General features: G+C 47.6%; 3 protein-coding genes and 1 non-coding gene across 11 annotated transcripts; all 4 read right to left on the bottom strand.

The window, feature by feature from the left end:
* Positions 1–25,124: 25,124 nt before the first annotated feature.
* Positions 25,125–26,584, bottom strand: Rplp1 (ribosomal protein lateral stalk subunit P1). The gene is made up of 3 exons (XM_041679790.1): positions 26,392–26,584; positions 25,885–25,959; positions 25,125–25,361 (listed from the first exon to the last, which is right to left on the bottom strand). Exons 1-3 carry the CDS (start codon positions 26,461–26,463, stop codon positions 25,164–25,166), a joined length of 345 nt encoding a protein of 114 aa, XP_041535724.1. The 5' UTR covers positions 26,464–26,584; the 3' UTR covers positions 25,125–25,163.
* A 3,766-nt stretch (positions 26,585–30,350) lies between these two features.
* Kif23 (kinesin family member 23) lies at positions 30,351–58,684 on the bottom strand. 6 transcript variants are annotated; one of them, XM_041679784.1, is made up of 23 exons: positions 58,523–58,683; positions 56,901–56,970; positions 55,741–55,869; positions 49,227–49,332; positions 48,892–49,028; positions 48,105–48,214; positions 46,885–47,055; positions 43,589–43,701; positions 43,133–43,254; positions 42,366–42,468; positions 40,561–40,640; positions 40,355–40,474; positions 39,864–39,990; positions 39,405–39,563; positions 38,489–38,646; positions 37,954–38,127; positions 37,600–37,779; positions 36,909–37,220; positions 33,842–34,069; positions 32,600–32,682; positions 32,333–32,414; positions 31,699–31,769; positions 30,351–30,558 (listed from the first exon to the last, which is right to left on the bottom strand). In XM_041679784.1, exons 1-23 carry the CDS (start codon positions 58,531–58,533, stop codon positions 30,543–30,545), a joined length of 2,862 nt encoding a protein of 953 aa, XP_041535718.1. In that variant the 5' UTR covers positions 58,534–58,683; the 3' UTR covers positions 30,351–30,542. The 6 variants fall into 6 exon arrangements, with proteins under 6 accessions (XP_041535718.1, XP_041535719.1, XP_041535721.1 ...); XM_041679785.1 differs by lacking the exon at positions 32,333–32,414 and having other exon boundaries at positions 58,523–58,684; XM_041679787.1 differs by lacking the exon at positions 36,909–37,220.
* A 7,606-nt stretch (positions 58,685–66,290) lies between these two features.
* On the bottom strand, positions 66,291–141,822 carry Paqr5 (progestin and adipoQ receptor family member 5). Of its 3 annotated transcripts, none has more exons than XM_041679327.1 (9): positions 141,670–141,822; positions 135,777–136,027; positions 104,889–105,036; positions 89,790–89,917; positions 86,254–86,459; positions 83,083–83,209; positions 77,912–78,020; positions 75,289–75,430; positions 66,291–69,002 (listed from the first exon to the last, which is right to left on the bottom strand). In XM_041679327.1, the coding sequence occupies exons 2-9, from the start codon at positions 135,851–135,853 to the stop codon at positions 68,761–68,763; spliced, it is 1,179 nt and encodes a 392-aa protein (XP_041535261.1). In that variant the 5' UTR covers positions 135,854–136,027; positions 141,670–141,822; the 3' UTR covers positions 66,291–68,760. The 3 variants fall into 3 exon arrangements, with proteins under 3 accessions (XP_041535261.1, XP_041535262.1, XP_041535263.1); XM_041679328.1 differs by having other exon boundaries at positions 77,924–78,020; XM_041679329.1 differs by lacking the exon at positions 135,777–136,027.
* Positions 67,217–67,379, bottom strand: LOC121466271. Its single transcript, XR_005976750.1, has one exon. It is a non-coding gene; the product is annotated as a U1 spliceosomal RNA (small nuclear RNA).
* Positions 141,823–143,059: the final 1,237 nt, after the last annotated feature.

Here is a 143,059-nt window from a genome sequence, read left to right as displayed (position 1 = left end):
TATTCTGGGCTTAATGATATCTGTGGTGTCTATGAGCTTTTTTATTTTCTTTTTTAAGATTTTGTCTTATTATTTTTATGTATGCATATGTGTGTATGTCTGTGTGTGGTTCTGTTTTCCATGTGTGCAATTCCTGCAGAAGCCAGAAGAGGGTGTCAGTTCCTCTGGAGTCATAGGCAGCTTTGAGGCACCAGATATGGGTGCTCTGAAATTAACTTGGGTCCTCTGGAAGAGCAGCCCTGTCTCTTAATCACTGAGCCATTTCTCCAGCCTATTATAACTTATCATCCTATCCTAAGTAAATATTCATTATATACTTAATTTTGTATTCATAATTAAGTATTTCTATTTGTAAAGAGAACTCTAAGACCATCAAGATGGCACAGCAGGTAAAGGCACTTGCCACCCAACCTAAAGACCCAAGTTCACTTGAGCCTCAAGACTCACATGATGGAGGGAGAAAAACAATGCCCACAAGTTACCCTCTGACCATACACCACCATGTCATGTACACACACACACCACCACCATGACCACGACATACACACACACACAGGCACCACCACCACCACGGCATACACACACACACAGACACCACCACCACCACGGCATACACACACATACACAGACACACCACTACCACCATATGCCTAGTTTGTTTATAAGATTTATCCTGCTTTTAATTATATTTGTGTGTGTGTTCAAGTACCTCTGTGTATGCGCATATGGATGCAGGTACCTGTGGAGAACAGAAGGGGCTGTTGAGTCTCAGGTGGTTGTAAGCTTCTCGGTGTCGGTGCTGGGAACCAAAGTCAGCTCCTGGAGAATAGTAACAAGTGATCTTAACTTCTGAGCTATCTCTCCAGCTCCATGGTGTTCTTATAAAGAAAGGCAACCCCTAAGACACAGTCATCCTAAAGGAGAAGCAGCCACGAGACAGCAGAGGTAGAAACTGCAGTCCTGGGACCCCAAATGCCACCAGGAGAAAGGGATGCAGCCCATTTTCCCCTGTGACCATTGCAGAAAGCACAGCCCTACAGCCATCTTGACCTCAGACGTGCGGCCTCCCAGCTCCCGAGACTGCTTGTCTGACTCCGGCTACAGTACTTAGCTCGTGGCAACGCGTGACAGCAGTCTTCAGAAACCAAGGCAATGCTCTAAGAATCTGCTTCCCGGATGGTATCTGCTGAGACCTTGTCTACCCTGATTTCAGAGAAACAGTGCCAGTACAGATGACAAAGTAGGCAGAACAAAAGGAAGATGACAGGCAGAACTAGGGCAGTGGGCTCGGGAAGTGACAGGCTGATCAGCTGTTGAGGCCCTGGAGCACCAGATGCAAAAGTCAGCAAGCCTGTCTGCACCCCAGGAGCCAGATCCTAAAAATAGCCCACTGTGAGGCAGTGAGCTCAGCAAGGGACCATCTTGCCTCTGAACTAGCTCTGATGGGGCTCTAGTGAAACCTATACTCCCCATGGCAACGGCTATCCCCTTTGCCCTCCAGGGTTGAGAGTGTGAGGCTAATTGCAGTACAGACAGCAGCACCTGCAGCCCAGGTAGAATTCTGCACCCCAACTCCTGCCGAGCCCCAGGATTCAGGGAGCTTTTGGCTGGAGCAGCAGGGCATTCGAGTCCTCACTGGACCGAGGTGCCATATGGCTGACCTTTCTGCTCGAAACCCTCTTCCTTTGCTGGGAGGATACACATAATTGAGATCTGCGAACAAAGAAAGATGCCAACTACATGAGACAGGAAGGGACTTCAGCGAATGACACCCTGCATGCTGGGGCAGGGCAGGGTTCACGCCCTCGCCAGCAGAGCTGGCCCTCAGCCCAGTGTCTGAAAGAGGAACATGAAAGCAGCCAACCCAATTATCTCAAAGGCCTTTTCTGCCTCCATTTTTTTCCCTCACTACTGGGACTGTGCACCCTGCAGGGAACCTTGTACCCTCAAGCTCCCTCCTGGTCTCCTAGCCCTTCATCCTTGCTCCCTAGACACCTTGCCATCTCTGAACCCATAGTTAGTGCTTACCATGCTCCTGTCACAGCCAAGTCCCACTCTGCTGAGCAACAGGCAAAAGTCCGGAAAGCTAATCGGGTGAGAAGAGAGGCCTCTGCACCTCTCTTTAGGATACTGCCGGGAAGAAGGCTCCGGGTGGAGAGGCCACAACGCGAGGACGTGAGTTGGATCCCCAGCACCCATGGCAAAGCATCCAGCTGGATGCGGTAGACGCTCAAGCAAGCCAAGCGCTGAGAGGCAGAGACAGGCAGATCCCCGGGCCTCTAGCCAGCCAGCCCAGCCCAATCAATAAACCTCAGGTCCCAGATAGAGAGCCCATTTCATAAAACAAGGTGGGTGCTTTCTAAGGAATGAAAACCAATGCCAGGGGAACTGTGGTATACACACACACACACACATACATACATGTGCACATACCTACATACATACATGTGCATACACACACAGTGGTGGGAGAGAGCGAGAGAAAGCACACCGGCCCCTGGGAGCACAATAGGCCTCTTTGTTCACTGCAGAAGCCCCATCTCCAGTCACAGACCTGACCCACGGTAGGTGCTCAGTAAATATTTGTGGAAGGATGAAAGAACACCACAGTCTCACTGCATCTGAGTGCGCAGTGCAGGACGGGGAGGATGGGGGCTCCGTGGTCCTTGAAGCAAGGAGCAGCTCTCCGCCCAGACCTCAGTAGGAACGCATCCTCAGGCCACCTCACTGCTCTTCTAAGGGGCTCCACTGCTCCAGAGACACGCTGACACAGCGCTCAAAACTGACCCAGAACGAGTGGTGAGGCTGGTGTGGCTCGCACATTTTCTCAGCAGCCTGGGCTAAATATAAAACAGGAGAAGGGGAAGGGGCTGTGGAAGGTGGAAAGGACGTACGGGAGACGGCGGAGAAATCAAAGGGAAGCCGGCCACCAGCCTGTTTGGTAATAAGCAGGATAATCACAGAGGAAATTAAAAGTGAGTTTCCTTGAGGGAACAGGGAGAGAAAAGACTATAATTGGTTCCCTCTGCTCTAGTGTCCCAGCCTATGTCCTCCATCTGCACCCAGAGGGGAAGTTATGAGAGGTCAGAGCGCTGATCTTCCAAAAACCCTTCCAGGCAGCTGAGAAATGCATATATCCACACATCCGTGCACACACACATATACACATCCATAAACACATACACACACAGGCTAACACATACGCATCAAACCCCCATATACTTGTAAATACTTATACATATGCAACACCCATACACGCGTAGTCCTGAGAAAGCAAAGATATAATACAAGAAATAAAAAATACCTAAATAGTTTTCTTGTTGCCTTTTTTCTTTGTTCCATGTAATTGGGAGGTTTTGTTGCTTTGTTTTTTGTTGTTTTGTTTTGTTTTTTAACATTATTTGGGGACCGCACACACATGACATGATGTGCATATGGAGGTCAGATCTTTCCTTCCACCGTGTGGTCCTGGAACAGAATCGGATCATCAGGATTGGCAGCAAGTACCCTTACTCTCTGAGCCATCTCATTGGTCCCTGTATTATTGGCGTGGGGAGGGGGGGGAGGGGGCGTTGGGAATTGTTTGGGTTCGGCTTAGGTTTTCGTTTTCGTTTGTTGTTTTCAGACAGCTTCTTGCATCCCAGCTTGGCCTGGAGCTCACTATGCAGCAACCATTGTCCCTCTTCTGCTGGGGACCTTCCTACAATCCCCTATAGCTTATTCAACAAAGCCCAAAGGGCTGAACAGAGCTTCCAGAAGCCTCACCCTCCACCCTAACACAGCTCCTGTAGTGACTCTCCGTGGCCTACTAGGCAGGCCAGCTGCTCACCTGCCTGCCTGGGTCATGTGACTTTCTCTCTCCACCAGGGTTGACTTTCTCTTCTCAGTTCTACCTCATCAGCCTTGCGCACCTGTTGAGGTGAATCATCTTGGCCAGGGCCCTCCCACCTAGTCACCTTCCAAAGCTTGAGCATGGGTCCCTGAGAAGCACCTGCCCACATGTGTCCCCTGCTCCCTTCCCTCCACGCCTCTGCTGTCTCCCGTTATCCATCCAGTCTCATCTCAAGGCACAGTACCAGGTTCTCCTCTACACCCCAACCATGGCAAGCCACTTCCTGCTCAGAGCTGACAGCCACCCTTACACAACTTTTGTCATCCCTCTGGCTTGTCCTGGGCACTAGTGCACCATGGAGCACACCAGACTCACGGAGAGGGGGGGACCACACCGCTTGCCCATTGGCATCACTCTCTAAGGTTGCTTCCCAGCTTCTGTCCTCTACCTCCCCACCAGATTCACCCTCTGGGACCAGCTCTGATGACACACAAGGAAGGTGGGAAAATTCACCATGTCCGCTCCAGTAGGAGAGAACTGTCCCCAACTCCCGATGGATGAATGCTCAAAGCCAAATTCCCAGACCTTCCAAGTTCCCATACAGGCAAGCAGCCAGAGGCCCCCAGAGGAAGACCCAGGGATGGTGCCGTCAGAGATGATGGAGGAGTATCACAGATTGAAGCTGGACGGCAGCCAGAGAGGGAACGAGCTGTGCTGAATCGTATAGAATGTTCTCGCGGGGTGATCTGTCCAAAAGACAGCAAACGATCAGGCCATGCCACCACGAGCACGCACAGGCCAGAGGACAACCTTGGGTATTGATCCTCTCTGTCCACTTTATTTGATTCAGGGTTTCTTATTTTTTATACTGCTTCATGCTCTAGGCTAGCTGGTCTGCGGTCTTCCAGGGAGTCTCCCCTTTGTGACTCCCATCTCACGGTGGGCACATGGAGATTACAGAGGCACACTGCCACATCTGACTTTGTGTGAGTCCTGGGATCTGAATTCAGGTGCTCAAGCTTGCATAGCAAGTGCCTTGTTCAGCGAGTCATAGCCCTAGGCCAGTATTTAGTCGTTTTGAGGACTCCTTTCTACATATTAAATGTATTATTCATGTCCCTTACTCCCCTATGAATGTGGTGTGGTGGGCAGGGAGTTTGGGGGCGGGGGGGAGACACATGTACCATGAGCTGTTGGTGAGAGTCTGGAGGTCAGAGCACACCTCTGAAGTCACATCTGTGAAGTCAGTCTCTCTTCCCACTTTTATGTGGTTCTAGGTATTCTAACTCAAGTCACCAAGATTTCTCATTAAGAGCATTTACCCAGTGACTCTTCTCTTGGCCCGTGACAATTCTGTCCTGTCGAATGATCCCCCCACTCCCCAGAATCTCTCAGCCTGGTAAGCTGATAGGTAGTATTTTTAAATCTTTATTTTCTTATTCTATGTACATGGATGTTTTTCCTGCATGTATGCTTGGGCACCACATGAATGCCTGGTGCCCACAGAGTCCTAAAGAGGGCTTCGAATCCCCTGCAACCGGAGGTTAAGACGGTCATAAGCAACTATGTATGTCCTAGAAGGAACCCAGGTCCTCTGGAAGAACAGCCAGCGCTCTAACCACTGAGTCGTCTCTCCAGCCCCTCCTGGCAGGTTTTGCACTTGCAGCCTGAGCAGCTGAACTGTGCTGAGAAACAGGAGGAAAAGGAGTTTGACATCCAACGCATGGAAGTGGAGTACATCAAAAACCAGAAGGAGAAAACCCAAGAAGGGAAGGGAAAGCTGACAGGGTATAGGACAGGCCAACACAACTCAAAGTCACGCAATCAGTCTCGTCCACAAGCTTCTCCGGGTGCTGGGAAAAGTCTCCACCCATGTGGATCTCCCTGAGCGTAAGACTTGTAGCTGTGGAAATCAGCAAAGGGCTGATTCAACTCTGGGCCTCATCTGCACCTCAACAGCCTGGGGATCTTCAGGGCTCAGCTGGAGTCTGCACGTGAGTGACGGGAGCTCTGATTCAGGTCCAGGCCTTTCTAGGACTGCGGCATCCGCTGCCAACAGCAGATCACACGGCGAAGCAAGCACTCAGCATCCATGACCTTAGAGGAAACCAGTGCTGTTTATAAAGCACTCTAGCACATCAAGGCTTCCCGTGCGCATGTCTACCCTTGATGGTGCATCATGCAGAGTATTTCTTCCTTGCCCCTGGCCAATGACAGCAGCCACCCAGAGTTCAGAGTCTCCACGGAGAACCCCCACGCAAAAGCCCACCTGTACAGGGGAGGCAGGAAAGGGAAGAAACTTTCTGGGGACCACACAGCTTTGGGTGACAGCACAAATCCCCATCTTCTGACCCACAGGTCCCAGCCTTTTCCCCAGAGTATCAGAGCCACGGTGAGGGAGGTTGCGGGCAATATGGGTTTAAGGACGTCCCTTCATAGCGTGTCCTGGGAGTCAGGAGGGAAAACAATCAGGCCTTGTTTTCTGAGTGACTCCCAGCAAACACATTCCTGAATCTCTGCCACTGCGTTAGAAGCCAGACTCCAAAAGTTATAAACGGGCTTTGTCCGTCTACAAATAAGAGAGCCACAGAATCCTACGGTCCAGGAGAGACAGGCTCTCGGCTGTTTCCCCTGCCAACTTCTGTACAGCCTAGGAATCTGAATTCTCTGCCAGGCACCTTTTGAGTTCTACACATACATAACAAGTGTCTTTGGCAGCTACTCCCACATACGGTAAATATTTTAAAATCTAATTTTTACTTCTCTTATGAGGGATAAACAATAGGTAGTCAATGAATTGAAGTCAGTGTTTTGCAAAATATCAATTTATTCAACTCATCAAGAATCCTTTTCTTCAAGAACGGCAGAATGGTGAGGGTTGGGGTGTAGCTTAGTGGAGGCGTGCTGGGCCCAGCATGTGAGAGGTGCCAAGTTCAAGCCCCGGCATGAGCAGGTGGAGAGCCAGAGGGGGCTGAATGAGTCGTGGGCATATAATATCATTCTCTCGTTTGTTGTTTTTGTTTATTTGTTTGAGATAGGATCTCCCGTCACCCAGGCTGGCCTTGAATGTGCTATATAGTCAAGGTTAACCTTGAACCTCAGATCCTCCTGCCTCCACCTCCCAAGTGCTAGGATTATAGGCTTGCTCTATCACACCTCATTGTGCAGTACTAAGAACAGAATCCAGGCCTTTGTCCACACTAGGCAAACACTCTGCTAACTGAATCACATTCCCAGTCTCCCCTTTTCTTGATATTTGTGCATGTGTGCGCTCTGAAGACATATTAAAAAATTAAAAGTTAAATTTATAAGTATTTTTAAGCGTGGATCTCAAATTAATGTTTGTTTTTCTATTGTTTAAAAAAATAAGGGTTGAAGAGATAGTTCAGTGGTCAAGAGTCCATTTGGCTACTTGAGAGAAGCCAAGTTCAGTTCCCAATATCCTAGATGGCTCACAATCATATGTAACTCTAGCGCCAGTGAATATGGCGCCCTCTTCTGGCTTCCTCAGACACTTGCATTCACGTACATATAGCCAGACACACACAAATACACATAATTAAAAATAAAATTAGTTGGGCAGTGGTGGCACACACCTTTAATCCTAGCACTCAGGAGGCAGAAGCAAGCAGATCTCTGGTTGAGTCTGAGGCCAGCCTGGTCTACAGAGCAAATTCCAGGACAGCCAAGACTACACAGAGAAACCCTGTCTCAATTAACTAATTAGATTTTTTCGTGATTGTTATCTAAAGCTGGGAAAGATGGCTCAGCAGTTACTGTTATTCTTCAAGGGAACCCAAACTCAGTTCTCAGCATAGCATCCAAGTTGCAGCTCATACCATTAAGAATTTCAGTTCCAGGAGAGCTGACGTCCTTTCTGGCTTCTGTGGTCCCAGGCATTCATGTGGTGGACAAACATACTTGCAGCCAGAACACCCATACACATAAAATGAAACAAAACTTTAAAAAGAATTGTCGTCCCAATCATCTATAGGCCTGTTTGTTTTTTTAATCAAAACTCTCATCCAAAAGACATCAAAACTGAGATTCCAGATGGAGGAGAGCAGGTGGAGGGGCTGCACAGCCATGCAGAGGCAGCAACCCTATCTCACTTACCTTCACCACAGCGCTGCACACACATTTTCAGGCAGGCACGTGTGTACGCCAAAACACGCATGGACAGGGATGTACTGAGGGACTCTGTGTTGACGACAGGAGGTAGGAGGCTCCCCGTCGCCCTGATGAGCAAAAGCAACCTAATAGCAGGGAGCCCTCAGCTGATCTGCAGCTGCCACGCTCTTCTACTGACATTGGATTACAGACACCTACACTAAGGCCTTAGATCATTAAAAGGCATGACCAAGATCACACAGAGACCTACCTGTCTGGACTGCTGCTGCTGCCAACGTGGGATTACAAACTTTTTCCCTCTTCTGCACCCATCCTCCTTCAGGCAAAGGGCAGCTGGGAGGCCCTCACCGAACCCTCAGTGCCCAGGGCTCAGCCGGGCACCTCCTCAGGTAGAGGAGATGATAGGAGGACTCACAATTCTGTGAGTTTGGGATGACTATGGGATGACCACCACCATAGGGGGGGATGCTTCTCCTGGGCAAAGTGCACCATTGGCATGGGGGAATAGGTAGAAGCGCAGCTCCAGTTTTGCTCAGAAAGATCTAGTTTCGCCTAGAAGCTTTTTCCAGCATAGCTGGCCAGGAGAGATTAAGATCTCGGAGAACAGCGTGACTGCTGGAAAAGGTGACTCGTCCGCTCTCGGGTGCTTGTCTCCCAAAGGAAGGCAGTTTGAGATCTGACTCCAGCCTGCAGCCTGAAACTGTGCCAGGTCCCACTGGAGCTGGCAGGATGAGAGAGGAGAGGGAGAAGGCCTCTTGTGCAGATAGAGGCAAAGGTGCCTCAGGCCAGACGCAGGAGGACTTCTGAGTCCCTGGAGGATGTCAGTCTGTGGCACAGGCTCCTCTTGCTGATGGCAGGTCCTCTTTGGGGAGGCTCCCAGCCTAGCTAATGCCTTGGTTCTACAGTGGGTCTGCACTGAGAGGAATCCAGCTGGGAAGGCTGGGGCCAGAGGGTAGGGGAAAACAAAAAGGAGAGAAAAAAAAAAAAGTCAGGTGTTCACAAACTGGCAGAGCCTTGAAAGTCAAGTGTGAAAGTCTAGCTGACCATGTTTTACAGGGTGAACCCCTCCCGCTGATGCAGGAAACCCAATAACGTCTCAGTCATTACACTGACCTTGAAACAGAAGGGTCAAGGAAAAAGACCCAGGCCCTGTATTTGGTTCAGTTCTCGTGAGGAGATAATGGAACGTCCAAAGGTAATGAGCAAAAGCTAGGCAGAGGCTGGTGGCTAAAGGCAAAGCGGATACTTAGGTTTTTCAGGACGCTGTGCCTTAAAGGGCATCGGGCTGTTCCAGAGCAGGAAATGACCTGGAGTGGCTGAGTACACGTGAGCACACGTCAGACCACCCTAAAGATGTAAAATTGGCAGCACGCCCCTGCTTCTCAGAAGCTTCCGGTGTCATGAGCAAGTAAGACAAGCATAAAAAAGAGGAAAGAGGAGAAGGGGCTTGGGAAAAAATAGAGGGGATAAAAGGAGAGGGGAGAGTGAGAACTGAGATCTAAAGAGAGGTCTGGGGGTGGGATAGAAGGGCAGGAGGCTCAGCTTGTAACGTCAGGCCTGGCAGGCTGAGTTCAGTACCCTCCTTGAGAGAGAGAAGCACCTTCACAAGGCTGCCCTCTGACCCGTACACCTATGTGCAACGCAAGAATAAGTAAAAGGAAGACAGAGATCTGCAAAGACCTCACGGCAGAATGGAGCACGCAGCCTTCTAGAACGTGAAGAGAGCATCCTCCCAGGCCCCTTCCTCTGCATTCAGCTCAGTCTGGAACTCTAAGGCTATCCCCTCCAGCCTCTTGTGCCCATGGCCTCTTGTGCCCACTCAAACCCCTCAGCTTCACAGTTGGCCTTGAGCTCCACCTGCCAGATTTCACCTGCTAGCTGCTCCTCCCTTCCCATCCCTCCCCAGGTTCTCGAGCCTGAGAGGCTAAGAAACAGGACCTGATGGGACACAGTGTGTCCCAGAGGCCCAGTGGACTCCCTGCATCAAAGACGAGGTGGAAAGACAACACCCAGCTTCCTGACCAGTGGCAGTTTCTGGGCCCATGACTCCCTGGAGCAGCCTCCTGCCCGGTGCCCTAGCTTGCTTTAAGCATCCACCCTGTTCTTCTACTTCCAGAGAATGTCCTGGAGATAGGCATGGCGCAGAGCCATACAGTGTCACATCAAATGAACACCCAGACCACAGTGTGGCTTTGTCAGACGCCAGGCAGCTCTGCCCTCCCCACTCCAGCAACACATGCACAGACAGGTTTCAAAGACACTGCCCCCAGGTTTGATTGCCCAGCCACAGGGCTGACAGCCACTCCCTGCCTTGTCCCCAGGGAAAGGCCTAATGTGGCCTCCAGACTGAGCTCTGTAAACAAGCAGCAGGTGTATTTACTGAGAGCCCTGACCTTACAAAAGCAGGGACAGGACCACAGTCAGCTCTTTGAGTGCGACTTGGCAGTGTCCACATATGAAGTGACTTGTCCAGTAAACTGGTCCAGTGCCCTGAATGACCACAGTTGCTTCAGTGCAGGCCTGAGGTGCTGTTGCAGGGCTCAGGGTCACCAGCTAAACCCAGGAGCCTGACCTCCCAACTGAATCCTGCCACAGTCCCCACATGACCCAGGAAAAGTCCCCGAACCTCTCGGTCTCTTCCCAATGAACTGAGCAAGACCCTTCAGGCTTGGAGGGAATCATCGGCGCATGAAGCGCCAACCTCGGGTGTGCCCTGCATCAGCCTCCCGTAAGCATGTTCCCTACAGGACGGCTCCTCCCTGACTTCAGCCGCCTTCAGGAGTGTGTCTCGTGGGTAGTGCTTACATACATGGGAACAACATGTTGCATGCATTTCCAAATTTCTATGCGCCCTCATCTCACTTTTCTCTTTTAAATTACATTTTATCTAGTGTGTGTCCGTGTGTGTGCCTTAGCACACACATGTGGAAATCGGAGGACAACTTGTGACTGTTCTCTCTCTCTTTCCACCACATGGGTCCTAGAAATCAAACGCAGGTCCTCAGGCTTGGTGGAAAGTGTTCTAAACAAAAAAAAAAAAAAGTGTGCGTGAGAAGCAATTAGCAGAACGAATTAAGCTGCATTCTGAAATACACGAAGGTTGGGTAATGAAGGGAATGGTGCCCCTGGCCATGGCTGGCACTGGGCGGCAGAGTCCCACAGCAGAGTGAGTGCTCGTTAATGTCCCTGTTAGTCCTGGTGTGATCAGGAGGAAAAGCCATAAGCTTTTACAGCCGACACGATGGTGTGTAGCCCATGTAAACATGTTGGCATGTTTTATTAGATTTTAGGAAATTGGTTAAGAGACTTAGGCTGACAAGCTACAATACAATTTTTCCTCTTGAAAAACAATGGAAAAGTGAGGCATGGTGGCTAACGCCTGTGATTCCAGAGCTCTGGTAGAGACGGAATGGTCAGAAGTTCAAGGTCACCCTCCCCTACATAGTGAGTTTTGAGGCTAGTTTGGAATATAAGAAAGTCTATATCGAATAAAAATTTCCTTACTGAACCAAATCAAGTCAAAATATTTAAAACAAAATTTTCAAGTATAAAAAATAAGGAGCTGTGGAGATGCTTGATGGTTCAGTAAGTAACGGACCTGAGTCCAGGTCCCTGGCACCAAAGCAGAAGCTGAGTAGAGCTGCCTGCAGCTGTGGGTTAGCCCACCCCTAGGCGGACAGAGACTTTCCGTGTGCTTGCTGGCCGGCCAACCTCGCTGAACTGGTGAAGTCTGGGTCAGTGAGAGAGTCTATCCCAAAAGCTCCGGTGGAGAACGCCAGAGGTTAACCTCTGCTTCCACATAAAGTCTTTGTCCCTTGTTCACGCTCATTCAGATTCCCAACTCCCTAGTCGCCAACAAGCAATAAACTACTCCCTCACTTCCATCTCAGGGGACCACTGTCTTCTAAGAATTTAAGTAAAATTGTGTACTATGTGCCTAGCTTTATCACTTTGGGGGGAGGGGGATTGAGATGGGGTTTCTCTGTGAAGCCCTGGCTGTCCTGAATATAGCTCTTGCAGACCAAGCTGGCCTCGAACTCACAGAGATCTGCCTGCCTCTGCCTTCCGAGTGCCGGGATTAAAGGCATATGCCACCACTGCCTGGCTAAAATAATTCTTTTAAATAAAATTTTAAAAAAGAAATAACCCTAGATTGACCTTTGGCCTCCACAGGTGTGCATACATGAACACACACACACACACACACACACACACACACACACACACACACCATTGGGTGTGGGGAGAGGTTAAGACATTTACCCAGAGCCACAAATCAAGAAAGAAGAGCAGTACCCAGAATATCTACAGTGTCCACCATGAACGAACCTTCTGGAGACCCCTCTGGTCCTCAGTTCTCTGGCGGAAGTTCCCTCCCTGGCCTCATCCACGGGCCTGTCTCCCAAGAGCCCCAGCCCTCCTCAGGGAAGTAGCAGCTCTCTGCTGGTGACACAGCGCCCCCTGCTGCCCATTCTCTCCTGCCACATCAGTTAGTGCTGAAGTCCAAGGGCTTCCAGAACTACTTTCTCACTCACCCCTTTACCCTCTTGAAATCCCTCCTGGAGCATGGAAAAAAGAAGAGCTGAAATGTGGCTATCGCTGGGCTTCTAGTATACTACAAAAAAGACCAAACACCGCCCCCCCCCCCCCCCCCGTAGCTCCTTCCCTCCTGTCGCAAATAAAGAAAAGAGGAACTCTGGATTCTGTGTCAGAGACTGCAAGGCCACAACCACCTCCAGTTCTTTATACTCTTCAGACCTGGGTAAACTGAGTCTTGGCGTCTCATCTGCAAATCAGAGGTATAAATGCCTGTGTTCCCACAGGAGGCGATAAGTCACAGCACTGTGTGCCTGGTACCTAGTATCTGGCAGGTAGCAGGCTTCTGGCTGGTACTGAGTGCAGATCCCCCTCCTCCCTGAGTATAGATAGCTTCCTGTTCTCGAGGTGCCATACAGACACCTGCTCAGTACAGGCATCTGGCCTTCCCCTGCTTTCCTTTGCTCAATTATCACAGTCTGATACAAGGCATAATGGGAAAACTGAGGCCCAAGAGCATTGAGCATTTTGTCCCAAGTCATATAGCTGGCAAACCCGCTGACAAGACTTCATTCAACCTAGGCAGCCTGGCTTTAGTTGCTAGGATCACAACCGCCATGGTGCAGGTCTTCCACCATGCGACAGGAACCATGGTATCTCGCATACCGTCAAATGTGTAGAGTCGCTGCAATGATGGGGGGAAGACAGAGGAAATTCTCAGCACTGAGAAATTCACTACAGTGTTGGGTCCATCCCCACAGGCATCCTAGCGAAGGGACAGACTGAGCAAATCTCAGTACAGGAATTACAGCGATTTGTGTCCTCAAGAGAAATATGCACCCACAAAGTCCCATTGACACAGAATCCTAGAGGGCAGGTCCAACATCAAGTCATCCTACCCTATCTGTAGCTGCCATTACACCCCTTGCACCTGAGGAAACAGGACTTCCTGGGTGTCTTGCCCAAGGCATCACAGTTTGAGTGAAGACTCAAACCCAGGCAGCCAGAATCCGAGCCCTGTGCCGCACACACCAAAGCCGCATGCAGTTCCTCTTCCTTGGTCATCACGCTCCTTCCAGCTCCACTTGGGTGGTCCTCCTGGGCACTCTCCCTGGAGACTTCACAAAGATGCATGAAGAACATGAACCCCACCTCTTTCCCATCCTTGGGAAAGAGCAGAGGATGCTTGGATAAGGGAGAAACCGGGCCTGATCCAAAAGATGAGTCCCATGTCGCTGCTGACCCCTGCTGCCCAAAAGAAGAACTCCACAGACTCAGCCCTACTGAGAATCAGAAAGGCCACCTGTGAAAAAGGCACAGGTTGTCCTCAAGTTGATTACTTATTTCAATCATTAATTGACAAACAATAATGGCATATATTCTCGGGGTGACATGTAATAACTGTATAGATGTAGAATAAGTGGGGATAAGTAGCATATCCATCACCCTCTTCCTTATTTTTCCACAGTGAGAATGTTTATCCTCACTTTTAAACAATTTTGAAGTATATAACATGTTAGCATTAACTACAACCTTCTTCCAGGCAACACACCTCAGGAATCTCACTCTTCCTACCTGAATGAGACTTTGTGAACCACACAGCCCAGTCTTGCCCACTCCATGACTGGTAAATACCATTTTACTCTGCTTGATTGCAAGTTCACTTTGCACGCCAAGCACTGCGGAGTCAGAGGCAGGAGCATCACCATGAGCTTGAGTGCAACCCGGTCTATATAGCAAGCTTCAGGCTCGCTAAGGCTACACTGCAGGACCTTGTCCCACTCACCTCCGACCCCACCAAAAGTGCATGAATTCAGGTTCACTGTTGCTGTAGAATCCAAGGTCTCAAAGCCAGCCTGGGCAACTTAGTAAGACCCTGCCTCAAAATAAAAATAGGCAGATTGTACTCAATGGTAGAACTCTTATCTGGAATCTGAAAGAAGGGAAGACAGAGGAAGGATAAAGGAGAAAACAGAAGAAGAGAGAGCAACGGGAGGAGAAGGGAGGACAAGGAGGAGGAGAAAGAGGAGGAAAAAGCAGCAGATTGCTTCAAAGGTGTCTTCCATATTTAGTAAGTACTCACTGTACCCATAACCACTTTTTGTGAGCCACCATGTGTCCCCAGACCACACTGGTCCTAAGCAGACAAAGAAAGCCAGTTCCTGGACCAGCATGAGGAATCCATCTCCTAAGGTGTGCCTCACAAACAACAAGAGCTCCTGGACCCATTCTGGGACTCAGCTCCAGGCCAACAGCAAGACAAGAACAACAGTGCCCCAAGCAGCTGAAACTACAGCTGTCCACAGCCACACTGTAGGTTCTGCTAGTGAGGGAGGCAGACCCAGGGCTCCAGAAGAAAGCATGTGATCAGTTCGCATGCAAGGCTTGTCTGGGGTCAGGGCCAAGGGACAGTGACATGTCTCCAGGCATGGCTCCATCACCAAGGCAAGGGTCATAAGAACAACCCACAGACCGGCGCTAAGGAGGCCGTGCAGGAAACATAGGCAACTGAGAGCTGGTGACTTCCCTCCAGAGAGCAAAGCACACTTGAGCATCAGACATGGCAGTAGATGAAGAGGAAGCCTTAACCAAGACTCACCCACCAGTCCCACCCTCAGGAAGCCATCAGCATCTTTGAAAATCTTCCTGGGGCTCGAAAGAAGACCCAGTAGCTAAGATCAAAGGCTGCTGTTCCAGAGGACCCAGGTTCAATCCCCACCATCCACCTGGCGACTCACAACCATCAGTAACTCCAGTTCCAGGGTGTGCTGTGACACGCTCTTCTGGCCTCTGCAGGCACCAGGCATGCGCACGGCAAACAGACAGATGCTGCAGACACTGATCAGGAATCATGTCTGTCACATCACTGTGCAGGCATAGACAGGTCACTTGCCTCTCTGAGTTCCGTCTTCACGAATATAACGTCGGAAGGGCTGGGTACGCCAAAGTCCCTCCTAGATCTAAAACGCTGTGTTTCTCTCAGAGGCTCGCTTGTTCCCCTTGTGTAGGAACAGCCAGTCTGACACACAGCCAAAAGGAAAAACAAAATGCATGTCTATAAGCAAGGTGTTCAGCCACAAAGGGGACAAAGAGGATTTGGGACCAGAGAAACAGAGAGATGCTCTGGGCTGAGTGAACAGTGAGATGCTGTGGAGAGAAGCTCAGCCAGGGGTTGCCTGGCAACCGCATTGGCCAGACCCAGCAGCACCTGAGGAGAAATGGACCACATCCCTGGCAAGAGGCACCCTTATGACCTGGCCCCCATCCCAGAGACCTGTTTCTACCTCTTTTTACAGCACCCCAAATTCCTGAAAGGAAGCAAATGCCTCTGCAATGAGAAGCAAGCATTTCCCACCCTGGGGGCCGAGGTGAACGGCTGCAGAGTTCCTGCTGACAGAGAAAAGCAATCAATTTTTCATTACCCAGCGAAGGCAACAGGATGTCTTGGATGTCAACAGTTTCTGGGCAACAAAGACAAACCTTATACACAGTCTCCTCACCTGAAAAGAGGCTCCCTTTACAAGCACCTGCTGGGGTAGAAAGAGCCAGGCGAAGGCAGGAGAAGCCGCTTCAACCTCACATCTGAGCTGTGACACCTTCGGCAGATCCTGCCAGACAATGACTCAAGGGGAGCCCGCCTTCGGGAGGGTTTGGCACAGGCTGAAGAAACCAGCCAACATGATGTGTTCATTCGCTCAACAAATAATTTTGAATATTCCAGCACAGGCACTCAGACTGAAGGTGCACAGTCAAACAACTGCCCCTCACCATAAAGATGGACCCTGAGGTCAGATGCATTGGCGCACACCTTTGATCCCAGCAGGTGGGAAGCAGAAAGCAGGTGGATCTCTGTAAATCTGAGGCCAGCTTGGTCTAAATCAGCAAGAGGCTATATAGTGAGACCTCATCTTAAAACGTAAGTAAATAAATAAATCAAAATAAGAAAAAAAAAAAAGAGGATGAACCATTGAAAGCCAGAGAAAGAAAGGGATCGTCCCAACGTGCCATGGCCACTACAAGCACAAGTGCAATTGAACCCACAGCCTAGGAGACTCTGAGTGTGCCAAGGTCCCCAAATGTTGCAGGATCACGTGCAGTCTTGTGAAGGAAAACCCAGGAGCTTCTTAGAGACCTTCAAAATGTCAGCTACTGAAACCCAAAATCTGAAAGACATCATTGTGTTATCTACCAATTTTGTTAGGACAACACAGAGAGAGCCTGGGCCCTGGCAGTGGTAGCGAGCTAGGCTCAGCCACTCGCCTTCAAGAGGCCAATCAAACAGGCAAGTCATAGTGAAGAGAAGAAAAAAAGGCAATTTATTCAGTGTGGCTACATTGGGGGGGAGAATGAGGTAGAGAACGCCCAAGTCCATCTTTCGAGTCCTGACACAAGATTTAGGCCTAGAGTACAAGAAGCAGGCAGAGCCGTGGAGTCCCCGCCAAGCTGCGCTCCTGCCCATCACTGTGGAATCTTCCTTGGAGACAAGTGCCCCTCTGGCTAGGACCAGGTCTCAGACTTTACCTTCTCCCAGCACAAAACTCAGAGGAAAATTCCAATTTCTTAGGGTCCACTGTTTCTATAGTGGGACAAAGTGGGGACACAAATCTCTTCAGTATATCCTCATTGCTGTCAGGACAGGTACTACTTGGAATCGCTTCAGTGTATACGGTATTATTTTTACTTCAGGGGTTATTTTAACCAAAACAGAAAGCATGGCCCTTTCCAGGCAGGTTCTTAGCGCTGTGTCAGGCTGGCGCTCCCAGGCTGTCTCTGTGTTTGTGTTACCCAGTGAATGTCAACGGCGGCTCAAGAATAAGTCAACACAAGTCTCCCTGTCTGTGCCAAGACTTGTTAGCAGAGTAAACGGTGTGCTTAGCTCGTCTTAGAAGAATCTTTGCTGAGTAAACAGAAGGAAGGTTTTGCTTGAGAATAAACAGAGCAAGGAGCTGAGGTGGCCCTGGGGCGAGAAGGTGACTCCACCACACAAGCTGGGGAGAGGGTAGCCAGGACTAGAGTCCTTGAAAGTCCTTGATACAAAAGCCAGGAGGCTGAGGTCCAGGGAAGTACTGGGGCTGGCCAATGCCATACCACAGCTCCCTGAAGCAGAAGGCCTCTCTCTTCCACACAGTCTCTGCCCTCCCCACTTCCCACCCCAGGAGCCACCTCTTCAGGTAGAGAGGCAAAACCCCCGACCCTGACAGGATCCCCAGAAAGGAAGAGCCGGAAGTGAGTTCATTGGCTCGGGAGTCTTACGACACCAATGTCTTGACCTCCCCAGGAAATTATTTCTGTTTCAAGAGGGCAACAAGAAATGGTGCTGGCATATGCCTTTAATCCCAGCACTTGGGAGGCAAAGGCAGGTGGATCTCAGTGAGTGCAAGGCCAGCCTGGTCTGTAAAGTTAGTTCCAGGACAGCCAGGATTATTACACAGAAAAACTGTCTCGAAAAGCCAAAAAGAAAAAGAGAAAGAAGGCTGCAAGAAAACCAAGACCTAGCTTTGCAGTCCCAGTACTTGGGAGGAGTAGGCAAAGAGGAGCAGGAGTTTAAGACCAGCCTGGACTACATACTAAATTCAAAGCCAGCCTGGGATTCATGAAGCCCTGCCTCTAAAACAAAATTAAAAGCCGTAATGGTGGCCAAGTACAACACCACAGCAGTAGGGATGGGGCCATAGTTTAGCTGAAAGGGATTAATTGTCTAGCATATTTGAAGCTCAATTTTGATCCCTGATACCATATAAATTGGCTGTGGGGAGGGAGATTATAATCCCAGCACTCAGAGGGAGGTAGAAGGATAGGAAGTTTAACGTTATCTTAGCTACATAAGGACGTCAAGGCCCTGCGGGCTACATGAGATCCTATCTCCAAAACAGAGAATAAGTAGGAAAATAGAGGTTTTTAAAAAAAGATTTTTATTTATTTTTTTGTGTGCATGTCACATGCTGTGACACACGTGTGGAGGTCAGAGGACAGCTTGCGGGAGTCGGTTCTCTCCTTCTACCATGTGGGTTCTGGGGAAGGAACTCAAGTGGGCAGGCTTGGCACCAGGTGCCTTCACCCACTGAGCCATCTCACCCGCCTGGAAAATATTTTTGATCCCAATAAACCACCAAGGTTTGTCTCTAAGTGTTTACACTGGTTCAATATTATCTCTGGAAGGAGGGCAGACAAAGGAACAGGTCTTAACCGTGCCGGATCTTTAAACACACCTTGTGACTTCCTCCTTGGACTTATTCACAAGAGCTTCTCATTTACCCAGTAAAGAGACACCTGGTCCAAAACCTTTGATCCGTAGAAACCTGTCAGCCTTAAAACTAACTTGGATCCAACCACTGGCTAAAATCATCTCAGAGAACATATTGCCACAGCTACGCACAGAACCTCCTGAGTGTTTCCACTTTCATTTAATTTACAGAGTCCTTCATCCTCTTCCTCAAGAGGACATGAAGGCTTAGCTCAAAGTGCAGACATCCCGCCAAGTCAAAGGAAGAGCCACATAGATTATACAAGAGAAATCAGCATCAAATAGAGGAGGAAAACAGAGGCCTTGTCTGTGTGGGTCACTTCTGCCAAGAGATGGGGCCATACATCCTCTGGATGAATTTCTCAGCATCCGAGAGGCTAAGTCACAGAGCTCATTCTAAAAAAGGACAGGACCGGCAAGAAGATGGCACATTTCTGAGCAGGACTGAGGAACTGAGTTCAGATCCGCAGAACCCATATAAAGGTGTAAGGAGAGAACCGGCTCCTCCAGCGGATGTGTCCTGACACACGCACACACCTATACCCATGTCTACATCATGCAATATTGAATAATTTAAAAAAAACTAAAAGGGGTTCTGGAGAGATGGCCCAGAGGTTAGGAGTGTTTCCTGCTCTTCAGATGACTAGAATTTCCCTGAGCTTACAACACAGAACTCCAACTGCTTAGGACCTGATACCCTCTCTGGCCTCCGAGAGCATCACACACATGGCATACAGTCATGTGAACACACACACATTCACACACACACATTCACACACACACACATTCACACACACACACACACACACAAATAAGCATAAATCTTAAAAGTTAAACAAAATAACACAAAAATTAAAGGAGGATGATCATTTTCCCGATGACACAAACTTCGCCCTAGGTCTCCATTTCACAAGAATCTTTCTTATTCAGGGGTCACGGCAGCAACCCCTGAAAGTTCATGGCAAGAGCAGAAGCTGTCCACATCTAGTTGTTCCTTCCAATGGGCCTGGAGGAGCACAGGGTTCACCCGATCACAGGACGGCTCAGCCACATCCTTGGCTCTCAGACAAGAAATGAATTTGAGTGTGAGAAAGGAAAAGTCAAGTACGCGAAAGTAAATTACAAAGAAGGTAAGACCAAACTCAAGTGCATTTAGCTTCCTCTTGACAGTCACAGGTTGACACACTATCGGAGTGGGCTCCCTCCCTCACTGGTTGATAAAATAGCTCAGCCTAGGAGCCCAGCTGTAAAGCCATTCCCACAACAGGCCACTGTGGGGCAGCACTGAGCCAGCATCCTTACACATTCATTTGTAAGCAACCCATATAAATCCAGCTTGCATTCAATTCTACTTTCATGAATCCTGAGATCCTACTGTTTGACTTTTCCCACAGTCAAAACATGCAAACTAAAAAAGTTACTGTAAATTACTTCTCTAATTTCCCTTTAAATTATTTTAAAAATCGTTTTCACATTACTTTGTGTATATGGGCTGTGTGTGCTGTGGCATTTGATTAAGAGTGAGAGGAAAAATTATAGGGGTCACTTCTCTCCCTCCATCGTGTGGGCCCCAGGAATCAAACATATCATCAGGTGTGATAGCAGGCGTTCCCACCTGCTGAGCCATTTTGCCATTCCATCTTTTTATTTAAAAATTATATATTTGTTTATTTGTTTGTTTTTTAAACGGGATCTCATTATGTAACTCATGCTGGAGTTCAATATGTAGACCAGGCTGGCCTCAAACTCGCAAGAGATCCTCTTGCCCCTGCATGCTGAGTCCTGTGGTTGAATATGTACCCACAGCATCCAGCTCAGATTTATTTCATTTCCAATTATATGTATGGGTGTGTGTGTAAGTGAATGCTGGTGCTCACCGAGGCCAAGGGCATCTGATTCCCCGGGACTGGAGTTATAGGTGGTTGTGAGCTGCCCTACACGGATGACAGGAAGCAAACGGGTCCCCTGCAACAGCAGTGTGCGCTCTTAACCACTGAGTCATCCCTGCGTCTCTCTTTTTAGATTCTAAGCATCGATTTATTATGAGAAAGCTAAGAAGTGAAATGCCAATGCCCCTTTGAGGCAGGGTCTCATGGTGTGGCCAGAATGGGTCCTTGAAATCACCCACTCAGATGATATAACCACTTCAGCCTCCCATAGCGACTGGGACTAGACCACACAACAATGTTCAGCGACACTAATATTTTTTTTAAAACAAGAACTTTGTAAATGCTTTGCCCATTCCGCCTCATCCTCCCTATAAAAACTCATTGAGGTAGATAGCGTTAGCTACCACCACTCCCACCCAGCATACAATAAACCAGAGGGGGAGATTAATCCTCCCAAGCTCACACAGCCCTGCAGCACTGGGATCTGATGCAACACTAGTAGTTGGACATCAGAACACTTAACCCCGCGTCCCAACAGATCTCCAGGACATAGGTGTCTTTAGGTTTAAACATGATTTGTTATCCATGTTTGTGTCCCGTGGTCCCGGTCTCCAGTGTGGTCATCCCGAGGCCTGGAATCCTCTGAAGCTGTTAACAGGGTCTGGTGGGAGGAAGTTAGGTCATGAGGCAATGCCCTCACAAGGGACACATGCAGGTCTTGTGGGACTGGATTGTTAGGTCACTTGGCACCACCCCTGATCTCTTCCGTGGATGGTGTCTGTCCCCTTACACACTAAGACACCACCCACCATGCTGTGATATAGCCAAAAGGCCCTACTTGTAACAAATGGGGCCACCCAGACTTGGATTTCCCAGGCTCCAAAACTATGAATTACAAACAAACTTTCTGAAAGGCTGCAGGGTCAGGGTCAGCTAAGGTCAGACTAAGGCAAAGGTCAGACTAAAGCACCTTCCTAGATGCTGTGACCCTTTACTACAGTCCCTTGTGTTGTGGTGACCCCCCACCCATAAAATTATTTCATTGCTACTCCATGACTGTAATTTTGCTACGGTTGAGTTGTAAATATCTGATATAGAGGATATCTGGTATGTAATCCCCAAAGGGGTTGTGACTCACCGGTTGAGAAGCACTGGATTAAGGCAAGTGGCTAGCCCAAATCCCATCTCAAAGCATTACCCTCCCTTTCCCAGCCTCGGCATGAAATCCAGCAAGGCTTTTCCTGATTCTGTTTATTTTGAGCTGAAACTGTCTGAAAACCAGCCAGAGTTCTTGCCTCGGTAGCTGCCTAGAAGTCGAGTGTCTCTTCCACATGAAAGAAACCATGCCCAGTTTTTAAACTGAAATTCACATTTAAAACAAACAAAAATGGTTTAGGAGAATGCTTGCAGTGGCGCCCCGTGACACCCCGTGACCCCGGGACTTGGGAAGTAGAGATAGGAGGATAAAGAATTCTAGTTCTCTTCAACTGTGTGCTGAGTGCATGATATGGGTGTGAACGCAAGAGCATGCACGCTGCAGCACACCTGCTAACATCAAGGGCCACTCTCGGGAGTCAGTCCTTGCCGTCTACCTTGAAGTGGGATCTCTCTTCTTCCTGCTTTCCTGCTGCTCCTCCATGTACAGATTAAGACGTCACCAAAGCCGGGTGTGGGCTTCTCGAAGGAGAGCTGCGCTTTGTTACATTAGCCATGTGTACTCCTAGCTCTGTGTCAACTTGACACAAGCTAGCGCCAGGAACCCAATTAAGAAAATGGAGATGGCTCAGAGGTTAAGAGCATTGACTGTTCTTTGGGAGGTCCTGATCCTGAATTTAACTCCCAGAAACCACATGATGACTCACACATCTGTAATGATATGGTGCCCTCTTCTGGTGTGCAGGCAGAACACTGTATGCATAAATCTTTAAAAAAAAAAAAAAAAAACTCCCAGGGCGGTGCTGGCTCCGACTTTAATCCCAGCACTCAGGAAGCAAGTTCCAGGACAACCAAGAGAGAAACAAAAAAAAAAAAAAAAAAAAAAAAAAAAAAAAGGTTCCCTATCTCCAGCTGTGGGCAATACTGTAGGGCGTTTTCATAGTGTTGATGTGGGAAGGCCCAGCTCATTGTGGATGGTGCCATCCCTAGGCTGGTGATCCTGGTTGCTGCAAGTCTGGAACTGAGCCATGGTAGTGTATGCTTTTAATTCAAGCACTCAGAAGGCAGAGGAAGGAGGATCTGAGTTTGAGGTCTACACAGAGAAATCCTGTCTTGAGAAGAAAAAAAACAAAAACAGACCAAGGAAGAAGACAAAGCTAGTACGCAGGCAGCACTCCTCTATGGTCTCTGCATCAGCTCCTGACCTGACTGCCTCTTTAGATAATGAACGTAAACCTAACAAACCCTTTCCTCCTTAAGGTGCTTTTGGCTATGGTGTTGATTACAGCAACAGAAATCCAAAATCCAAACTAAGAGACCATGTATAAAGTTTTATTAAGTCCTAAAATTGATTTTTAAAGGGTTGCAAATAAACTTAAATGAGATCACAATAGAGTTCCTGAGGCATCCTGGGCAGGCCCTCTCCTAGATTCTGGGATGTGGAGTTAGGATGTCCTGGGGTTGGGGAGGTGACTGGTTCCTATCAGTACAAACTGCACCTCCAGAGTTTGAGTCTCAGGACCCATGCTGGCTGGCTCACAATTGTAACTCCAGTTCCATGGCATCTGCCTCTAGCCTCCCTGAGTACCAACATACATGTGCCTAAAAAACACATGTGCTTAGTTGGGCAGTGGTGGTGCACGTCTTTAATCCCAGCACTTGGGAAGCTGGGGCAGGCATATGAGCCATTTCTCCAGTCCAAAATGGGTCTGGTGGGATACACTTGCAACCCAGCCAGTTGAAAAGCAGAAAAATTGCACCTATTGTTTCCCACCTGGAAAACCTTTCGGGTCCTGCTTCCTAAACCTATTCCCTCTCCATGTTGGACCCCAGAGCTTCAGAACCAAACAGGTTACATCTCCCAGCTCTACAAAGGGACTGACTGGGTTTCTGATCTTTTTGGCAGGCAACCTCAAATCCTCCCTGATCATCCAATCCTCCCAAATGCTGGGATGACAGGGAGAACCATGGCACAATGCAGGAGGCCATCCTGGTCTACTCAGTAAGTTCCAAAATAGCCAAAGCTATACAGTAAGGACCCTGTCTCAGGGGAAAACTCACCACCCAGGGAAGGCAATGTTCCAGCAGAAGGGAGGTTAACAACTCCCAAGACTATAAGAATGAAGCGATACCCCCCCTTAACTGACATTATAATCCCCAATATTATACAAGCCAGAAGTGTAGATCTGAGCAATATTATCCTGTCATGCTATGTACATCATCTGCCCTATGAAGACCCAGTGCCAAACACATTAGGCAAGCATTCTATCACTGAGCTTTATCCTGGGTCTGAATTTTATCCCAACTACAAACATCCAAGGCTTGCCTACAGATGAGAACAGCAGCTTGTAACTTAAACAGTAAACCAAGGCTTGTTATTCAACATTTGTGTCTCAGGTTCTATTCCTAAGGATTTAACTGTAGTCAGACAGCCTTGCTACATGCTGTGCAGAAGATACTTTTAAAGGCCAGGTGTGGCAGGGCACTCTAGTCCCAGAGTTCAAAGACACTATGAGTGCAGCTACATTTGGTTCCTAGGGTAACAGGCTGGAACCTTCCTTACAGTTGCTCTAAACAGCAGCAGAAACAAGCCTTAATAAGGAGGGTTCCAGTCTGTGGTTCCATGAAAGCAGCTGGGCTCTGAACACAGGTTACTCAGCAAGCCTTGGTAACCATGTTGACTGACCTGTTCATGCCAAGCAGATCTTTCACGGGAATAAAACGCTGAAGACAATCAGTGCAACTTATAACCCTACAATGAGTACAAGGCTAACATTCAGCAATGTGTATGTGGCTCTCCCTTGGCTTTTCTGCATCCCTAAAGGAACTTGCAGCTGCCCGGGCCTATTTTAAAATGGAAATCCTAGTGGACAGGCTCTCCTGACCTTTCCAGATGCTGCCACCCAATCCTACTGGTAACCCTAGAAGCCAGGGCGCTCACCAAACACAATTTCTATTCAGACCCGCCCCCCCCCAACCGTCCAAGTGTCACTTTACAGAAGCAAATTATAAGAGATAATTGGCCACCTTGAACAGTATCTTAAGAGCTGTTAACAGTGCAAGCGCTTCTAGGGCTTTGTCCATTTTCAAAATGGCTGGCATTAATCAGGTGCTCTGCACCTTGGCACTGAAAGGTGCCCTTCTGGTGACAGACCGACCCCAGGCCAAATTCTTTAGGACTACAGCTTAACTGACCCAGGCTTTTTTCCACACGTAACTCACGCTTGCCTTAAACTCGAGATCCTATCCTGCCCTGAATCCTTAGGGACCTGCTACCATTCCTGGACCTCAAGAAGCCACGCCTGTAGCACAAGCACAGAACCAACACCAGCCCATCTACAGATTCATCCTTTTATTAGCCATGGTATCAAAACGCCTAGTCGAAAAGACCAAAGCCCATGTCGTCATCAGACTCCTCGGATTCTTCCTTCTTTGCTTCCACTTTCTTCTCCTCAGCTGGGGCAGCAGCGGTGGAGGGGGCAGGACCGCCTGCTGGTGCGGCTCCGGCTGCTGGAGCAGGCCCACCAGCCCCTACATTGCAGATGAGGCTCCCAATGTTGACATTGGCCAGGGCCTGCAACAGACAGTTAAGAGCTTTCAGTCTTATTCTTTACACTGCGCTGACACGTTTTCTTCAGCCTTTCCTGGACCAAGGCACAGGACTACAGTCAACACAAACACAAAACTGATACGAAGTGTGTAAACTGGGCCTGTATTTGGTTGCTGTTTTATGGTGCGGATTACTGAATTTCCTCTCATGTCGGGAAAATTGCCCAAGGTAACCCAACAGAGCAGTAATGGGCAGATTTTCAAAATTTTTGAACTCTTTGAACACAGCTCCACAAGTTGGCTGACCTCCCCTTCCAAGAAATAAAACAATTTGCCAGAGCGTAGCTTCCTACTTAACAAGCATCTTGGTTGTTTCAAATGCCCAAACTTAAAAGCCACTAAATTCAATTTCTGCAGAACGTAACTAGAACACCTAAAGGATTTGATCGATTGACATGGTTAAAGTCCCTGTTAGAAACCAGAGACTGATATACAAAATTCAAGAGGGACAGTGGCGATAGTATTAGCAGGACTTCCCCAAATCTTACCTTTGCAAACAAGCCAGGCCAGAAAGGTTCAACATTGACACCAGCTGCTTTAATGAGGGCATTGATCTTATCCTCCTGGAACACAAACGCAGTCCATCAGGGCGATCAGAATACGGTTAAGACCAAGTCACAGAAGTCGCTTTTATACGGCCACACTGCCAGTCTGAGCTTCTAAGGACAGCTCATAAACGTTTATCATAAAAACATCGGCTAGGTTTGAAAGCTTGGAGGCTAGTGCGATTGCCCCTTAGGCCTAATGACTGAGTAGGATTCCTAAAAGCCAGTGTTAAGACAACCTACTCACAACTGATTTCTGACAACCACACGCGCACTCGAGAAAGCCTTTCACGGCTGCTGGAAGGCGCGGGTAAAACAGAGCGCATGCGCGCCAAAAGCCAGGAAGCCTAGGAACCGAATATCCGAGAAAGCGACGAGTCGGGCAGCCGACTGCCCGGTGCCCGCCCAACACACGTGGCCGCCCCGCAGTTACCCAAGCCGCGCACTCACCGTGACCGTCACCTCGTCGTCGTGGAGGATGAGGGCGGAGTAGATGCAGGCGAGCTCAGAGACGGAGGCCATGTTGCGGACTGCCGGCACGGTGCTAGTCGCCGGATGAAGTGAGGGCCTCACCCCAACGCGGCCTTAGCTTCCTCGGAAGAACCGAGCACCTTGGCGGCAGCAGAGGAAAAGGTCACACACGCCTGCGCGCAGCCTCTTATCGGGGTCGCGTCGACCAATCGAATCCCGGCTCCGAGCGGAAGAGGCTGAGCCAAAAAAACGAGAGGCGGTGTCTGCATGACGCAGTTCCGGATTTGGGCGTTCGGCTTCCGGTTTTGCCGGCCTGTGGCGGCTTGCGAGTATCAGAAGTGCTGAACTACGGTTTAACAGCTAACCGGAAAGTTTTCTGGGGTGAGCGCCCTGGTCCGGTCCCCTGCTCGAACTTGCAGGAGCGTCCCCGTGGCTTGGGCACACTGAAAAAGTCACTAGCTGACGATCACGTGGCTGGCCCTACCCCCACCTTGCCACCCTCGCGCACGCGCTCGCCCAGCGCGTCTCATAAGTAGGTAAATACCACGAGTGTGTGTGTGGGGTGGTCTCCGGAGTTGTACGTCATCTGCAGTGTATCGAGGTTAAACAGGACAATTCATCCCAAGAAAACTCCAAAGTAATTCATTATATTAAGAAAGCACAGAGGGAGCCGGGCGGTGGTGGCGCACGTCTTTAATCCCAGCACTCGGGAGGCAGAGGCAGGCGGATCTCTGTGAGTTCGAGACCAGCCTGGTCTACAAGAGCTAGTTCCAGGACAGGCTCCAAAACCACATAGAAACCTTGTCTCGAAAAATCAAAAAAAACAAAAAAACAAAAAACAAAAAAAAAACCAAAAAAAAAAAGAAAGCACAGAGGGTGCTGGAGGTGCCTTGGAGGTTAAAGTCATTTTACTGCTCTTCTAGGTGACCCTTCTAGGTGACCCATGTTCGGTTCTGCCATCCCAGAACTCGAATTCCAGTTCCAGGGGATCAGATCTTGGCAGACATAAACAGACAAACTCACATACACATAAAAAGTCAACATTTTTAAAAGTATGCAAAAAAATATGATAATGCAAGGTATGGTAGCCCCCCAAAAAGACAGGAAACCACACGATTAAAATTTGACAACTTATTACATAGACCCTAGAAAACTAGGAGAGTAACTTTCATAATCCGACAAGGGTATTGAGCAGACATTAAAAGCAAATAGCTTGTTTTTTTTGTTGTTGTTCTTGTTCGAAAGAGGGTTTTTCTATATAACAGTCCTAGCTAACCTGGAACTAGCTCTTTTACACCAGGCTGTCCTGGCACTCACAGAGATCTACCTGCCTTTTCCTCTCAAGAGTTCTGGGATTAAACAGTGCGGTGCCACCACCACCACCCGGCCCAAAGCAAATAGGGTTCGAGGCAGGGTTTCTCTGTGGCTTTGGAGCCTGTCCTGGAACTAGCTCTGTAGACCAGGCTGGTCTTGAACTCACAGAGATCCGCCTGCCTCTGCCTCCCGAGTGCTGGGATTAAAGGCGTGCGCCACCATTGCCTGGCCTCCAAAGCAAATATCTTAATAGAAAATACTTTTAAGCATTCTTTGGAAATGGGGAACAAATATGAATGTCTTCCTTTGCTTCTTTTTCAGTGTATGGCGCTTTAGCACAGCAATAGAAATCCCAAGACTGCTCATGCGCACGCGTACACACACACACACCCCTTAAAAAATTAAGGGGGCTGGAGAGATGGCTCAGAGGTTAAGAGCACTGCCTGCTCTTCCAAAGGTCCTAAGTTCAATTCCCAGCAACCACATGGTGGCTCACAACCATCTGTAATGAGGCCTGGTGCCCTCTTCTGGCCTGCAGGCATACACGCAGACAGAATACTGTATACTTAATAAATATTTTTAAAAAATTAAAATACACCTCAAGTTGGGGTACAGCTCAGTTGCAGAGCTCTTGGAAGAGTCTGTGTAAAGGTTTCGGTGTTAAGGACTTGAAATCAGAGCCTCCTGCATACTAGGCAAGTGGTCTACCAAAAAGCCATACCTCCAACATACAATGTTGCTTTAAATTTCATGTAATTCCGATTTCAGCACCACAAACAAGCCATGAAAGTTATCAAACGGAACCTAAGTGGAGCAATATAGTTTTCACAGTTAAGACCCTAAAATGGATAATTCCCCCCAAATTATATAGTTACAAATAAAATTATAATTATGATCTCAATGGGATTTGACAAGCAGGCCTCAAATCTTTAAAACAAAAACACGGGCCAGGCGGTGGTGGCGCACGCCTTTAATCCCAGCACTTGGGAGGCAGAGGCAGGCGGATCTCTGTGAATTCGAGACCAGCCTGGTCTACAAGAGCTAGTTCCAGGACAGGATCCAGAACCATAGAGAAACCCCGTCTCAAAAAACCAAAAAAAAAAAAAACAAAAACAAAAAAACACGGACAGTTCTTGACCTCAAACTTGCTGTGTAGCTGAGGATAACCTGTAGGATCTTCCTGCCCCCACCTGGGACTGATTTTAAGTTTGTACCACTACAGCCAGTTCGAGGGAGCAAACCCAGTGCCTGGTGTACCTTCTGCAAGCACTCTACCCACTCAGCTACATCTCAGCCCCTTACAGGACCTTACTCTACAACCCAGTCTGGCCTTGAGTTTGTGGTGCTCCTTGTTTCAACCTGCTGAGAGGTGGGATTAGAGGCTTACACCACCACACCTGGCCCTCGAGGAATTTCTAAGTGTCACTGACAATGCAAATGGATGCAAAGACTGGCAGAGAAGTCAGTAAGCACACTTACTTACGCTAGTGCTGTTGGTGGAAAGTAGAGATCCAAGCACCGTGGGTAGGTGCTTCAAAACAAAGCTCTACCAAAGGATGAGAGGGGCTCTGATGGCAGACATGGAATCAACCCTTGGCATCATAAAGGTGCCATTAAAAAGTCATGGGCAGGAAGATCCAAAGATTCAAGTTGCAAAGGATACATAAAAATCCTACACACCCAAAAACTTACTATGTAGTTTTATTGCAAAGGCTCTTGCATTTGAGAAACCAAACTCACAATCGGGAAAGTCTTATTAAACCAATGGGATCCTATTTCATGCCTATCAGTTCTGAGAGTTGCAGGTGAGAATGATACACTGGCAAAGGAACAAATTTAGGCAAACCTGGTTAAAGCTGGATGTGCGCACAGCCTACAACTAGCACTTGTAGCCATTGTCTCTGCCCTCAACACTCGAGTATATGCATGAGGAGCCAATTGCAACATTATTCTCTTCAGTGTAAGGAAAACTGCACCCTTGAGGGAATAGGGAGAACGTCATAGAGCATCTTGAGCTGTGTCAGTCAACATGGGGAGTCTCAGAACTGAGTGATGAAGCACACTGAAAAATCCTGCTAAACCTGGCTTCCATCTGAGGCTTTGACTTGAGCACCTTCCTTCTGAGGAATGCTGGAGTCGTAGAGTATAATCAAAGTTGATTTCCAACCACATTAGCCATTAGGAGCTAAGAAGTGTTCAGCAAAGAATGCATTAGGATAGGACAAAGAGCACAGTAGTTTTGATGTTGGACTTAATAAGCAGACTTTGGGGGCCATGAGCAATATCTTAGCCTGTTTCATACCCCATAAAGGCAACATTTATTCACAGCCAAGTTTCTATTCTCTAGTGCTCTTTTCTTGTATCCCACTAATACTAAGTACCAGATAAACAGAACACTGCAGGTGCTTGGGAGCATGCTGAGAGAATGTCCACTACACAGCTTTGTGTTTCTTAGTGCTTTTTTTATTGTATTTCATTTGCATATATAAAAACAGAAAGTGAATATATACATACAGGATTCTAAAAACCTTCCTAAAATGGATTGTTATCATTGGCCAGTTACTATCTTTATTTTAAAAGTCTTAATTGTTAAATATGTCTAAAGTGCATTTTTTTGGTGGCTAATCAATAGCAGCATTTTTGTTTTTTTTTTATAAAATCTTAGAAAATATTCAGAACAGTTGAAAAAGTCACAAAAAATACAATATGATCTAGATACATTCTTCTGCAGGATGACTGCAACACCGCACATGGCATAGCTTTGGAGAAATCACCAACACAAACAAAAGTATTCTTCTGCTACCAGAGCTGTCAGGTCAAGGCTTCTTGCGCCTAAAACACAAAAGCAGCATTTAATATTGAATTCTGCACTTAGCGACATTGTCTTTAGGAACATTGAGAAAATTCCTTTTATCAGAAGAAAATTCAAGTCCTTGGAGCAAGCAAGCAAGCAGCTTAGAGAACAGAATAGGAGATAGCTCCCCTGTTCTTAACCTACTACAGCCATCTTCCAAATTGTCAAAGGAACTAACCCAAGTTAAAAAGGTAGAGAGAGGCCGGGCGGTGGTGGCACACGCCTTTAATCCCAGCACTCAGGAGGCAGAGGCAGGCGGATCTCTGAGTTCGAGACCAGCCTGGTCTACAAGAGCTAGTTCCAGGACAGGCTCCAAAGCCACAGAGAAACCCTGTCTCGAAAAACCAAAAAATAAAAAATAAATAAATAAAAGGTAGAGATGTGTAAAGATTGGCTTTATGAAATATGAAAAAAATAGGCCAGCTCCCTCCCCATTGTGGACTTAACCAAAGAGCAAATGGTGTGTGTACTTCCTTCAACACCAGTTCTGGCATTCATCCTTTTTTTTTTTTTTTTTTGACTTTTTTTGACTTTTTTCGAGACAGGGTTTCTCTGTAGCTTTTTTGGTTCCTGTCCTGGAACTAGCTCTTGTAGACCAGGCTGGCCTCGAACTCACAGAGATCCGCCTGCCTCTGCCTCCCGAGTGCTGGGATTAACCTATCTATAGAACATGTATCCCAATCCAAAACCATGACGTCTGTTAGGTAAGAGTGACACACAATGCTGTCATCCCCAGTGTCCGAGTCATCTTGCAGAAGTGCAAAGAAATCAGAGACCTCAGCTGAGAACAAAGCCTTGTCTAAGATTCCAAAGACAGCTAGTATTCAACATTTTTTGTGCATTATATGCGTTGTCATTTTGATAAAGACACACCCCTCTAGGTGCTTTCAGTTCAGCCTCAAAAAGATTTAGAAGTAGCCAAATATGAGCAAAAGCCATCAATCTGCTGACACCTCCTCCAGTAGAGCTACAGCACTCTGGAGAGCTTGACACTACAAAGGCCAGCCATAAATTGTCAGCAGGGCCCAGGTAAAAGCAGAGAGTAAGGTACAGCTGGAGGAGCAGAGGTGATAGAAAGCCTGGGAGAGGGAGGACACAGGGCTGGCTGTAGTGCTCACTTGGGTTGTGCATGGTGCTGATATCCGGGTCCCAGCTGAGATCCTGCTCTCATCTCAACAGCAACGGAACACTAGAGACAGATGACAGAAGAGGAAAAGGTCAGCTTCCGACGATCCAGAAGCACACATCCACATTTAGATGGGCTCTACTGCGATGAAATCCAACACTGCTCTAGTTCAGCGAAGACACCTAGATTAAACCACTAGTCACACACTTAGGATCCACTTCTGCGCAGGCAACAAAAGCAAGAAGGACCTGGGAGAGTACCCAGGTACTTTTTTAGATAAGGAAGGAGAGGAGTCCTGAAGAAGCTGGTTCTTTCCCTAGGAGTCTTTCCTCATTGGTAATAGTCATAAGGAGCATTGGGTGCTGCTGCGGATTTGTCCATCTGCTATGATTTTCGTTACTCGGAGCAACACACTCTTGACTCCCATATACCTTAGCACACATGCACACAGAGGACCTCTAGTAAAGACCAGATCTAAAGAAATGCAAGTGCCACACCAGAATGTTAGTTATAGGCTTCCAGGCTGCACAGGCAGTATGTGGTCCTGCCTCAGCAACTTCAGCGAACACTAAGTTCTATAGTGTTACAGCTAATTTTAGCAAGCAAGTATTTAATTTCACCCCTACCCTTGTTTCTACATCGGTCCATTCAGACTCTGTACCATCTGGTTGGGCAGGTGCTATTGTAGACGATCTTCGCTTTCGACTACTGAAAAAGGGGAAACATGATGCAACAATCATTTTTGCATCTAAGAAGAATGGAAAACATTAGAGGGAGGAGAAACCAACTATACCCCTGGGAGAATTAATGATAAACCTCATAGGATATTCTGTTCCTAAGAACAAGAGGCTAAGAAACAGACTTTTAGAGAGATATTTGTGACCAACACTCACCCAGTAGGCGACTCTTGCTTTAAAGTCTCAATATCAGTAAACTGAACAGATTGCCCTCCACCTCTGGTTTTATAAACATCACCCTAAATCCAAGAGAAAAGGTCACTGTTATACTTTGATAAATCCAAATGATAGGCAAGCATATCTAAAACTCACCCATAAACCCAAAAGACCCTTGGGCTGCTGAATCTACTGATAAAACACTTCAGAAACTTCAGTTCACCTTCACTAACAAGAGTCCAGTACAAGATAATCAGTAACATTCCTAGCTATGGAGAAAATAGTTTATTGCACCTATAAATTTCAAAACTAAATTAACCTAGCAGAGACAGCTCCAGGGTGCTGTTGTCTGCCTGGTGGCAGTAGTCTTAATTGTAACTGTCCTTTCGACTTGAAATGACTCTCCACCCCCGTCACTGTCATCTCCCCCACACTTTTCCCACTGGCCATAAGACCAAAAGTCTTCTATAGACAGGAAAGTCTCTTCTTTACAAGAAAGATTTTGGGTAGTTCACCGCTGAGTAACATTCCCAATCAAATTCCCTGTGTTATTTACTTTGAAACTCTTAACTGAGATCCTCCTGCAAGTGCTACCATGCCTGACCACAGGACAAGTTTTGTTTGTTGGGTTTTTCTTTGTTTGTTTGTTTTTGGCGGTAGAGGAGAGTTGTCTGAGTTGCCCTGGCTGTCCTGGAACACACTCTGTAGATCAAGCTGGCCTTGAACTCACTTAGAACCAATTACCTCTGCCTCCTAAGTACTGGGATTAAAGGCAAGCGCCACCACTGCCCAGCACAGGACAAGTTTTAAAGCAAACATTTTATCTTGACATAACGGCAAAATAGGAGATGGTTGTTAGGTTTCCTTTCTGTTGCTGTCTGGTCCTTCAAGACAACTACATGCTCCAGGATGAGCTCAAACTGGTGACCTCCCCCTACCATGGCCTCCCAAGTACCAGGGTTCCAACAAGTTGCCCATATGGCTCTGGGTTTACTTTTGAAACTATGTTTTAGCTAAATGTGATGTAACTAAAGTACATCATAGATCTGGAGTACTAAGAACCCCAAGACTCTAGGCCTATTTAAGCAGATCCAGCCCCAACAGATTCACAACCTCAGCATTACATTAATTTTCTACTAAACAAAAGTTCCACCCAACACCCCATTTAAGTCCTAGATCTCATCAAAGGATAGCAGGGCAAATATTTCTCACTGGTAGTCTTTTGTGAAGACTTGTTTTTACCTTAATTACTTTAGTCTGAATCTCCCCATCGGAGGCTAGTTCCTGGTGGGTCAGCATGTACTTCTCACACTTAGCTAGTGCCTTTTCATTTGCAACAGACACTGTGATGGCGTTAGGGACATGTGGCTGCATGACTGTCTCAGTTTGCACATTAGAGGCAGGCTTATGATCTACCCATCTGCTCCCTGCAGAGCGGGACCTTCTGTGTCGTACAGGAATTGGTGTGTTCTGATCAGGTTGAAAGAGGAATTGAGAAACAAGCACAACCCAAGATTACTTTGAGGAACTGTTAGAAGTGCAGCAGTTTACATACAAATTCACAACAACAGAAATCAGACCTGTCCAAGCTAAGCATGTAAGTCATTTAATGTTCTCTTACCAAACTGAACCAACAGGCATCTTTAGACAACAGTGTATAGAGAGTATAGTCATATGGGAGCTTCCGTTTCAACAAAGAGCAAAAGACAGAATTGTGGTGACTCCAGATATTGTTTATGGCAAGTTCAGGAGAAATAATCCATTTTGCATTCTTGACCAAAAACCAATTATTATGCCTGCTTTGTGAAGTAATACACAGATTAACAGGTCTGTGTTGCAGGTTATCGGCAGGAGCAATAACACGTAAGTTGTGTCTAGTCATCTAATAGAAAACATTCCTCCATATACGGCCAGACCAAAAAACTGCAAGCTGTTGAAGTTCTCGCTTAGCAAAACCCTGAAGAACACAGGAATACAGAAATTCAAGTGCAGCACGCCTGAACAGTGCTAAGTACTTCTAGGCACGTGCAGTAAAGATTTTTATACCTCAAAACAGAATTCCACAAAATCTTCGACTATACCAACATTTTCTCCAAAAGTTTCAAGAATCAAAAGACTATGCTATTAAATCAGCTTGTATCATAAAAATTAGTTGTTTTCCAGTCAAATGACATGTGTGCCAAGTTAAACAGCACATTCAACTTAAGAAAATGTATTTCATATACATGATATGGTAGCTTAAGCAACTGTGGGCGACTCCTGTTCATAAAACTGAAAACAAATGAGAGTCCGCAGTCAGAGCCCTTCCGACCCAGCCAAATGAGGATTGTGATTCAGTTGTTCAGTTACAGGAAACCAGCTCAGGGACAGCCCTAACAACAACTCTACAACAGTCACCACAACTTGCCAGGAAAGATACTAAGCTTCCATGCAGGCAGAAAACCTTTACTCTAAAAATGGTCTGATGGTGAATAAGAAAACCTATCTCTTAGGATCTAGCATTTAGCAGAAGTGCTTCCTTGAACACATTTGCAGTATAATACATTGAAATCAAACTTTGGAAAGGGGACAGAATGCAGAGAATCTGCTAGTAGTCATGACTTAAGTATTTTGAAATTCTTTCCTCACCAAAATGTGAAATTCGGTCTGCCTGATAATTTCTGGTCAATGAACATGGATAGAGATACTAACCTCATGGAAACTTTTCTGCTGCACTTCTAAAGAGATTTGGATTTCAAGAAAGAAGTTAAAGTCTGTCTCTTAGTTTATTCCCCTGACTGTTGCATGGCCAAGTCAAGCATTCCCTTATTGCTAGCAGGTATAAACAGACCTCCCAGCAGGCTGGAGTCAGACACAGAAGAGGAGGATTTACTAGAGGTGATCACAGAGACCATTCACCATGATTTGCACCCTAAAAGGCTCAAAGTAAAATTTGCAAAGCAGGAACTTGAGACAATAGAATTATCTGTTGCCTTGTAAGAACCCCAAAACTGGTCACCATCATTAGTAATCAGATTGCAGGGCTTTACCTACATTCTAAATGATGTGAGAGGATCTTTTTGGTTTGTGAGACAGGGTTTCTCTATGTAACAGCCCTGGCTGTCCTGGAACTCACTCTGTAGACCAGGCTGGCCTCGAACTCACAGAGATCTGCCTGCCTCTGCCTCCTGAGTGCTGGGATTAATGGTGTGCGCCACCACCACCTGGCATGTAAGAGGATCTTAAAGTATTTACTACAAGACCTTTCACTTAGAATAATAATTTTAAAAGTAGTTAAGATTTTATTGAATATCTAATTCATAGCATTTGTGTGATTATTCAAATTCAAAGGAAATTTTATCTAATATTGAAGAAAACATAAATTTGGTTTAGTCACCCTTGAAGGCTTTGTAAAGCTTCAAGATTAAAACTTCAAGATGTAAAAGTTGTCAGTTTCAAATAGTTCAGGTCACAAAAATCAAAAAGGAGGAAGCATATTTTGTTATATATGAAAGAGATGAAAGATTTGTGATTGCCACATGTAGTGCATGCATCTGGCAGCAGCCTGGGTTGACAGGAAAGGCCATCATGAGGGCAGGTAGCAGTGAGGGGCTCTCCACACAGAAAATGCTGTCTTCAAAGTGGCAAAGACGGTGGCTACACAGGAAAATGTTTGAGTGTCACAGCATATGTGACTTATTTTGGAGTGTCTCATAAGAGAAAGGACTTGCACAAAATAGCAACTCTGCTGATGGTGGAGGCACGAGAGTATCCAACCTATTAATCAAACCAAAAACAAAAACAAAAAAAAAAACTTTCTTCCTGCCCAAAACAGCATGAAAAAAAATTTGGGGAAGAGGAATCAAACGGGGGAAAAAAAAAAGTGTAGTTTTATATATTCATATTTGGGTTGGGGGATTATGGCTCGGTGATAGAGCCATTGCTTAGCATCTTAGCATGTTGAAACCTTAGGCTATATCCCCAGCAAATGTGGAAGCAGTGGGGAAGTAGGGGCAGAAAAAATAAGAGTGAGGAATCAAGGAAGCAAGACACTCATGTTCCTAGATTCTTTGCAAAACCCCTTGTTCAGGTGAGCAGTCTCCATTAGGGGCACCATTCTGGCTGACATTCAGAGCTCATAGGCACATGCTTCTGCTTTCTCACACGAAGAGCTCAGTCTTAATTTCAGGTGGCTCAGTCTTTTACAGAAAAGTCAGAGCTTCTTCATTTTGGAGCCTATCCAGCTTTCCGTCAAACTCTGAAACCAAGTTACAAAGAGCAAAGACGATAAGTCTATCACTACAGTGCTTTAAAGAATGCTGGCACAAACCCTGCGGCAACGGTCCTCTTCTACGCCTATCTCACTGTTGAATGTAGGGACCATCTCCCTGCCTTCCGTCCAGTACATCCCTCGCCTTCTGTCTGACACGATACACGTTTTACTTTGTCCTGGCTCCTGCTGCCTATGCCTTGCAAGAGAGGTGACATTGACAGGTGTGCTGAACGGAGATAGTTTCTGCTCCCATTCCGAAATACAGGAAGCTACAGAAATGCTGCTGCAAGAGTTAGAGCGCCTGTGTAGCTGTGGCTGGCTCATGAGTTGCTGGCCGGTGGAAATCTGAGCAATATTGTTACTAGAAAGCTAGAAAAATTGGAGAAAAATTAATGAATAAGACTGAAAAACGGAGAGGAACAATATTACTTTTCTACAATTTCACTACATGAAGATTTAACATTGTAAGAAACTAAAGGCATTAAATTTTTGTGATATGCTTTTGTTGTTTTTGAGACAGGAACTCACTATGTAACCCTGGTTGGTCTGGAACTCTGTGTAGACCAAACTCACAGAGATCTGCCTGACTCAATCTCCCTCCCAAATGCTGGGATTAAAGGCATGTGCCCTTTTGTGCTAAGTTTTAAGAGCAGAAGCTTAAAATATAACATGAAACAGAAACACTCCTCTAAATGGGGGAAAAAAAAATTTCTCTGGCACTAATCTATATACAGTGGCAAACACTTACAGGCACAGGCGAAGGAGAGACGGATCTAGGAAGGATCCTTTCCCGGTCCCGCTCCCGGGAAGGTCTCTCTGGCTTCTCGGGTTTAGGTTCAGTCACAATAGCCTTTAGCTGTTTGAGCTTTTCATCTTTGACCCAGAGTTTATTCTGCATCTCCAGCTGGGTGGCTGCCACCCGACGCTCCTACGGAGATCAATGGCAAATTATAGTCTGCTTTATCCCTCTACACAAGCACACCACATCACCAACTTTACTCCTGGAAAATGACAGTTCTGTACATCTTCTGGAGATTAACAAATACCAAAGCTCTGCCACAGCACAGAAATGCACAATATTTAACCTAAGAAGAACACTCACACATTCCTTCTGCCATTTCATCGATGTTTCTGTCACCATGCCTTGCAACCTGGCTTCTAATCTGCGCTTGTCAGAAAACTGCCGCTGAAGCTTCTGATTCTGGCTCTCGAGCTCCTGCTGCAGATTGCGCTTATCTTCTTCATAGATAGTGGTTGTTTTCTCCAAAACCTCAATCTGCAAAGGGGACCACTGTGCTTAGCATCTGCTGTGCAAGCATCTCACCTCACTATACAATAAAATAGTTCAATTGCTCATAAAAGCAAACTTGTGGAAACACACACACACGGAGAGAGAGAGATCACTTTTGCCCTCACTATTTCACCTGAATCCTCATTTCTACTCCAGTTCAGAAAGAAGTTGCTCAAAAGACCCTTGCAAGCCAGGTGCCTACATCTCCTCAAGCTAAGCTCCACTCACTCCGAACAGTAGAAACTGACATCTCTTCCTCACTTCATGCCCTTCACAGGGACAGGCACATGAGCTGTTCTAAGAAGTAACGAATGGCCGGTACATAGGTGAAAGTGTGACCACAAACCTTGTACTCCAAAGTTTTGTTTTTCTTCTCCAGTCGTTCTATTTCCGATTTCTGCCCTGAAATCAATTTTTCTTTTTCATTTAGTTTTTCCTGGATGTAGTTTTCTTTATTTAGAAGAGAACTGTCAAATTCTTTTAATAAGGCTTTGAAGTTCATACCTGAAACAAAGTATATTGTGCTGTTTAGTGCAGATACAAAACAAAACCAACTTTCATCGGCAGATACTCAGTAGAATGTAGCACTCCAGCAAATCCCCCCATGGCAAATGTACATAAGAAAGGCTGGGAATGCAGCGGCCTGTATGTGTCTGTTTTGTATATGCATGAGGCCCTGGGTTTGATACAAAAAGTGAAAAAAGATTAAAAACAAGTTTGGAATGAAGCCAGGAATTTGATTCTCAAATCTATTAAGAGAAGTTTATATAAATATTTTGTAACCTCCCCCTAACACTTAAAGTTTGCTTACAGATGTAAAAACAGTAATAATCCTGTGTTTGAGAATAGCTGAGCCTGGGCTGAAGACCCTGGCACCCTACTTTGTCACTCACAGAGAGAGTCACTGCCATGGACCAGATTTGTTCAATTGCTCTACACATTTCCAAACATTATTCACTTTCCCCTATACCACTGATGTACAAATATTACAGAATGTAAATAACTTGCAAACAGGGAAAAATTATAAAATACCATTTTGTGTCCATCACTATTAAAAATAAAATAAATGGAGAGACACCCACTTTTTCCTTCTTATACTCTTTAAAAGTAAAACAGATCTGTTGAAAACAAAATCTTGCCATTCAAATTAAACACCTTGAGAGCATTACAAAGTCAAGAAATAAGTCCTCCTTAAAGATGGAGTCACTAAGACCTGTTTCTACCTCTGAAGTCACAGCAGCTAGAAGCAGCTCTACCCTTACATTGTTTGTTAAGCTCCTCTGTCATTAGTTGACGTAGGTGATGTCGTTTCTCCAAAGCTTCGATCAGCTTTGGAAGGGTCTCCTCATCATTGATATCCAAAAGCTTGGACGGAGGCAGTGGTGGGAAACTCTGCAGAATCACTTCAGTCACCAAAGGTTCTGTATTGAATTTAAAAATTATGAAAGCTTAAGTCTGATGCTGTGAGCAGAACCCCTGAACCAGTAACCACAGAATTTATTTTCCCCCCTCAGCATACTTACTCGGTGCTAGAATTACAGGTATGCTTCACTAAGCCCTACTTTAAGCATAGAATTTCTCAAAAATAAGACAAAACAACCAAGCAAACCTTATATTTTAGTTCAAAGTTTCATTTGGTTCTTGAGAAGGGTGTAAATAGATTTTTTTAAAAGTCTACAGAAAGACAAGCAAATGAATAATAATACAATACAAAATCATACCATCTCCAACTGGGCCACCCCGAGGTAGGTTTCTGTATCGTCTCCCTGGTGTCAAGCCACATATCGCCTTATCTACTGGTCTTGCTACTTCAACTTCTTGAGTTACTTCAGCAAATCTCAAGACTTGCTAAAAATACAAAGCAGAGCCTGGAAAAAGTAAGCCTACCCAAGTCCTTCTTTATGGATGGCTAAATGGTTCATTTGCATATCACTAACCCTGTGTCAATCTATAAAAAGTGCAGTTTGCCATCCCCGACACCACCACCACCACCACCCCCATGGACAGGATTTCTCTGTAGCTTTGAAGCCTGTCCTGGAACTCACTCAGTAGACCAGCAGGCTGGCCTCAAACTCGGAGATCTGCCTATCTCTGCCTCCTGAGTGCTGGGATTAAAGGCTTGCACCACCACCACCCAGCCAGTGTGCCATTCTTCAAGTAGCTGTTTTCCCTAGAGAAACCCAACTGTATAGGAGAAATACCCTTAAATTACCAAGCTTTCTTCATAGTCTTCAGCCTTTGGATTTACACATACAATCATCCGCACCTTCCCTTCCCCATCAAAGTAGTTCTTGAACAGATGAGTTAGTTTTGAATCTCGATATGGAACCATCTATAAAGACATTCGAAAGCTAAGAATATTAAACAAATAAAATGCACAATTAAACCACAAAGCAGTTGGCGAGGACTGCTATGTACCTTATTAGTTCCATATGTCTGGTTCTCTCTCAGGACTTCCATGCATGTTCTTAGTGTCATTAGTGACTGATTAATGTTACCTGAGAGGAAGTCAGATACAGAGGACATTTGAAAACAGTAATTATAATACATCCATTTGTCTATAACACAGCTTCAATTGGCTGCTGGGAAATTATATAGAGAGCTGTCCATGTAATATTCCCACCATACTTTCAACAGTATTAATCTTATTAGCTTTAATAACCATCTTTCAGCAACTCCATTAAAAACTCTCCAAATACAATATTACTCTTCTTAATAAAATAAATAAATCTTAATAAAGAGAATTTATTCTTTGATTCTGAGTGTTTTGCCTGCATATATGTAAATATACTTCATGTACTTGGTGCTCACAAAGGCCAGAAGAGGGCATAAGATCCCCTGGAACCAGAGTTACATATAGTAGTGAACTGTCATGTGGATATTAAAAAGTGAACCCAGGTCATCTAGAAGAGGAACAAGTACTTTTTAGCTTTCTGATTTTTCGAGACAAGGTTTCTCTGTGTCCTAGAACTTGCTTTGTATACCAGGCTGACCTCAAACTCACAGATATCCACCTGCCTCTGCCTCTGCCTCCAGGTGCTGGGATTAGAGGTGCATGCCACCACACCTGTCCAACAGTGAAGTTCAACTGCTGATCCATCTCTCTAGCCTGGGAATACAACATGACACTAAATTTTCTGGCGGTGAAGAACGGCCTGCATAGGTTCATGTTTGACTGCTTCATCTCCAATTGGTGTAACTATTTGGGAAGGAATGGGAGGTGTGGCCTTGCTGGAAGTGTTTCACTAGGGGTGGCCTTAAGGTCTCAAAAGCATAAGCCATTCCCAGTGCCTCTCTCTTTCTACCTCATGGTCGTGAGCCATCTGACCACAGCTGCTCTAGAGTTAGTGCTCAGCTACTGCTCCAGCACCACACCTCCTGGTGCCTTTCTCCCTGCCGTCATGGTCGTGGACTAATCCACAAAAACTGTAAGCAAGCCACCAACTAAGTGTTTCCTTCGATAAACTGCCTTGGTCGTGGTGTCTCTTCAGATCAATAGGACAGTTAAGTTTTTTCCAAACCCTAAATTATGGCATGAATAGACAATCTCATTAATTTGGCTTGTTTCCTTTCTTTTTTTTAAGGGATGGTGATGCTGAAGACTGAACTCATACATGGGAGGCCAGCCATATCCCAAGTAACCATTTCAGACTACAGTGAGAAAGGGACAGAAGTCCCTCCTACACCTAGAAGTGACATGTTTCTAACAGTCAAATGTCTTAGGTGCCAACAAACTCTGTCCCTCTACATCTCAACAGAATTTCTTAGTCATCTTGCTTTTTTTCCCCCTGATGTCCCTGATGTATCTCATTTGGGTTCTGAGCCAGGACAAGGCTAATATATTAATCACGCCTCTAAAAATTCAGGTCTCAATTGGACTTCCAAATGTTTAAGAACTGTTCATCGTAGAACATTGACTAAGACCTCTAACTCCATCATGCGTATCAGATATATCATTTAGCTAGATATGATGATATACTCCTGTAATCCTAGCACTCAGAAGACTGAGGCAGGATAACCACAAGGACCTGCAAGTGTTACCTTCTGACATTTATTGCACACTGAGGTACACACACATGCCAGAAAAAAAACCAATTTAAAGGCTAAGTTTAATAGTCAATGTTATTTCACGGATTAAGCAGAAACCATCCATTGCTAAATACAAACTGTCATTCCAAGATGTTAAAGGTTACAGCCTTAAGTAAGTACAGCACTGCACTCACCAGCTTCACGTAATCTGTTCCCTTCTGCTTTAGTGCGGTTGGTTCTTTCACTTCCAGCAAGATCTACCAGAGACAACTGGCTTATGGTAATTTGTTCTTTTTCCTGCAAGGGATAAAGTCAACAATCTATACTGCACTACAATGTTCTTTAAGATCCAGTTAACATGGTATTGAGTCGTACTGGACACTGTGTGTGCACAATACAAACACCCAGAATAGCAGAGGATGCACAGGTGAATTTTATTTAATTAAATACATCTTTATATCATTAAACAAATGTTCCAAGAGTAACACACTTAAAATAATATTTTACAACAAATCCCCAAGTCTGGGGTCAGCTTTGTCTGTATAGAGAGACAAAAAACAAACAAAAGAGGCCATGGTTTTGAAAACTAGCAAGGAGAAGTATGGGAAAGGCTTGGGAAAAGAAAAGGGAAGAGAGAAACGATATAATTACAATTATAATGTCAGAAATAAAAGAGAAAACAAACAAATGTTCAGAGTCATCCCAGGCTCAGGAGACCCTGTTCCTAAAATGACACAACACATCCACACAGAGTCTGAAAGCTTTGCAAAGCCTCTTCACAACACAGCAAACTGCACCTGCCACACATGCTATGTGTGGATCTAGGATCCACTAGGATCTATGTCATGGTTATACAGGGACTAACTCTTGAGCAACCCGCATCACCAAGGCAGCCCCTAATTTAGGCCATCTTCCAAAACTTTAGGGCTGAAATAAAGACAAGATTCACATACAAACATACCTGTAAGACATTATCTCCATCAGCATCAAGGGGAGCCTGGACGAGCTTAATGCTGAACACACTATGTGACCGGCTGGATTCTCTATTCAAATGGGTGTTTGCAATACGTCTTTTTTTCTGACCTATGATGACAGAGAAATCATGGATTATACCTGAACTCAGCCATTTATTAAACCTGCTTTCCAATTAATCCAAAGGGACTGCTCTTCAATTACAGCAACAAATCTGAGATTAAGACCATCAGTTCACATTTTTCAAATTCTAGTTGTTTCTTTTTTTTTTTTTTTTGGTTGTTCGAGACAAGGTTTCTCTGTGGTTTTGGAGCCTGTCCTGGAACTAGCTCTTGTAGACCAGGCTGGTCTCGAACTCACAGAGATCCGCCTGCCTCTGCCTCCCGAGTGCTGGGATTAAAGGCGTGCGCCACCACCGCCCGGCCAAATTCTAGTTGTTTCTAACCTCTCCAAAAAACCTCAAAAGCTTCTTCCGTAGATTTCACTTCCACTTCTGTGCATCCTGCAACATACATATTGTGGTTCTTATCTTCTCGGAGTATTTTAGACTGTGGGAGTCTGTGGGGGAGAAATAAATGGTTAGTTTCCTAAATGAGGTACAACTGTCTTCCTGACTAAGGTTAAAGTGCCAAGCAACACAATATCTCCCCTTTCACCTTAACACCAATGACAAAACCCAAGCCTCATGCTTGCTAGCCAAGGGCTCCACCACTGAGCACATCCCCAGCTTTTCTTAAATTTATTGCTTGGTTCTAAAAGCTGGAAAGTCCATGAGTGCAGTGCTGACACCCGGTGAGGGCCTTCTTGTGGTGTTATGATAGAGGTATCACATGGTGAGACAGAACAGTATGCTCCCATGACATCCTTTCTTTAAAGGACAGAAATTTACATAAGATCCCCAAAGAAATGATAGACTTAAAAAACAAGATTATACAGTCAAGATTAGTTGTGAAGCAGAAACCAATGCTGTTTTTAAAGTTTGCTCTAAGCCACCCTAAAAAGCACACGAAACAACAGACAGTTAAGATTACAACAGTACTCTGGCATAGCACTATCATATACAGCACAGGTTACACATCACAATCCAGCACTTCCCTCATTTAAAAGCATATTCAACTGGTTCTGACCTATAAAGCAATGCAGAAAATGAGTTCAGAAGGGACTTAGTATATGCCCAGAGTGGTCATCCCTGAAAAGTGGCTTGGTAAGTTTTAGTTTGCAGTTGGTTAAGGTTAGGTAAGGGTGCTTGCATGTTCTGTTTTAGTTAATTTTTTAAATAATGCTTCCATTTTATATGTATGGGTGTTTTGCTTGTATATAAATATGTGCGTCACATGTGTGCCTAGCACTCAGAGAAACTAGAAGAGGGCATTGGATCTCCTGAAACTGAAGTTACAGACAGTTGTGAGCCACTAGGTGGTTGCTGAGAATCAAACACAGGCTCTCTGGAAGAGCAGCCAGTGCTCTTAACCACTGAGTCATCTCTCCAGACCCATGTTTTAATTTTATTTATCTGGAATTGAATGTGTGGAGGTCAGAGGACAACAAGTCAGTTCTTTCCTTCCGCCATGTGGGCTCCAGGGATGGAACTCAGGTTGTCAGACTTGGCAGCAAGCACCGTTACCTGCTAAGCCATCTCACAGCCCCTTTTGTGAAAGGTAAGGATGAAGACATTTACCAGCTACCATCACTGATAACAAGGGAAGATTTTCTAAAAGAAAGGAGGATTAGAGGTAGCAGCCTGCCCACTGCTAAGGAAAAGCAAACTACTTACAAACATGCCAAATATGCCCCCCACTAGTGTTAACTACACCCTTCTTAAGAAGGGCCAGTGTCAGCACATACACAGACTCTGCGTTCCTCATAGGTGTACTGCAGCCGTTCCACCTAGCGAAGGAATAAGGCAGACATTACTGTTCCAGAGCAGTCATCCTGCGGCAGCATTTCAGTCAGATGAGTGACAGGGACAGAGATTTTAAAACCCTCTACTTGCGAGACTCCTTCACTGTTAAAAACTAATAAAAATTAACCCTTCAGAAAAGGAGAGCTAACACTATCCTCACATTAAATCCACAATCAGCGCAAAACAGGCTCCCTCCGATAGATACTCTAGGAAGGCACTCTGCTTCCTTTGCATGACTAAAACCAGACAGTATCACTTGAAATAATATCACTTGGAACAAGCCAAACAAACTGCAAACAAGAGAGACATAAAAATAATTAGTAGTGTTGGGCATAGTGTGGCATGCCCTTAATCTCAGCACTTGGGAGGCAGAGCCAGGTGGATCTCTGTGAGTTCCAGACCAGCTTGGTCGACATAGTGCGAGACTTAATTTAAAAAAAAAAAAAAAAAAGCTGCCAGGTGGTGGTGAAACACACCTCTAATCCCAGCACTCAGGAGGCAGAGCCAGGTAGATCTCTGCGAGTTTCAGGACAGCCAGGGCTACAGAGAAACCCTGTCTTGAAAAAGCAAAAGAGTTAATTGGCAGCAATAAATAAACAGAAGTTTAGGTAAAACAGGTACACAAAACTGGAATTGCAAAAAGGACAGTTTAAAATGCACATGAACATATTTGCTCAAGTGGGAAAGAAAAGGCATTGCCTCTAAGACAGAACTCTTGCCCCTCTCTCTGTAACCCAACCCAGGTACTTCTTTCTCTTCATTCCAACAGTCCAAAGACAGACAGCTAACTCCAAAAAGAAGCCGCTTGGTACAGTTTGCATTGGAAGCTGGGTTTGGTGGTGCACACTGCTACCCCAGCACTGAGAGGCTGATGGAGAATAACATGCAATTGGAGGCCAGCCTGTGTGGTGCAGTAACTGCCTCAAAAACAAAACAGTTCTCACCTAAAGAACGGCTTAGTAAAGCAAAAGACTTAAGACCTTCAGATTTCATTGACCTACCAACTTTATAGTTATTTTACAAAATCATTAGTAATCCCTTAACTGAAATGAAATTCAGTAAGAAGCATAATATGGCCTCAATCAGAGTCATGAACTTTTCATATTAGTGAACACACTGATATAAGTGGACATAGTTCTGCTCACAGTTTAATGGTTTTCTAAATCTAGTTATTTCCACACATGTTCCTCTACACATCCACACAAATGTTAAGACAAAGGTCTTCATATTATTTATGTTTTAATTGGCTGCAATGAACACAGTATGCAAGACCAGCCTTCAGCTAAAGAACAAAACCACCCACTCAAGAACAGACACAAGATTTGTAAATCTACTCTGGCATAAAGAGAGGTACTTTTGTAAAGCTACAAGATAAACTGGTCTTCAGATTCTATAAGACAAGACCCACAGATGTCTAAGGAGAAGAATTTTACCTCTCAGAATGACAAGGCAATGTGGCTTTACACTAATCTGCAATAGATGAAATAAGAATCACTTGTACAGACAAGGACCCACTCTACAGAGAACACCAAAACACAGACAGCCAAAGAGGCTGCAAAACCTCCAGCTCTGTGAGGGTGTTGAAAGATGCCCCCAATACTGTCTATAAAATCGAGATTTGTTTCAAACCCAAGGCTAAGTTTTCAAAAGCAATTTTCAAGCTGGATCTTCAGGTCACTATGCCTTAACCTGCTGGATTCCTAATACAGCTACAATCCAGTTAAGGTAAAAGTATCCACTGGGCATGACTAAAAACAAATGCTAAGCATTATCCCCACTTATACCCAAAGAAACCAGGGATTGCCGTGTTACCTGAAGAGACTATCTTTATTACTTACTTGGGCTTTATGGGATCAAGCTGAACCTCTTCCAATAGATCATATATGTAATTGTTATAGATTTCAATGTAAGAGACAAAAACACCATAGACACTGTCTTCGTCAATTTCTTCTGCTTTGCAGAATTCTTGTACATTTATCATATCTGCAAATTCTGGATCTGCTTGCCGCCTAAAACAAGAAATAGATCCCTCAAAGTCAGATTTTACCCACTGTGAGTTAATATAAAAAGTAGATACCTGTATCGGCTGGTTTTATGTCAGCTTGACAAGCTGGATGGGGTCTCTGGGAAAGGGGGCTTTCAACTGAGAAGATACCTTGCATGAAGCTGGCCAAAAGGCAAGTCTATCTAGCATTTTCTTGATTAATGAGGTGGGCGGGCCCAGCCCTCTGTAGGTAGTACCAACCCTGGGCAGGTGGTCCTGGGCTGTATAAGAAAGTAGACTAAGGCCAGGCGATGGTGGCGCACACCTTTAATCCCAGCACTCAGGAGGCAGAGGCAGGTGGATCTCTGTGAGTTTGAGGCCAGCCTGGTCTACAAGGGCTAGTTCCAGGACAGGAACCAAAAAAAAAAATAAAAGAAAGTAAACAAGCCATGGGAAGTAAACCAGTTTACAGCATTCTTCCATGACTTCTGCACCAGCTTCTGCTTGAGTTCCTGTCCCGACTTCCCTCAGTATAGACTGTTACTTGGAAGTAAAAGATGAAATAAACCCTTCCCTCCACCAAGCAGCTTCGCTTATGGTATTTTATCACAGCAATAGAAACCTAACTGAATTGCTGGGCGTGGTATACGCCTTTGAGCTTAGCCTGGTTTATACAAAGTTTGTTCCAGGCCAGCCAAGGAAATCCTGTCTCAAAAAAGAAAGAAAAAAAAAATGATACCAGAGTGAAAAAAAACTACTCAAATGTTCTGCCACTTAAAACTGAAATCATAAAGCAACTTTATTCAGATTCAAGGTGGGTCAAGGACAGCCAAGCCCTGAGATTTGTAGCCACGGAGCCACGGCACAGGCACTCACCTTCCCCACCTCACAGAAGGAAGTATCCTCTGGAAATCAGACAAAATACCAGAGCAGTTAAAAACACACCTCAACCCTGACCTCGCAAGTCAACTGTAAAACTAACTTCTCTAATTTGTATTCACCTTCCCCAGATCTACAGAAACTGCAGGACAGAATTCCTCACACTCTGAGTCAGTCCAACACGAAGTTACTCACTTGTTAGAGGGGGTCTTTGGAACGGGCATAGCTTCTCTTTTCTGGCGCTCCAATAACGCATCAACCTCACACTGTATTTCCATGCTGTTCCTATCGTTAGACTTAAAAACCTAAAACAGGGCAGAAAAGACTTTTGAAAAGAATTTTATTTAATTTAAGGAACAGCAACTTTTTTTTTTTTTTTTTTTTTTTTGATTTTCGGGACAGGGTTTCTCCGTAGCTTTTGGTTCCTGTCCTGGAACTAGCTAGAACTAGACCAGGCTGGCCTCGAACTCACAGAGATCCGCCTGCCTCTGCCTCCCGAGTGCTGGGATTAAAGGCGTGTGCCACCACCGCCCGACTTGAACAGCAGCTTTTTTTCGAGACAGGGTTTCTCTGAGTAGCTTTGGAGTCTGACCTGGAACTTGTTCTGTAAACCAGGTTGGCCTTGGGCTAGCCTTGAACTGGCCTTGAACTCACAGAGATGGACCTGCCTCTGCCTCTGGAGTGCTGGGGTTAAAGGCGTGCACCACCACCACCAGCTATGGTACAGCAACAGGTAAAAACAGAAAGCATTTGCCATTTAAACTTTGGAGGACAGGCAGAGTCGCTGGTCTGCAACTCTTGATTCTCTTCCACCGCTCAAGTACTGGCATCATAGGCATACCCACCATGCCCACCACATCCGAACATATGTAAGAATCAAAGCAGCTCCAGTGCTGAGGTTCTTCCTCGGTATCACTGTATCTATAGATGTCTTAGTCCTGTATCTACTGTGACAGTCACAACCCAAGGGAACTGTACTTACGTAACGTTTTGCTTGAAATGACCCTATGCTGTTAAAGATCATATTCAAACAACGAGGAAGCAGTCCTCCATACCCTGGAGACCCTGTCATTGTGTGCGTTTTTCCACTTCCTGTCACACCGTATGTAAACAAAAGACCTACAGTGTAGCAACAACAAGGAGTTACAGTCTTAAGTTCCACATAACATTTCATTGTATTTAAAACACTTAAATTAACCCCAAAACTGGGCATCACTCTAATGAGTAAAATCTGAATTCAATGTCAAACCAAATAAACAGTAAAAAGTTTTATTACAAGATTAAGAGGAAAAATCAACTAAACTCCAAGATCCATACCATTTTTGCCGTGAATGAGGTCATCTACCAATGGACTAGCCACAACATCAAAGAGTTCCTTCTGAGTTGTATGAATGCCAAATACCCGCTTAAATGAATACTGCGTCTGTGGAGAGAAGAAAAAGAATAAACATGGAATTCTACGAGACTAGAAATATATCTGTCCTACGCTTGAATGTTTCTGTTGTGAGTTTTCAAATCCAGACATGTAAAGTAAAATCAAGAATGATCTTTAAGCTTGGAGCCTTCAGTAGTCACAACATACATAAGTCACAGCTGTCCTAACAAATACACTGAGCAGCGTGAAGAAAAGTCAAGTCCACTAATGCTGCATAGATTAAGTGAACATTTACGCCTAGTGCTACAGAGGCTGAGGCAAAAGTTTGCCATGAGTTGGGTGGCAGTCTGGGCTACACAGAATTATAGGCCAGACTGGGCTATCGTGTGAGATCCTGTTAACAAAGCAAAAATACAAGGTAATGACTTATAATCTTAAATTTATGTTGGGCGGCGGTGGCATGCACCTTAATCCCAAGACTGGGGAGGCAGAGGCAGGCAGATCTCTGTGAGTTTGAGGCCAGCCTGGTCTACAGAGTGAGTTCCAGGACAGCCAGGGCTAAACAGAGAAACCCTGTATCCCCCACCCCAAATTAAATTTATTAAAAAAGTTAAGTGTTATGGTTTTCTATTTGTTGTTCTTTTCTTTTGAGTATGTTTGTATGAAAGAGTCTGTATGTACTAATGGTTGGCCTAGAACTTGTAATGTAGACCAGGCTGGCCTTCAATTTTCAATGATAGTAGCGGCTATCTATCACAAGCATGCATTACCACCTCTGCCTACTGCTTTCTACTTTTTTCTTTATGAAGGCATATTTAAAGTAGCAAGGGCCAACAAGATGGCTCAGCAGGTAAAAACACTTGCTATCAAGCCTAAGAACCTGAGTTCAATCCCTGAAACCCAAATAGTGAAAGGAGAAAACTGTCTCCTACAGGTCATCCTCTGACCTCACAGGTACAGGTACAACAGGTACAAAAGACAAGCAAAAGTAACAGATATAAAAAGACATTGAAAACAAGACAGCAAAATAACAAGATTACAGCATTTTAAAAACTAGAAATGAGTAACAAACATAATTTTATCTGAATTCTTTTATAAAATAATGCTACTTTGACAGCGTGTTACACACATACACACACACACAACTTTAAGACAATCTCATGTAACCCAAAGTAGTCTCAAATTCACTACGCAACCAAGAATGAACTTGAATTTCCTCTTGCCTCTGCCTCCAGAGTGCTGAAATTATATGCCACCATTACAGTGGGAGGCTGGTTTCCATGGTGGGTCTGGAACCAAAGTCCACTATTTAAATGGCATGGCATTTGCCATTTAATATACTTTAAACCATCCTAGGTTGCCATTATACTAATGCAATGGTTATTCTTCTGTGTTGCATAGAGAATGACAAAGAAATACCTGTCTATACTCAGATTTTTTTCCTGAAGGCATGGGGGTGCATCAGGATCTCCCTCACATTTGCTAGGCAAATACTCTACCAATGAGCTAAATCTATAGCGCATTTCTGAAGATTTTCAACCCCTAGTTAAACTCCTGGATGTGGGACTGTAGATGATGAAAGCAAAGACATAGATATACGTAGACCTATAGACACATATAAAAGATATGTCTATTCTTATTTTAAGTGTACAAGTGCTTGTCTTTATGTATGTATGTACTATATGTGTGTGCCTGGTGCCCATGAAGGCCAGATGAAGGCATCTGATCCCATGAAGCCAGAGCTAAAGGAAGTTGAGTCACCATATGGGTGCTGGGAACCAACCCAGGTCCTCTGAAAGAGTAGCAAGTGTTCTTAACAGAGGAGACATCGCTCCAGGCCCCCAATCTACTATTTTATAAATGATAAATAAGATGGAATACCTACTTCAGGGGCTGGAAAGATGGCTCAGCAGTGTTTATAACTTCAATTCAATATGTGGTTCACAACTGTTTATTACTTCAATTCCAGGAGATCTGATGCCTTCCTCTGACATCCACGAACACCAGACCCATATGTGGTGTACATCACATACATACATGGAGACGAAACACTCATAAAACTAAAAATCTAGCCGGGTGGTGGTGGCACACGCCTTTAATCCCAGCACACAGGAGGCAGGAACGGGCAGATCTCTGTGAGGTCAAGGCCAGCCTGGTCACCAGAATGAGTTCCAGGACTGGCCCCAAAGCTACAGAGAAATACTGTCTCAAAAAAGATAAGAAAAAAGTTTAAAACACCTACTTCAGCTAGGCTATAACTTTTACCTTTGTTAGGTTTTCATTCTCAATGTGCTTCAGAACAAAGACTTGAATGGCAAGGATATGTAGGATGGTGCCGAGGAGAACAGATGCCCTCCTCTTCGTCAAGAACACCTTCTCCTTTGGCGTAATGAAAACAGATGCAAGAAGGTACTTGCTCAAGCTCCTGAACAATGCTCTCCGAGCACTCAATTTCCACCAAACCTTGTGTTTGTATGAACTTTAAACTCATTTGTACAAACTTGAAATTCAGTAAGTCAGTATTCAACTCCCATTATAGCCTCAAAGACATGCTCTGCTCCGCCAACCTTCCTGACCACGCATTCTTGCTTAATCCAAACGTACTCTTTTGACAAACTGGATCAAAAGGCACATATCGGCTGGCGCTTTCATGAAGAACAGGAAAGAAACAGTGAACACAAGCATGGACATACATCTCAAGATGTTTCAGTTCAATAAGGGACTACATGGTGGTCCTCTAAGATTACAAAGGTGATAAGTTCCTAGTGTCTAAAGGAATAAAAGCTCACCATATTGCTCCAGGAGATGGTGACGCTAGTGTGAACAAGCCTGTCTGGATAGGTACAGATGCACTGTGGTACAACTGCCTACTGTATTCCACACAGCAGTCTTGTGCGCCACTGGAGTCTAAGAGCGCTACTCTGGATAGCCTCTGTGTCTATTATGGCAATCTAGCATTTGCAAGCACACTTGGTCACGTTCACAAAATGGTGAAACTGCCCAATGACCTCAGAAGACACCGCCATCTTTAAACAAAGCACAGCTATTAATAAATCAATATTGTTATAAAGCAGGCACACTGAATGAAGAACAAAGAGTGAAGTGCTATTTCTGCTGAAGTAGTCTGAACACCCTGAGGGAGTAAGATTTAAGCTAAAATTCAAGATGAGGAGGCATCCAGGTTACAAGGGAGAAGTCTAGGTTAAGCCAGAGTGGCTGGTAAGCATGATGCTGGCTTAAAGACGATCCCCAAAGACTAGGTGAGTACTGAAAGATAAGGATAGGGGCCAGGCAGCACTTGGGAGGCAGAGGCTGGCGGATCTCTGTGAGTTCGAGGCCAGCCTGGTCTACAGAGCTAGTTCCAGGACAGCTAGGGCTGTTACACATAGAAACCGTCTCAAAAAATCAGGAAAAAAAAAAAAAGATAAGTGTGGGAAGATAAGCAGGAGGCTGGTTGAACAGAATTTTCTTTTTTTTTTTAAAATATTTATTTATTTATTATGTATACAATATTCTGTCTGTGTGTATGTCTGCAGGCCAGAAGAGGGCACCAGACCTCATTACAGATGGTTGTGAGCCACCATGTGGTTGCCGGGAATTGAACTCAGGACCTTTGGAAGAGCAGGCAATGCTCTTAACCACTGAGCCATCTCTCCAGCCCCAGAATTTTCCTTGAGAGATTTTGCACAGGGAAATGATAAGATCTCTTTCTTCTTTGCAAGATCAACTCTGGCAGCTCTGTGGAAACCATTATGCAAGATCCTCTGTAAAAACAGGCAGCCAGACAGGCTTCAGGAAAGGCTCAAACCATGCTCAAAACACCTGAGAACTGGCTGTTACCAGTTCTCGACATTAAGCACCATTCCCCGCCATCTTCCATTGCTCCCCCTCAGCCTGCAGTCAATGGGCACGTCTCAATGCTGATTAGAAAGGAGTCAGTCAGGGGACTCATGCTGTTAGTGACATTTAGCACAAGCTAAAGCATTCACTACCCTGGATCAAGATAAAAACACTTCCCCACCACACACAGCTTGACTAGTAACCAACTCAGAATAAGCTAGTAGTGAAAAGAGACAGGAAAGATTATCTCAGGATCCACTCTGCAGAACTGACAGGCTATCTATGCATGACACAACATGAACAGATGCAAAAGGAAAGAAGCTTCCAGGTTTCTGGACTGGACAACAGGACAACAATGGCACCATCTTCTGGAAAGGTTAAGAGGAAAACATTTAAAGGGTAGTGGGGACTCAAGAGCTCCTTTCAATATATAAAACTTGAGATGGGCCAGGCAGTGCTGGTGCAAGCCTTTTAATCCTTGCACTCAAGAGGCAGAGGCAGGCCGATCTCTGAATTTGAGGCCAGCCTGACCTACAGAGTTGAGTCCCAGGACAGCCAGAGCTACACAGAGAAACCCTGTCTCAAAAACCAAAATTTGAGATGGGTAAGTGATGTCCACCAAAGATAGAAAGTTGTCAGACATTTCAATTTAGAGTAAGAAAAAAAATTTTTTTTTTTGCCTTGCCATATAAATTCCAGAGCACTTAAAACCATGGGAATGATATTATAGAAAACAGAGCCCCTGGGTCAAGCATAGTGACCCACACCTATATTCCCAACACTCTGGAGGCTGAGGCAAGTTCTAGTACAGCCCAAGCTAATGTGGGAGAGCCTGTCTCAGAAAAAGGAAGATGGAAACAGAAGATGAGAGAGAAGAAAAACATAGGGACCCGGACACAGCCTACCTTAGGATTCAGAGACTAGACAGGAGAAGTCAGCAAAGGGTGGCTAGTGACAAAACAGCCAGGAGCTGTAGAGGGAGAAAGAGCTTCAGGAAGGAACAAGCTGCTGAGAAACAACAAGGACGCAGGCGGTCTAAAGAATGGTATCTCTGCAGTAGCGCGCACAAGCCTGAGGCAGCCCAGTGTGGTGGCTCAGGCCTGGAATCTCAGCATACAGGAAAATGAAGCGGACAGAATGCCAATTTAAAGACAGTTTAAACATTTAAAGCCATCCCAGATTACACAGCAAGCTCTCGGACAGATTAGAGAGTAAGATCCTGTCCCAACAACAACAACGAAGAATAAGTGGCAGTTAGAAAGCAGACAGTGGAACCAATCCTCTACTTTCTGCATTCTGACTTTCTGCCTTACTTGTCTACCAACTGTCAATTTAGGGTATAAAGTCCATAAGGGCATGGGCTTCCTTTAAACACTCACCAAGCATGCAGGAAGCCTTAAACCCATTTCCCAGTACTGCAAATAAACAAAATACTCTCCGGGTACTAAATACTAACACTCATGCTGTGAAGGCAGATGATCACCACCAGTTCAAGGCCAGACTTAAGCTATAGTGGGACTCCATTTCAAAAAGATGTGGCTAGCTAGCACTTGGCTAGCATGAACAAGGTCCTGAGTTTAATCCCTAACACCACAAAAATCAAGTAACAGCAAAAACCCACTCAAGCCATGTAGTACACACCTCTAATTTCAGCACTAGAGAGACCAAAACAGGAGGATCAGAAGAAGTTTTGAGGCCAGCCTGGTTGTGAGGGTCTGAATGAGAATGCTCCCCCCCCCCCCACAAGCTCATGTATTAGAATGTTTGGGTCCCAGTTGGTGAGCTATTTAGGCAGATTAGGAGGTGTGGCCTTGTTAGAGGAGGTATGGAATAAGGTTTTTTAGGTTCCAAAAGTCCGAGTAAAGCCTAGTGTCCCTCTGCCTCATGGTTGTAGACCAAGATGTAAACTTTCAGCTACTAGTCCAGTGTCATGCCTGCCTGCCACCATGCTTGCTGCTGGTGATGCCACGGGCTGTAAGCAAGACCCAATTAAATGCTTTCTTTTGTAAGTTGCCATGGTCGTGGTGTCTCTTTACTGCAATAAAAAAGTGACTAAGACACTGGACTACAAGGTAATATTGTCAGTAAAATAAAGCAAAACCACTCCCTAACAGACTGATCCAAAGGCACAATGCTACTGTGGATGTAGCTCAAGTGGCAGATATTGCCTAGCATGGACAAGACCCTAGACTCAAGCCCCAGCAAAAGGGAAAACACAAAATGCCTATTATTAACTGTCATTCAAATCTCCTTGTGAAGTTATATATCCAGGATAAGAAACCCTCTGAAGCTGGGCAGTGCTGGCCTTAATCCAGCACTCGGGAGGCAGAGGCATGAGAATCTCAGTGAACTGAGTCCAGCCTGGTCTAGAGAGGAAGTTCTAGGACAGCCATAGCTATATAGTGAGACCCTGTCTCAAAAATACAAAAAGAACAAACTCCTTTGGACACAATCCTCTATAATTCCAAAAGTCTATATGTATGTCCTAGAAATCAAAGACATTCTAGATAAGGTGGCTAAAGCGTCCCTTCCCACAAATGAGATCACGCAGGAATTTTTAAACTCAAAAAGGGCCACTCATCAAGCAAAAACAACTCGGCTCCAGTAGGAACCTACCTCCTTATAGTCTCCATTTCTGTTGAGCCGGTAACCCTCCGGAGTATGGAGCTGCACAGTTGTACTATTGACCACTTCTACACAGCACTCTTGGTCAGGGAAACTCAGTGGGCGCACCCTACAGTACACCTGGAAAAAGAGAAAGGTGTTTAAACAAGGTTGACTTTTTGTCTAGTTTTCTTTTTGGTTTTCCTGTTTGTGTTGTTTGTTGAGACAGGGTTCTCACTCTGTAGCCCAAGCGGGTCTGGAACTCTCAGCAATCTGCCTGCCTGGGAGGGCAGGTATGAACAACCTTGAATGTTCACCACTTACTTGATTTTCCAGGAAAGCTTTCTGTTCATATATCTACAAATATCTGATATCCCACACCAACATAAACACAAAATTATGAAAAACAAAATCTGCATTTCAGAATGATCAAATGCAAAAATGTATTTAAATCAAAATAAATTTAGGTTAAAATATTAAACTGTATGGTTTCTCTTCGCTGTTGTGCTCAAATAAAATTGTACTAACATAAAAATCTCTCTAAATGCCTGAAAGGTGACTAAATTCTTCAGAACTGGATATCATTTCAAACAGCCAGCGCGGGTGGGCGTGACAGCACACACCTATAATCACAGTACGTGGAGGGTGGAGATCATTTCCGGGAAAACTGTCCAGCTGTACTCACTCACAGTGAGCAGGTGGTGCAGCTCAGCACCAGAGACCCTCTGTAGTGGGGTGGCGGCATTCAGAGCACGGCAGAGCAAGCAACCCTTCTCAGGACGAGGTATGAACTACACTGAGTTATTCTACACCGGTCTATGAACCTTGAGTGCAGGGTTCTCCTTGAGAACGTGTAGGTCCCACATACAGAGGACCAAGAACTAAGAACAAAGTTCCTATCCCAAGAGTAGAACCTGGTAGGAGTTTCAAACATTTAACTTTTCAGATTCTAACTAGAGATAGCAGGTTTGGTGATTAGCAACTAAAGACTACCTTCTTCTGGGCTAATCCAAACAGAGAAAGCGAACTTCAAGGCTAAAGCTAGTTTTAGACAATTTAGTGAATCAGTTTAACTGTGTGCTCTTTGACCCAACTATCTATCACTTCCCCTTCCTCTTTCAAGCAAACAAGACAGAAACAGACTAAAGACAACACACACATATAAATCTTACCCCAACTGGATCTTTAAGGTTTGACTGAGATCCTTTTTTTATTACAGGTTTCCTCGGCATCTTAGCTTTCCTGGGCAAAAACAAAAAAACCCCAAAAACAAAACATAAATTTCTGTCCAATACCAACACACAAGACTTCACAAATTCTAGCAATGGTAATCTAACTCATCAAAATTGGGACTGGGAAAATACACTTTTGATACCAGAAGTACCCAAGGGACTTTTGCTTGATTTCGGTTTTTTTTTTTTTGTTTTCTTTCAATTCTGGAGAGCAAATTCAGAGATTTGCTCTTATAGGGCATGTTCTCTACCAGTAAGATACATCCCCAGTCTGCTAATCTATCAGTTCTTTATTGAAAACTTAGTATATTTTCTTAAGCAACAATTTTACAGTCACTACCAATTTGAGAAGTCAACATTTAACTTTATACAGGTGTACAAGCACAGTGCATAATTACTCAATTATAAAATCGCACACAAATTCACTTTCTGACCAATTTGTATGCCTAAGGGCTATGGATGTTCTGTGGAGTAGAAGAGCCCAGCACACAGAATGAACTTAGTTGAATCCCAAATGATAGAAATAATTAAATAAATAATCTGTACTTTCAAGGAACAGTTGGTCGCTGAATGACAAAAACTATTATCCTTGCTAGGGGTGATGGCGCACGCCTTTAATCCTAGCACTCGGGAGGCAGAGGCAGGCGGATCTCTGAGTTAGAGGCCAGCCTGATCTACAAAGCGAGCTCCCGGACAGAGCTCTTTACACAGAGAAATCCTGTCTCGAAAAACGAAAACCTATTTTCCTTTAGCTCATACCCCAAATATTTATTGTTCCAAACAGAAAAAAAAATTTTTTTGATTTACTTCAACATTCTCTATCATATGACTTCTCCTTTCTCATTTATGGGCTACAGGAATATTTAACACTAAAATTAATGGTTGGTTTGGGCTGTAGATTATCAAAATATTTTTCTCAGTATAGTCACACATAAATTAGAAGTAAACCAGAGTTGGGCGATACACTGTGGTAGGTGTCCTTAAACAAATACGAAGACTTTGACGTTTTCTCATTTAAACAAGTTCCCTCTTTGAGAAAAGCTAGCTCCGAGGAAACGAAGTCTAAAGCCAAAGCTCCCTCGCAGCCCAAGTGCTACCAGGATGTGGCCCGCCCGAAGAGTCTAGGAATTGTTGAGGAATGTGGGCGTGGGGGACAGAGCAGGCGAGTGGGATAGCCTGGGGACAAAGATAGCGCAAAGGGACCTGGCCTCCAGGCTAGGACCCGGGAAGGGGTGCCCACGGAGCTGCGGGGACTCAAGCCCGCAAAGTGCCAGCACACATCCCCGCTGCGCGCGCACTCCGGATCCTAACACCCACCACCTGCAAAGCGGTCGGCTTTGCTGAGGAAGCTGAGGAAGACTAGGCAGCCCAAAGGATGCCAACCCGGTCACCCCGAACTCGGAGCTAACCTTCGCGGGTGGCGTGGGCACACCAGGGTCGGCGGGCACCGGAGCGCTGTGGGTCCGGGCTCAGCTCCCGGACAACCCCCCGGTCGCAGCGTGAGGAGGGCGGCGACCCCCGCCCCGTCACCTCACCAATCCCCTCCTTGGCCTGGTACTCACGCTGGCTTCATGACCACAGGCTCCGTGCTATCCAGACACGCACGGAGGACGTCGGGCTCAGACCGGAGCAGAGCTGGCGGGAAAAGAAGACTGCAGACAGCGGCCGCGGGGACCCGGACTCAGTCTGCGGAGAGCCCGGCGGCGACGCTCCAAGCCTAAGTGTGCGGCCGCCCGGCGCATTTCAAACAGGCCAATCAGCGGCCGCCTGCAACGAAGGGGCGGGGCCTCGGGAAGCACCGGCGCAGTCGGCAAGGGCGCTCGTCGCCCTAGCAACCCGAGGAAAACAGTCTGAGACAGAGAAGGGTTGCGCGGGAGAAAAAACCCGAAAAGGGGAAATCCCGGCCTTTCGGTTCTGACGCAGAGACTGAGGTCTCCCTGCTTTTGTCCCTAGAACCTCAAAGGAAGTAAAGTTCCCGCCGGGAGTGTTCTACTCTCTAGCCGACTGGTTTCCGGGCCACCAGACCATCTAAGTCATTACACTGCATTTTATGTTTTATTTGTCCTTTTACAGTGAATGATACGTTTACATTTCATCTTACTTTTAATATTCATTTTGTTCTTTTGAGACAAGGGTCTCATGTGGTCCACGCTGTCCTCAAACTTGCAGTGCAACCTCTGGGATGATTTTGAAGACAACACCAATTTGACAGTCAACCTTCCGTGAGTTTCCTTCTCTGGGTCTACTAGATCTTTCCTATGTATGTATGTATGTATGTATGTATGTATGTATATAAGTTTGTGTGTATGTATGTATATAAGTATGTATGTATGTATTTTTCTTTTCGTGGTGCTGGGGATGAAACCCGGAGCCTCACAAATGCTAGGCAAAGGTTATCCCACTAAGCTAGACACAAATTCTTGATTGTGATGTTTCCTAGGCATTCAAAGATGAATAAAATCTATGCACTGCCTTTGTGCAGCCACCAGAACCTACTCTTGTCTCCCACGAATTGATGCTATCTCGCTTCCATCTTTGCTCCTATGCTGATGTGTCTGCACCTGCGTTCTGCAACTCAAGCCCTGCTCAAAGCTTCCTTTAGGGTCAGCCTGGATAAGGATAGTCCGTTTAATATCCGTAGTTTAATACCCATGTTATTGGACATTAGTCTTTCTAATATTTGCTTTTGCAAACTGCTACAATGAATAAACCTGGACACATGCTCTTTTATAAAGTAGAGGTAGGATAAATTTCCAGAAGCAGATAGCAACCTAACAGGCTTTGCAGCCACCTGTAGGACCAATTCTAATTGATCTTAATAATAAAAACCCAGAATCAGCTATCAGGAGCAAAAGCTGAAGAACAGAGAGAAGTAGAGCAGTCGGCCACCAGAGAGTTCCTACTTCTACCAATGTTCAGACTGAAGGGACGATCTGTCTGTGTGAATCCTCAGACTGAATGCTGTCTTTCCAAAACCCCAGACATCTCTCAGACCAAGTCCTCAGACTGCATCTGAGTTCTTTGTCTCCTCCTGCTTTATATTCCTCTCTCTGCCCAGCCAGACCACTGCTGTCTCCACCTCCCTAGTGCTGGGATTAAAGGCGTGTGATTCCCAAGTGCTGGGATCACCTTTGTGTGAGTTCTATTTCTCTTTAGGCACCTTCAATCTCGTGAAGCCCAGGGTGGCCTTGAACTCTGCCTGCCTCTGTCTCAGAAGTGCTGAGATTAAAGGTGTTTGCTGTCACTGCCTGGTCTCTTTGGCTAACTAGTGGTTTAACTCTGCACTCTGATCTTCAAGCAAGCTTTATTTTACAAACAAAATATCACTACAGCCACCATCTTTCAAAACAGTTCCATTTGACAGCCCTCTCACCTCTAAATCACAGGTCTAGGTGACACTCTAGAATGATGTCATCACCCATTGCTTGAGACCCTCAGTGGGGTCCCGTGTTACCTATCACCTGTCCCTACTCCACCACACACGCTCGGGACATATCTGCCCCCTCATGGAAGTCTCTGTTGTCTCTCGTTCTTCCTCTCCTCTGAGGATGCCTCACGTCAGCAGATCTGCCCTGCAGCCTGCCACTTGCTCTGCCGATTTCAGCAGCATTCAGCTCCCAACTGACAGCCCCTGTTCACTGAGTCCTCTCCGAGCTTATACCCCTCAGCCTCGGTAGATGGCATTGTTGCATGCCCAGTGCTTAGCAGTGTGGGCATGGCCCTGAGGTGTGAAAGGCTGGACCGAGGTTCTCATTGAAGGACTTTGGAGGGGCTCTCCAGCGCTTAGAGGTGTGGGCATGGCCCTGAGGTGTGAAAGGCTGGACGGAGGTTCTCATTGAAGGACTTTGGAGGGGCTCTCCCTTTGCTCCATCTGCCGCTTTCTTCCAGCTGGGTTTTCTCTTCCTTGTTTCTGTCCATATTAATGCTCTCTAGCTCATTCATTTTCTTAAAAGTATCAATCACTATGGCCCTGGAAGACTTGCATTTCCCTCTAGAATTAGATGTAGACCAGGGCAAGTATGGAAAAGAGGCCAATCTATATCTGGGGGACATCTTTATTTATTTATTTATTGAAAAATGTATTTTATACGATATATTCTGATTTTACTTTTCCCCTCCCACAACTCTTCTCAGATCCTCCCAACCTCCCTACCCACCCATCTCCATGCCCTTTCTGTTTTTCTTTAGAAAACAAACAGGCAAACAAACAAAGAAAAAAAACACTATCATATACATACAAAAGACCAACAAGACAAAAAAAAATGCCCAAACAATGCAAAATGAGACCAAAGTCTACAAAAATACCATTGAGTTCGTTTTGTGTTGGCCATCTACTGCTGTGTGTGGGGCCTGACCTTAAGTATGGCTAATATACCCAGGGAGACTCCATTGGAGGAAACTAATTTTTCCTTTGCAAGTGGGTATCAAGTGTAGACAGCTTCTGGGTTGGGGCAAGAGCCTGTCTCCTTCCCTCTCAGCACTGGTACCCAGCCAGCTTGTATCCCGGCAGACCCTGTGATGCTGGCCAGTCTCTGGTAGTTCATGGTAGTCCTATTGTGCCAGGAAGACACCGTTTCTGTAGTCCTCATCTCCTCGGACTCATACAAGCTTTCTTCCTCCTCTGCTGTGTATCCCTGAACCCCATGGGGAGGGGTTGATGAAGACATCCTATTTAAGACCAAATGTTCTCTTCTCTTCTCCTGCTCTTGTCCCCAGAGATCTGTTTTCCCCCTTCCCTTCCCCCAGTTAAAAAAAAAAAACCCTCCATGTGAGCTCTGTTGTGCGCTGCCTTTTAAATTACAACAGAGGGTATTATGCACACCACTGAGAGGGGACTGGCACTACAGATGCTTAAGACTATGTTTTGCTCAAATACAAACTCGTGTGACGGTTAATCTACAGGTAGCTAAGGCGCCCAGGTAAGCAAGCCCAGCTGGGGGAGGCCTAAAAACACCAATAACTGCTGAAGCTCAGGGTATTTGAGAAGAAGAGAGAAAATGGAGACAGGGCTGTTGTGCAGCTCAAACCCATTTGACACACCTCAGTCACCCTGAGTGGCTGTTAATAGTTGTCTTGGAAACACTGGCTCAGGTTCCCAGGCAGCTGTACAATGAAAGATTAGATGTTTATCTTTTTCATACTCCAGAAACAAGGAATTGATCAGGTGGAGGGGCTGACATAATAAATTCACACAAAATAAATCCAGTCCCGTCAGCCACACTTCAAATGAATAGCATACACAGGAAGTGAAATAGCATACACAGTGTTTTAGATTGCTTGGACTATCACCCCAGGCTCACACAGCAAAGTAGTGAAGACACCCCTTTCTCACCCTGGCATGGCTTAGTAATTCTCAAACGGCATTCCAAACACTCAAGGACTGAGCAAGTCAGAAAGAACACTGTAGCAGGGTGGCTAAGGGGAGCAGGCCCCCACTGCCACAGAAGGGGTTCTAAGCATCAGAAGGTGGAGGCGGGGGGGGGGGGGCTGGGAATGTTTGCAGTACTTGGCAACATGTTTCTGAATTCAAAACTGTGAGATAGCTAAACTTGTAATGATGCTTGACCCCAAGCCAGATGACCTAGGTTTGATTGCCAGGACCCACATGGAAGAAGGAGAGAAGCAATTCCTGCAAGTTTACAGGCCCACATACATGCGCCCCCCCCCCACTAAATGAATGCAACTTTTAAAAAGAAAAGTAGACCAGGCAGTGGTGCGCACGCCTTTAATCCCAGCACTCAGGAGGCAGAGGCAGGCGGATCTCTGTGAGTTGGAGGCCAGCCTGGTCTACAAGAGCTAGTTCCAGGACAGGCTCCAAAGCTACAGAGAAATCCTGTCTCTACAGAAAAAAAGAAATGAAAAGTAGACTATAATAGGGCTTATTAACCCTCCCACCTGCAACCTCTCACCCTCTCCCCCCAGCAGTGAGAAGAAAACCCAGAGGCTGTGCTATTATTACTGAGCTAATTCGCTAACTCAGGTGTTTCTGAGATAATTGTGATAAGGATGTTATTATGTAGCTCAAGCTGGCCTCTAACTGGTGATCTTCTTCCCCCTTGACACCCAAGTGCTAGAGATTATAAATGTCCCATCTTAAATTTCCCCATCTTAAAAAAAGTCACCTGGCTCAGGCCTGGTTAATCATGTGTTTAATCTCAGCACATAGTAAGTTCCAGGCCAGCAGTAGCAATTAGGAAGGAATCAACAGTACAAACTGTATAAAAAAAAAAATGTTTTAGCCAGGCGATGGTGGCACATGCCTTTAATCCCAGCACTCGGGAGGCAGAGGCAGGCGGATCTCTGTGAGTTCAAGACCAGCCTGGTCTACAGAGCTAGTTCCAGGACAGGCTCCAAATCCACAGAGAAACCCTGTCTCGAAAAACCAAAAAAAAAAAAAAATGTTTTGGGGGAAGGGGGTTCAAGACAAGATTTCTCTGTGTAACCCTGGTTTGTCCTAGAACTTACTCTGTAGACCAGGCTGGCCTCAAACTCACAGAGATCTGCCTGCCTCTGTCTCCTGAGTTCTGGAATTAAACGCATGCACCACCACCACTGCCCTGCAAGATTTATTTTTAACTGTGTGTGTGTATGAGTATCTAAAAAGACTATAAAAGGACATCAGATCCCCTGGAACTACAGTTCCAGGTGGTGGTGAACTACCTAATGTGGGTGCTGTTAACCAAACTCAGGTCCTTTGCAAAGACAACATGCCCTTACACATTTGGTGTAGGAGGTTCTTCTTACTATGCGTTGCTTTCATTGGTTGAATAAAGAAAACTGCCTTGGCCTTTTGATAGGGCAGCACTTAGGTGGGCGGAGTAGACAGAACAGGATGCTGGGAAGGAGGCAGGCAGAGAGAGCCACCATGGAGTCACCAGATCAGACATGCTGAATCTTCCCGGTAAGCCACGACCTCGTGGTGACATACAGATTATTAGAAATGGGTTAATCAAGATGTTGAGAGTTAGCCAATAAGAGGCTAGAACTAATGGACCAGGCAGTGTTTAAATAAATACAGTTTCTGTGTAATTATTTTGGGTTAAGCTAGCTGGGCGGCAGAACTCGGCCCGATCGCCTTGTACAACAAATTTTTATTTTCGTGTGTGTGTGTGTCTGTGTGTGTGCCTGTTTGTTTTTATGTGCACCATGTACATGCCATGCCTACAAAGTCCAGAAGAGGGCACTGTATCCCCTGAAACTGGAGTTTTAGATTATTGTGAGCTTCTGTGTAGGTGCTGGAACCCAAACCTGGGTTCTCTGCAGCAGCGAGTGCTCTAAATAGGTGAGCCATCTCTCAAGCCTGTGTAAAGGTCTTGAAATACATGTTTTGTTTTTCTTGGTAGGTCTTACGGTGAGGTTAACTTTTGAGCTGGGTCCTGGGTTCCATTCCTAGCAACATAAGGTGGGAATCCCCTGAGGATTTTTCTGAATAGCCAGTATCCAGCACCCCTCCCTCCTTGCATCTCATATGTCAGCATGCTTAGGCCTGAATGTGTTTGTTTCACATGGCTGGGCAACATTTTTACAGGGTGAACTAAGGTATCTCTGAGCTCCTTTTGATCCACTCTTCAGAGAGGCCAAAGCAAAGGCTGTTCCAGAAAGCTGATGCTTAGACAAGATGGCAGCTGATAAGTGTCTTGCCTGAGGTACTTTATTACAGAACTCCAAGCATTCCCTGCGCTTAGAAAGGAGCACAAGAAGGCCCTCGGGCAATCTCTCAGAGAAAATTCAGAACCTCTTCAGAATTCACCATTGTCTTCCCGAGTGCAGTTCAACATTTCTGGAAGGAACAGCCTGGCTCCTCTCCTTCCAATTAGATAGCCCTCCCGGCCCCAAGGCCAGAAATGTCTGTCCACTACTCGCCAGCCAGCCTGGCTCCTTCCGGTCCTGAAGCCTCTCCTGAGCTGTTGCTTATCAGATGGGCTGTGCAATTCAGTGGGCTACCTCGCTCCCCACCTCCCTGGGTCTGTTTCCTTCACAGGACTGATCTTTTCTGGATTTATCTACTAGTGCCATGTTCACAAGAGCAGACCTGGAAGGTTTGGTTTTATTCACTTCTGCCTCCAGAGTGTCAACACTATGCCTGTTTTGTTGTTATTGTTTGCTTTTTAAAGATTCATTTTATATGTGTGAGTGTTTTGGCTATGTCTGCATCATGTTCATGCAGAGCCCATGGAAACCAGAGGGCCTCGAAACCTCTAGAACTAGAGCAGCGGTTCTCAACCTTCCTAGTGCTGTGGCCCTTTATTTAATAGCATTCCTCATGTTGTGGTGATCCCCCAACCATAAAATTGTTTTTGTTACTTCATAACTATAATTTTGATACTGTTATATATTGTTCTGTAAATATCTGTGTTTTCCGCTAGGCTTGGACAACCCCTGTGAAACGGTTGTTCGACCCCCAAGGACGTTGAGAAACACTGAACTAGAGTTATTATTTGGTTGCCTAATGAATCTCAGACTGGCCTCAGACTGTGTGGCTGAGTATGATGTGACTCTCCTGCCCCCATATCCCAAATGCTGGGATCATAGACATGTAACACCATGCCCAGTATATGCAGTGCTGGGTTTCAAAGCCAGGGCCTGATGCATGCCAGGCAAAAACCACCATCTGAGCTCCATGCCCAGTCCAATTTTATACCTTTTCTTTCCACCATAAAATTGGGGCTGTGAAAATGCCACTAACAATGTCACATTGCTATTAAAGAACAAAATTGATTGTGCAGTTTGTAATTAATGTAACAAAATTTACCAGCCCATATAATTGTATCAGTCTCCCTTCCTGGGGAGAAGTAAACAGATAATAAAATAATCAAACCATATTTCTTGACCACTCACATCCAAAATATGTTGGCCCTTGTCATGAAAGAACGAGATTGTGAGCTACTGGCAAGGCCATTGACATAGCTGAGCTGCCTAATCCTGGAGAGGGTGTAGGACAGAGGGTATTCCAAGTCGGCAAAGGGACCCAGCTCTGTGATGAATGACCCCCAAAGTCACTACCAAGTACAAATCATGGGTTGATGGGCCTCTCTTAAACTTTGCTTTGTATCAGCATTTCTGGACTCCCTGAAACCCTATAAAATCCTGAACTTTAATTACTAATGCAAGGGGGCTGGAGAGATGGCTCAGTGGTTAAGAGCACTGGCTGCTCTTCCAGAGGTCCTAAGTTCAATTCCCAGCAACCACATGGTGGCTCACAACCATCTATAATGAGATCTGGCGCCCTCTTCTGGGGTGCGGGCATACATGAAGGCAGAATGTTATATACATAATAAATAAATTAATCTTTAATTACTAATGCAACAAACAAGGAATTGCTGTGTTTGATACCACGAGCCTAAATAACAGAGCTTCTCCAAAGACAACAAATGAATCCAGAACAGAGCTGCAATGACTGCACCCATGCTGTGGGAAATTACATGCACATTAGGAGTCTAGGCAAGGGTGAGTGTGCCGAGACACTCTCATCCATGCTGATGCATGTGGCATCAGCGTGTCTACCTCCATGGCTTCCACCTTGCTGAGAAGGGACCTCTCACTAAACCTCTACATTTAGATAGACTACCTGGCTAGTTAGTTCCCAGTGCTGGGGTTACAGGCACACCTAGGTCTCCACGGTGCATACTGGGGAATCTGAACTCGCTTTGATGCTTGCACAGCAAACACTGGGCCCACTGAGCCATCCCCAGCCCTATAGTGGGATATTTTTAAGACAAAATGAGAAGGATGCTATGTTGCATATGAACACAGTAATATTTGGTTCAGAGCATCAATAACAAGGGTAACATTGGCCCCAGGGCAGACAGGCAGCTATTGGCCCTGCACAAGCATTTTTTGTGTAAGACTGCAAAGATCATTGCACAAGGTTGTGGCTCTTAGCAGAGTTCTGTTGGGGGTGTGTGTGATGTTATTTTTTTTTTTTAAGAAGGGGGTTATTTGGGTTTATTGTTCTAGAAGGGATATGGTAGGGAAGGTATGGATCCTGAATGCGAGGCTGACCCAGCAGTCAGGAAGATGGCTGACCTCATTTCATCCACACACAGGAAACAGAGAGCTTTAAATGAGCATGCATGCCTGAGCACCTCTCCTTCAAGCCTCCTGGCTTTATCTTCTTTTAAGTCTAGAGTTTGACCTACAAGTCTTCATTTTTATTTTAACCACTTTAAAAAATATTATCGACAGTAGAAAACTCTGGAAAGAATACAAGGATTTACACATAGATGGCGGGTTACTGAAACTCCCCCTACCCCGTATCGGAGAGCACAAATGAAGTCCCCCACTACCACAAATTATGCAGTCGAGTCTCCCCACATTTGAGGAAATCACAGGGGTCAACACATCCGGAGAGCAATGGCCAAGCCTCACCCTGGGAAAACCACCTTTGGGATCATGGTATCTCCCCAGTTGCTGGAGCTTTGATCAAGCTGTATAATGAAAGACACCACAAATGTCTTTAGCTTTTGCTCCCTGCCCTCTTGTGTTGGAGTCCTCATGTGGATGTGATCGTATCCACATTTTCTCTGCAAAATCTGCATTTAATGTAGGGAAAATAGAAGCCCTAGGTTCACCCCAGGAAATGCATGTCATAGGCTTACCTGGGTTTGAAGACAGGATATTTGACTGTCCCATTGGTGAGATCTTCAACACCCTCTGCACAGATTCTAAGTCTGGCAGCATACTGGGCATGCTTAAACAGTGTCAGGCATGTGACATCTCTAAAGACAACTCCTTCATTGCTTGAAAAGGTGACAGGGAGCCCTACCAGTTGAGATGATACACTTAGCTCCAGAGGTCAACACATTTTATCTCCACTATGGAATATTTTGCAGCAGGGCCTGGATATCGAACGCCTGTTGTCAGGCTTGACAGCAAGCTTCGTAACTCATTGACCCATCTCTCATCTGGGGAAGAAGTTTGGCTATACAGAATTCATCAAATGCAGCCAATTTCATTTTAAACATTAATATAAAAATTAGAAAGGCAGCCAGGCAGTGGTGGCTCAGAACTTTAATCCCAGCAGGCAAAGACAGATCTCTGTGAGTTCAAGGCCAGCCTGGTCTACAGACAGAGTTCTAGGACAGGCTCCAAATCCAAAGCTACAGAAAAACCATGTCAAAAAGGGGGGGCGGGCAGGACAATATGCTTAATTCGACTTTAAATTAAAAACTATATTTTTTTAGGGACAGAATCTCCTGTATCCAAGGATGGCCTCAAATCACTAAGTATCTGAACTTCTGGTCATCTGGTTCTACTCCTCTGGTGCTCGGATTATAGGTATACACCATCAGGTCAGGTTCCTGCTTCGCTGAGGATCAAAACCAGGGACTCAGTATAGTGGTACATGGCACATGCCTTTAATCTCAGCCCTGAGGAGTCAGGAGCCAGCCTGGTCTACACAGTAAATTCCAGGACAGCCTGAGCTACATAGTGAGACCTTGTCTCAAACAAACAAATAAAACAGCCAAAACCAAACAAACAAAAATAGGCCTTTGTATATTGTAGGCAAGTATTTACCAACTGTGCTGCACCCCCATCTCCTAAACACCCCGTTTTAAATAAGTTTAAAACTTAACATTTCAATAATTTGTGTTGTCCAGGACTTAAGCCCATGTTCTTCTCCTTTTTACAGAACACTTACAGAATCAGTGCATGTGTGGAGAACTCTCCCCGGGTTAGATGCTTTTTTTGATACGAGCCCATTAAAAAGTGTCAAGACATCAGTCACTACACATACTTTTGGCCACGGTAAGCCGGCACCACACCAGTGACTTAACACTGACGCCTGGCATGTTGTAAATCACATTTCCTTTTCATGTAATTCAGGCTCAGGGATCCGATAGAGAGCAGCTGAGAAATAAATAATGTTGCTGAGGCTGAAGATGATGCACAGAAGCAAGGCTGCTGCTATCTGGGGCAATGAGAAGGGTCTGGAGGTGGCCAAAAGCCACTCCTTTCTTAGAGTCTTATCCAGCAGGATGGCTTCCATCTGCAAGTGTGTGGCCAGGATCACGCACACATGAAACAGCTGGTGACTGTGACCTGCGGAAAAAGCACAAAAGGTTGTCAAGATTACCAGTCTGAACCAGAGAAACGGCTTAGTGGGTGAAGGCTCCTGCTGCCAAGCCTGGTAGCCTGAGGGCCACTCCTGGGACCCTCAGGCGAGTATACATCCCTGGGAGTTATCCTCTGACCTCTGCATTTGGCTTGTGTACACCCGTGTATACATCATACACATGCTCAGAATAAATTTAGTGCCGGAAGTCATCAATCAAAAGGTGTATGGACGCAGGCTATGATATGTATGCTAAAAATAGGATAGCTAAATCCAAGTAGTCAGACAAGGGATCACACATATGATTTTATCTGTTTGTTTCTTTATTTCAGTGCTGATTGTCTTCTGAGACAGGGTCCCAGGTAGCCCAGGCTTGAGCTGAGGATGACTTTGAACTTCTGATCCTCCTGCCTCCACCTCTTGAGTGCTGGGATTACAGGCTTCTATAACAATACTTATTTTATAATTTCATGTCTAAGAAATGCTTAGAGAGGCGGGTGAAAGACAGCCACAGGCCCTCCATGATCCTCACTGACTGGGACTGGCTGAAGATACCCACAGGCCTGCAGCACCAGGCAGACAGACCTCATTATGATGAGCAAGTATATCTTGGAGAAACGGGAGAGAAAGAGAAACCGACTGGTTCCTGTGCTGCGGAAAGAGGAGGAACTGCAGAAACAAAGGTGGTCAGAAACAAGCTGTAAGTGCCATGGTGACGTCTGATCCTGGCCTGCTGTCAAGAGCCATGGTCCTACCCCATCAGAGTAATTGATAACCCAGTCTGTGTTGACATCCGTGGCCCATGTTACCACCAAAGGCCACACTGATGCCCCAGGGTCTGGGCTGCCACTTGTGGCCATGTTGGTGTCTGAGGACTGTGCCACCACAGGGGCCAGGCTGAGCTGAGGTGGCCCGGGCTGCCACTCGGCGCCTTGGTATTATCAGGACCACAGCTGCAGCCGAGGGCCATGTCTGGGATCATGACCCTACTGCAGCCAGGGTCTGTGTTGCTATCCATGCTTTGGTTAACACTGAAGACCAAAAGGATGCCCAGGGTCTAGCCTGACGCCTGAGGCCATGTTGGTGTACGAGCGCTATACTCCTGCTGTGTCATACTTATCTGAGTGGCCTGCACTGCCACCCAAAGCCATGGTGACATCTGGGTCCAAGCTGCTGCCAAAGGTCAACATAAACCATGGATATCAGCATTGACTATGGCTGCGGTAGAATCATAGACCCAGATATGACCCTTGCTCAAGCTACCACAGGGGACCATAGGAACTATGCATGTTGAAACCCAAGGGCTGTGCTAAGCCAGCACCACCCATCACTGTCCCCAAGAGAGCTGGCTACTGCCATAGAATAGTTAGCTCTGACCCTCACAGGAGAGCTGGCCCCACCCTTCACCATGGGTATGGAAAAGCCGCCCTAATCACCAACACCAGTATAGAAGAGCTGGCCCCTCACCTGAGGGGCAGCCCCAGCAGCCCAGAATGACCAAATCAGCTACCATGCAGACCCGCATTCAGGGCTTTGAACTGGCCCACCCCAGCACCTACACCATCCATGACCTAGTTGAGTGCATGAAGAGACTGGCCCAACAGAACCATGGCTGCAGAATCTCCATGAGATGGGGCAATGGTGGGACGGGATATCCGGCAGGAGTTTGGGTGAGGATCCAGTATTGATGGTGTATCAGAAGCCAGAGGCCTTGGACCACACCAACACATTACAGCCAGAACAAGGAAAGTGGAATGGACAAAAGCATACACTGTGTGACACACTGCAGCACCCAGTGCCACTAAGATGAATGAAGAGGTGTGTGTGGGAAAGATGGAGAAGCAAGGTGGGGTTTTTGTTGTTGTTTTTCTGTTTTGCTTTGAATTAATTTTTAAAATTTTTCTTTGGGGGGGAGCACTATGGGGGTGGGAGTGGATATGGAGGGACTAGAAAATGAGTGGGACTGGGGTTTATGATGTGAAATTCCCAAAGAATCAATAAAAATTATGCTTAAAAGAAAGAAATGCTGAGAAAGGACCTGGGAGATGGCTCAGTGTGTAAGACCGTTTGCTAAGCAAACATGAAAACTTGAGTTCAGATCCCTAGCACTCGTATAAAATGACAGGCGTGCTCGGGCATGCTCGGGCATGCTTAGGCATGCTTCTAAACCCAGTGCTGTGTGGACACAGGAGGTTAGCTGGCGTTTGCTGGTTTTCAGCCAAGCTACTGGTTCGGTGAGAGATTAAGGCAATAAGACAGAGAATGATAAAGCATGGCAGGCGCCTGACATCTTCCTCTAGCCGCAGACTGCAGACACATGCACACACACACACTCATTAATATGAACACATACAAAAAAATTTTAAAACTTAAAAATGTTGGGAATAGATGAAGCTATAGCAGAGGGTAGAAATGGGAATTCTCCCTGCCTGGGCAGAAGGTTTTATACTGGAATGGTCGACATGTCCCAAATGAATTTGCACTTTGGTACATATACTGGAGGAATTATACATCATTGTTTTTGGTTCGTATTTGTGACAGTTTCTTGCTGTGGAGCTCAGGTTAGCCTTAGAACTAACTACCATGGGCCTCTTGTTCCAGCCTTCAAAGCACTGGGACCACAGGTGTGCCTGTCTCCAGCTGCTGGAAGCAACACTGATTTGTGACTTGACAGTGTGGTAGTAGATAGTCAAACATACTTGTGGTAGCTGGTCTTAATTGTGCACTTGTTGGGATTCAAAGTCAGTCTAGGAGACATCTCCCCGTGTGTGTGTGTGTGTGTGTGTGTGTGTGTGTGTGTGTGTGTGTATGTGTGTTTCCAGAGAGAATTAACCAAGAGGAGAGTCTGCTTTCTAAGGGAGCGGCATCTTCCAGTGAAGCTATTTATAACTGAAAGCGGTGTCCCCTGCCTCCCTCCCCAGCAAGTGCATCTCTTGCTGTCACCACCGTCCTCTGCCATCAGGACCCAAGCTTCTTCAGCCTTCCGGTGTGGACTGACTGCCAGCTCCACAGGTGGCTATCAGGCCCATAGCCCCAGTTGTGAACTACTCATGCATCCAGCTTTGTAGCACCCAGCAGCTTTTCTGCCTCTCTTGCAGGCTGCCAGCCACTGTTGGACTACCCAAACTCCAGTCTAGTAAGCCCTATATCATATGTGTGTGTATACATACATACATACATACATACATACAGAGTTCTGTTATAGAGAATCTGGCCTAATATTACTCCGTACTATATTTATTCTTAGAAATTAATATGAGAAAACTAGGAAGGTTAGATGAGCAAGATTCTTTCTCTAAAGCACCTTATCCATCAGCCCTCTTTTCCAAATGAAAATGTGGGCACTCTGCTCTTCCAGGGCTCCAGTTCTGACTTCTGCTGCACTGGAAGAGCTAGAGTTTTCCATCTTCTCCTTCCCAAGTGTTCTTGTCTCAACTTCCGGCTAATTAGAGACATGACCAGGAGCTCGCGCTCCAGGACTGAGCTCACCAACTGCACAATCAGTGGGCAGGAGCCCAAGCAGGAGGGGCAGAAGTAGGCAGGGCCATGAGGAAGGGTCCAGGCTTAGGAAAATGACACCGACAGCAGGACGAGAAGATGGCACTTTCCAAGACTGAACTGTCCCTCTGAACACGTGAAGTCCAAGCTGTGGCTGTCTACGGAGAGACAGTTAAGTTTCAGTGAGGTCACTGGGGTGGGCCCTAATCCACTGGACATGATCTATACGGAGGAAGAATCCCATGAAGACCGTGGAAAGGTACGAAGGAAGGCTAAGGGAAGTACGAAGACAGCATCCTACTGACGACTACATCTCAGACTGTCGGCCTGCTGAGTGGGAGAAAACAGCGCTCTGTTGTGCAGGCCAGTCACACTTGCATGCAGTTCTTCCCTCTGTGGGAACTGCAGGCCTAAGAAACCAATACAGCACGGCTGTTAAAAAAGGCTTCTCCAGATACCTGTATCCAGGTACGGTGGTACCTACTTGTACCTCAGCACTCTTTAAGCAGGGACAGAAATGTCATGAATTCAAGCCCAGTTTGGGCTACGTGAGTAGAAGACCACCCTCCACTACGTATTGAGACCCTATCTAAATAATAAGTTTATAAAAAGGGTGTGTGTGAGAGAGAGAGAAGGCTCTGTGGGAAAGGCACCTTCCGTCAAGCCTGACCACGAGTTCAATACTCTGGAACTTGTTCCTGCTAGTGGTCCTTTGACCTCTAAATGCCCAAAGCAGCACACACAAACACATTAAATAAATTAACATGAAATTAAAAAAACAATGCATGAAAAGTTCAGTACGGCACCGCAAAACCCATTTCAGGCTCTAGGGGGCGCCTGACCACAGCACCTCCACTTCTGGCAGGAGCAGAATCAGAATTGTTGAACTCTAGCAAGCAAGCCTGCCGCTTTCCTTCAGCCCAGGCGTCTGTCCCGGGAGGAGGGTGAGTAGATGGCACCCAGCCTTAGTGGAGGGCTGTGCCCAACACTCCAAACGAGTGTGGTGCAGGCAAGTGGCGTCTGCCGCAGCTGTGACACGGTGCCAAACACAGATTCCTGACTTGCGCCGTTCACTAAACCCGTTTCCATTAGAGAGATGAGCAGCAGCTGTGCCACCAGCAATGGGCACATCTGAAAGGGCCCCACCGGGAAAAATGGCTTCAACTAAGCCATTTACCAGGTCTCGGGAACTTCCTGTAGGCCAGGGCTAACCAGGCCAGGAAAGCACCCTCCCCTATCACACGGGCGGTTTTCTGCTGTGTGTCTTTAGGCCTGAGAGGACAAGACTAAGTGAATAAATAAAACATAGAGAAGCCAGAGTGCTAGCAAAATAATGGCCCAGTCTGTGCCACGCCCCTGCCCGCCGATGTGGTCCCCAGCTCTCATCCACAGCTGTCTCCAGGTGCTAGGCAGAGGACTGGGACCTCTAGCTCCTGGCCTCTGGCCCTGTTCTCTCTCTCTCTCTCTCTCTCTCTCTCTCTCTCTCTCTCTCTCTAGAATAAGTTCTCTAAGAATTTCGCTGGAGGCAGTCCCTTCTAGTAGGACAAAGGGGAAAGAAGAGGCTCTAATCAGATCACAAAGCCTATCTGGCTCCATCTCTAAGTGAGTGGAGAGGACGCTCCAGGCAGGGGCAAAGGTGGCTCGGGGAGGACCCAGGTGCTTGCTGTGGTGGGGACAGTAACTGGCTTTTTGAGTCTCATAGTATCTAGTTAAGGAACTTTTGTGCCAAAGGCTCGTCCCCTTCTACAGAAGCCACCCAAAGGGGCTGTAATGGCTAATATTGTCAACTGAAGTCTCTGTGTATATCCGTGAGGGAGTTCTACACTGGGCCAACTAGGTGAGAAGGCCTGCCATTCCATGGGCTGGGGTCCTGGACCAGATACAAAGAATGCAAGCTGAGCGCCAGCCTTCATTCATATCTCTCTCTCTCTCTCTCTCTCTCTCTCTCTCTCTCTCTCTCTCTCCTTCCTGACTGTGAACACAATATGACCTGCTGCCTCCCGCTCTGCCACCATGCCTTCCCTTTCATGGTGGGGTACACCCTCAAAGCTAAACCAAAATAAACCCTTGAAGGACCCCACCCATCCTGCTCTGGAGAAAGCGGGAGGGAACACTGTTGCAGCTAGGAGCTCCTGTGCTCTGCCACCACTGACGATCATGTGCCCTCTCAAGTCATACTTAGCTCCCTTGAGTGTCACATGACCTCAGTGAGTGCTGCTGGCCTTGCCCCAGCTTTGGAGTTCTTGGGTCAGGAGGTCTGAGTTTGGGTGCAGAAGTTGCGGTCTCAGTCAGGGATACACCTGGGACCCGCAGCTTCACAAGACCCCAGGCCCTCCACTCACCATGTTCAAGACAGACTGTCCTCTGTAAGCTGCCTGCTGTCTGGGACCCTCAGTCAGTGGCAAGCCCATCTTCCCTCTTCCTCTCTGTGGCTACCCCTGCCCCTGCCATGTTCTTGTACTGGGAAGTCAGACTCCGGGTGCCAACATTATGGTTGCTCACTGGAATGCTTCAGGGTCCTGCACCTCCCTGTTCCCATCCTCCCTGTCTCTGGCTGTGCAGTAACAACAGAAATGATGGTTTGGTCAAGATATACGGTCACTGTTGTCCCTGTCACTCACCATGCCCTATGCCTGGGTGACTCCCTCTAGGGTCACTCCTCTCCAGGTGGTCCCCTGCCTGGTGGCTGTATACACATTGTCAAGGATCTCCCCACCCCAGCTGAGAGTCACCCCCTGTTCAGGGTCACCCCTACCCCTGCCCCACCCCACTCACCGATGTAGTCAAAGCGTCCAGGAGCCAGTCGCTCCGGCAGGTGAGCAGAGTACAAGAAAGAGGCCAGGAGGGTCATGACCATGTGCTTCTGGTGATACAAGATGGCTTCATTTCTTGAATTCTCTCCTGGGAACAGGAAGAGCTGCAGGTGTTTGGAAAAAAACAAAACAGCCAGATCATAGGTCTTTCTCAGACCTACACCTCTCAGCACACCAGCACAAGCTCCTCAGGCCCAGGCTTCGCCTCCTTAGGATTGTGGCCTGATCAAGGCAAGTGTGGGGAGGAGGGGAAGGGAGATAGAAGAGAAGAGGCCCAATAGAGATGAGCAGTGGGCAGCGGTGGCACACACCTCTAATTCCAGCACTTGGGAGGCAGAGGCAGGCAGATCTCCAACTTCAAGACCAGCCTGGTTTACGGAGCAAGTTCCAGGACAGCCAGAGCTAAACAAACAAGAAGAAGAGGAAGAGGAAGAGGAAGAGGAAGAGGAAGAGGAAGAAGAAGAAGAAGAAGAAGAAGAAGAAGAAGAAGAAGAAGAAGAAGAAAAAGAAAAAAGAAGAAAGATCCTACTTTCTGAGGATAAAATGCAAGCACAGAGGAATGGTCCTATCTGCCCCGACTCCAGATGCAGAGCTACAGAACTGAGGCTCATAATGAAGGCGTCAAAGCTTAGAGGCAGCATAGCTCAGTGGGTAAAGTCCCTTGTCACCAAGCCTGATAACCTGAGTTCAAACTCCTGGACCCACGTAGTGAAAGGAGAGAACTGTCTCCCACCATTTTCCTCTGATGTCCATGCGCTTGCTGTGACTCACATGTGGCGGGGGATGGACATGTGCACACAAAAGAAATAAATGTGACAGGAAAAAAATCTTTCAAAACAAAAAAGGCTTGGAAGCCTTTCTGCATCATCAAAAAGAATCACCATTTGGCCTAGCTTGGTGACTCAAGCTTGAACTCACTCCCTAAGGCAGAAATACTGAAAGTTCAAGGCCCGTCTAGGCTATGGAGTTAGTTGAAGGGCAGCTTGAGTAACCTAGTGAGATCCTGTCTCAAAATCAATAAGGGGCTGGGGATATAGCTCTATGTGAGCCCTTGCCTAGCACACAGAAGACCTTAGACTCATTCCCAGCATCAACCACCCCTCAATATGACCACTATATTGCTTCAAGGTTAAGCAGAGGTTTTTTGTTTGTTTTATTAATTTTATAAATAACAGTAGTAGCTTCTCCTTACTAGAGGCACCAGGCCAGCCATCTCTATGCCTCAGACGGGACATGCTGCAGTCGGACAGCTTCTGCTAGTTAGTGAAGTGAAGGCTGGAATCTAGGCAGGGCCATTCTGGTACTGATGCAATCACCCCCTGCCCTATGCCCTATCATCTGGCACAGCCTCCAGATAGCATCGCACAGCATGAAATCTACGTGTAACTGGGGACCGCTTTCAGCTGAAGTTCCCTGTGTGCCCCTGCACAAGCTCCCTCCAGGAACCAGCGAGAGCTCTTAGTTGCATTCCCATCCCCAGCTCTCCTGTAGACCCACTCAGGGAAATACAGGCAAAACCAGTGCCTGTAAAACTCTTCCCTACCCTGTAGACTCATCCCCTGCCACTTGGACCTCACACTGCCTCTGGGAGAAGTCTACGCACAAGGTAATGCTGATCCCTCTAAGATTCATTATACCCAGAAATCCTCATCAGCTCCTACGCAGAAGCAGATGTGAGTCTCATTCACAGATGAGGAAACCCAGGCTCAGAAAGGGTGTGTGTACTGCCCAAATCACACAACAGGTAACCATGGAGACTAGAATTTGAACTCGGGCCCATGTGTCCTGCAAGTGAGTCTCTTTCCTTCTTGTCCTGTTCTCCGACCTCAGCTCCCTGCCATTGTACTCTCGGCCTCACCCCCATCTATCCTTTTAAGACTTTCATCCCCGTCTTTTCCTTCAGCAACACCCTATATTACCGATAATATACAATCATGAATGTATTGGCCTTTTCCCATACCAATGATCACCAAACTCCAGGCTGTCTGCCTTGTGGTGGTGGTTTGAACAGGAATGGCCCCCAAAGACTCGTGTGTATGAATGCTCGGTCTTAGGGAGTGGCACCATTAGGAGGTGTGGCCTTGCTGGAGTAGATGTGGCCTTATTGGAGGAAATGGATCACTGTGGTGATGGACTTTAAGGTCTCATATGCTCAAGCTACACCCAGTGTGGCTCAAACTTCACTTCCTGTTGCCTGCAGATGAAGAGGTAGAACTCTCAGCTCCTTCTCCAGCACCATGTCTGCCTGCATGCTGCCATGTTCTACCATGGCAACAGTGGACTAAACCTCTGAACTGTACACCAGTGCCAATTAAATGTTTTTCTTTATAAGAGTTGCCGTGGTCAGGGTGTCTCTTCATAGCAATAGAAACCCTAACTAAGACACTTGCCCAGGTCTCTGTGGTTGTTCCTAAGGCCCTAGTCAGCTTGTCTGGCCTCTGTGTTCACACTATCTCTAACTGCAACACCCAAGTCTCGACTCCTATGGGTCCCCCTAAACCCACTGGGGTGTTATGACTCTCTCAGAGCTCAGAAGACAATGAAGCCCCTGGCATTGCTGACAGGAAGAGAAGAGATGTACGTACCCATGTCCTTACCCGGTAGAAGATAGGAAGCGAGTCCCAGGTGTAGGGGTAGGCAAAGGCGAGGACTCGGAGCAGCTTACAGAGCCGGGGCTTCTGGAGTTCAAGAAACCTGAAGTCAGGGAGGAAACAGAGGCTGTTCAGGAACTCACACATGAGCGCATGGGTCATCAACAAGCGTTTTTACATGGCCTCCTGTGGACCTCAGTTTCTCCACTAGCCTCTCTCATGCCTCCTACACTGCTGGAAACGACAGAACTTCAACAAGAAGGAGAAACTTGCTCTGAGAGCATGAAATGCAATGGGTGCAGCCCAAGATGGGGGGTGGGGGTGTCTTCAGGCAGAAACCTGCAAAGGTCAGAGGAGATTTAGCAGCAGAGAGGTTTTAGAAGGTCCCACCAAGACAGGAAGGGGCCACTCAAGCACAGACCCCAGATCACACTGTATACAGAAGCAGAACTCAATTACCTTTTGGACTATGCCACAACACTGGAAAGAAGGCAGTGGGCTGTGGTTTCATAGGGACACACCAGGCTCCAACACAGACTGGACACATCAGGACCATGCTGATATGGCAGGTTGCCTCTAAAGCTGTGTGTGACCTATCCTTCCCTCAAACGAGGCCCCCGGTACTAAACGTAGCTCGGAAAAGCAAACAAACCACTTCCTGTTTGATGGAGCTATGATGGAGCCGAGGGTCAAAGCAGGAGAAGCAGGCTCTGGGCGACGGTCCCAGAAGAAACTGAGAACAGACATAGTTAGGCTCGAGCCCAAGGTATCTGTCCCCCGAGTGTCACATCGTCCCTGTCTGCCTCTCATAGCCCCAGTCTCTGTCTTTCTTCCCCCAGGGGCCAAAGGAAACACATTGCCACAACCCCAGCAGAAGCTGTCCAATCGCAACCAGCCCCTTATGCTTCTGCCCTGTCCGGGACAGGCTCACTCCTAACGAGTGCTCCTTGTGGCCACTTACACAGGAAGAAAACCTGGCTCTGACTTTTCCTGCGACTTGAGACCACATGTCACCAGGCCTGAAAATGTACTTCCTCCGGGGGTAAACGAATCAGCCTCTCCAGCAACAAAGCTGAGTATACAGGGTGACAAAAAGAAGCAGAATAGGAGAAAAGAAAGCAACAGAGACAAAAACCAAACAAAAAATGCTCTTAACCACAGGAGACTAAAACCACTCCAAAGGTGCAATTCCACATCCAACCACAGGATGTCGCCACAGCCAGAGATTTCTGAAGGCCTTGGCCAGAGATGCCTCCAAAGCACCCAGCAATAGTTTCCAAAGCACAGATGGCTTTCCCACCCACGGATTGAGAGCTCTGTCCAGGAAGCAGTGCAGGAAACACTGGATTGGGGAAGAAGCCTCCCTTAAGATCAGAGTCAATAAATCTTGGCAACTGAAATGCCAAAACTAATGGTTAATGCAAGCAGTTAATTGGAAGTTATTCAATTGCTAAAGTACACAGTTGTGTGTGTGTGTTGTCTTCTATTGTGTGTGGGTTTTATTCTAGTTTGGAGACTCACAGGAAGGGGAACACTTTCATATGCCTGACTCTAGCCCTGGCAGCACCTCTGCCATCTGGCTGGGGTGTCACAGCCTCCAGAACTTCGTCTGCTGAACCACTGCCCCAGCTCTGACCCCGGTCCTTTTGAAGCTGACGTTTATCACTCTGCATACTGAGGGATTATCCCTCTGGCCCAGATTACTTTGTGATGCTCACCATACTGACCTCAGTGACTTTGCAAAACAAAATTTTTGGATGAAAGCTAGGAGAGGTGGTGGCTGCCTGTACCAGAGCAGGGGGTAGGCTACGTAATGAGTATCAGAGCAGCCAGGGCTGGACAGTGGGACCGGCTATCAAAACACTAAACCAAACAAAACTCGATAGCCGGACTGGCTTGCTGAAAGGACAATCTATGGTGACAGGAGGCATGAGGCAAAGAAAGCAAGGACAGCTCGCTGGCTGCCAGCTGAGGGCAGGGTCAAGAAGGGATCGTTTTGGGGCACTGACTATCCTTCACAAAGCAAAGCGCTGAGCTCCCCTCTCAAGTGCGACAGCATGAGAGGACCCCCCACATAGCTACTGGTAACATAGCTCAAAGGTCTTGTGGAGAGGAAGCTGAGCCCAAAAAGAGCAGCCCAGGAGGTCACTGTTCCTAAGGAGCCAAGAGTGGTCCTCTGAGAGAGCACTACACTTCCGAGCTGGCCCTCGGGCCCTCTCTAGCCATCCTCCCTTCCACCCTCCAGTGCGCTGCTGCTGTTCCTGGGCCCTCCACTCCCACACACTACCATCCTTGCCCGGGTTGTTTGCTCTGCCCCAAAGGCCCTCCCTTATCTCCAGCTACAGGGCTGTCACTGGCTCACTCTCAGTCCTAAGCCAACCTCTCAAGGCCCTGTGTATCCAAGTGTATGTCACGGACATGGACTGCTTCCCCTGTTCTCTGTTCTGCTTCACAGAGCAATGAAAGTGCCCTTTCAGACTCTTTGGGGTGTGTGTGTGTGTGTGTGTGTTGGAGAGAGAGAGAGAGAGAGAGAGAGAGAGAGAGAGTGCATTCTGCCTTTCCTGCATCTACCTGGCCCTCTCTTTAGGCAAGACCTCACTCTGCTAGGGGTGGCAAATTTTCACATGGGTCCCCAGAGCCCAGGCAGCCTTTGAGGAACACTGGTCAGGTGAGGGGGAACGATAGCCCCAGATGTGCTCTCTGGATCATCAAAAACAAATTGTGTCATAGTCAAGGAGAGAAGTTCCAAAACTTGGGGGCACAAAACATTCCTGGGTCTGTGCCAAACACCATCCAAATACACCAGGCTTGCTGAATCCACAACACCCAACACTGAGCCTGAATGGTCAAGGAGGACTCTGAGCTAGCAGAAAGCAATATACCCTGGTGGCTAACAGGTGGTCGGTCAGGAGCTTTCAAAAACTCAATTAACTTAAAAGGCAGCAAATGTCCTCATGCGCTGCACTGTGAGCCCCTGGGAAATCAGCTTTGTCCTATTAATCATAGGGATTGTATCTTTCACACCATGAGCTGCCCCAACCCCCACTACCCACAGTGTTTGTCTCCTCCGATCCCAGTTCTAAATACCAAAGCCACAAGGTGCTTAGAAACCAACTACAGGGCAGTAACGGACCCAAAGACCAGATTCAGGGGTGTCCAGGCCTACCTAGGAGCTCAGGCAGCCAGAGGAAAGATCGCTCAGGTACATTGCATCTCTGTGCTGTAAACATGGCTCTTACCGTGCTTGCACATTGATTCATCCAAGATGGGGACCCAACCCCTCTCCACCATCAGTGGTACCCTAGATTTCCATCCTGGTGCAAAGGTTGTATCCCACACAACTTAACTCCTCCTGGAATTAGGACATAGCAACCCAGGACAAGGGATTTTCTTTCCTGGCTCTACAGATGGATTCAAGCCCTGCCCAGCTGTCAGGGAATTCTGTGATTTCCACAAAGATAAGAGAGACCCTTCCCATCCCCAACCATACAAAATCCAGGGTGGACACAATGCAAGGCGCTTTCACCCCCAGGGGACAAACCCCATCTGCCTCATACCCTTCTCAAATATCCTGGAAAATGGAGGGCAAGCTGGGGTGAAACTTTCTAATGTACAAAAACCTATCCTCCCACGTTTAAAAAACAAAAACCAGTTTGGCAGTTTCCCCCGAAACCTGGGTGTCACCCAGAGGAAACAAACCATAACCATTCCAAAAAAGAACCCCCTACTCTGCCTGCTTCTCCCTGGAGGGGGAATAGTGCAGTTGGAGGTACAGGGAACACACATGCAACCCAGGTGCCTCTCCTGACTTGCCTCTTCTGGCATGGTGGTACTATCTAGATGGGACTGTCACCTGACCATAATCATCTGGAAGGTTTCCTAAGCGACCCAGGGAGCCTGTGATTTCAGGCAATTCACTCTTGCAAAGAACAGTTTCAACTAGCACAGCCATCCCCATGACAACACTGCTCAGGCTCCACCCCACAGAGTCTTACTTGAAAGGAAAAAGGATAGCAGGATTAGAGGTGGGGAGCTGGCTGTGACTTGTGGCCACTTCGGAATACTCTTTATCCACCATCACAGGTACCTAGCTATAAGGCATCCCCCACCATCACAGGTACCTAGCGATGATGCATCTCCCACCATCACAGGTACCTAGCGATGATGCATCCCCCACCACCACAGGTACCTAGGGATGAGGCATCCCCCACCATCACAGGTACCTAGCAATGAGGCATCCCCCACCATCACAGGTACCTAGCGATGACGCATCCCCCACCATCACAGGTACCTAGCGATGACGCATCCCCCACCATCACAGGTACCTAGCGATGACGCATCCCCCACCATCACAGGTACCTAGCAATGACGCATCCCCCATCACAGGTATCTAGCGACAACATGTCCCCCATCACTCTGAGTGAAGGACTACCTGACTATGAGGACCCCTCTCTGCCAGGCTTGAGCCCTAACGGAGGGTGTGTGTCATCCTGGGTACATGACCTACATCTTCTATCCAGAAGGGAGCAGTGTGGACCCCACTGTACAGGTGAACAAGTTGAAGTTCAAGGAAGACACATGGTGACTTGCCTAAGCAGTAAAGCCAGCTATAAAATTTAAAAAAATTGTAGTGTAGGAACACTCTTGTTTAAGTTACAGAGAATTTCAGAGCATCGGGTCATAGGTGGGCTTTTCCAAAGGGTAGAGGGACTACCCAAGGGATATCCAGGCATGGAGATGAATCTTGAATGGGGGCAGGCTGATGCAGAAGTTTCTAGATTTGATTAACTAAAGACTCACCCTAACTGTGGGTGACATCATACTGTAAACTGGGGTCTTGAAGTGAAGGAAAAGGATCAAGCTAGCTGGCGGCAACATCCATCCCCCTGCTTCCTGACTGCAAACGCAATGTGACCAGCTGCCTTCAGCCCTGGCTGCCATGACTTCCTGCCTTGATGGACTATACCCTCCAACTGTGAGCCAGAGAAGACCCTTCTTCCTTTCTGTTGCTTTTGTCAGTAGCAATGAGTAAAGTAACCAGTACATCAGGTAACAGGGGTTCTACCTGGAGCCAGGCTCCTAGAGCCTTCTCTATTGGGCGTTTCCTATGGGGACGGATGCTAGGTCCTCCCCGGCGTCCCACACAAGATCATAGTGCCCGGTACCTGGAGTAGCAGGAGAGACCAGTGCTGAGAATGGTGTTCAGCACGGCCAGGGCCACGTAGCATTCATGGAAGGTACTGCAGATCAGTGCATCAGGGAACGTGTATGCAGAGTAGGCGATGGCGGAGCCTGCAGAAGAAACAGCAGCCTTGAGACCCAGGCAGAGCCACAGCACCACGGGGACTCCTGGGAAAGGCGACCTTAGCCTTCATCTTCTGCACAGAATCCTGAGCTAGCCTGCCTCTCTGCCTTCTCCGAATATCCTCTTGCCTCTCTGTCCACTCAAAATCTATAAGGTTATGTCCTTGTTAGAGGTGTGTGTGTGTGTGTGTGTGTGTGTGTGTGTGTGTATACTCATTCTGTCTTTACAATCCTGTCCCATGGAAAGCTTACACTTATTTTATAGAAGCACAGGAGACAGCCTGGTGGTAGTCACCTAAAGACCACAGCCTGGTGGTAGTCACCTAAAGACCACAGCCTGATGTTTGTCACCTGAAGGGACCACATCTGGTGGTTGTCACCTGTAGTCCCAGTGCTGGGAGGCAGCAAGAGATGGGCCCCTGGGGTCATCAGCCAGGCATCCTAGCCTAATCAGTGACTCTCAGGCCAGTGAGATACTTCGTCTCTAAAAGCGCCACCTGAGGTCCCCTCCCCTCCCCTCCACACACATGTAAACAAACCCAAGTGCTGACAGAGAGGCCTGAGCATCACCTTCCTGAAACTGTTCAGAATTCCTGTGGGCGTTCACCCAGGAACTCAGCTCCAGGAGACCAGGGACCCCTTCTCCAGACCTGATTCTCAGGGAGATGTCTGGACCAAGATGTTTGTTCCACTGATGCTGACTGGAGCTAAGGTGTGCACCAAGCATTGCACACTAGATAAAGGGGCTCAAACCTGCCCGAAAATATAGCAGAAAGCAAAGCTGACCTGAGCCTAGGGGTTCCTGTGGGGGATGGGTGTTTGAGATGGGCCAAGGAGCAGGTAAAGGAGACCACTGTCAATCACAGCAATAGCTAACCCTGTGAGATAGACACAGAATCAAAGCATTTGAATTTGTTCATAACCCTGCTACATCTGCTCAAGAGGACAAGGCTTAGAAAAGCTAAGAGATTGGTCTAAGACTGAATTTGGAACAGGTGGCACAAGGTCAGGATCTAAATCTAAGTGCTGTGTCAAAATGTGTATGAGAGGGGCCTGAGAGACCTGGTTCAGTTTCCAGCATCCATGTCGGGAAGCTCACAACCGCCGGTAACTCCAGCTCCAGAGGACCTGCTGGCCTCCACTGGCACCCCCACATGTGGCACACAGACAAACAGAAATAAAAATAAATCCATTTTAAAGAGGTGCGTGTCGGGGACTCAGCACACAGACAAACAGAAATAAAAATAAATCCATTTTAAAGAGGTGCGTGTCGGGGACTCCGCACACAGCTGGCTGAGAAGGACTTCTCAAAATGCTTGTTTGTATTAGAATCCCCAGGGAGCAGCCGAGGATGTAGCTCAGTTGGTAGAAGGCTTGCCTGACATGCACACAGCTGAGCCCCACTCCCAGCACTGTCTAAATCGACAGTGGTGGCACATGCTTGTTTTCAAAGTTCTTAGAAAAAGAGGACGGGAGGGTCAGGAGTCTAGGTCATCCTTGGCTACACAGCAAGTTCAAGGCTCTGTTTCAAAAAAGAAGGGGAAGGGGAGGAGAGGAGAGAGAGACATACACACACACACACAGAGAGAGAGAGAGAGAGAGAGAGAGAGAGAGAGAGAGAGAGAGAGAGAGGTCGAAGATTTGGACCTTATCCCAGGTACTAAGGAGTCTGAAAGCCTTCTAGTGGGAGGGGACCTGGCAAGAGATGAGGCAGGAACTTCCCAGGTAACGTGGTGGAGCTGAAAGGCAGAGCCCTAAGAAGCTCCAGGCCTGAGTCAAGCTGACTGAGGGTTCATGGGACAGCCTGAGCTTGACAGCTGATTAGATAGAACGGGGAGTAGAGGTGGGAGGAGGAGCCGGAGCTTATTAGTTCAGACTTGAGCAAAGCAAGAGGTGGCACCCCTAGCCAGGGACCCGAGAGAAAGAACAGGCTTCAGATCCAGTGTTTAAAGGTAAGGTTTAGGAGTCTCTTGTCCAGAGATGTTAGGGATGGGGGGCTGCTCCTGGGCATGCTAGACAAAAGGACCCATAGTTAATCCTGAGTTACTGAGAATTCTGAGTGTGCCCAGGTATGGGGTAGAGGGAAGAAAGGAACCAGAAAAGACTGAGAATAGGGATGTTGGAGAGTGACATGAAGGGACTGGGACCATGGCAACCAGTTTTAATGACTGGAGAGAACTAGACAATGGAGCATTGAGAAGTGTGTTTGTGAGTGTGTGTGTGTGTGAGAGAGAGAGGGGGGGGCAGGTGTTCCCCACTTGTGAGGGAAGAGAAAAGAGAAAGAAAGATGAGGGTAGCCTCCTCCTGGACAAATTCATGCAAAAGCAGATACAGTGACTGCCTTTCCCAGCTAGAGCGGGGCTGGGATGGAGGAAGAAGCCAGAACCAGCATCCTAAGGGATGGATGATAACGGTGTGGAGGAGAGAAGCTTCCTAGCCAGAAAAACAAGTCAACGAGCATGGGGCAGCAGCACCCACTCACCAACAGTTCCCCACTACTTCAGTGCTTTGGAAAGTTGACGCCTCTAAGCCTCTGGGCAAAGGTGGTCTGTGACTCCATCCTCCTTTCTCACTAGGCAGACCAGGTCCCAGCCCTGATGTGCTGGGGTCAGCCCATGGTGGCCAATGAGAGCCAAACTGTGAACATTTCAGAGTCCTTGCAAGCCTGTGGTTAATTCCTAACACTAAAAGTTACAATTAAATAAATCACAGTAACCAAAGTCCTAAGTACTTAGCACAGGGACCTGTGTGGTGGAGTTACTTTGTAGTGAGGTTGCTCCTAAGCTTCGATGCCACTCAGAGAACAGGAAGGGAGACAAGGCAGGGACGTTTACACCATAGAATTGGCAAACATGCCAGTGAGGGTATATCCACAGGCAGCACACGTATGAACAAGCTTCTTACAGAGCCCCTGGACAGGGCTTCTGCATCTTCATGACTTTGCTAAAACCCTAAATAAAACCCATCAAATCTCCTGGGAAACAGGTGACACTCTAGGGAGGAGGGGACGGAAGGGCAAGGGCCTCACGTACCCAGGCTGAAGAGGTTGACAGCACCATAGTCCAGAAAGTAGCAGATATGCCGGGCGTTCTTGGACATAGAGCTGAAGGTGTGTGCACAGCTGGATGCAAGGGGGTACACACAGCTGGTGCACATGTACACGAGCATAGGCCACGAGTAGCTGTCATTCTGGATGTCTGTCATATACAGTGCAGTCACGAACCTCCACACAAAGAACCTGGAACAGAATGTGCACCCGCTCAGTCCCCTCTGGACTGTTGGCTGCCTCCCACCCCCACTGGGAGACGGCCCGTCCAGTGACTCTTCACTAAAATGAAACGGCATGCCACTAGAGAAGCCTCTGTGCTTGAAGCAGTCAGTTAGGAAGTAGGGTAAAAAGACAGTCCTTAGGGATAGGATCCTTCCTATAACACCTTGCCCAAGATATTCTCCAGTCTCAGCTTACATACCCCTAAGAATGAAGGTCTCGTCCCCTCTTACGTTAGCTCTGAGTATTGGGAAGACCATCCTAAGTCACATGTACCTACACGTGTACCTACATTGGCCTACAACTCTATGTGTGTTTTGCCTACATAACACCTCCCTTTCACAAACCACAGCTGGAGAGCTAGGTGAAGAGCTAGGTGGCTTTCCCACAATGTCCATCAAGGAAAGGGACTCTACACATCTCTTCACCCAGTACCTGAAGGAGAGCCATAAAATCTTTCTGGCTACCTGCTTTCTCCTATGGTCTAGCAGAGGTGGCACTTAGGCTGTTTGCTGTTCCTCCAAAATTTTCCTTTCTTCTCAACAACAGATTCTTCCTCGTCCTATTTGCTTGGGGTATCCTAGCGCAGGTTTCCCTGGGCTCTCCAGAATGCTCTGTGCTGTCAAGGTGGATGACCCGAGCGCCTGGCTTAGCTTTGGGAATTGTGAGCAGTGTAGACGACTCAGCTGTGCATGGACCTCAAGATATACAAACAATGGAAGGCATAACATAGTTGCACAAATTTTAAAATGGTCTAAACAGATAATGTGATCTTCAAGGGAGATGGGCAACGGGAAGACCATGGGAGAAGAGACAGGTGGCCGGGCGCACATGCCACAGTCAAGGCTGCCTGGGAAAGCTCTGTAGGGCACACAGAAACAAGTGGCCCCAGCAGCTCCAGGGAGGAGAACGGGGAGCAGGGGAACAGCCTGGATCTAGTCCCTTGGGGGGTGGCCTTCAATTTGTCAGCATGTCAAATTGAAACAGGCTGGGCCCCAAAGTCACGCTCTTTCTGCCTCAACTTTCCAAATCCTGGGATTACAGGCATGTATAACCATGTTCAGAAGGCATAAAGTCTTTCAATTTTTTTGTATTTATCAGTGTGGTGTGTTTGTGTATGAATGCTTATCACATATATAGAGGCCAGGGAACAACTTTGTGGAGTCTTTTTTGTTTCTTTCTGCCTTGACATAGGTTCTGGAGATCACACTCAGGCTGCCGGGCTGGCTTGTCAATTGCCGTCACTCATTGGCCCATCTTGCCAGTCTCAGTCTACGTAAGCAAAGATTTAATGTGGCTAACGGCCTTCTCGAGCTACTAGACCTTGCTGACACTGGCCGGACGGCAGGCCGCAGGGCGGTCAAGCTTCTCTACAGATCACCTCACTTCACCCCAAGACTGTGTCGCCTTTCTCCCCTCCTGTTAGTTTCTGGATCCCCACTCTATCTTCTGACATCTATAGAGTAGTATATTATTTGTATTTTAAAAAATAAATCAACCTGAAAACCAAAAAAGCAAGGCAGCTGAGCCCCTAGAGAACTCTTAGCTCCACCAAGGCTGGGCAACCACAAACTAGACTAAGCCTCTCTCTCCCCCCGCATTTTATATTCCCTCTAGTGCTGGGATTAGAGGCATGATTCCCTAGTACTAGGATTAAAGGTGTGAGCAACCACCACCTGGATTTGTTTCTGCATTGATTTTGTGTAGCTCAGGGTGGCCTTGAACTCACAGAGATTCACCTCCCTCTGTCTCCCAAATCCTGGGATTAAAGGTGTGTGTCACCATTTCCTGACCTCTGGTGGCTTTAGAGTTGCTTCTAGTCTTCAGGCAAGACTTATTTATTAAAATACAAGTAATACACCACCACACATCTAGTTGGGCTAGCTGTTCCAGGCTAATCACAGGGACCTTCCTGGGGCTCACGTCTGCTTGCCACACTCAGGGACTCTCCACCTCGCTCAGCTTCTCAGAATGACTCAAAGGATTTGTCCAGACCTGGCCTGGGTCATCATCTGTGTGCTGTGTGGACAGTTTCCCCTCTCCAGCTGCACCTGCCATCATGTCAGCCCGCAGAGGTCTGAGTAGGACAGTGACCTGCTGACCACTGAGGTCCTCCTAGGCCTGACACATACCCAACCCTCCAGACCTCCACCTTCTGTTTCCTTAGAGTCAACCAAAATATCCCAGCGGGGAAGGCTGGCTTCTGCACTGAACACACACTGGCATTTCTCTTGTCCTTATTGACTGAACTGTGAAACAACCTTTGGCATAGTTATTTACTCGGCCTTGGGTATTTTAAGGAATCTGGAGATGATTTAAAGGACATGGGAAGATGTGCAGAGAGATATGTAAATATGGTGCTACCTGCCACACAGAGAACTTACAGGTTCTGGCATCTTTAGGGGACCCTGGGACCAATCCCCACAGATACTCGGAGAGCTGCACCATGGTGTGGAGAGGTGACCCTGTCTCCATTTCCAGAACCTTTGCTCGAGGTGTGGAAAGTTGATCTTCACCCCACCTTCCTCAGCAAGGAGCCTCCTTAGCCTTCCTGGAAACCCCATTCTGCACCCTTACTTCCCAGAGCTTGGCTCCTACTTGGCTCCATTAAAGTTGACCAACGATACATGGCTGCTAGAGTCCCCAGATAATTACAAGCACCCACAACCGTGCCTATGTATTTTTTACAGAGAGGGTCTTATGTAGCCCAGGCTGGCCTCAAACTCACTACTAGCAGAAGATGACCTTGAACTCTTCCTGCCTCTTCCTGCAGAGTCCTGAGGAGGGTGAGGCTTCCAGGCTTGGTTCACGCAGTGCCATGCAGTACTTGGGATTGACAACAGAACTTGCCGCACACACACTACAACCCGAGCTACATCTCCAGCTCCTGCCTCTTTGTCTTTATCAGGGTCTTCTCTCAGTCCTCACAGCACCCCCAAGGCACAGACAGAGGATCATGCCTGCTCTACAGGCAGAAAATGCCTGGCTCAGAGAGATTAAGTGACTTGCTCAAGTTAGTGACATTTTAATAAAGACTTCTCAAAGACCAGCAAAGCCTGTAAGACTGAAAGAGATGAAGATAAATGCTACCCAGTCAATAGAAACCCTCGAATCCTATGGCAGTCCACAGCCTGGTGCTTAGTCCATGACAGTCCTGGCTCCTTCCCCCATCATCCATGCACCTGTATCCACCGGGGACCCCTAGCCCTAGCATAAAATCTCCCTGCCACCCAGCTGTGTTTTACAAAGTCTAGTCCCCAGGGATCCCGAATGAGAGGTTGTCCAGGGGGCCGAAGGTACCAGAAGGGTAGCAAGTGCGTCCAGATGTTGAGAGTCTCATTGGTCATTTGGAAAAGGCTGAGGATACAGGCAGTGGCGGAACTCTGTGGGTGTCGGTAGCCAAAGAGGATGCCCTGCTCATGGAACACCTGTGGAGGGAAGACAAGGGAGGGGCAAGGAGGTGAGACAAAGGGAGGGGTGGCTCTCGCTAACATCAACTTTCCTGGATGACTGAGTAGTTCCTTGGCCTGGTCCTCTGCCTCCCTGCCTTTGTCCACTCTCTCCCCCAGGAGCTTCTAAGAACCCTGTCCTCCAAGCTGTCCCTAGCCAGTTGGCATGTAAGGTCCAGACTGGCTTTGGGAGTGGAGTCTGGCTCTGCCTTCCCGGCTATGCTTACCCTTGGCATGAATGTTGTCTAAGAGTCCGTGTTTGCACTTTGCCTAAGGCCAGTGGCCTGGTCTTCAGATGTCTTCGTGGTTGGCTCTCATGTATGCTGTCTGCCTGAGTCAGCCTGCCCTGGATGTCAGAGGCTGGTGGGGCAATCTCTGCGGTAGAGCCTCCCAGTGGGATGAGGCATCCACAGGGACTTCATAAAGGCCTTTTGATGATGAGGCCGATGATGATGCCAGAGCCTGGACTGTGGGAAGGGGAGGCTGGCCACAGCAGGATCACTGAGCCACAGTCCCCAAGAGACCACCGGTAAGCACCACTTTTTCTTCCCCCAGCACCTCCGGTAAGAAACTTAGACTGGCTAGGTAAGATGTGGCTACTGACTTGTCTGAAGTGTTGTATTATATCCATTAAAATGGTAACCAAAGGTCTAGGAGATGGTTCAGTGGGTGAAGTGGTAATCATGAGGACGTGAGTTTGGATTTCGAGTGCCAGTGTGAGGTACCAAGCACAGGAAGCAGCGAGGGCCTGTAACCCCAATGCTGGCGAGGTGGAGACAAGGATCCCTGGGGTTTGCTGGCCAGCCACTCTATCGACTGGTGAGTATTGGGTTTAGGACAAGACCCTGTCTTATTAAAGAATTTGGTGGCAGCTGGGTATGGAAGTGCACGCCTCAAGAGGTAGAGTCAGGGAGAGCGCTGTGAGCTCAAGGCCAGCATGGTCTAAGTAGCACACGCCAGGTCAGCCAAGGTTACATAGTGAGACCCCGCCTCAATAAATAAATGGATGGACAAGGTGGTGAAGCAACAAGGAAGCTGTCCAGTTTTAACTTCTGACACGCATGCGCTCATACACACAGTAACTGACAACACACCGGGGCACATGGGCCCCATCTCAGAGGGTAACATCAAGTGAAGAAAAGTGGAACTTAGTCCCGCCATGACTGGAGAGGCATACTCTCACAGTGGGGCGGGGATTGGGGAGAACACAGAAGAGGAAAGGGGTCCATCTGTCGAGCTACTCGGCTAGCAGGAAATGAATCTTCCTTTTTGTGTGAAACTTCTGGCATTTGGGGCCAGATGGTTCCTTGCTGTGGAAGACTGGCTTACTGTGTGCCTGGGCCATCTACCTGCTACCTGCTAGAAGCACTCTTAAGTACAAACCCCTTTCCATGCCAAGTTATGACAACCCCGATGCCTCCAAATACTGGGACAGTCTCTTGGAGGCAACATCTAATTCTGGCTAAGAACACTGATCTTGTTTGTTTTGTGACAAAGGCTCACTCTGTATAGCTCAGCTGACCTCAAACTCTTGGCAGCCCTCCTGCTTCAGCCTCTCAAACGCTGACATTACACGTGTAAGCCATCATGCCTGGTTAGAAGCATTGATTTCAATGGTTCAAAGACTGTCATAACCTTTGGAAGGTAAATTATACCTAATGGCTTCCTAGGTGAAGGCGCTTACTGCCAAGCCTGACGACCTGAGTTCAATTCCCAAACCCACACGGTGGGAGGAGAGAACTGACTCCTGCAAGTTGTCTTCTGATGTCCACACATGCATGCTAAACGCACACACATGCATACACACACACACACACACACACACACAGTATACAGGAGTAGGTTGACAGAGACAAATTATTACAGTGTTGCTTAGTATTTAGCCTGCATGATGGAGGTCAAGCCACACTTTCCCTTTGTTTCTTGAGGAAGGAGGGGACAGCGGCAGAGCCCCACCGACTCAGCATGCACGAAGTCTCGAGTTTTATCCACAGCACTGAAAACAAAAGCAAAGCACTGTGCTAAGCAGAGCTGCTTCCCCCTCTTGCTGTTCTAGTGAAGAGTTCCCACAGAACCATAAATAAAGTAAGCAAAAAGGCATGTTTGGAAGCCAGGCCTGGTGGCACATGCCTGAAATCTTAGCTCTTGGGAGGCTGAAGCAGGAGGATCTCTATGAGTTCAAGGCCAACCTGGTATATGGAGCAAGATTTCATCTCAAAAAGAAGCAGCACACTGATGCCCGTGGGTTTTATGAAACGGGACGGTGGCGGCCTGCAGGGTAGGTGTTACAATTTCCTTTCTCCTGCTGTGATAAAATACTCAGACCAAAAGCTACTCAGAAGAGGAAAGATTTATAATCCCAGATCACAGTCTGTCACTGAGGGAAGGCAAGGGGGAAACTCAAGGCAGGCCTGCTTGCCAGTCCACACATCATTAACTCCAATCAAGAGACTCACTTCACAGCCAGAAAATACAGCAGGAACCATGGAGGATGCTGCGTGCCGACTACCTTGCTCACAGGCTCAGGCTTCAGCTAGCTTTCTTACATAGCCCGGGATCACCTGCCCAGGAATGGTGCCCTCCTACATCAACTAACAGCCCCAAAAATCCCGCATAGACACGCCGGTGGGACAGTCTGATCTGGGCAGTTCCTCAGCTGGGGTTCACCTTCTCAGGCGACTCTAGGCTGTGCTAAGTGGACAGTTAAGACTAACCAGTGCAGCAGACATGTGGCTTTCTGGTGTGAGATAGAAATTTTCAGAAATGTTCAGTTCATTCCTGGGTAAACTGGTGAGACAGAGGGAAAGGGGCAGAGAAGCTGATTCATGGTCTCATTAGGAAATACAGTTTGGGGGCTGGAGGGATCGCTCATCAGATAACTGCACTTGCTGCTCTTGCACAAGACCTGGGTTCACTTTCAAGCACCCACACGGTGGCTTGTAACCGCATAACCCACCAGCTCCAGGGAATTGGTCACCCTGTTTTTGCTTCCTTGGGCACCACACAGCAATTTGACCGGGGCCAAGTGAGGTGGGTGTTGGGGATGGATAGGACCAAGATATATTGTGTACATGTGTTACATTGTCAATAAATAAAAGATGGTGTAAACTCATATATAAGAAATCAGTAAATATATACATATTTTTTTTAAATATTTATTTATTTATTATGTATACAATATTCTGTCTGTGTGTATGTCTACAGGCCAGAAGAGGGCACCAGACCTCATTCCAGATAGTTGTGAGCCACCATGTGGTTGCTGGGAATTGAACTCAGGACCTTTGGAAGAGCAGGCAATGCTCTTAACCACTGAGCCATCTCTCCAGACCCTATACATAATTTTTTAAAAAAGAAATACAATTTAAATTATGTTTGAGCTTTAACTTATGAAAGTGATTTGCTTCCGTTTTTAAAAAACAAATCATCTTAATATTTATCTTTTTGGGAAAGGATCTCATATAGCCCAGGCTGGCCTTGAGCTGGATACACAGAATAACTGTGAACTTCTGATCCTCCTGCCTTCACCTCCAGTGTTTTGAGATTATGGCACACACCACCACACCCTGCTTATGGAGTTCTGGAGATAAAACCTAGCACTTCTAGCAGACTAGGCAAGCGCTCTCCCGCCTGAGCCGCATCCCAGTGTGGTGAGTCCACAAGTATCATACAGTAAATGGACAGCTGACAGACCTATTGAACTATCCACGGTAAGTGTATGCATACACTCCACCTGGAGAATCCGTTTGCAGAGCTGCGGGGGGCATCTGTCCTTGGATAAGTCACTGCCAATTTTATAAAAGTCTTGTGAAATCATGGCATTTCTATCTCCCATATATCCCAGCAGTTTCTAAACCTGACTGTTCCTGTAGGGCGACTGGATGCCTCCCCCACACTGTGAAGCCTTGGTGTGAAAAGGATTCAGCCAAGTCCTTAATCTCAGAGGCAAAATCTATACAAAAATAGTCCCCCACAAAGTTTCTTTATTGACAGTCGTCACTGATAAGAAAGGACCTCACACAGGAGACTCAGGAAGGTGTGATCTACTGGTCTTCTGCTCTGACTTTACAGACTACTAATATTCTGTATTACCCTTTACGTTGGTAATCAACTAACAGACGATCATAGCCCAGGAAATAAACTGTTTATACAGGAAAAAGGCCTGAGTTGCTAAAACTAGCTTCAGAGAGAAAAAATTATCACCGGGGCACCCTGCTGGGGTCAAAAGCAAAGTTTCCAAAAGAGATTCCCTTTAACTCAACCAGCTAGATGCTAATGCAAATCAAGCCTGCAGGTTAGTGTAACCACCAAGGCTGTGTGTCCAGCCGCAGGGGACAGAGCCACGCCCCCTCTGAGACATAAGGTGCCACCTTGCCAGATCCACCGGTTTCTTGTGACTCTGAAATGCGTGCTTGATACTATTGCCACCACCTATGGGATTGTTAACTTGTCTGTCGGCCTATATAAACTGACAGTTTTGTAGAGATCACCCCTTTCTCTTACCCTTCCTTCTTTTGGACCCTCATGTCCAATGCCTTCCTTGCCCTTAGCCTTGTGCTTTGCCTTCGCCCTTGTGCCTTATGCCCCAGGCTTCTTCTTTTCCCTTATGCTCCTCTTACAAAGAAACATCCAAGAAAAAACATGCCTAACTCAGATCCCATTTCCAAACCAGTCTTCGCTTGTCGTAGAAGTCCTATTCTGAACCCCGAGGGAGTGCTGAGGCTGGTACTCAGTAACCTCCATATCCCGGCCCTTGCTCCAGTTTGGACTCACCCTTCTGCTGATGCACCTGGCTTACAGTAAACTGATGTGGGAGTCCCCTCTGTATGCTGTGAATACTATTGGTGAATAAAGAAACTGCCTTGGCCTGTTGATAGGGCAGAGCTTAGGTAGGCGTGGAAAACTAACTGAATGATGGGAGAAAGGAGGCAGAGCTTAGGTAGGCAGGGAAAACTAACTGAATGATGGGAGAAAGGAGGCGGAGCCAGAGAGACGCCATGGAGTCACCGTCAGAGCCAGACACCAGACGGAACTTTACCCGGCAAGCCACAGTCATGTGGTGATACACAGATTAATGGAGATGGGTTAAATTAATAATTAATATGTATGAGTTAGCCAAAAAGAAGCTAGCGCTAATGGGCCAAGCAGCGATTTAAATAATATGGTTTCTATGTGATTATTTCGGGGCTGAGCAGCTGAGAACCAACAAATGGCCCTCCTTCCTTCAACAGTGAGGAGACTCCTCTAATAGGCACGAGAATCTTGACCTGCACTTGGCACAGGGGCTTTGGACAAGGAAGCACACGCACCTTCTGCCTTCGATGCATGTGGAATAGGGCTGTCTCTAATTTATGGCGTTCCAGAGGTCTTCCCTCAGAAAATGTGACTCCCAGGCTACTCTTGCAGAGGATCCGGGTTTAGTTCCCAGCACCCACGTGCCAACTCACAACAATCTGTTAACTCCAGTTCTAGGGGACATAGCACCCTCTTCTGGGCTCTTTGGGTACTGCACACACTGATGCATATACATATATGCAAGGAAAATGTTCATACACAGAAAATAAAGAAATCTTTTAAAAGTGTTGAAGTGGGCTAAAGTGTCGGATGCTTATTAAAATGCAAAGTCTCCAGAAAGAAACCTATATAATTAATTATTCACTCCTTTATGTGAGTTAGCTAAGTAGATCCTTGCTTTAAATCATTGCATAACACACAGCAGGGAAGACTTTATTCAGGACCACAGTGATAGCTGCAACATAGGCAAATGGAGTCTATAACCAAGGAGCAGATTGAGGGCTAGTAGTTGGGAAACCCCTAAGAGATAAGATGAGCCGGGCTAAACCAACCTGACAAGATTCTTGCTGAAAACAGCCAGAGTGGCTGACTTTAACTGGGAGAGTCGAAGAGAAAAGAATCTGCTCTAAGAGCAAGGGTGGTTGGATGTCAAGGAGCAGGGCTTCTGGCTAGTGAAAGACATCCCTCACAAACTGCCTAGGCGACTCAGCATGCCACCAACAACCGCTCTCCCCTTTGTGGGTCCCAGCATTCTGGCCAGTACAGGTGAAAACAGTCAAAGGCCTGGAGGGGAAGAGCAGGGATACTGTCCCTGTTGACCACAGTGGAAGATCTGGTCCCAGGGCTGGGGATGGAGCTCAGCTGGTAAAGAGCTTGCTTGGCAAGCATGAAGGCCTGGGTTTGCTCCTCAGTATAGCTTAAACCAGGCAAAGTGGTGCCTTCCTAGAATCCCTGAACTCGGGAGGTGGCAGCAGGGGGATCAGGTGTTTAAAAGCCATCCTTGGCTACAGATGGCATTCAAGGTCAGGCTGCGCTACATGTTTCTGTCTAAAAAGAGGAGGAAGAGGAGGAGGAAGAAGAAGACTTGGTCCCAAATCTGAGGGTGGAAGAAGAGGTCTTTGCCAAAGCCAGGCCTGGGCACTGACTAGAGCCTCCCTCCACATGCCCTTCTAGTTTGACCTTTACATGTATGAGAAGCCTGTGTGACATGGGCAGGATTTTAAGGCGCTCCTGAGAAGCCATGCCAGGTGGGGGTGGGGCAGACAATGACAGTAGCAACTCTCTGTGACTCAGGAAAGAGTGAGTTTCACTTGAAATAGCACACGGATCCATCCCTCCCATCCCAAGACCCATCCCTGCCCTTCCCAACGTGAACCTCTGTTTGCGGGACCAAATTGCTAGCACTCAGGTGCGCTCCTGCTCCCAGCAGCTCTGAGCACAAGAAGGAAGCAAGTTCCTTCCTGGCTGATGCCACCCCGGCCCCAGCAAAGCCCTCCACACGGAGCTGATCTTTGCAGAACACAGGCTGCATACATCAAAATGGCAAAGAGAACATTTGAAAACAATTTTGTATTCCAAGCTCAGTTTGATCCCCAACGGCAAGTTACAATCATCGCCTCACTACTCTGAAGCCTGGCTTTATCTCCAGCGACCCCCTCCCTGGGAGTAAGGAGGCACCTGCTTGTTTGCACAGCAGCACCGATTTGTAGGGCTCCATTTCGAATCTGTAGGGTGGCAGATGGGGCAATTCGGAGTGAAATGAAACCAAGGCGCGTGCAGTCTATTAGGGATGAGAACCTCCCGGCTCTCGGGGCGGAAGGGTGCATCAGCCAGTTGGCTCTCCTAGTGCTTGTCACAGGCTCGGCGACAGAAGACTCCCTGACTTACTGAGAGCCCAGTGTACCGGCCAGCTGAAGCCTGAAATTCCATCCTTTGGTTTTTCTAGCGATTGAGCTGCAAATCACCTGAGGGGAAATAAGTGGGGGTCTTGGGCTGTGGTAAATAAGGTTTTGCTGGTGAGAAAAGGGAAGAGGGAAGAGGGGCTGCCGAAGGAAAGGCAGAGGCTTTCTGGCACGTGCTCTTCACTTCCTGTCTCAATGTCACAGAATCTTCACAACCACCTTGCCGAGTCTTTTATTGTCCTCATGACAGACAAAAGGGGAAGGCCATCCACTCATGCTCCCAGTGGCTACAGGAGTCAGGTTGAAATCCACATACAAGCCTCAGTCTCCCTTCCGGCCATGAGGGCATTCTCTCCCGTACTGCTAAGCAGGGCACTGTTGGGAGGTGCAGCTCTCAACCTGCTCCCTGGGGAATGATTTTGGACAATCCTGTCCTACACGCTGAGCTTCAGTCTCTTCTTTAAGTGTCATTAAGGACAGAATTAGGCCTTCCCTCAAAAGTATATGCTAAAATACTACTACCCCAAACACACTGTATTTGAAGATGGTCTAGAATTCCCCATGTACCCACGGATGACCTTGAACTTCTGATCCTCCTGCCTCCACCTCTGAAGTGCTAGATTACAGGTGTGTAGCACCATTCTCTGCTAGAGATCAAACCCAAGGCTTCATACATTCTAGGCAAGTCTTCTATCTGAGCTACACCCCCAGCCCTGACAAGAGAGTCTCCCATGAGGACAGTACTTACAATAAAGCTAGAATGGGCTGTTCTCGAATCTGGCTGGTGACTCTAGGAAGATTAGATTTGGATTGATACAGAGGTTTCAGAGGTGTGTGTGTGTGTGTGTGTGTGCAAAGTGAGGACCCTATGGTGAAGCAACAGGAGGGAAGCCATTTGTGAGCCAGGGAGGGAGGCCCCAGAGGAAAAGCCCCGAGCACATTTTGATCTTGGTCTTCCAGAGCTGAGAGGAAACAGCCAGTGGGATTTAGTCCTCAGCTTCTTCCAAGGCTGCTCAGCATTGGCCATAAGCCCACTTCCTGGCTTCTTGGCAGGTCACCCGAGGGTCTCACTGCACTTGGGTGCTGCTATTAGGATCTTCACTTATTTATTTATGCATTTATTTGTTATCTGGAAAGTTTCGTGCACCCCAGGCTAAACTCACATTCATCATATAGTTGAAAGTGGCCTCGAGCTCCTGATTCTCCTGGTTCTGCCTCAGAAGAGCTGGAATGACAAGGCCCCCCAGCAGGCCAAGAGGAGAGTCTGCTTTCTAACAAGTTTTTGGCAGATGCTGATACTGCCGTACAGTCCGGCTCCTGCCCCCTCCCAGCCCAGAATCCAGTTCATCTCAGAAGAGGACATCCCCTTTAAGAGCAACAAGATGAGAACAAAGGTAGGCTGTTATGGTTTGAGTCTAAAATACAGCCACAAGATCGTGTACTGGGGGCCTGGCTGCTACTGATGGCACCGTTGGGAAGGGACTGGGTCCTAAGGGCTCTGACCTAGACCGTGGGTGCCTACCCTGGTGGATGCAGGCTGTGAGCATTCTGAGAGAGGCTGAAAAGCAGGAGGCAGGGCAGGACTAGAGGAAGTTGATCAGTGGAGGTGTGTTGTGGAACCTCTATCTCGTTTTGGTCCCTTCCTATATACTTGGCTAGAGGAAGTCGATCAGTGGAGGTGTGTTGTGGGACCTCTATCTTGGTTCCTTCCTGTATCCTGGTCTCTGCTTCCTGGCCACAGTGTTGTAAGGGAGCTGCTGTACCTCACCCTGCTGGGATGCACTGAAACCTCTGAAACCCTTTCCAGAGTTTAATCCTTCCTCCTTTTAAGTTCGCATCAGGCAAGGCAAAAAGAACACTACCTAATGCACAGGGACACGAAATGGCAGTGCGGGAAACGGCGAGCCCAGGGGATGTCTGGTGAGAAGTGTGCAGGCAGAAAGGCGGCCAGAGAAAGGCAAGGGTTCTGGATTTCAGGGTGGAGAGGGTGGGTCAGGAGCCGAGGAGTGGGCACTTCTGGAAGCTGTTCTCGCTGGCTGCTGAGTTGTCCTCCACTGGGATTCTAGCCCTCCAATCCGTGCCACGTGTACAGTCCACAGGACTGTAAGATGACATAGCTCGTTTGTTGTTGTTTTGTTTCTTCAGTGCTGGGGTAAAGCCTGGGGTCCCATGGGTGCTGGGCTAGACCCCTGGGCCTCTTTTACTTAAGCCACCAAATTTTTGAAGAAGCCACCAAATTTTTGAAGAATGTGTTATGGAAGTAGCAGGAAACCAAGAACGTTCAGACTCTGACAGAAATCGCAAAGTGTGCCCCAGGCCAGGCAGAGTGCATGTTTTGAATTGTTTGCTTGGAGTCAGAACTTTTTTTCCCCCAGATTTATTTATTTTTATTTTATACATGTGGATGTTTTGCTCACATGTAATGGCTGTGCACTGAGTGCATGCAATGCCTGTGGAGGCCACAAGAGGGCACTGGATCCTTTGGAACTGGAGTTACAGCCGGTTGCTAGGTAACATGGACTGGGAACCGAAGCTGAGTCCTCTGAAAGAGCAGCCACTAAACCATCTCTCCAGCCCCCCGAAAGCTCTCTTTGGAACAGTTCAGAGGTGTTTATCTCATTCTTTGAATGATCCCCAGGATGAGATGACTCAGGAAACACATAGCCAATTTAACCTTAAACTCTCATTTCACCCAGTGAGAAGGTTAGGAGAAGAGAACATGTGGATTTCATTTAGATAAGATACACAATGCCTAGAAGAAATCAATAAAATCAGAGATCTCCAATTCGATCTGAGGTGGGAGATTATAGTAATTATGGGTTTGAGTTCTCTTCTGGCATTTGTTACAGGATATTGTTAGCCAACGCTTAAAAAATTATCTAGGTGGAACTAAGAGCCTATCTCAACCCCCTTTCCGAGTTGGGTTGAACTATTTCACTTATAAAAGTTGCCATGGTCATGGTGTCTATTCACAGCAATGAAAACCCTAACTCAGACAAACTCCCAAGAATTCAGACCCCTCTGGTAGTCTGTATGTGGGGTTTTGGTCAAAATCTACACTGTCTCTGAGAACCAAGATATCTCCAGTGGATAAGTCATGCAGCTACAAACGGAAAGAGAGCAAGGTTTTGCAGTTCCCAAAGGCAAGCACAAAGCCTCCCTCAAGGCTCTCCACCTTATCGCAAGCATGCACACTCAGGAACAGCGGCAGTTCTGCAAGAGCAGAGCCAGAAATGGAGGCATGAGGGTTGAATAGATGGCTCAGCGGTTCAGGGTACGGGCTGCTCTGCCGGCTGACCTAGGTTCAGTTCCCAACCTGGTGGCTCACAACCATCCTTTACTCCAGTTCCAAGAGATCGAATGCCCTCTGCTGGCCTCCGTGGGCACTGCATGTGGCCAAACACCCACAAAATAAAAATGCATAAAACCTCAAAAATAATAGATTTAAAAAGAGGATAGGAGGGATGGAGTCCCAGCTAGGTGTGGTGGAGCACAATTGCAGTTCCAGCACTCGAGCAGCAGCAGGAGGATCACCTTAAGTTTGAGGCTGATCTGATTTATGTAGAAAGTTCCAAGCCGGTCAGGACTGCACAGTGAGACCCTGTCCCAAAAAGCAAAAGAGGGAAGAAGAAAAAAAAAAAACGAAGAGAGAGAAGGTGAAATGAAGAAGAGGAGAAGGAGGAGGAAGAAATAGTTTGAAGAAGACACTGAAACATAAAAGAACTGGGCTCAGTGAAACAAATATAAAGAGGGAACATTTAAAAAGGGCCTAGAGTAACTTCTAGAAACAAATGATCAAACAAAAGTGATATTGAAAAATATATGAAAAGGACAGGCTGAAGACTAGGCCTGGCAGAGGAAGAATTTAGCAACTGAAAGAAGAGCAAAGGAGGTTTTCAGAACAGTCCAGAAAGACTGTTATGAAAAAGCGAAACAGAGACCTGGCTATTTCTCCAAAGAATGAGAGAGATTTTAATGTGGCACTCGTAGTCACGACTTATGCATGTGCAGAGCTGTTCAAAGTTAAAAAGCTTCAGGCCCAAGAAGTCAGGGATGGCAGGATAGTCAGCATCCACCAGCCAACCCAAGTGCTTCCCCACTTCCTAGACTTGCTTGAAGCTTGGTCAGAGTCTGGTGATGTTTCCAGGCAGAGCTACCTCTAGGCCAGGACAGTTCAAAGCAGCACAATGCCTTGAAATTACAGTGCATTTTTCTTCACATTTAAAATGTTTATTTATTTACTGTGTGTGTGTGTGTGTGTGTGTGTGTGTGTGAGAGAGAGAGAGAGAGAGAGAGAGAGAGAGAGAGAGAGAGAGAGAGAAGAGAGTACTTGAATAGAGGTCATAGGACAAGTAGGAGGAATTGTGGTCGCCTTCCACCATTTGCATCCTGGGGACCGAACTCAGGTTGTCAGGCTTGGCTGTAGGCGCCTTTACCTGCAAAGCCAACCATGCAATCCTGAGAGGAATTTTACACACTCAGAACTTGGCCAGCTCACGTCTTTTGGGGAAACTGTTTTGGGTCAAAGGGCACAATCTTGCCTTCATTATGTTCCCTTCTCAGGGTCAGGCCATCCCCATCTACCAAGAATTCAAAGTCCTGACCTACTTTCTTTATCCGGGACAGTTGTGAACGATGAAGCTCATGGTGGAGCCCTTGTGTGATGGGCATGTGATGGCCTTGTGTGATGGGGAGACCCTCTGATGCCATGGCTCCTCCCCCATCCTGCCGTCCTCACCCTAGCTAACATCCTGCATGCCAATTTCTGTCTCAAATTTGTTTCTGGGAAACTCAACTGAAGACGCTATCCTCTCTCTTCCCCTCTGTGGTGACCTTGGAAGCCACCTGTTCCAGATGGCCCGCTAGGAGATGGCAGATCTTCCATCTGCTTGCCTTTGCCACCTCCCAACGACTATGTAATGTGAAATGCAAGAAATCTTTGACACCTCAAGTCACCGAGGTGTCTGGAGGAACTTGTTTGCGACAAGGTCTCGTGTAGCCCAGCTGACCTCAAATTCACTATGTAGCCATGAAGTTCTGATCCTCCTGCCTCCACCTCGTGAATGCTAAGATGATAGCTTGTGGTACTGGGTCTTGAACCTGGGATTTGGTGGCGTGCTCGATAAGTAATCTATCAGTTGAGCCGCCTTCCCGGCCAATCCTGGGTGACTTTTAGCCTGTTTGCTTACTCCTTGTGCCTCGTACAGATGTCCATGATAAAGCAGTTGAAGCGATCTCTAAGGCAGCAGATAGGGAAACTGGTCTATCAGTAGAGGGGGAAACAGAATGAGAAGACAGCGAAGAAACTCAGAATGTGACACTTTCTCCCAAACAACCGGAGTGGGAGGTAGAAGCAGAGAAGGCAGAGTCACACGAGACAGTTGAAACACGCAAACCCATCTCTAGCTATCACTCTGAACATTAACAGAGCCAACGGCGCAGGAAAAGACATGTGCTGCCAAGCTAAAGGTCCACCGCGAGCTGTTTACACAAGGCGCGGCTAAAATGTAACAACAGGAAGGGTTGAAAGGCAAAGGAAGAAAAGAGATGACTCAAGCAAACGGTAATAAAAGCGGAGAAGCTGGATTACAGCCCCAGCTGGGCCCTGAGACACAGAGCCCCGTGAAGAAGGCACAGCAAAGTCATCCTTACCCTCGCGCACGGGGAGCTACAGGAGGCTCAGAACTACCTAGGAGGAGTTAAAATTTCATTGCATTTATTTGTTTAGTGTGTGTATGTGTTCACGTATGCATGTATGAGTACATATGTGTGCTCGTGTGTGTGAAAGCCGGAGGATAATCTCCAGGGTGGTTCTTCCTCAGGTGCCGTCCATATTGGTTTTTTAAGAGTCACTCACTGGCCTGGGACTTGCAGACTAGGCTAAGTGGGCTGACCGTGAGCCCCAGGGATCCGTGCCTGTCTCTGCCTCCCCAGCGCTGGGGTTACAAGCACTCACCAGCTTTTTCACATGGGTTCTGGTTTTAAACTCAAGTCCTCAGGCTTTTGTAACAAGCACCTTACCACCCGCTATTCTCCCAGTCCCTGAAACTCATCTTAACTGTCTCTCTCCTGATCCCCTCCTCCCCTAGGCAAGCGACACATCTGTCTCTCCTCTGAGCTGCTTTACAAAGTACTCGTGAGAGTTTTGAGAGCCCCCTGAGCTCCGGAGGAGCCCAATAAGGACAGAGCTTGACCTGCAAGTCTTCTCCGAGTTCTGTAGAGAAACATCCTGCACACAGGAAGAAGTGAATAAAAATGTCACGAATGAATAAATCCAAGACTTACCCTGTGTTCCCACTGGCCACAGTCACTGATGTGTGAGCAGGAAAGAGAACAGGCAGCCCTGTGAGACCAGAGGCAGGGCCCTGCTGAAGGACCTCCTCTAGAGTGGCCAGCTTTCCTCATCTTGTCCCACAGCTCCTCTGCTCTGCAAATGACTCTGCCCAGCGCCATCTCCCTGCACCAGCTAGCTCTACACCTACAGACAGGAGCCTGTCAGGTATCTCTGCTCATGGTCCTGCTGGTGATGTTGAGCTTGGTTAGGTATTACAAGATCAGTGTAAGTAGTCAGCTGAGCCCAAAGAGCTCTCATTTCCATGTGAAATGTCCTACAACAAACGTTGATTCTTATCCAGTCCTGCAGGAAGGAAACTGGACCCAGAGACAGGTACAGTCTTGTGCTTTCTCTACAAGGCAAGATGGAGGCACACCAGTTTGACATAGCATATAACCAAAATCTTAGGGCTTATGGAAGCAGGGTGTTTGGGCATGCCATGTGTGCTGGAATGGCTCTCTAGTCCCAGGAATCCACAAAAAGGAGACAAGAAAAGCTACTAAGCAAGTCCTTCTGTGTTGCAGGATACTAGATCACACAGCGTGAAGATGTGACACTCTTTTACCTCACCTGCCTATGACACTTTCTGATTGGTTAAATAGAGATCTGAATGGCCAATAGCTTGGTAGGAGAGGACAGACAGGACTTCTGGGCAGAGACAGGAACTCTGGGAAGAATCTGAGAGGTGGGGGATTCACGAGCCAGACACAGAAGTCAGACTACTGTACTGAGGGAATGTAACGAGCCACGTGGCAGATGTAGATTAATATAAATGGGTTAATTTAAGTTTTACAAGCTAGTTAGGGATGCAGTTAAGCTAAGGCCAAGCTTTCATAACTAGTAAGAACTCTCCGTATCATTCTTTGGGAGCTGGCAGTCCAAAGAAAGACCTGTAACACTCCCCATTGCCCAACCCCATACCTGGCCTAGCCTTCCTGTGAGAGTGGAGGCTGGAGCTCGGAACACTGGTGGAGTCTATAATCCCTACCCAGGGAAGGCCAAGGTAGGGGGATTGTGAGTTTGAGGCTAGATTGTCTCAAATAAAACAGAGGTGTGGGTCTTAAGGGAGAGAGAGAACACTGTGCAGGGCCATGCTGAGGTGACTGTTCCCTAGCCTGCTCTGAAGCACCACCGTAGGCCCTAACCAACCTCCCCACCAGCAGCTGCTCCTACTTCCTCTGACTAGACCAAATCTAAGGTCTCTCTAAGGACTTTGCTTCTGGATGAAACACAGATGTTGCATTGAAGGACTACCCTTAGCCAGCCTGGCGCACGGGTGTGGCGAGGGGTCCTGATTTCTGCAGGAGATTCAGAGGGCAGCCTAAAAGAGAAGGGGCCTGCAAAAAGCATCTTGAACTCCCCTATTGCAGAGGCTGGTCGCCTGCAGACTCTGGAACCCAGCTGTGGAACGGAAAGCACATACCTGAGGCACCTGGTCTACACGGAACAGCCTAGGGAGCTTCCAACTCAGCATCTTGACACCAGGCCGGGCAAGGCAGTTGGGGTCTCTCCGGCCTCCCAGCAGGTCCCACTCAGAACTGTTGCATACCAGGGATATCTGGGTGACTTCCCTGAAAGAGGATAGCAAGAGAAAATCAGATCAGACTCCACCTAACTCCAGCTGGATCAGCCATCTGGTGGCTCAACTATTGGACATTTGCTTTAGAATGATAGCAAAAAGCCAAGATGCCCATGGCTGAGGAATGGAGCTCTGTTGGCAGAGTGCTTTGCCTGGCACACACGAGGCCCTGGGTTCAGTCCGCAGCACTGCAGAAGACAGGCATGCCTGTGCATGCTGGTGAATGCCATCAAGCCTGTCCCTGAGGAGGGGCAGGCAGAGTGGGGGATCAGGAGGCCAAGGGCATCCTCATCTCCTGGCGAACCTGGGCTACTTGAGACCCTGTCACAAAACAAAAGCAAAAACTTCTTATAAGCAGCGATCCAGACTGCTTCATCCCTCACCAGGAGAATGCTAACAGATTTAAGCAATTAGATCCTCCAATGGCTGATTACTGCAATACGCAAGTTTTGACCTTCATAATCTGTATGCTAGAATTTAATCCCTTGTGTGTTATGAAGCAAGGCCTTTGAAAGGTAATGAGGTCATGAAGGTCCCACTCTTTTGAATGGGATTAGTACTTTTATCATAAAAGAGGCCTAAGGGAGATTTCTTGACACTGGGCCCTGGGAGGACACAAGGAGAAGGAGCCATCCATGAAGAAGAAAGGGGTCTTGGGATGCTGCCATCCTGATATTGGACTTCTGGGCCTCCAGAACTGGAAACAATAAATTTTTCATTGTTTATAAACTACCCAATCTAAGGTATTTTGCTATAGCAGAATGAACTGAGGCAGTAGAAAATCAGAGGGAGAAAAAAAGAAAGAAATTTTAGAAAAGAAAAACCTGTCGGGTAGTAAAGGACCTGAGGCTACCCGCTCCCCTCTGAGGAGTGAGCAGAATGATTTTCCCAGAGTTGCTGAGCTAGGAAAAGCTGAGGCTTTCCTAGGTAGGCAGAGGAATCTCAAGCCTGTGCCATCCTAGATGATATGAAGAAACCATGGGGGGGGGGGGGTTCAGCTATGGGCCTCCAAGCCTGAAAACCCCAGGACCCCCACGGGAGGAAACAAAACAGACAATCTCTAGGCTGTCCTCTGCTCTTCTACTGCGGCACCCACACACACTTGGAAAAGCACACATAGACACAATATAATAAAAACGTTAAAAAGAGGGCAGGAACTACGCTCCAGCTCAAAGACGAGTCGGCTCGTCCAGAGAGAACACTGACCATAGCGCTCTTAAAGACGAACCGGCGCGTCCAGAAAGCGCACTGACCACAGGGCTCTCAAGGATGAATCGGCTTGTCCAGAGAGTACCGACCACGGTGCTCTCAAAGACGAATCAGCTCATCCAGAGTACCGACCACAGGGTTCTCAAGGATGAATCGGCTCGTCCAGAAGGCACTGACCACAGTGCTCTCACATGAAAGAACCAGGCCAGGCAAAAATCCAAGGAGCTTCTTGGAGACAGAGCAACTTGCAGTAAACAATAGTTGATCAAAGACAGGATTACGACTGTTTAGTAACTGTAAATAATATGAACTACAGACATCTAAAGTTCTCAGACCCACAAAGCAAAAATGCTGCTTTAACATGGGAAGAGCAAAGCAAGGGACCAACACAGTGTGGATCTTCTCTCGCTATCATCCCTGGACCAAGGCCTGCTGCCTCCTTCGAGCCCCCTTCATGTCCCCGTCAACAGAGGGGAGTCTTTCTCTGAGGGGCCAGGGACCTTTCCTAACCTCCCTGAACCACCAGTCACACCCCTCCTGGGACCTCTGTGGCTGGCTGGACACTCTCACAGACACAGACACAGAAATGAAAGGAAGGCAACCGGGGAAGACACGCAGCAACCTCTGGCTTCCACATGCACATACATGAACACATATACCACACACAAACAGCAGAATTGGCTTCAATGAAAGGGAATTGCATCCTGGCACAAAGCACCAAGACTGAGTTTCTCCTGAGCACTGGGAGATAATGGGAAACAATGTTTGGGATGTGTGCTAAGCCTGGGCAGCAAGTAGCGAGCCACTCTTGCCAACTCAGCAAGCCGAGGCAAATTCGCAGATAAGACAAAACTTGACTGACCTGTTTCAAAAGTGCAAGGCTTCTGCTGTTAGAGTCTCACAGCATTCAAAGCGATGAGGCCTTTCCCATGGTTAGCTGTCAGCCAACACCTAAAACACCCATCATTTTGTCAATAATTGCCGGAGACCAGTGGTGGATGATGGGGAGTTGTGGCACACTGCCGATCTTAAGCCTTTCAAACATCACTGAGCCTGGAACGAACTCTTTCATCCTTTTAGTCCTGTTTGGAAACCATCTCTTCGTCCCGAAGACACCAGAAGAATCAGACTGCAGGCTTCAGGATCACCAACATTGCGGCTTGGGTTGCTATGTCTTTATGGAGAGGTCTAGAGACAAGTTTGAACCGAACCACAGGGCTTTTGCTCTACTTTTAATTCTCTTGCTGTGGCAAAGCACTGATTTTTTTTTTTTTAAGGCAACTTAGGGGACAAAGGGCTTATTCTAGCTAAAATGGGCAGGCTATAGTCTTATCACTGCAGGGAAGTCACCGTGGCAGGAGTTTGAGAGAGCTGGTCACATGACACCCGCAGTCAGCAGAAATGAAATAGGCCCACTTGATCGCCGTGAGCTCACTCTCTTCATTCTCATGCAATTTAGGAAACCCCTGTCTAGGGAATGATGTCACCCACGGTGCCTTAATTTTCTTACATCAATTAATTTAAGATAATCTTGCACAAACATGCTCAAAGGCCAGCCCAGTGTTGACAATCCCTCATTAGGACTCTCAAGTTGTGTCAAGTGCACAATTAAGTTAACCATCATGGTTTTTAAGATGAAATCCAAACCCATCAGGAAGATGCAGCTTAATAGTGCCTCATAGAAGACTTCATCTTACAGAACTTTCTATGTCTTTTAATAACAAAAGGGCTAGAGATGTTTCTCGGTTGGCACAGTCTTTGCTTAGCGTACATAAAGCTCTGGGTTTGATCTTGAACACAACATAAACCAAATATAGTGGGTTCACACTGTAACCCCAGCTCTCGGAGGGAGAGGCAGGTGACTCTCTGAGTTTGAGGCCAGCCTGGTCTACAAAGTGAGTTCCAGGACAGCCAGGGCTGCACAGAGAAATCCTGCCTTGAAAAATAAAACAAAGAAACAAAAAGGTTCAAAGTCATTCTTGGCTACACAGAGAGTTCCAGGGCAGCCTGGAATATATGAGATACCACCTCAAAAAAGGAAGGACTTGCTGGGGTTATTCTGGAATAGCCATTAAAAGTCATGAGAATAAAACCATAAGCAGGAGGTTTCATATTAGGACTCAAATTCAAGGGCATCCAAAAATTAATAATAGGTAAAATCTGAACTTGGGTACCTCATTCATCTCCTGATGGGATTCCATTCTTACAGGTCCCTGCCTTAGAAGACAACCCCAGATGGGCTACCCCACGCCTTGAAGGCTATAGCTGAAGACTTGACAACCCACTGTGTGGGATAGTTTTATGTCAATTTGACACAAGCTAGCACACTCTGGAAGGTGGATCTGCAATTGAGAAAGTGCCCCTTTCTAGACCGACCTGTGGGCAAATCTGTGGTGTGGGAGAGCCCAGCTCACTGTGGGCAGTGCCATTGCTGGACTCGTTCTCCTGAGAACTAGCAGACTAGCAGACTGAGCAAGCCATGGAGAGCAGGCCAGTAAGCAGCGCTCCTTCTCCATGGCCTCTGGATCAGCGCCTGCCTCCAGGTTCCAGCCCTGTTTGAATGCCTATCCTGACTTCCCATGATGATGGATATAAAAGTGATGTGGGAGTGTCATATACCAATCTGTTGATTTCATTGGCTAAGTAATAAACAAACTGCTTGGGCTCATAGCTTAGAACATAGGTGGGTGGAGTAAACAGAACAGAATGCTGGGAGGAAGAGGAAGTGAGCTCAGAGACTCCACAGCTTTCCTCTCGGGAGCAGACGCCTCAGAGAGATGCCATGCTCCGCTCTCCTGGGCAGACGCACACGATGAAGCAAGCCGCCAGGTTAGACATGCTGAACCTTTCCCGGTAAGACCGGTGCTCACAGATTATTAGAGATGGGTTGATCGGGATGTGAGAATTAGCCTGTAAGGGCTAGAGCTAAAGGGCCAAGCAGTTTTTAAATGAATACAGTTTGTGTGTTGTTATTTCGGAGCATAAGCTAGCCAGGCTGCCGGGGTGCTGGGGATACAGCCCCGCCGCCCTATTTACTACATAAAATTAACCCCATCCTCTCTTGATTGCTTTTGGTAATGGTGCTTTATCACAACAACAACAAAAACCTGAAGATACCTAACAAATATTGTCATATAAGGTGACCCAAAATAATCCGGTGAGTTGGATCCCAATGACAGGATACAAAAATATAATAACTTATAGTAATATCAATAAACCAACAATTAGTCACACTGTTAGCCTGGATTTATTAATTTAGTCTTGCACACATATAGAATCCCAACTGTATTTAATAGAGTACTTAAAATTTTTCCACATTTATTAAATGCATTGAATGAAGCCTTCATCTGTGTCATCAAAGATAGTATCTTCTTTATAAATACTGTCACTTTTTTGAGTTTCCTCATCCAACTGAAGAATATTGTCTCATCGTATGCCTGTTAAATGTAGAGGCTCCCAAGACACGAGTCCTTATCAAGCTGAACACTTAAACCGAAGAAGATGAAGAAGACTAGAAGGCGTCAGAAACAAGGGCTCTCTGACCTCCTCCTGCCCTGTCCTCTGTCACCTCTCTCCTACAGCAAGCTGTAACACTCAGAGAACTCATGGTCTCAGACTCCACTGTAGGTCCCCACTCCAACAGGAGAGTACGCTGCACGGAGTAAAGAAGATTCCAAGCAGACAGGCCCGGCTGGGTTTCCCACGGGCGGTCCTACGCACTAGGCCACCCATACTCTGTGTCCAACCATACATTTCAAATGGCTGCCCACTCTTCCTAGAACTTGAGCATGAACACAGTTCTCACTGGGTCTTTGAGCTTGTATTTCTGAAGTATCTTGTGCCAGAGAAAATGTGTGTGTGTGTGTGTTCACGTGTGTGCACACAAAGGACACAGACAACCTTATATGTCATCCCTCGGGTGCTGTTTACCCTTTTGTCAGACAGCGTTTCTCCCAGCCTGGAGCTCACCTGTATTATACTGTTTATGATCAGTTTTGAAATACTTCATATGGAGGGACTGGAAAGATGGCTCAGCACTTACTGCTGTTGCAGAGGACCCGAGTTTGGATCCCGGGACCCACATGGGAAGACTTACAACCAACCACCTGTAACTGTAGCCTCAGGGGATCTGGCACCCTCTTCTGGCTATACATACACACACACACACACACACACACACACACACCAGTATTAGTAATATAATCTTTAAATAATTACCATAGAGACCCTGCTGTGAGGGTAATGTTCTAACCATAGCCCCATGACTGGCTCCTCCCATGGAGCCCACGAGTCCACAAGAGAGGAATAGGTAGCTGGAACTCAGATCCAATGTTTAAAGGATGCTGTCACAGGATTACATGCCTTCCCAGCAGGGAAGTGTATCACAGCCTTAGAGATTAATAAAGAAGAAGGTTCTTTAATAAAAAGCTCACAGCTGGTTCTGGCTAATGCACGAAGGGGAGCTGGCCTCGCACAGAGCATTTGACCAGCTCATACAGCCTTAGGCTTATACTTCCCACATACAGTGTCATCCTCAAATGTCCTTCAGGTCCTGCCCCAGCTCACACTTTGAACAATTAAATAGACACAGGAGACCGCCAGTCTGGCCACTTGGGCAGATGAGAGATTTACAAAGCAAAGTATTGGCAGAATTGTTTTTAAGTACAACAGTGTTGTTCTTTTGAACAGTTGTGGTGCAGAATCTTCTTGCTACAGTTTCTAACCAGCCTGGCCAGCACCTACCATACCTTCCAGCCATATTGGAGTGGGTGCTCCTTTCTAACCAGCCTTGCTAGCACCTGCCGTACCTTCCAGCCATATCGGGGTCGGTGCTCCTTTACCTAAGCTCTACTTTGTGTAACTTAGTATTTCCTAAGCAAGCATATTAGTAAATCCTTTACAGCACTAATTTTATTACTTCAGGCTCCTCCTGCATCATTACCAGACAGCTGTCGCCTTGGCCTGGGGTGACCTCTTAGGCAAGGTGTGCTTGAAAGGCTCCCAAAAGACAAGTAGTTGTTCAGAAGTCCTCATGATGCCCTCATGCTGGTTTGCTTAAACAAATATGGGTGGCAGAAACCCAGCACCAGCTTCTCACTGTGCTGGCCTAACAATGGGCACAGACGTGGGAAATATGGTCCAACTGTCCCCAAGCACCTCCAAATACCAACTGAGCCCAGGATGGCATTTCAATGACCTTCAGACACTGTTAGCTGGGAAGTACATCACCATTTTCATGGACCAGAAAGAGAGAAAGCCGTGCCAGTTATAATCAGGAGATGCTGTTGAATGGAAATGAATTCCAGTTTTGAGCTGCTAAAATGTTAGGCTGTGGGGAGAGATGGTTCAGTAATAAGTGTGCTTGTTACACAAGCATGAATTCCTAAATTCAGTCTCCAGTGCACATTGAAATGTGTGTCTATAATTCCAGTGCTGGGGAGGTGGGAGCAGGAGGTGGGAACAGTTGCCTTTGCCAGGTGTTTTGCCACAGCCACGGGAAAGCAGCTAAGATAGTGTGCCCATAAGCGTCAGGTAGAGTGTTTGTACCAGTGATGGAGCCCCTGTGATGATGGGCAGTGACGGCCTTAGGTCTTAGTCTGTTTACAACGGTCACTCTCTTCAAGAGATCATCAGGAGTAGCCGAGCCTTACTTCCATTGGAAGACTGTATTTTCTCATCCCCTTCTCCATCCACACCGCTTCTCTCCTGTGCTGGGTGCCTCCTCAGGGTTCCCAAGCACCGCTACCAGGGAAAGCATCACACTGTCAGGGTGCCACCCTCAAAGAGTTTACTGATCAACAATGACTCTTAAGAAACATGAGACTCAGCTATGACACATTTCTTAGTTTCTAGAAAATATTATGTCAGAAAGTAAAATTATGGGGCCAGAGAGATGGCTCAGTGGTTAAGAACACTAGCTGCTTTTCCAGAGGTCCAGCAACTACACGGTGGCCCGCAACCATCTATAATGAAATCCGCCATCCTCTTCTTGCATACAGGTGACCATGTACATAGAGCACTCGTGCACATAAAATACACAAATAAATTTTTAAAAATATTTATTTATTTGTTACGTATACAATATTCTGTCTGTGTGTATGCCTGCAGGCCAGAAGAGGGCACCAGACCCCATTACAGATGGTTGTGAGCCACCATGTGGTTGCTGGGAATTGAACTCAGAACCTTTGGAAGAGCAGGCAATGCTCTTAACCTCTGAGCCATTTCTCCAGCCCCTACAAATAAATAAATTTTTTGCACACCCCTTTAATTTCAGTATTCAGGAGGCAGAGGCAACTGGACTCTTAGTTTGAGGCCAATCTGGTTCTCAGACCAAGTTCTAGGACATCCAGGGCTGCACAGAGAAACCCTCTTGAAAGGTATTTTTTTAAAAAAAAGAAAGAAAAGGAAAGGAAACAAAAAGAAAAAAATACTCTGTTAATAATTTTACATTCAGAATAAATAATAAAAATAAAATAATTATTTTTTTATAGGGACTCCAAGGAGTCCTTGGCTTTAGACTTAGCCATGAAATATCAGGAAAACACTGAACAGCACGGATCCAGGACCTGATAAATGCGATTATGTGGAGGAGACTTTCAGACAAGAGGTTACACACTGATCCCAAGAAGCAGTGTTACAGAGGGACATCGGGGCCTGCCGAAGGTGGTGGGGAGATGCTCAGAGGAGCCTGAATCACCTCTCTGCTTGTCCTCAGAACCCAATCTGAGTGGCTGGATGCTGGTGCCCAAGTAGAGCCCGGCCTCCTAGGCGTGGCAGGAGAGGCTGGCCTCTTTACCCAGTACTCTAAAGGCATAAGCCCTGAGCATGGAGTGGGGAGCTCTAAGCACAGGGCTGGAGAGATGGCTCTGGTATAGATGCTTGCCCATGTGAGCCCAGTATAGACAGGGTGTCCTAAGTTCCAGGCCAGCCTGGGCTACACAGGGAGACTGTGGCTCAAAACAGCAACAGTAAACTGAGCAAAAACCTGAGCTCTGTGGTACATGCTGCAGTCTCAGTTACTTAGGGGCTGAGGCAGGAGGATTCCATCTACTAGTTCAGACCAGGCTGGAAAACAGCAAACAACAAAACCAATCTTAAAAAGAAATACGAGGCCAACAAGGAGGCTCAGCAGGTAGAGGAGCTGGCTGCCAAGCCTGACAACCTGGGTTTAATTCCTGGGATCCACATGGTAGAAGAAAAGAACCAATCCCACAAGTTGTCCTTTGATCTTAAGGTATGCCCTGGTACAAGTGTGCCTATAAAGTCTCTTTGTCTCTGTCTCTCTCTCTCTCTCTCTCTCTCTCTCTCTCTCTCTCTCTCACACACACACACACACAAGTGGAATAAAAGATTTAAAGCAGCCTGGCGGTGGTGGCACACGCCTTTAATCCCAGCACTCAGGAGGCAGAAGCCAGCGGATCTCTGTGAGTTCTAGGCCAGCCTGGTGTACAGAGTGAGTTCCTGGGTGGTTAAGGCTGTATGGGGGGGGGGGAATTAAGCAAACAAATGAGAAAAAGATTTGGATATATTTGCCCCAAAGACATCACTAAGCACATAGAAAGATACTTCAGCACTGTCTCAAGGGACATACAATTCAAAACCACAACACAACACTTTGCCTTTATTGGGATGCCTACGGTACAAAATAACTGGATATGAGTATTTCCTGGGGAGATAGCTCAGTTGGTAAAGACCGTTACCCGACCATGAAGACATGAGTTCGGACCCCCGGAACACACATTAAAAGCCAAGGGCAGCAGTGTGAGACTTTACTCCCATCATTGGAGAGGCAGAGGCAGGAGGATCCTGGTGCTCACTGACCAACCAGACTAACTAAATCATTAAGTTCCAGATTCAATGAGACCTGGCCTCAAATAATAGCGTTGAGGACAGCTCCCAACATTAACCACTGGCCGCCACACATGCACACATGCATGTGCACTCACATAAACATGCAGAATGATAAATTTTATGTAATGTACTTCTATCATAATAAAGGAAGCATCTTCTTTATTTTTTTAAAAGCATGTGTATTGCAGTCTGGTCTATAACTCGGTTATGGCTGTTTTAATACAAAAATTTACTCTCTCCAAATCTTCCAGAAAAGAAAAGCAACCATGTATCATATATTTCCTATTGCTGCCAAGCACTTTCTTTGCAGAGAAGCATAGTCTTGTCCAGCCCACCCTTTGTACTGCTACATAGACGACAGACATTCTAGATAGGAGGGACATACCTGAAGTCACTGGACAAGGCCTGGCAAAGTCAAGATTAAACAAGTTCTCTAAGCAACAAGGGGAACCTGTACAGAAATGTCTGTAGAACTAGAAAATCCAGTAGCCCCACCCTGTGGGAACCCAAACCTGAGGCAACCCAAAGGGGGAAAGAGCAATCTCACAGGACAGTCAGCAAGCATGCTGCATCTGATGTCACTCAGCTAAATGACATGCTCTTAATCTGAAGCCAGGCTGCAGTCAGAGTGTCCAAATGTCCATCCACCTCAACAGACAGAAATAGCCTCGGGGTAGTTCACTGTTCATGAAAATCGGGACACTAGGTCCCTTCACACTGTCTCTTCTGTCCAAAGTGCAGGTAAGATGCTGCCAACAGGTCATAAAGTTCATTACTAAGTCCTGTCTAGCCTGGGAAAGACTAGAGCAGAAAATATCAGGGGAGGAGCCAGCATCCATGACACCTTTGTGGGCGGGGGCTTATAACCTAGAAAGCACAAAAGGGTACACGAGCATTTGTGACACTGGGACCAGCCATGGCTTTCATCAGATCTTCAGTGATGTTTGTGAACTGAAAAAGGTTCTGGACCACCAGCCCCAGAGAGTTAAGTCAAACTCTGAGGCACTCTGGTGTCTAGACAGATCCCAGTAGGGCAGGAGTAGCTGTGCAGGCTCCAGAGGGGTGCAGCAACTAATGGCTACACGGCGGGGGGCTATCTCTGTAGGCAGCCCCAAGAGAGGCCCTGGGCTAGACTTGTCCTGCACTAGAAGAGTGTCCACACCTAGAGACGATAGGCGTAGTGCTCACCTGCAGGCCAGCTCACCTGAAGGATTCATCTTCAGACACAGCTGTCATAGTGCATCACGTAGTGGGAGCCCACGCCTGGATAGTGGCCACTCAGAACTACTCTTCTGCAGCTCCCTGGGTGTCTCAACTCTGGCCAGGCTTTGGAGGCATGTCCACAGGTCTCAAATACCCCCTGACTGTCCACTTCTCTAGACCTTCAAGGCCCAGTCATGTCTGCCTCCTCCAGGAGGAACCCTGATCCTTAATTAGTCTCATTCAGACCTCACCAACCCCTCCAAGAAGTCTTTTGGGCCACAGCTGCAGGTTCAGCTTCTCTGCTTACCAGCTGGTACCCTTAAAAATGTGGTTTCACTTCTCAGCGTTGGTCCTCATAGGGGCCGGAAGGCTAAATGAATAAAGGATGGAGTCTCTCTGCCTCCAGGATGCCCACAGCAAAGCCGCCCAGCCGATGACTGTTAGGCTAGCGTGCCTCATTCCAAGCCTTGAGGGTGTGGTCACTTTGATAGCCACTATTTCGAGGGCTCAGCTGGTGACAGGAATTGGTCTATTTTATGAGACCCTATAAAACCTTACTGAGTATTCTCCACTGAGGTTATACAGGCATCATTCTGCCCCTCTACACGCCCACTTATCCATGGGGTGAGCTGGCTGCGAGTTAGGCAACTCCGGGAATGGGGTATATCACCATGCAGAACCTTGGCAGGCTCCTCAGAACAGTGGGGACATGAAGACACTGAACAACTGGGTCAGCTATTCTGTGGACAAAGGGGCACAGCTGGGTGGAGGAGTCCCGCAGGGCATCTTCGTGGAGTACCAGCGGAGGGTTAGGGTAGCTTTGCTCCGAGAGTGGTATGTGTGCAAATGGAGTGTGCAAGCTCAGGGAGAGTGCACAGTTGTGGAAGGAACAGTTTGAGCAAAGGTGCAAAGAGTGACGGTGACCTCTGAGTTCCTTAGACAGAAAGGAAGCAATGCGCCCCATTCTGGCTATGCAGAAGCAGAGCTGCCGTGTGTGTGTTGGGGGCAATGAGAGGGGACCTGAATCTCCCAGTACGTGTGAGGTGCAGTTTTACAGGGAAGGGCATTCTTAGCTAATTTTCCTTCTCAACTGTTTTCCCAAGCCTGCTGGCTCACTCCCTTCCAGCCTCCAGCTGTGAGGCCAGGCCAGGAACAGAGGGTGAGGCATAGGGGTCCCACCCATCTCCCTTCATCTCTTTCCCCATTCCTGCCCTGCAGGCCTCCGGCAGTCTGCAAACAAGCCTGCCAGCCACACCCTGAGCCTTTTTCTTCTGGAGAATGCTTAGCCCCACACAGGGCACACCCCTCTCTCAGGCCAGTCACCCATCCAGGTGTGGTGAGGGCAGGGCTGTCCTGGTCTGGGAAGGCTGCCAGAGGTAGCTCTCAGGGTTCTCTGCAGAGTGGCCCAGACTGCGACTCCTAAGTCACACCTTAGGGAGCTTGCAGCAGCCTGAGACAGACAGATAGACAGACACACTTGCAGAGACAGAGCTCTAAAAAGTAGAGGGAGGCGGGAAGAGCTGAATGCTGGGTGGGGCAGGACTCTGAAAAGGCGGGGAGTGCAAGACAAATAGCCTTCTCTTCTAAAGTGTTTTAAAAGCCAGAACCACAGTGTAATGATGGCCATGTGACATTATGCATTTGTCAAATGCACAGAAGGCACAACGCAGAAGCCCTAATATAAACAAAGACCATGGCTAGTAACAGTGTATCAGTATTGATTTGTTCACATTTCCCTGGTTGGGATGTGGTGGTGGACACCTGTATAGATGGCAGGAGGAGCAGTTCAAGACCAGCCTTGGCTACATGAGGCTTTGTCTTTAAAAAAAAAAAGGATCGATATCTATTTATACATCTATATATCCCATTTTAATGACAGGGGACTGGAGGCAGAGTGGAAGAAATATTTGGAAAGCTCTGCACCTTTGTACAGTTTTTCCTGTAAACTTTGAATGATGACTCTAAATAATTAAATCTATTAAGGAAAAAACATACAAGTTGGGGCTGGAACTCAGTTGGAATGCTTGCCCAACGTGCACAAAGTCCTGGGTTGATTGTCCACTGTATAAACTGGGTGGAGTGGGGCAAGCCAGAAATCTCAGTACCCAGGAAGTGGAGGATCGGAAGTTCAAGGTTACCCTCCACTGCATAGCAAGCTGAAGGCCAGCCTGGGATATATGAGACTGGTCTCAAAAAGCAAACAAACATGACATTTGGTTAAAATGTTGTATAAAAGCAAATGAACAAAACCTAGGCCTACATTTAAGAAATGTGGAGTCTTCACACAGAAACCTTGAGCCCCAGTTCTCTTGATGAACAAGAAGCTATGTGGTTCTGGGCTGGCTGCTCAGATTAATAACTCTGGGCCCTTGGTGGCAAAATCAAGTGTCTAATCACAAGAAGAGAAACAGTAAATTCAGATCGGGGCTCAGAGCACACAGAGCCCTAGACCCCCATTCCAGGGGATTGGAAGAGATGGGAGCATTGGGAGAATGAGGAGCCCCAGGGTACTTTCCAAACACAGAGGCCTGCAGTTTACGGGGGGGGGGGGGGGGGGGGGGGGGCAATGAGATAGCTCAGTGAATAAAGATGCTTGCTGCCAAGCTCAATGACCTGAGTTCAGTCCCTGGGACCCACTTAGTGGACAGAGAAAGCCGACTTTGTGAGTTGTCCTCTGACTTCCACAAACATGCTGTGCCGTATGTATGCTACTTACAATCAATCAATCAATCAATCAATGTACTTAAAAAAAATCCATAACCATGTCTCAGAGGGGAAGTTAAAGCTTCAGATAAATTTGAGAGACACAGAGAGGGAACTTTCAGAAGCCAAGAAACACCTGGGTATCCCCTCAAAGGAGAGGGATTCTTGACAAAGGTAAAGAATCTACGGGATGCAAAGTCAGACTGATGGCACTGATTGATGAGAACCAGGATTCACCCCGAGCCTCAGTTTCCCTTGCTTGTCATTAGAAGAACTGTGGTGTGAGGAAGGAAGCCCTCCACACCCACACTGCAGTGCACATCAGACCCAAGGGTGGTCCACGGTCCCATGACGGTGGTAAGATGGCGAGAATGGGGGCCTCTAAGGACATAGAGGGAAAGGAGGGCCAGGCTTTGAGACGGAGGGCATGGAGTCTGTGTGAGACCGTGAGGTGACTCCTGCCCACCCTCCAGTGCAGCCGCCTCAGAGACCCGAGGGCACACTGGGAAAGCCCGAGGCAGGCGAAGAGGACAGCGACCATCACATCCACAGCTTCACTGTCAGCAGTTTCAGGAACCCAGGATCAACTTCGGCGCAAAAATACTAGCATTTTTCTTTTTTTTTTTTTTTTTTTTTTGGTTTTTCGAGACAGGGTTTCTCTGTGGTATTTTTTTGGAGCCTGTCCTGGAACTCGCTCTTGTAGACCAGGCTGGTCTCAAACCCACAGAGATCCGCCTGCTTCTGCCTCCCGAGTGCTGGGATTAAAGGCGTGCGCCACCACCACCGGCTAGCATTTCTTTTTGATCCTTTGAAAGGAAGAAACACTATTTCTTACAACGTATCATGGCAACGGTTCTGTTTTTATGACTGTTGTCCATCCACTAATATACCTGATTTCTTTTTAAAATTACATTAATAAATAAATGAATTTATTTATTTACTTTGTGTGTGGGAGTCAGTTTTCTCTTTCTGTGGTGTGGGTCTTGGGGATCGAACTTAGGTCACTAGGTTTGGAGGCAAATATATCGGCTGAGCCATGCTGCTGCCCAGCACACCGTCCCCAACTGTGCTAAATCTCTCTATTAATCTTTATTATGAACATATGTTTATCAGAAGAAAGATGGGAGACATTGAACTTTGCAGTTTGGTAACACCTATGGTTTTAGGCCAAGTCTGAGAATGTATCCCCGGCAGATAAGAGGTCACTGTGTATATGCCAATTTGTTTAGCATGAAGGTGGGAGAGGGGCCACGTGGCAGGTAGTCAGCCTGGATGAAGAGTCAGTACATCCACATCAGAACCAGGGAAGTACAGGCTGCCTGGGTTGTTAGGACAAAAGCCTCAGGATGAGGGCATGGGGTGGGATGCGGGGGAAGACTGGGAACCTCCAGTTGGGTGGCAAGGAGGATTCTAAGTAGCAAATACAGACCAGTTTCCATTGTGCACAGTGCTCACCACTACCTGATGGAATCTCACCAGGCCAATTTCCAATGCTCACTCTGTCATCTACTGTGGGCACGTGGACAATGACCCCCTCGTTCATGCCCTTATCCCTTGACCAAGGACAGGAGAAGTGGCACTTAAGAAGAAGGGTGTGGTGCTTGATGGCGAACAAGCACCCAGCCAAGGATGGCCATTATCTAAGTTGCGGCCTCAGCTCTCAGCTCTGAGGATGGTGCCCCCTGCTCCTCTACCCTGTGCTTATAACATCTCCCGAAGACAGAGACTGCCCCGCTCACTGCCACCAGCCCCCACCCCCACCGCAGTGCTGCTGGTACTGAGCCACAAATGAGGCTAGCAGGAGGTTGCCATGGTGACCTCCCAGCTGGGCATTAGAGCTCAAAGAGGGAGCTAAACCTTTTTTATCTCTCTCTCTCTCTCTTGCCAGCTGTGGGAGCTATTCTAAATATTTACCACTAGGCAATTACTGAACATCTGGGAAAAAAAAAGTGGGTGCTTTTCCTCAGCACGCTGCACCGCAAGGCTGTTAGGGCACACCCATGCAAACCTGGACTGAGCCACTACAAGAAACGTTACAGACCGGTGGTAACGGACAGGAAACCGTGTCATGACAAGTCGCTAAAGGGAAAACAGGTTATGTAATGGCGTAAATCTTGTTATACCGCCATATAAAGACTCGTTACATTTAACAGCTTGTATTTGTAGACAGAAAACAAAAGAAGCGTTGACTGGGGTTCTCTCAAGGCAGTGGGGGCAGGGCAGGGCAGCCAACCTAGGGGCTTCCCTTCCTAAGTTTTCTCCAATGCTAGAGCTGCCTCACACCAGATCACAGGTAGACAGCGCTGTCTGCAAAGCAACTGTACTATTTAAAGGAAACAGGTGAGTGAGTCTTTTGAACCTTGGCGGGTCTTGGAAGATTAACCTGTGTCAATCAACTCAGAGTTGTAAATATTGAGATTCCTGAGAAAGTCACATCTGGGCCTTCCTGTGGGTCCGAGCAAAAGCACTGACCGTGGAGTTTCCCCACTCAGGATAGCTGGGGCCTGAGGGCTATTATTGCTGACTGGTTTAGGCATCTGGGAAAGTCATAATTCCTAGGGCTAAAGGCCCAGGTTTCTCCCTCAGTTATCATCACAGGTGAGGACTGGGAGGGCCAAGTGGCCCATACGGGAAGCACTGGAGAGGCCATCCACAGATCATATCCAGTACCCTCGATAGGTAGCCACCCTCCTATCCCTATGCACTCACTGGGATCAAAGCAGACATGGGCTGGCCTAGCACCTCAGGTCTAGTGGATGTGAGCTCCAGGAGGCCTTGGAAACCTCAAAGACTCTTCATTGTCCCTTAAGGTTCTGCTTTCCTCATGGTCCACACCTTATGCTCCTACAGGAAAACACTGAGAATGGGCTCGATGGTGCACACCTGCAATCCCAGCCCTCGAGAACTGGAAGCAGGAGGACGGTGCCCAGGTCAGTCTGGGCTGCCAACATGACCCTGTCTCAAAAATAAACCATGAAGCCCCCCTCCAGTAGGTCCTGGATGACCTAAAATCCTTAGCATGTCCTCCAGATACCCACAGTCAACCCTAGCCTCACCTCCCGCCAGCCTCACCTCCCGCCAGCCTGGCCATGCTTCCCTTTCCCGTTCCATCGCCTCTGTCCTTAGCATCAGGAGTGTCCTCCATACTTTTGTGCTTGCTCTTGCCTAGCCATCCTCCCCCACCTTACCCTTAGCATGTGTGTCTACATGAGTGTGCACATATACACGTGTGCACATGCATATGGAGGCCGAGGACAACCTCAAGTGTCATCTTCCCTAGCCCACAAAAAAACTGTTTCCTAGAAAAAAAAAATAAAATCATGCCAGGCAGGGGTGGTGGCGCACACCTATAATCCCAGCACTCAGGAGGCAGAGGAAGGTGGATTTCTGAGTTCAGGAGCCAGCCTGGTTTACAGAATGAGTTCCAGGACAGACTGGGCTACACAGAGAAATTCCATCTCAAAACATGCTCCCCCCCTCAAAAAAAATACTTTCAACAAATGATCCTAGCAACATCTTTTTTGATGTAAAGATTCTGTCTGCTTCCACGGCATCAACTGACTCCTCCTCTTCATGTTTTACCTTGGAAACGCTGCAGCTTCAGTGCACCCAGCAGAGAGCTTGAGTGGCATGCCCAATGCCAGGCCCACAAACATACATCAGGAAGCAAACAAAAACAGCATAGGTTTTAATGTCCTAGAAACTTGATTTCTGTTCATCTGCTATCTCAGGTCCAAATGAAAATGTACATTTTTGTGAATTCTCTTTTACTTAGTGTTCACAACTATTTCTGTATCTCAAATGATGAAGCATCCACTGTTTCACAGTTTTGAAATGCCACTTTGCAAAAATACAGATATGGATGAACACAGGAGTAGCCTGATCCGGTGGTCACACCCTGTGCATATTGTCGGAGATGGCGGGAAAACCATGTGCCAGATAGCCCGGGGAGTTTTGAGTATTATATCTCAGGTACCTCATGCTCTCAGGGACTCAGGGGAGGGGATGTCAGGTGACTGCAAAGCACAGAAAAGACCAGAACCACTGAAGTTCTGGACCCCAGGAAGAGGGACAGAAGTCACAGAGATACTGCCTTAAAGACTGCTACCAAGGTACCCAGCCCTACCTACCGGTTCATTGGCCCCCAGGGCAGGTGCCACAGCAGGTTCCTCCCTAAGGCTGGGAAGGGCCATAGAATGCAATCACAGGCCCTGACTGCTGGTGCTGGGCCCCTAGACTGCTGGGGAAGGCTAGTCCCATCTCCACCTCCCCTCTAGCTGCTAATCTAATCAGAAAGCAGCCTGAGATAAAGCAGCCACTGTGTGGGAGCAAAGACAAGAGAGGATGTAGAGAGAAGATAAGTATTTTCACACTTGAAAGTGTTGTGTAGTCCACAGGGGCAGAAACAAGAGCCCGGAGAAGAACCAGGACAGAGGAGGAGGGCTGCCCTTGTGGAAACCAGGCCCAGCTGACCCAATCTAGGTGAGACTCTTAGCTCTTCCTCTGCTGAATCGTCAGGCAAGCAAAGAACCCAACAACACATGGGAAATGTACATAAAGAGCCGTCCAAGGCTTGTGAGAGTCCAGAGAGGATACCCAGAGCAAGGCTGTGGGGCTCAAAGCAAGGAGGTTCTGGGTAGAAGCAGGTATCCCAAAGCCGAGCTCAATTTTGGCAGAAGAGAGCAGTGTCCCTTGGGAAAGCCGAAGCCCAGAGCAGGGAAGCAGGCAGTAAACATGGAGGCCTACTGGCCCTGGGTCTAGAGGTGCTAGAGACGGGAGCAGAGCGTGGTGGTGGTGATGCAGGGTGTGTGTGCGTGTGTGTGTAAAGAACAGGTCAAGAAACAGTACCTCTAGTGTACTCTAGGTCCATGCCACAGGGAGCCAGAGCGAGGGCACAGGGAAATGGCATCTGTCCCTCTTTAGATTGAGGTCTGCGCTCGTGAAACACATTTCTCAGCAACCATTAACTTCTACTTCATCTGCCAGACTTGGGAATGGTGGATATTAACAAGTCCACCAGTAGGTGAGTCATTTCTCTTCATCATTAGCCAGAGGACACACCCCAAGGGTAAGGTGGGAAGGGGGCAGTCACAGAGCCAAAGGAAGTGTGAAAATTGCCAGGTAGAAGGTCACCCAAGGAAGCTGCAGCTGGAGGACAGGGGAGGGGCCCAGCTGGGAAAGGACCTAACTTGCAAACAGACCCAAACCCAGTGAGCCGCCCATGGGAAGCCAGGTGGATGGCCCTGCCTGTGCTGGCGCTGAAGTTCACATGGTAACGTCGTTCCCCGAGTCAGTTCCACGTGTTGAGGGTCCTGGGTGCCTTTCTGAGCCTCCCGTTGTCCCTTTGACAGGACCTGGAGTCTCTTTGGAGACAAATCCCTGCTGTCTGTGAGGGAGTTTCCAGATCAGGTAAATTGAGGAGAGAAGACCAGTCTGAGGATTCAGTGGCACCATTCCCTGATCCGGGCTCCCAGCTGAATGAAAAGGAGTAGGAAGCTGAGACCCAGCATTCATCTCCATCCCCTAGCTTCAGATGTGACAGCTGCTGCCATCTCTCACCTGCCCCCCACAGTGCCAGAAGCCTCCCTTCCTAGAACTGCTTTTGTCAGGGGTTTTTGCCAGAGGCAGCTCAGTGAGTGGCTAAGAGCACTTGTTGTTGCAAGGACCCAGGTTCAATTCCCAGCACCCACATGGCTGCTCACACTGCCCATAACTTCAGCTGCAGGGGATCCCAGGGGATCCACTGTCCTCTTCTGACTTCCATGGGCATCAACCATACACATGATGCATAGGCAAACAAGTAAGCAAAACACTCGTACACATGAAAATGAAATAAATCTAAAAACAAACAAGCAACAAGAAACACAACTAACGCAGAGGTGATACGGCTTGGAAATTCCACACCATCAGTTCCCAGTCCCCCAGAAGCTGATGCTTTGGTGAGCTTGCACGCTGCTGAGTGTTGTATGCAGGCCTCCCTGCACAAGGGGTGTTCAACATACATTTGTGTGCAACCTGGATTCAGCTAGGGCAAGTGCAGCCATGGCTGTGGAGACTGAGCCCCATCCCACCGCCGCCTTCTCTGGCTGCCCCAGGCTATACGGCAGCTAATAAAAGTATCCCTATGAGCACAGACAGGATGCACGCTGCTCATCCATGTCTTGTGTAACAGATCTTACAACATGTGAATGCAGTCACGGATTAAGAGCCCAGTGGTTGACATGGGACATTAGGTTATCATTCTAGCATTATAAAACACAAGGTGGTTTGGTGGTTGTTTTTATTCTAAGGGCTGAAGTAAAATGTACCACTCAAGAGTTAGTGAAGAGGGGCGCTGGAGAGATGGACCAGCCCTTGAAGTGTTTTGTGGAAGCAATTAGACTGGAGTTTGGATCCTAAGCACGCCCTTAAATCCTGGGTGGGCGTGGCGGTGGCTTGTGAGGCACAGATGAGATCCCAGAGCAAGCAGGCTAGCAAGAATAACCACATCAGTGAGCTCTGGATTTGATTGTGAGACCCTGCCTCAAAAGAATAAGGTGGAAGAACAACAGAAGAAGATTCCCGACATCCACCTGGGGCCTCTCCACGAACCAGCATTTGTACTCACATATAAACATGCATACACACACAAGCACACCACACACACACATGAAAAGGAAGAAACTAAAACAAGAAAACAAAACAAAACTCATGAGGATTGGAAAAAATGTGTTCCTCTAAATCATCTTCTGAGACCAAGGAGAGCAACATAACTCATCCCTCTTTAGTACCTGTCACCAGGGTCACTTCAAGGCCCCAAAGCAGGCCTCAGAGGCTCCTGACTAAGGTGCACTCAGAACCCAGAGGAACAAGTGAGCTTTGTCACCAGAGAGTGGAACTGTTTGAAAGGATTAGAAGGATCAGGAGGAGTGCCCTTGTTGGAGGAAGTGTGTCACTGAGGGTGGGCTTTGAGGGCTCAAAAGCCCATGCCGTGTCCAGGTCCAGGCCTAGGCCAACTCTGCCTGCCTGTCTGTCTGTCTCTCTTTTCCTCTCCCTCCCCTCTGTCTCTGCCTGTGGATCAGGATGTAGCTCCCAGCTACTGCTCCAGCACGCCATGTCTGCTACCATGCTCCCTGTCATGAAAATAATGGACTAAATCTCTGAAACTATAAGCAAGTCTCCAGTTAAATAAATGCTTTCTCTTACAAGAGTTGCCTTAGTCATGGTGTCTCTTGACAGCAACAGAACAGTGACTAAAACAAAGCAGGAATGGGGGTTTCATCCAAACACATTATATGCATGTAGAAAATCCCCAAATACATATATTATATATAATATATAATAGAATTGCAGTACCGAGCCCTGGCAAGCTTTTGGTACATCATGATGGTGAAGGCATGCTTGGGCAGGACTCTTGTTCCTAAAGCCCTTCAGCTTCCCTGAAAAGGAATCATTTAACCCCATAGAACAATCAGCTTGAGCTCTCACACAGGTAGGCAGGGCACTGAAACTGCAGAGCTGCAGCCCAGCTCAGAATAAAGCTGTCTTTATCATGGCACTGCCCTTATCAGCATCTGAAAGTCAAACCCGAGGCTTTGGCTCGGTGGAGAGCATTCCCAGCTCTGCAGGGCCCAGTCAGGAGCTTTAGTGCTTCTCCAACCCCACAGCTAGATGGCATCTCTGCCTCAGTGTCCCCCTACTCTATCTAGTCCCCCAGGATACCCCGGTAGTCTGGAGAAAAGAAGCAATGAGTGGTGTAGGCACCTCAAAGTCAGTAGAAAATCTGGCTGGGAGTCTGGAGTGCCCATGATCACACAACCAGCAGCTGGTCAGGGAGTAAATGTAGAAGCTCCAGTTCCCATTGACAATCTAGAATGTGGAGCACTAGAGACCATCCTGGGGCAAAGATGAAGATTAAACTGGGCCAGACTGGAAGGAAGGAGAAAGGAGGGGAGGGATCAAAGGGTCAGGGACTTCCCTTCTTTCTCCCCCCCCCCCCCCCCCCCCGCTTCCTTTAGTCTTGTGGTAAACCAACCCTTTATCCTCGGCGACACAATTTCCCCTATTTCTTTTCAGTTAAAAAAAAAAAAAGGTTCCAGAGAAGATATGTACCAAAAACATGCAAGAGATGAGCCACAAGGCCTAGCCATCCAGCCCAAAGTCCGCTGCTCCCAGGAAGCTTCTTCCACTGGCTGACCTCTGCCTCTCCTTCTACCTCTTGCCAAGAAAGCCTTTAGGTGGGCAAAAGTCACCTTTGATTTTGAGTTGCCCAGGACAGGATGTGGGGTAGCTTGGGAGGCGGGAGGAATGAACCTCAGTCCCTTGCAGAAATGCCAGGCCCCTGCACCTGTCATGGTCCTGATAGGAGTGGAGGTCTTCTAAGGAGACACTTGGGCACCTCCTTTTGGTGATCTGACTATTGAAAAAAAATGGATCTTAAGGAATTGGGATTTCCCCCAGAAATTTCATGCTGGAAGATGGAAATGTCTGGAGTCAGAGTAGGACTTGTCTACAGGAAAGAGATTTGCACAGTTCTGACAATACACAGACCTTGCAGGACAGACTAGAGCCCAGACAGTGATGATGGGGAGGTTCATCCTTGACAGGGACTGTTTAGCTGGTATACCTCTTGCCCTCTGTCTAAACCTAAACCTCAAATCAGGACCTTGAAGATGGGGTGGGTGTTGAACCTTTTATTTCTCACTCCAATGTAGCCAGATAAGGAAATTGCCTTTCTCTCCTTTCGCTATGACATGTTGTGTAACAGGTTGGCTTATTGGGAACATGAGGTTGCACCCAGATTGTTAGGGCTTTTAGGCCGCCAAGTACCCTAAGTCCTTCCAGCTTAGATCCCCAGGCTCCTCTGTTGGCAGCAAGGGGGCAGCACTCATTGCTCCCCAGGGCAGAAGCTCACAGATTCTCCACTGAGCCTACTCTGTCCTTTCAGTAGCTCCTTGCCACCTCAGGGTGAGCCATGGTCACGCCTTGGCATTCCTGTGATCTGACACTCAACTCCCCCCACACTGGGACCTCCCGTGGACTTCCTGTCTCCTCCTACCCCTTCACCACACCTCAGACCCAGCGTCTGCTGCCTTCTTCCTCTTTCCAGAAGCCATTCTCCACCAACCACAGGCCATCTGCATAACACATGTCACAGCAGTGAGCCTGCCTGTTGGGTCTCAGCTGAGGGGTCAAACAAACAACATGAGCATTTTGAGACGGCCATACAATTTTTACAAAAGAGCTGGGCAACGGGCTTGGAGAGTGTGACATCATTTCCCCACAAATGTCACTCTGAAAGGTACAGACCCCTTTAGACAACAAAGAGAGAGATCACAAGGTTACGCCAGTAAGGGCCAAATGGGTGGGACGTTTGTGAGCACCCCACAGAATAGGGACGTCGCTGTCCTCTGAGCCATTCAACTACCATTCAGCGGTGCCCCCTTGCAAGAATTATCCCAGCTGGGCTTGCTGGCCATCTACACCTTCTCAAGGAGGGGCAGAAGGGACGTGAGACCCTCACCTGAGCACCCAGCGGCTCCCTACCACCTGCTGTATGCAAAGCTGCCCTTTTTGCCTTAGGGTGGGGCTAGAGTATATTTTCTGGGAAAGATTAGGGAATGGAGCTCCACCCTCATGCCTGCCGGGTAAAGGCTCTCCAGGTGTAGCCTGTTGGGAAGAAGTGCCCACATCCCAGTAAGTAACCCCTCACCTGTACTCTGAGAGGAAGCCCAGTAAACTCACTGGCTCTCCAAAGTGAGCTCTGCCTCTGTCCATCATCGGAACCCTAGGAGAAGAGGCAGGTGTCGCTTATGTCTCCCCCTGGGAATGAATTTTAGCTACAGACTTAGAGCTCAGGATTATGACCTAGGCCAGCAACTCGTCTCCTAAAAGACTCTATGTGTATTGAGGAGCTTGGATCAGTCTCCCAGCCCCAAACAGCAGCGGCACTGACAATCACCACCATTATTACTTACTATTTTTCTTCCTCCCTTTCTCTAACAATACAAGCTTAACCAATTTTCTTTTACATTTTGTTTAGTGTGTTTGTGTTTTTGTGTGTGTGTGTGTGTGTGTGTGTGTGTGTGTGTAAATGTGCTACAGTCTGTGTGTGGAAGTCAGAGGACAAATCTCAAGAATCGGTTCTCTCCTCTCACCATGTAGGTCCTAGGGAATGAACTCATGTCCTTGGGCTTGGTGACAGACATCTTTATCCGCTGAGCCCTCTTGCCAACCTGTTGCAGGTGTCTGAACCATGCTCAAGCCACTGAGCCACATCCCCAGACACCATTTATGGTGTTCTGACACCTTTGGGGTGTTTAAGACTTCTTTATGGGTTGGAGAGATGGCTCAGCAGTGAAGACCTGATTTTGGTTCCTAGCACCCATGTCATGTGGCTCATACCTACCTGTAACTCCACCCAAGAGGGGATCAGACGCCCTCTTCTGGCCTCTTCAGGCACCTGCACTAACATTAAGCCACACAATGACATACATATATAGACATAGTTAAAAATAAAACCAGGACTGGACGGGTGGCTTATGGGTTAAGAGCATTTGCTGCTCTTCCAAAAGATCCACGTTCGATTTCCAGCATGCACATGGTGGCTCATAACTGTCTGTAACTCAGCTCCCAGGCACCCCAACAATCTCTTCTGGAGTCTTCTGGTACTGGGTACATAGGTAGTATACAGACATACATGCAGTCAAAACACCCACACATAAATTAAAATTTAAAAATTTAAATAAAATCATTTTTAAATACCTCTGAATTCAGACCAGGGGACAGGCGTGGGTACTGAGCCTCAGAGAGAGAGAGAGAGAGAGAGAGAGAGAGAGAGAGAGAGAGAGAGGCTAGAGAAAGGAGAAGGCAAGAGAAAGGAGGGAGGTAGGAGGCCCACATCAGGCAGGAGAGGAAACATCTGTGCTGTGGGATCAGGCAGGAAGGAGGTTGCCCTTGTGGGGCCTGGGGTTGAAGGAGCAAAGGCTGGTGGCTGAGTTCACCCAGGGCAAGGCTTTGCCAATGACACCAGGATGGATGGGCAACGGCTTCATTCATCAGCAGAAGCTGGTGTGTCCCCAAGGCAGCCCAGTGCAGAGCCTTCTAGCACAAGCAGAGGCTCAGCCCTGCCATGAGCCTGCAGCAAGAGTTCACAAAATGTCAACTCACTCTTGGGGGGAGAAACCTGTTTCCACCACGTATCCCCAGGACCCATCCTATACTGGACCCTCTCACCCTGGCTTGTGCCTATTCCACAATCACAAGAACACCCTCGCTGGGAGTGATGGCTGACCACTGTTTCACTGTTCACGTCCAACACAGGTGCTCACAGCCTATGCCTCCCACTAGGCTCTGGTCATTCCAATGTTCACTTCATGTCCATTCCTCAGAGCCACCTCCGGCCACCCAGCCACCCCCTCCAGGATGGCTTCCAAGAGAGCTTTGGGTTTTTGGGTTTTTTTTCTTTTTTCTTTTTTTTTTTTTAAAAAAAAAAAACACTTGTTTTTACATATGTAAAAATGTATGTGTATGTCTGTAGGATACATGCCATGAATGCTTGGATGCCTGTGGGAGACCAGAAGAGGGCATTAAATGCTTTGTAGCTGGATTTACAGACAGTTGTGAACTCCCCAGCCTGGGTGCTGGGAACTGAACTTCGGCCTCTGGAAAAACAAGTGCTCTTAACTCCTAAGTCATCTCCTCAGCCTTGAATGTTTGCTTACTAAGCATTCACACAATAGACCGACTCTCTTACTCTTTATATTCAAGGGTTTCCCAAGGTCTCAAGGGGCTGGAGAGATGGCTCAGTGGTTAAGAGCACTGCCTGCTCTTCCAAAGGTCCTGAGTTCAATTCCCAGCAACCACATGGTGGCTCACAACCATCTGTAATGAGGTCTGGTGTCCTCTTCTGGCCTGCAGACATACACACAGACAGAATATTGTATACATAATAAATAAATAAATATTTATAAAAAAAAAGAGTACGTCTGGGACTTAACACCTGGAAATCAGTGTTGGCGACAACACAGAAAAGGAAGACCATTGGAAGTGACTGTCCTGCTTACTTTCCTATAAGAAGGGACCACGCCATGTAGGGACAAAGGAATACCAGGTTTGCCAGTGGATGGAGGCAGGAGCAGTTAGGGGAAGCCTGGGCCCTTGGGAAAGGCGAGGCAGTGCAAGGGAAATGGTTAAGAATAGGCCAGTTTAAACTGGTTAGCTAAGCATCAATGGGCTTTGGGCACGGGCTATCCCAGTGCTGTGGCACGTGACCCGGCATGTTTGAGTACGATGAGAACATGGTCGCCAGTGTGGGCTCAGGCCTCAGGGCCTGGTGTCCAACAGAAGCTAAGGGCACAGATGGGACCCAAGGAGGACAGAGGTTCTGTCCCTTCCTTCATCCAGCCCTGACTCCGAGTCCACCTACCTGTCTTTCTGACATAGTGGACCCTGCCCCAAGGACCTTACGACACCTCACACACCTGACTTCGTCCTTGGGTTACTCAGCCATCTCCCTTGTTCCTTCAATGTTCCCCTTCAATGAGCCCCAAGTCCTTCCCCTGTTGCTCCAAGACCACCCCTGCCTATTCCACTACCTCCACAAGGACCTCTACTCCAGAACACCCTGCCTGCCACCTAGGAAATGACCTCTCACCAGCATTTGTAATTCTTAAAATTTAGAAGTAATAGCAAGAACCAGAAGAACCTCCACAAGGACCTCTACTCCAGAACACCCTGCCTGCCACCTAGGAAATGACCTCTCACCAGCATTTGTAATTCTTAAAATTTAGAAGTAATAGCAAGAACCAGAAGAATGGGCTGGAGAGATGGCAGAGGCCTGGGTTCGGTTTCCAGCACCCACACCATGGTTCACAAGGTCCATAACTCTAGTTCTAGGGGATCCAATGCCCTCTGCTGACCTCCAAGGGTACCAGGAATGCACAGGGAGGCACAACATTCAGATACATAAAATAAAACAAATTGATTTTAACAACCCTCCCCACACACAACAAAGGCTTCCTTGATCCAGTGAAGAAGGGTGACTTATAATTTACATTCCAGAAAAAAAGACAAATTTTCTTGATACATAAATGTTTCCTCCAGGACCAGGGATGTAGCTCAGGGGGTAGACAGCTAGCCTCACATACACAAAGTCCTGGGTTCAACCTCCAACCCCCGTGCCACAGAAACTGAGTGTGGTGGTGCGTGTGTGTAATCCCAGCACTCAGGAAACAGAGGCAGGAGGATCAGAGGTTCAGGGTCATCTTCAGATGCACAGGGAATTCGAGCCTGGTCTACGTGAGACTTTGTCTCAAAAGGGAAAAAAATAAGCAAAGGTTTCCTTTGATTCAGTAAGATTTCCTCTAATTCAATACAAAAAAAAATCAAAAAACACGATGAAAACTGGGTGAAACATGAACAGACTGTTCACTGAAAAGGAAGTACAAAGCTCCTGTCTGTCACGCTCACCTTGTGCATAGTAAGAAAAATGCAAGTTAAAATGACATAGAACAGGGCCTGCAAGATGGCTCAGCAGATAAAGGTGCCCTTACTAAACCTGACCGTCTGAATGTGATCCCTGCATCCTGTATGGTAGAGAGAGGGGGGTAGCTCTCACAAGCATCCTTTGACCTCCATGTGTGTACTATGGTTCATGCACCCCCTAACACGCAATAAAAAAATGTGTGATCTTTTTTTTTTTAAGAACTTTTAAACGATGTATTTAACTTTACTTATGTGCAATGGTGTGAAGGTGTCAGATCGCCCTGGAACTGAATTTACAATTGCTTATGAGCTGCCATGTGGGTGCTGGGAATTGAACCCAGGTCCTCTGGAATAGCAGTCAGTGCGCTTATTCACCCAGCCATCTCTCCAGGCCTGTGGATTTTTTCTCCTTACTAGTATTCTATTCGACACCTAAAATCCTGGCATTCAGGAGTCCAAGGTCAGACGATTGCAAGTTCCAGCCTAGCCTGTGAGACCCTAACTCAAACAAACAAACAAAAAAATCAAAGCAAAAACTTCAAGGAAAAGCTTTTATCTCCAGATCAGCAAGCCAGTTTGATAACCAAACTGGCGGGCCACACCATTCCTGGGACATGACCTCACGTAGGGCCACCTGCATTTACAAAGTGACTCGGGGACAAGGTGACTCTCTAGAATATCCCGGGTGGAGGCAGAAGCCTCAACGTGACAACCTATACTCTAGACAAAAGAAAAGCTCTCTATACAGACAGGGAAGAACTCAGAGAGTTAAATGAAAAAAATAAAACCTCGGGCAGAGAACACACTAAGCCCTCCCTAACTGTGCATCCTGCCCTCTGCACACCCTCCTCCCTTCAGCCCACAAATGTCTGGGGAACCAGCTGCCCTGCTCCCTGTTGCTGTTAGTGGGCCACTCACAGGTTCTCATCTGACTTGCCCTTGCTCCGTGGGTGGTACAGCTACTTCCTTTGCCTAGCGCTTCCTTGGTTCCCCACCTGTAGAGCCTTTTCCTGCTCTGACCTTGCGCCTCCTCAAGCAGAGCCTGGAAGCGTGACTGGTGCCTCAGAGCAGGGGAGATTAGCGCCCACTTGGTTTGCCTGTGCCTGGTTCAGCCTTCCGTCCTAGACTCTCGCGTTTATCCCATGGCTTCGGTATCAGTGTGCTGCTCACTCTCAAGGTGTGCGTCCAGCCAGACCCCTCTTCTAGCCTGAGTATCTGCGACCAACATGGCCCAGGAGTGACTCACCAGCTTCCAGCCACTTTTGCTCTCCATATCTGGGAGGTTCCCTTGCCGCTGTAGAGTCTACAGCCCTTTGGTCATTGAATTATAGCCATGCCACCTCTGAAACACACCCAAAACCTGCCCACTTTCCCCCACCTCCACTACAGCTTGTCTATTTAACCAAAGCCTTCTTCAACGGCGACCCCAGCTTCTTCACTGGTCTCCCTGTATGCTCTCTTCCCACCTCCGGACCTTTGCACATCCTATAATCTATGCCTTGAATGTTCTCTCCCATTGCTATGGCTTGGTAAAATGCCCCCCAAGACCCATGTGTTGAAGGCACAGTCCCCACCACGGCACTCTCTGGAGGTGGCAGAACCTCTAAGATGCGGCGTCCCATGTGAAGTCTGCTAGACGTGTGGAAGTGAACCCTTGAATGAATCTTGGAGCTTTACCCATTCCTTTCTCTCTGCTTGCTGGCCTGCTCTCCCTTGTGCTTTTGCTATGGTGCTCTGGCTTATCACAAGCCCAAAGTAACAGGGCCAAGCAACTATGAATGGAACACCCCACACTGCAAGCCAGAATAAGCCCCTCCCTCTTCTTCGGTGATTATCTTAGATATGACGTTAATCAGTTCCATCATGGGAGTCTCCATCCCTGCTTAGACTTGATGAATTCAGGTTAGTACTTTCTTATCGGCCTTTCTGACCCCAGGACCAATGGAGTTCACCTGGAATGGCACAAACTCACTCCCCAGAGAACAACATCTGACCCCACCCCACCCCCGCCCCCATGTGAGTGTGCAGAAGGCAGAAATGCTGAGGAACACTCTACAGTACATCTAGAACTGTCTCCTTTACAATAAGGAATCTGCTGGTCCAAAAGGCTGGCCATGGCATGGAGACACAGCACAGCTGGAAGCCCTGAGTTCCATCCCCAGCACTGCATAAAGCAACCTTGGTAGCTCATACCTGTAATCCTGGCACAGGAGGTAAAGTGTTCAAGGTGTGCTTTAGCTACATATGACTTCTGGGCCAGTCTGGGCCATACGGGACCTTGTCTCAAAAAACTAAACAAAGGAACGAAAAAGGCAAAATATCAGGGTGCTTAGAAACTGCACCTCAGACCGTCAAGGTCCGGGACGTACTGTCATTGCACGCTCCGCTGGTCCTGCATGCCACCTATCACCATTCAATCTTTAGCTGTGCAAAGGTGCTGGCCCAGCTCCAGCCTGCGCTTTACAGAATGAATTAGTGAATTAAAGTCATCGCTCATGCTCATCTCTGTGTGTCCACTCCTCAGCATATAGGCACAGGGCCTAGAACTTGGCAATCAGTGTGTGGATTGATAAGACACTCATGGGGGCAGGCCACACTGCCCAGAGGCCACCTCATGTCCTGGCCTCCATGCCAGGATGGCAGTCCTTTCCCTTGACTGCCCGCTTCTCACCCTTACTCTCACATGCTTGTCAAATACTTTTCATGGGCCCTCAAAGCCGCCCAGCCCAAGCGGAAGCTCTGTCATCTTCTCAGACTAGCATTCATCCTGTAAGCTCATCTAGGGGGAGGCTGCATCGTCTACTTAGCTGCAATCTTGGAGAAGAGCACCCTTGAGCAGCCCCACCACCCCGGGCTCTGTGTGCACCCTTGAGCAGCCCCACCACCCAGGGCTCTGTGAGCACCCTTGAGCAGCCCCACCACCCAGGGCTTGTGAGCACCCTTGAGCAGACACTGCCACCCTGGGCTCTGTGACCACCCTTGAGTAGACACTGCCACCCCGGGCTCTGTGAGCACCCTTGACCAGCCACTACCACCCCAGACTTTGTGAGCACCCTTGACCAGCCACTGCCACCCTAGGCTTGTGAGCACCCTTGAGCAGCCACCACAATCCTAGGCTCTGTGAGCACCCTTGAGCAGCCACTACCACCCCAGACTTTGTGAGCACCCTTGACCAGCCACTACCACCCCAGACTTTGTGAGCACCCTTGACCATCCACTGCCACCCTAGGCTTGTGAGCACCCTTGAGCAGCCACCACGATCCTAGGCTCTATGAGCACCCTTGAGCAGCCACTACTTTCCCGGACTTTGTGAGCGCTCTGGTTTTCCGCCTGTATGGTTTTCTTGCCTCCAGCCTCTTTCCCTCCCAGTCCACCTGCTTTATCACTTCCAGCTCCATCCTTGTAAGATGGCAATCAGCCTACATGGCTTCCTGCCAGAGATCTCTTTCACTGGTTCTCAGTTTCCATGAGGTAGAGCCCAGTTTCTTTAGCTGGAAGCAAGACTCTACACCCGACCTGCTCCTACTACATTTGTCTCTGGCGCAGCCTCCAATGCCAGGCACATGAGCCTGTGTGCCGCTCACTCCAGGCCATAAGCTGAAAGTTTACTCCTGTCTACCCCTTAGATGTCCAGGGAGTTCACTTATCCTTGAAGCCAAGGTCAAACATCTCTCCTCGAAGCATCCTAAACTTAGGTACACGCCTGTAATTCCAGCACTATGGAGACTGAACAGGAGGGCTGCAAGCCTCTGGCTAGCCTAAGCATCATAGTGAGAGCCTATCTCAAAAGGCTTAACTTTTAAAAATTGTATTTATTAATTTTTGTGTGTGTATATGTGTATGTGTGTGTGCATCACAACCACCATGCGGAAGTCAGAGAACAACTTGCAAAAGTCTGTTCTTCTTTCCACCACATGGGTCTCAAGAGTGGTAGCGAATACGTTTGGCCACTGAGCCATATCTTACCCAGCTCAGGCCTATCTCAGAACGCATACAAAACTCTAGATGTATTTATTCTTCCCATATGCTCTGTAGCTCCACTTCAGGGCATATACTCCCAAACAAAGGTCAAAGTCAAGGACTCAACAGCTACATGCCTACGTGACTCACCCCAGAATCACCCACAGTAGCTGAAGGGTGGCAGCCACCCAGGTGTTCAGGGCAGTAGAGCAGACACATGGAATGTGGTCCCTAGCTGCCTCCAAAGGAAGCTGTAGCTCAGGCTGCAACCTGCACCAACCATGAGGATGCTGTCAGCTGGGAGGTCAGTCACACAGACAAATACTGGATTACTCCACTTACGACATAGGGCGCAGTCTTGACCACCCTGTGCTCCGCAGGTGGGCATCTTTCAAAGGCAGACCATTCTTCAAGGGCATACAAGTATCTGTGCCCCCAGCTAGAATCTCCAAGCGAGCTCTCAGGAAAATGGGGAGAAGACATGTCCACAGTGGCGTGCTTCCTGTCTGCTGCCAGGAGATGCTCTGTACTGCTTCCAGACTGGCAGTCGGAAGGACCAGCACTAGACAAATCACCTTGACCTTGAGCCAGAACTGTGGACCAAATAAACCTCTTCTCATTAAAACGTAGGCCATTGTATTGTATTATGTGCCACAGAAAAGAGACTCACACTGCTTAATAAAGCTACCCTTAGCTGTCAATCACAGAGACAGGAAGCAGAGGGGTAATTGTAGAGGGGCTTGGACAGTGAGAAGCTGGTGTTTATTGGGTGCAAAGCTTTAACTGGCAAATGATGAAGTTGTGAGGCTGGATGGTGGTGACAGCTGTCGAATAATGTAAATATGCTTAGTGATAATGAATTGTACCTTCAATAGTCTCAAAACAGGGCATGGGGAATGGCTTAGCTGGTAAGGTGCTTGCCTTGTGGGCATGAGGACCTGAGGTTGATATCCAACACCCATGTAGATAAAAAAAAAAAGCCAGGAATGATGGTGCATACCAGTAATCTCAGCGCTAGCAGGCCTAGCCTGCTTGTTTAGTTCAAGATAAAAGTGAGAAAACCTATCTCAGAAAGCAAGGTATATGGTGCCTGAAGAGTAACAGCTAAGGATCGCTTCTGGCAGCCACAGGTGTGCATCACACACACACACACACACACACACACACACACACACACATACACACACACACACTGCCAAAAGGAGAATGCTATATTCTGTGCTTTACTACAATAACAAAGAGACAAACAACAAAACCACTCCTGCCCCCATCCCTCCCTCTTGTGAAGTTTCTGACACAGTCACCATCTCCTCCCTAAAGGAACTTACTCTTGTAGAGTTCCCTCCAGCACAGGGGACCTCATGGCTGGCCACGCCCTCCTCTGTACACTTGGGCAGGGCATTGACAGATACCTTGGATTAGGGGGTTTCTGCGGCCCGGGGAATAGGTCTAACTCCAAGGATCCTTCCCAGTATCTAGCCACAGCCCAGAGCTGAGTTTCTTTTTGAAGATGGTAAGAACGAACAGCCCAAAGCAATTGTGATTTACTTCCAAGATTCATCAACAATCGCAGCACCCAAGCCTAACCCCGCCAAAATAAATCTTCTGCCCTTCCATTAAGCAACAAGGTCAGAGGGGGATTCCGTGGGCAGAGTTAATAAATAGCTAACATGGAAGGAATAATCAAAACACAGGCCGGGTAGGTTGGTCGGGGCGTGAGCATGCATCTCAAAGGGCACTCGGCCCTCTCTCGTGTGGTTGCTGAGCTGATTCATTTCCTGTGCCCCTTCCCAGGGCAAGGAGAGGGGAATGTGGAGTAGGACACAGAATTCATCACTATGCTGCCTGCACTGGAAGGTCGCTGACCCCAGGGTGGGGCTCGGACCACACGCATGGCTCCTTCTTACATAACTAGAGGTCTAGAGGCACAGAGAACTTGGCCTTGGCTCTCAGCAGAAGGTTAAACAGCCCTGCCTTCCCTCTGACTTACTTCTCACTCGTGCACAGGGCACACTCGTAGCCGGAAGCCCTTTGTACCAAGAGAAATCCCAAGGGAAGGAAGGTCTTCAGAGACCATCTAAGGCAGCCCTTCTCAACCAGAGGTGATGCTGCTGCCCCAGGGCACATCTGGTGATGTCCAGAGGCATTCCCAGAGGTCAAAAGGGGCTCAGAAGCCCAGCATAGTGCCACACATCTTTAATTGCAGCAAAGGCAGGAAAATCTCTGTGAATCTGAAGCCAACCAAGGGAGATGGAAATATATATATTCCAAGAGAGTGCTGGCTGCTCTTCCAGAGTACCTAGGTTTGGTTTTCAGCACCTACATGGTAGTTCAGGCCATCTTTAACTCCAGTTTCAGGGGGATCTGACTCCTCTTCTGGTCTCCATGGGTACTGCATGCATATATACATAGTAGATACACACACATATATGACTCAGGGAAGATGTGATATGATGGCACTATTGGAAGAGGCGAAGGGTACAGGGAAGCACCCACTATGGCACACCGCCTCTTTTCCTCCAAACGGCAATAGTGCTAAGGGTAAGATACCGTTATAGAATCCAAGCTACTCTGACAGATAAGGAAACTGAGACCCAGAAACAGGTCCAATGCCACATTCCAGTTGGATAATGTTAGAATCAGAGCTTTAGGGGGCTTTCTGCCAGCCACACTGGCCTTCGGCTGCTGGGAAGGTTAGCAAGGCCAGTGGCAGGTTTCTGAAGCAGCTGGATTCTGGGCTCTGGGATCTAGAAGCTATGGGGTTGGGCTCCATATCTCTGACAGGCTCCCAATGAATTCCCCAAGTTCCATAGGCCACCTTGGCTACAAAGCTTCTAATTAACGAAAGGAGATGACCTTAGGGGGCAAAATGCCCTGCTGGAGGCTCAGGAAACTCTTCTTCTGAGGTTCCAACAGTCCAGAACCTGCTGTAGGTGACCCTGGTCTGGTCAAGGTCAGAAGGCAGGAGACTACTGCAGGTTAAAAACTTACAGGCAAATCAGAGACTGGGATGAAACTGGGCCACCACTTTGGGGACCACCATCCTTTTCCCCAAGAAGTGACTGTATCTTTGCCTGTGATGGCTCCCCTCTGCCAGCCCACACAGTTTCACAACAGTCTCCAGGCTTATCCTTGTCCTTGTCTCCAAAGAGTCAACACTGTCTCCAAGTGAGGGCCAGACACTAGACAGCAGAGTGAACACTGACTCACAAAGTGTTGCAATAGGCGTACTTTTCCATCCCCTGTGGTGGAAAGCCATCAGACTTGTAGGAGAAAGCCAACATGCAAAGGGACAGAAAACCAGATCTCAGTCATCGCTTTACTCTCTCCCCACAGAGGGTGGCTAGGGGCAAGGATGACAGACCGATAGGAAGGCCTACAATGGCCCCAGATACGGAAGAAGCACCACCCTGACTTATTTCTTCAGGTGAAGCCTTACTTTGCTTCCTTGACTGGCCCACTCCTCCTCCTCCTCCTCAACTACCCCAGCAAGCTAGGAAATTACACCTTCTTCAAGGTCAGGCTCCTGCACTCCCTGCCCCAACTCCAAGGTTCAGCAGGTGCATTCCAGTGCTGAGACAATGAACAGAGCTATTTAGGGTCAAAGGCAGGACTGGGGGCAAAAAGCCAAAGCTCCAGGTGGGCCTATCAAGGTCAGGCAGAAAAACCAGCTTTCTGTATGAGGGTGTGTCTCACCCCTGCCCCCAGGCTCACCTCCTATGTACCTAGGGGAGCCTCTGAACTCCCCCTCCCCACCAGCCTGGCCACTTAGCCCAGCTCATCTTAGCCTCCACCCCTCCCTAGGAAGCTGGGATCCCTCCTCACTGGGACTCTTCCACTGCTCCTCACAGTGGCCATCAGTTGGTAGAGAGATCCCTGTAGGTGACTCTGAGGGCAGCCAGCCTAAGGGCCTTTGCCTGCGTTCTGGGAGTCCCCCTCTTCTCTCTCCAGGCCCTTGTCTTCCCCTCTCCATACACAGGGAAGAAAGGGTCAAGGGATTCAAGGCTCTCCAAGTCTCATGAATTAGGGAAATTTTTCTTCTTGTAGAGATTGTCTTGGATCAGTGAATACTTCTTGAGGAGCTACTATATGCTCCATGCTCCTGATGAGGCTTGCTCTCTGGGGAACACCAAAATGCAGTCACTGCTCAAGGGAGACATAAAGCCCACCTAGAGAAGCCAGATTAACACACACACACCACCCGTTGGATTTATGCCACAGCCTACAGATGCCTTTAGAGCACCCACTTGCTCATAAAACCTTATTTCTCACTAGAGGAAACTGAGGTAAGAAAAGTCAATTCCTTTCCTAATCCCTGGCAACCCTGCCAGGCTGGTAAAAATCAAAGAAAGGCAATGACAGGGCTGGAGAGATGGCTCAGTGATGAAGAGCACTGACTGCTCTTCCAGAGGACCCGAGTTCAATTCCCAGGACCCATATGGCAGATCACAATTGTCTGTAACTCTAGTTCCAGAGGACCCAACACCCATGCCAAAACACCAATGCACATAAAATAAAAATAAATAAAAATTTAAAAATATTAAAAAATAAAGAAAAGGCAATGACATTAATGTTTCCAAATGAGACCTCCTGAGGAGTGGGAAAGAATTCTACAAGGTGGGACGAAGTCTCTCATCCTCCAGCTCAGGAGAGGGACACACTGGCTGTCCACTTCACCCAGCACACTGCTTTTCCTTGCCCCCGCAATAGTGGGATTAACGATAATGGTTTCATTTGCTGGATTAAGATAGAAGTTGCCCCACATAGGGGCAGAGTGTGAAGGCATCTGGGATTGTGTCTGCAGCTTTCTGGTCCTAGGTTTTGATGTCCTTCCTGCTCTTCAAGGGCAAAGGCCTGCCTGCTGGAAAAAAAAAACTCAGCTGTTTCTGGTTAACTCACGCTGTTCTGGCCAAGTTTCTTCTCTATGCCAAGCACTATGGCTACAGGAGGGAATGCTGGTCCTGCCTCCTGCTGTCTGGGGAGCTTAGCAAAGGGCTGGCTGGGGCTTGGCAGTGCTTCCTAAGGGGATTTGAGTTCTTTTTGGAGGTGCCCTTGCCTTGTGCACTCCTGAACTGCAGGGGAGCCCAAGGAGAAACAGGTCCCTGCAGGTCACAACCAGAATGCAGAGATGGCTTGCCGGGTAAAGGTGCTTGCTACCAAGCCTGACAATCTGAGTTCAATCCTCAGCCCACGTGGTGGGAGAAGAGAACCTATCTATTCCTTCAAGTTGTCTTTTGATTCCATAAGCACCTCCCCACTGCATTTAACAAAGCGGAGTTATCTCTTAGCACGCAGAAGAACCTGGTCTTGGAGGCTGCGGTTGAGGCCCACCACTGTGCCTGAGCCAAATGCCTAGACTTTGGGGGTATCCTTTCTTTCTTCATCTACTGCCTACATGGTTTGTCCCTGGGAGAAAGTGAAATCAGGGGTGTTCATGTCAGCCATGCTGGCTGCTTTAGATTCCACCCAGCCCCCTCCCCCATCTCTTCTCTCTGACTCTGGGGGAAGGAGCAGCTTTCCTTTCCCCACCAGGCAGTGAGCCCTTCTCTCACGGAAGGAAGAAAGTCCATTGTGGGCACACCCATGAGGGTTTAGTGGGCTCTGGGTCTCTCTATCTGCAGGCGGTAGCCCCTCTTACTACCTAGGCTCATCAGACTTGGTCTTGAGAGTGCCTAGTTGGGCGTCCACGAGGACCTGGCCTGACCAACAGAATGAGACAGAGGGGACGGGAGAAGCCGGCTTCATGTGGCCGTGCACTCTCTTTATCAGAGTGCAGACCTACCTCCTTGGGCACAAAACTGTGCCTTCCGTGCACACTGACTGGTTCATAGCGTGTGTCTGTGGGGAGGAGGCGGGAAGTTCGGATATAAACATCCCTAAGGCGTAAGAATTACCAACTGTCAGTTCCCATCCCAGGATTTTTTTTCAGGGATGGAGAGCCAGAATGAGGAGGGTGGTGCTTTTGGCTGCTCTAATTGGGAGAAAAACTAGATGTTCAGAGAGGCTGGGGCAGAGGCATCTCCTCTTTCACGTGGGCTCGGGGTGCGCGGGTGGCAAGTGTTTCCCTTAGCAGTCGCCTGATGCACCGCCGTCCAGGCGCAAACTTTTCAAGACACATCCCCAAGCAGCACCCGCGCTCCGCGGCCAGCGGCAGAGAGAAAGAGCGCATGGACTGGATGGACGCACGCGAGCGAAGACCCGTGGGGAACACTGGCCGAGTCCCGCCCTCGGTTACCTGAGTTCTGAGGCTCACTGGCGTCCAGTGGACAGGGCGCAGAGACACGGCAGGGGCAGATTGTTGACGGGCCACTCCTCCAGGGCCACCGTGGCCCCCAGGCTCGTGGGAACTGCACCTGGAGCGCCAGGCGGCGCGCCCTCCCGCCGCGGGTCTCCGCCCAGGCTGTCCCGGCGCGGGGCGGGGCAGGGCGGCCCCGGGGAGGAGCCGAGAGATGGGCTCCCCTCCCAGCTCCCTGGCCGCTCCAGGCCTGGAGTCCTGAACCCTGGGCCTCTTCATCTCCAAAGCCTTGTCTCTTCAGCCTCAGGTGCCCCTTAGCTGAAATCTGAGGTGCACAAGGTCCTCTCTCGCACCCTGTACCCTCTGGTTGGTACTCCACACTACCCCTACCCTTAGATCTGAGGCCTGGGAGCCCAGAAGCCACCTTGCAGGTGCAGCTAGCAGGACATGAAAGCCCCACCTCTCCCCTGCTGAGAGGCCCCTGACCCTTGACTGGCTATGACCCCTGCTGTCAGTCCACCTAAGACGGATTCCTTGGTAACCCTCTACTCTTCTCGAAGAGCTCCTAGTTCCAGGTCCCAGGCTCCCAGACTGGAAGGTGCAAGATCCCCTGCCAGCTGGTGGACGGAGAGATAAGAATGAAGGGACACAGAAGACAAAGAAACCTGGCTCCAGGGATCTGGAAGCTGGCTCTCCAGGTGCGGAAGAGCAGCCCAAAGCCACTTCCTCCTCCTCCTGCCCACTGCAGGCAGACAAGCCCCAGGATCAATCCGAAAGTCTCCAGTGGGCCGTGGGCAGACACCTTGGTCTTCCCTCTACTCGTTTCCCTTCTGCTTGCCGCCCTGTCTTGCTGGCAGGTAAAGACACCAATAGGAGGCTGGGCATTCAGACTCCTAGGCCCTCGTCTCCACTCACCTCTGACCTTGCACAAAGCCCCGGCCCCTTCCAGGTCTATTTCTGAATGGAGTCACTGGGATGTGTTGGAGCAAATTGCCTTCGGCCCCCTTTATAGATCCCAGATCACTAACACTGGGCACCTTGCTTTATAGTTTGGCGGCTGGGTTTGTTTTCTCGTAACTCTATGTGTGTATGTGGTGTGTTTGTGTGCATTCATGTCTGCTGGTTGGCCAGTGAGCTCCAGGGATCCACCTGTCGTTGCCGCCCAGTGTTGGGGTCACAAGAATGAGCCACTGATTCCTGACTTTTTTTTCCTTTCAATTTGTGTGCCTTGTGTGTCCAGGTGCCCATAGAGGCCAGTATAAAAGGTGTTGGGGGTTGGATCCCCCAGGTTTCAGGTGTTTGTGAGCCACCTGATGTGGGTCCTGGGAACTGAAATCTGGTCCTCCAAAGGAGCAGCAAGCGCTCTCGCTGCTGAATCTTCTCTCCAGCC

This window comes from Microtus oregoni, unplaced genomic scaffold (genome assembly GCF_018167655.1).
Source record: "Microtus oregoni isolate MIOR12 unplaced genomic scaffold, Mior012 000032F_ref0000030, whole genome shotgun sequence".
NCBI classification, from domain to species: Eukaryota; Metazoa; Chordata; class Mammalia; order Rodentia; family Cricetidae; genus Microtus; species Microtus oregoni.
Note: the sequence above shows the minus strand (reverse complement) of the source record. Positions and strands in the feature narration are given on the sequence as shown.

Bases quoted from the DNA above. Each gene is read 5' to 3' on its own strand.
- Kif23 (XM_041679784.1), bottom strand. The intron at 48,215-48,891 runs GTAAGTACAGTT...GCCCTGTTTTAG, and splicing joins CATTTCAAGCAAAACGTTAC to GTTTTTAAGTCTAACGATAG. The intron at 39,991-40,354 runs GTAATTTAAGGG...TTGTATTTTTAG, and splicing joins AAGACTATGAAGAAAGCTTG to CAAGTCTTGAGATTTGCTGA.
- Rplp1 (XM_041679790.1), bottom strand. From the start codon at position 26,463: ATGGCCTCCGTCTCTGAGCTCGCCTGCATCTACTCCGCCCTCATCCTC. The intron at 25,960-26,391 runs GTGAGTGCGCGG...TTTGTGTTCCAG, and splicing joins ACGACGAGGTGACGGTCACG to GAGGATAAGATCAATGCCCT. The intron at 25,362-25,884 runs GTAAGATTTGGG...TGTCTGTTGCAG, and splicing joins GGCCTGGCTTGTTTGCAAAG to GCCCTGGCCAATGTCAACAT.
- Paqr5 (XM_041679327.1), bottom strand. From the start codon at position 135,853: ATGCCCTTGAAGAATGGTCTGCCTTTGAAAGATGCCCACCTGCGGAGC. The intron at 83,210-86,253 runs GTACGTGAGGCC...TTTCTTCTGCAG, and splicing joins TGTCAACCTCTTCAGCCTGG to GCTCCGCCATCGCCTACTCT. The intron at 78,021-83,082 runs GTACCGGGCACT...CCCTGACTTCAG, and splicing joins GGTCTCTCCTGCTACTCCAG to GTTTCTTGAACTCCAGAAGC.